Consider the following 144179-nt stretch of genomic DNA (forward strand, 5'->3'; position numbering starts at 1 on the left):
GCCACAACAGCCCTGGGGATCTGTGCTTTCCACAGACTCAACATCTCACGGCTCTCATCCTCCGCAGAGCATCATTCCGAAAAGGCAAACGTCAGGCTCCTTCTGTCACAGGGACTGTGCCAGCTCTGAAAGATGTTGCAGGTCTTCATCTTCCCCCTGCACGCTATTCACAGGCACAACAGCACTGGGGATCAGTGCTTAAATAAACTGAATATCTATCTCCGGACTCTCATCCTCGGCAGAGCCTCATTCCGAAAAGACAAACGTCAGGCTCCTTCTGTCACAGGGACTCTGCCAGCTCTGAAAGATGTTGCAGGTCGTCCTCATGCCCGTGCACCCTATTCACCGGAAAAAGAGCACTGGGGATCAGTGCTTTCCACAGACAGAACATCTCATAACACTTCTAGGCCGAGCCATATTTAGAAATGGTAAGCGTTTGGCTGCTTTTCCCACAAGGAAGGAGGCAGCCCTGAACGATCTTGCAGGTCTTCATCTTCCCCCTGCACCCTATTCACAGGCACGACAGCACTGGGGATCAGCGCTTAAACAGACTGAATATCTGCGGACTCTCGTCCTCGGCAGAACTCTTTCTGAAAAGGCAAACGTCCGGATCCGTCTCCTACAGGGAATGTGCCGGCTCTGAAAGATGTCACAGGTCTTCATCTTCCCCGTGCAGCCTATTCACCGGGATACAGCACTGGGGATACGTGCTTTCTGCAGACGGAAGATCTCACGGCTCTCATCCTCCGCAGAGCATCTTTCCGAAAAGACAAACGTCAGGCTCCTTCTGTCACAGGGACTGTGCCAGCTCTGAAACATGTTGCAGGTCTTCATCTTCCCCCTGCACGCTATTCACAGGCACAACAGCACTGGGGATCAGTGCTTAAACAAACTGAATATCTATCTCCGCACTGTCATCCTCGGCAGAGCCTCATTCCCAAAAGGCCAGCTTCAGGCTCCTACTGTCACAGGGCCTGTGCCAGCTCGGAAAGATGTTGCGGGTCTTCATCTTCCTCATGCATCCTATTCATTGCCACAACAGCACTGGGGATCTGTGCTTTCCACAGACGGAACATCTCACGGCTCTCATCCTCCGCAGAGCCTCTTTCCAAAAGGCAAACGTCCGGCTCCTTCTCCCACAGGGAATGTGCCAGCCCTGAAAGATGTCACAGGTCTTCATCTTCCCCGTGCACCCTATTCACCGGAGAAACCGCACTGGGGATCAGTGCTTTCCACAGACTGAACATATCATAGCACTTCTTCTAGGCTGAGACTAATTTAGAAATGCTAGACGTCTGGCTGCTTTTCCCGCAAGGAAGGTGGCAGCCCTGAAAGATATTGCAGGTCTTCATCTTCCCGGAGCACCCTATTCATTGCCACAACAGCCCTGGGGATCTGTGCTTTCCACAGACTCAACATCTCACGGCTCTCATCCTCCGCAGAGCATCATTCCGAAAAGGCAAACGTCAGGCTCCTTCTGTCACAGGGACTGTGCCAGCTCTGAAAGATGTTGCAGGTCTTCATCTTCCCCCTGCACGCTATTCACAGGCACAACAGCACTGGGGATCAGTGCTTAAATAAACTGAATATCTATCTCCGGACTCTCATCCTCGGCAGAGCCTCATTCCGAAAAGACAAACGTCAGGCTCCTTCTGTCACAGGGACTCTGCCAGCTCTGAAAGATGTTGCAGGTCGTCCTCATGCCCGTGCACCCTATTCACCGGAAAAAGAGCACTGGGGATCAGTGCTTTCCACAGACAGAACATCTCATAACACTTCTAGGCCGAGCCTAATTTAGAAATGGTAAACGTTTGGCTGCTTTTCCCGCAAGGAAGGAGGCAGCCCTGAACGATCTTGCAGGTCTTCATCTTCCCCCTGCACCCTATTCACAGGCACGACAGCACTGGGGATCAGCGCTTAAACAGACTGAATATCTGCGGACTCTCGTCCTCGGCAGAACTCTTTCTGAAAAGGCAAACGTCCGGATCCGTCTCCTACAGGGAATGTGCCGGCTCTGAAAGATGTCACAGGTCTTCATCTTCCCCGTGCAGCCTATTCACCGGGATACAGCACTGGGGATACGTGCTTTCCGCAGACGGAAGATCTCACGGCTCTCATCCTCCGCAGAGCATCTTTCCGAAAAGACAAACGTCAGGCTCCTTCTGTCACAGGGACTGTGCCAGCTCTGAAAGATGTTGCAGGTCTTCATCTTCCCCCTGCACGCTATTCACAGGCACAACAGCACTGGGGATCAGTGCTTAAATAAACTGAATATCTATCTCCGCACTCTCATCCTCGGCAGAGCCTCATTCCGAAAAGACAAACGTCATGCTCCTTCTGTCACAGGGACTCTGCCAGCTCTGAAAGATGTTGCAGGTCGTCCTCATGCCCGTGCACCCTATTCACCGGAAAAAGAGCACTGGGGATCAGTGCTTTCCACAGACAGAACATCTCATAACACTTCTAGGCCGAGCCTAATTTAGAAATGGTAAGCGTTTGGCTGCTTTTCCCGCAAGGAAGGAGGCAGCCCTGAACGATCTTGCAGGTCTTCATCTTCCCCCTGCACCCTATTCACAGGCACGACAGCACTCGGGATCAGCGCTTAAACAGACTGAATATCTGCGGACTCTCGTCCTCGGCAGAACTCTTTCTGAAAAGGCAAACGTCCGGATCCGTCTCCTACAGGGAATGTGCCGGCTCTGAAAGATGTCACAGGTCTTCATCTTCCCCGTGCAGCCTATTCACCGGGATACAGCACTGGGGATACGTGCTTTCCGCAGACGGAAGATCTCACGGCTCTCATCCTCCGCAGAGCATCTTTCCGAAAAGACAAACGTCAGGCTCCTTCTGTCACAGGGACTGTGCCAGCTCTGAAAGATGTTGCAGGTCTTCATCTTCCCCCTGCACGCTATTCACAGGCACAACAGCACTGGGGATCAGTGCTTAAACAAACTGAATATCTATCTCCGCACTGTCATCCTCGGCAGAGCCTCATTCCCAAAAGGCCAGCTTCAGCCTCCTACTGTCACAGGGCCTGTGCCAGCTCGGAAAGATGTTGCGGGTCTTCATCTTCCTCGTGCATCCTATTCATTGCCACAACAGCACTGGGGATCTGTGCTTTCCACAGACGGAACATCTCACGGCTCTCATCCTCCGCAGAGCCTCTTTCCAAAAGGCAAACGTCCGGCTCCTTCTCCCACAGGGAATGTGCCAGCCCTGAAAGATGTCACAGGTCTTCATCTTCCCCGTGCACCCTATTCACCGGAGAAACCGCACTGGGGATCAGTGCTTTCCACAGACTGAACATATCATAGCACTTCTTCTAGGCTGAGACTAATTTAGAAATGCTAGACGTCTGGCTGCTTTTCCCGCAAGGAAGGTGGCAGCCCTGAAAGATATTGCAGGTCTTCATCTTCCCGGAGCACCCTATTCATTGCCACAACAGCCCTGGGGATCTGTGCTTTCCACAGACTCAACATCTCACGGCTCTCATCCTCCGCAGAGCATCATTCCGAAAAGGCAAACGTCAGGCTCCTTCTGTCACAGGGACTGTGCCAGCTCTGAAAGATGTTGCAGGTCTTCATCTTCCCCCTGCACGCTATTCACAGGCACAACAGCACTGGGGATCAGTGCTTAAATAAACTGAATATCTATCTCCGGACTCTCATCCTCGGCAGAGCCTCATTCCGAAAAGACAAACGTCAGGCTCCTTCTGTCACAGGGACTCTGCCAGCTCTGAAAGATGTTGCAGGTCGTCCTCATGCCCGTGCACCCTATTCACCGGAAAAAGAGCACTGGGGATCAGTGCTTTCCACAGACAGAACATCTCATAACACTTCTAGGCCGAGCCTAATTTAGAAATGGTAAACGTTTGGCTGCTTTTCCCGCAAGGAAGGAGGCAGCCCTGAACGATCTTGCAGGTCTTCATCTTCCCCCTGCACCCTATTCACAGGCACGACAGCACTGGGGATCAGCGCTTAAACAGACTGAATATCTGCGGACTCTCGTCCTCGGCAGAACTCTTTCTGAAAAGGCAAACGTCCGGATCCGTCTCCTACAGGGAATGTGCCGGCTCTGAAAGATGTCACAGGTCTTCATCTTCCCCGTGCAGCCTATTCACCGGGATACAGCACTGGGGATACGTGCTTTCTGCAGACGGAAGATCTCACGGCTCTCATCCTCCGCAGAGCATCTTTCCGAAAAGACAAACGTCAGGCTCCTTCTGTCACAGGGACTGTGCCAGCTCTGAAAGATGTTGCAGGTCTTCATCTTCCCCCTGCACGCTATTCACAGGCACAACAGCACTGGGGATCAGTGCTTAAACAAACTGAATATCTATCTCCGCACTGTCATCCTCGGCAGAGCCTCATTCCCAAAAGGCCAGCTTCAGCCTCCTACTGTCACAGGGCCTGTGCCAGCTCGGAAAGATGTTGCGGGTCTTCATCTTCCTCGTGCATCCTATTCATTGCCACAACAGCACTGGGGATCTGTGCTTTCCACAGACGGAACATCTCACGGCTCTCATCCTCCGCAGAGCCTCTTTCCAAAAGGCAAACGTCCGGCTCCTTCTCCCACAGGGAATGTGCCAGCCCTGAAAGATGTCACAGGTCTTCATCTTCCCCGTGCACCCTATTCACCGGAGAAACCGCACTGGGGATCAGTGCTTTCCACAGACTGAACATATCATAGCACTTCTTCTAGGCTGAGACTAATTTAGAAATGCTAGACGTCTGGCTGCTTTTCCCGCAAGGAAGGTGGCAGCCCTGAAAGATATTGCAGGTCTTCATCTTCCCGGAGCACCCTATTCATTGCCACAACAGCCCTGGGGATCTGTGCTTTCCACAGACTCAACATCTCACGGCTCTCATCCTCCGCAGAGCATCATTCCGAAAAGGCAAACGTCAGGCTCCTTCTGTCACAGGGACTGTGCCAGCTCTGAAAGATGTTGCAGGTCTTCATCTTCCCCCTGCACGCTATTCACAGGCACAACAGCACTGGGGATCAGTGCTTAAATAAACTGAATATCTATCTCCGGACTCTCATCCTCGGCAGAGCCTCATTCCGAAAAGACAAACGTCAGGCTCCTTCTGTCACAGGGACTCTGCCAGCTCTGAAAGATGTTGCAGGTCGTCCTCATGCCCGTGCACCCTATTCACCGGAAAAAGAGCACTGGGGATCAGTGCTTTCCACAGACAGAACATCTCATAACACTTCTAGGCCGAGCCATATTTAGAAATGGTAAGCGTTTGGCTGCTTTTCCCGCAAGGAAGGAGGCAGCCCTGAACGATCTTGCAGGTCTTCATCTTCCCCCTGCACCCTATTCACAGGCACGACAGCACTGGGGATCAGCGCTTAAACAGACTGAATATCTGCGGACTCTCGTCCTCGGCAGAACTCTTTCTGAAAAGGCAAACGTCCGGATCCGTCTCCTACAGGGAATGTGCCGGCTCTGAAAGATGTCACAGGTCTTCATCTTCCCCGTGCAGCCTATTCACCGGGATACAGCACTGGGGATACGTGCTTTCCGCAGACGGAAGATCTCACGGCTCTCATCCTCCGCAGAGCATCTTTCCGAAAAGACAAACGTCAGGCTCCTTCTGTCACAGGGACTGTGCCAGCTCTGAAAGATGTTGCAGGTCTTCATCTTCCCCCTGCACGCTATTCACAGGCACAACAGCACTGGGGATCAGTGCTTAAATAAACTGAATATCTATCTCTGGACTCTCATCCTCGGCAGAGCCTCATTCCGAAAAGACAAACGTCATGCTCCTTCTGTCACAGGGACTCTGCCAGCTCTGAAAGATGTTGCAGGTCGTCCTCATGCCCGTGCACCCTATTCACCGGAAAAAGAGCACTGGGGATCAGTGCTTTCCACAGACAGAACATCTCATAACACTTCTAGGCCGAGCCTAATTTAGAAATGGTAAGCGTTTGGCTGCTTTTCCCGCAAGGAAGGAGGCAGCCCTGAACGATCTTGCAGGTCTTCATCTTCCCCCTGCACCCTATTCACAGGCACGACAGCACTCGGGATCAGCGCTTAAACAGACTGAATATCTGCGGACTCTCGTCCTCGGCAGAACTCTTTCTGAAAAGGCAAACGTCCGGATCCGTCTCCTACAGGGAATGTGCCGGCTCTGAAAGATGTCACAGGTCTTCATCTTCCCCGTGCAGCCTATTCACCGGGATACAGCACTGGGGATACGTGCTTTCTGCAGACGGAAGATCTCACGGCTCTCATCCTCCGCAGAGCATCTTTCCGAAAAGACAAACGTCAGGCTCCTTCTGTCACAGGGACTGTGCCAGCTCTGAAAGATGTTGCAGGTCTTCATCTTCCCCCTGCACGCTATTCACAGGCACAACAGCACTGGGGATCAGTGCTTAAACAAACTGAATATCTATCTCCGCACTGTCATCCTCGGCAGAGCCTCATTCCCAAAAGGCCAGCTTCAGCCTCCTACTGTCACAGGGCCTGTGCCAGCTCGGAAAGATGTTGCGGGTCTTCATCTTCCTCGTGCATCCTATTCATTGCCACAACAGCACTGGGGATCTGTGCTTTCCACAGACGGAACATCTCACGGCTCTCATCCTCCGCAGAGCCTCTTTCCAAAAGGCAAACGTCCGGCTCCTTCTCCCACAGGGAATGTGCCAGCCCTGAAAGATGTCACAGGTCTTCATCTTCCCCGTGCACCCTATTCACCGGAGAAACCGCACTGGGGATCAGTGCTTTCCACAGACTGAACATATCATAGCACTTCTTCTAGGCTGAGACTAATTTAGAAATGCTAGACGTCTGGCTGCTTTTCCCGCAAGGAAGGTGGCAGCCCTGAAAGATATTGCAGGTCTTCATCTTCCCGGAGCACCCTATTCATTGCCACAACAGCCCTGGGGATCTGTGCTTTCCACAGACTCAACATCTCACGGCTCTCATCCTCCGCAGAGCATCATTCCGAAAAGGCAAACGTCAGGCTCCTTCTGTCACAGGGACTGTGCCAGCTCTGAAAGATGTTGCAGGTCTTCATCTTCCCCCTGCACGCTATTCACAGGCACAACAGCACTGGGGATCAGTGCTTAAATAAACTGAATATCTATCTCCGGACTCTCATCCTCGGCAGAGCCTCATTCCGAAAAGACAAACGTCAGGCTCCTTCTGTCACAGGGACTCTGCCAGCTCTGAAAGATGTTGCAGGTCGTCCTCATGCCCGTGCACCCTATTCACCGGAAAAAGAGCACTGGGGATCAGTGCTTTCCACAGACAGAACATCTCATAACACTTCTAGGCCGAGCCTAATTTAGAAATGGTAAATGTTTGGCTGCTTTTCCCGCAAGGAAGGAGGCAGCCCTGAACGATCTTGCAGGTCTTCATCTTCCCCCTGCACCCTATTCACAGGCACGACAGCACTGGGGATCAGCGCTTAAACAGACTGAATATCTGCGGACTCTCGTCCTCGGCAGAACTCTTTCTGAAAAGGCAAACGTCCGGATCCGTCTCCTACAGGGAATGTGCCGGCTCTGAAAGATGTCACAGGTCTTCATCTTCCCCGTGCAGCCTATTCACCGGGATACAGCACTGGGGATACGTGCTTTCCGCAGACGGAAGATCTCACGGCTCTCATCCTCCGCAGAGCATCTTTCCGAAAAGACAAACGTCAGGCTCCTTCTGTCACAGGGACTGTGCCAGCTCTGAAAGATGTTGCAGGTCTTCATCTTCCCCCTGCACGCTATTCACAGGCACAACAGCGCTGGGGATCAGTGCTTAAACAAACTGAATATCTATCTCCGCACTGTCATCCTCGGCAGAGCCTCATTCCCAAAAGGCCAGCTTCAGCCTCCTACTGTCACAGGGCCTGTGCCAGCTCGGAAAGATGTTGCGGGTCTTCATCTTCCTCGTGCATCCTATTCATTGCCACAACAGCACTGGGGATCTGTGCTTTCCACAGACGGAACATCTCACGGCTCTCATCCTCCGCAGAGCCTCTTTCCAAAAGGCAAACGTCCGGCTCCTTCTCCCACAGGGAATGTGCCAGCCCTGAAAGATGTCACAGGTCTTCATCTTCCCCGTGCACCCTATTCACCGGAGAAACCGCACTGGGGATCAGTGCTTTCCACAGACTGAACATATCATAGCACTTCTTCTAGGCTGAGACTAATTTAGAAATGCTAGACGTCTGGCTGCTTTTCCCGCAAGGAAGGTGGCAGCCCTGAAAGATATTGCAGGTCTTCATCTTCCCGGAGCACCCTATTCATTGCCACAACAGCCCTGGGGATCTGTGCTTTCCACAGACTCAACATCTCACGGCTCTCATCCTCCGCAGAGCATCATTCCGAAAAGGCAAACGTCAGGCTCCTTCTGTCACAGGGACTGTGCCAGCTCTGAAAGATGTTGCAGGTCTTCATCTTCCCCCTGCACGCTATTCACAGGCACAACAGCACTGGGGATCAGTGCTTAAATAAACTGAATATCTATCTCCGGACTCTCATCCTCGGCAGAGCCTCATTCCGAAAAGACAAACGTCATGCTCCTTCTGTCACAGGGACTCTGCCAGCTCTGAAAGATGTTGCAGGTCGTCCTCATGCCCGTGCACCCTATTCACCGGAAAAAGAGCACTGGGGATCAGTGCTTTCCACAGACAGAACATCTCATAACACTTCTAGGCCGAGCCTAATTTAGAAATGGTAAGCGTTTGGCTGCTTTTCCCGCAAGGAAGGAGGCAGCCCTGAACGATCTTGCAGGTCTTCATCTTCCCCCTGCACCCTATTCACAGGCACGACAGCACTGGGGATCAGCGCTTAAACAGACTGAATATCTGCGGACTCTCGTCCTCGGCAGAACTCTTTCTGAAAAGGCAAACGTCCGGATCCGTCTCCTACAGGGAATGTGCCGGCTCTGAAAGATGTCACAGGTCTTCATCTTCCCCGTGCAGCCTATTCACCGGGATACAGCACTGGGGATACGTGCTTTCCGCAGACGGAAGATCTCACGGCTCTCATCCTCCGCAGAGCATCTTTCCGAAAAGACAAACGTCAGGCTCCTTCTGTCACAGGGACTGTGCCAGCTCTGAAAGATGTTGCAGGTCTTCATCTTCCCCCTGCACGCTATTCACAGGCACAACAGCACTGGGGATCAGTGCTTAAATAAACTGAATATCTATCTCCGGACTCTCATCCTCGGCAGAGCCTCATTCCGAAAAGACAAACGTCAGGCTCCTTCTGTCACAGGGACTCTGCCAGCTCTGAAAGATGTTGCAGGTCGTCCTCATGCCCGTGCACCCTATTCACCGGAAAAAGAGCACTGGGGATCAGTGCTTTCCACAGACAGAACATCTCATAACACTTCTAGGCCGAGCCTAATTTAGAAATGGTAAGCGTTTGGCTGCTTTTCCCGCAAGGAAGGAGGCAGCCCTGAACGATCTTGCAGGTCTTCATCTTCCCCCTGCACCCTATTCACAGGCACGACAGCACTCGGGATCAGCGCTTAAACAGACTGAATATCTGCGGACTCTCGTCCTCGGCAGAACTCTTTCTGAAAAGGCAAACGTCCGGATCCGTCTCCTACAGGGAATGTGCCGGCTCTGAAAGATGTCACAGGTCTTCATCTTCCCCGTGCAGCCTATTCACCGGGATACAGCACTGGGGATACGTGCTTTCTGCAGACGGAAGATCTCACGGCTCTCATCCTCCGCAGAGCATCTTTCCGAAAAGACAAACGTCAGGCTCCTTCTGTCACAGGGACTGTGCCAGCTCTGAAAGATGTTGCAGGTCTTCATCTTCCCCCTGCACGCTATTCACAGGCACAACAGCACTGGGGATCAGTGCTTAAACAAACTGAATATCTATCTCCGCACTGTCATCCTCGGCAGAGCCTCATTCCCAAAAGGCCAGCTTCAGCCTCCTACTGTCACAGGGCCTGTGCCAGCTCGGAAAGATGTTGCGGGTCTTCATCTTCCTCGTGCATCCTATTCATTGCCACAACAGCACTGGGGATCTGTGCTTTCCACAGACGGAACATCTCACGGCTCTCATCCTCCGCAGAGCCTCTTTCCAAAAGGCAAACGTCCGGCTCCTTCTCCCACAGGGAATGTGCCAGCCCTGAAAGATGTCACAGGTCTTCATCTTCCCCGTGCACCCTATTCACCGGAGAAACCGCACTGGGGATCAGTGCTTTCCACAGACTGAACATATCATAGCACTTCTTCTAGGCTGAGACTAATTTAGAAATGCTAGACGTCTGGCTGCTTTTCCCGCAAGGAAGGTGGCAGCCCTGAAAGATATTGCAGGTCTTCATCTTCCCGGAGCACCCTATTCATTGCCACAACAGCCCTGGGGATCTGTGCTTTCCACAGACTCAACATCTCACGGCTCTCATCCTCCGCAGAGCATCATTCCGAAAAGGCAAACGTCAGGCTCCTTCTGTCACAGGGACTGTGCCAGCTCTGAAAGATGTTGCAGGTCTTCATCTTCCCCCTGCACGCTATTCACAGGCACAACAGCACTGGGGATCAGTGCTTAAATAAACTGAATATCTATCTCCGGACTCTCATCCTCGGCAGAGCCTCATTCCGAAAAGACAAACGTCAGGCTCCTTCTGTCACAGGGACTCTGCCAGCTCTGAAAGATGTTGCAGGTCGTCCTCATGCCCGTGCACCCTATTCACCGGAAAAAGAGCACTGGGGATCAGTGCTTTCCACAGACAGAACATCTCATAACACTTCTAGGCCGAGCCTAATTTAGAAATGGTAAATGTTTGGCTGCTTTTCCCGCAAGGAAGGAGGCAGCCCTGAACGATCTTGCAGGTCTTCATCTTCCCCCTGCACCCTATTCACAGGCACGACAGCACTGGGGATCAGCGCTTAAACAGACTGAATATCTGCGGACTCTCGTCCTCGGCAGAACTCTTTCTGAAAAGGCAAACGTCCGGATCCGTCTCCTACAGGGAATGTGCCGGCTCTGAAAGATGTCACAGGTCTTCATCTTCCCCGTGCAGCCTATTCACCGGGATACAGCACTGGGGATACGTGCTTTCCGCAGACGGAAGATCTCACGGCTCTCATCCTCCGCAGAGCATCTTTCCGAAAAGACAAACGTCAGGCTCCTTCTGTCACAGGGACTGTGCCAGCTCTGAAAGATGTTGCAGGTCTTCATCTTCCCCCTGCACGCTATTCACAGGCACAACAGCGCTGGGGATCAGTGCTTAAACAAACTGAATATCTATCTCCGCACTGTCATCCTCGGCAGAGCCTCATTCCCAAAAGGCCAGCTTCAGCCTCCTACTGTCACAGGGCCTGTGCCAGCTCGGAAAGATGTTGCGGGTCTTCATCTTCCTCGTGCATCCTATTCATTGCCACAACAGCACTGGGGATCTGTGCTTTCCACAGACGGAACATCTCACGGCTCTCATCCTCCGCAGAGCCTCTTTCCAAAAGGCAAACGTCCGGCTCCTTCTCCCACAGGGAATGTGCCAGCCCTGAAAGATGTCACAGGTCTTCATCTTCCCCGTGCACCCTATTCACCGGAGAAACCGCACTGGGGATCAGTGCTTTCCACAGACTGAACATATCATAGCACTTCTTCTAGGCTGAGACTAATTTAGAAATGCTAGACGTCTGGCTGCTTTTCCCGCAAGGAAGGTGGCAGCCCTGAAAGATATTGCAGGTCTTCATCTTCCCGGAGCACCCTATTCATTGCCACAACAGCCCTGGGGATCTGTGCTTTCCACAGACTCAACATCTCACGGCTCTCATCCTCCGCAGAGCATCATTCCGAAAAGGCAAACGTCAGGCTCCTTCTGTCACAGGGACTGTGCCAGCTCTGAAAGATGTTGCAGGTCTTCATCTTCCCCCTGCACGCTATTCACAGGCACAACAGCACTGGGGATCAGTGCTTAAATAAACTGAATATCTATCTCCGGACTCTCATCCTCGGCAGAGCCTCATTCCGAAAAGACAAACGTCATGCTCCTTCTGTCACAGGGACTCTGCCAGCTCTGAAAGATGTTGCAGGTCGTCCTCATGCCCGTGCACCCTATTCACCGGAAAAAGAGCACTGGGGATCAGTGCTTTCCACAGACAGAACATCTCATAACACTTCTAGGCCGAGCCTAATTTAGAAATGGTAAGCGTTTGGCTGCTTTTCCCGCAAGGAAGGAGGCAGCCCTGAACGATCTTGCAGGTCTTCATCTTCCCCCTGCACCCTATTCACAGGCACGACAGCACTGGGGATCAGCGCTTAAACAGACTGAATATCTGCGGACTCTCGTCCTCGGCAGAACTCTTTCTGAAAAGGCAAACGTCCGGATCCGTCTCCTACAGGGAATGTGCCGGCTCTGAAAGATGTCACAGGTCTTCATCTTCCCCGTGCAGCCTATTCACCGGGATACAGCACTGGGGATACGTGCTTTCCGCAGACGGAAGATCTCACGGCTCTCATCCTCCGCAGAGCATCTTTCCGAAAAGACAAACGTCAGGCTCCTTCTGTCACAGGGACTGTGCCAGCTCTGAAAGATGTTGCAGGTCTTCATCTTCCCCCTGCACGCTATTCACAGGCACAACAGCACTGGGGATCAGTGCTTAAACAAACTGAATATCTATCTCCGCACTCTCATCCTCGGCAGAGCCTCATTCCCAAAAGGCCAGCTTCAGGCTCCTACTGTCACAGGGCCTGTGCCAGCTCGGAAAGATGTTGCGGGTCTTCATCTTCCTCATGCATCCTATTCATTGCCACAACAGCACTGGGGATCTGTGCTTTCCACAGACGGAACATCTCACGGCTCTCATCCTCCGCAGAGCCTCTTTCCAAAAGGCAAACGTCCGGCTCCTTCTCCCAGAGGGAATGTGCCAGCCCTGAAAGATGTCACAGGTCTTCATCTTCCCCGTGCACCCTATTCACCGGAGAAACCGCACTGGGGATCAGTGCTTTCCACAGACTGAACATATCATAGCACTTCTTCTAGGCTGAGACTAATTTAGAAATGCTAGACGTCTGGCTGCTTTTCCCGCAAGGAAGGTGGCAGCCCTGAAAGATATTGCAGGTCTTCATCTTCCCGGAGCACCCTATTCATTGCCACAACAGCCCTGGGGATCTGTGCTTTCCACAGACTCAACATCTCACGGCTCTCATCCTCCGCAGAGCATCTTTCCGAAAAGACAAACGTCAGGCTCCTTCTGTCACAGGGACTGCGCCAGCTCTGAAAGATGTTGCAGGTCTTCATCTTCCCCCTGCACGCTATTCACAGGCACAACAGCACTGGGGATCAGTGCTTAAATAAACTGAATATCTATCTCCGGACTCTCATCCTCGGCAGAGCCTCATTCCGAAAAGACAAACGTCAGGCTCCTTCTGTCACAGGGACTCTGCCAGCTCTGAAAGATGTTGCAGGTCGTCCTCATGCCCGTGCACCCTATTCACCGGAAAAAGAGCACTGGGGATCAGTGCTTTCCACAGACAGAACATCTCATAACACTTCTAGGCCGAGCCTAATTTAGAAATGGTAAGCGTTTGGCTGCTTTTCCCGCAAGGAAGGAGGCAGCCCTGAACGATCTTGCAGGTCTTCATCTTCCCCCTGCACCCTATTCACAGGCACGACAGCACTGGGGATCAGCGCTTAAACAGACTGAATATCTGCGGACTCTCGTCCTCGGCAGAACTCTTTCTGAAAAGGCAAACGTCCGGATCCGTCTCCTACAGGGAATGTGCCGGCTCTGAAAGATGTCACAGGTCTTCATCTTCCCCGTGCAGCCTATTCACCGGGATACAGCACTGGGGATACGTGCTTTCCGCAGACGGAAGATCTCACGGCTCTCATCCTCCGCAGAGCATCTTTCCGAAAAGACAAACGTCAGGCTCCTTCTGTCACAGGGACTGTGCCAGCTCTGAAAGATGTTGCAGGTCTTCATCTTCCCCCTGCACGCTATTCACAGGCACAACAGCACTGGGGATCAGTGCTTAAATAAACTGAATATCTATCTCCGGACTCTCATCCTCGGCAGAGCCTCATTCCGAAAAGACAAACGTCAGGCTCCTTCTGTCACAGGGACTGTGCCAGCTCTGAAAGATGTTGCAGGTCTTCATCTTCCCCCTGCACGCTATTCACAGGCACAACAGCACTGGGGATCAGTGCTTAAACAAACTGAATATCTATCTCCGCACTGTCATCCTCGGCAGAGCCTCATTCCCAAAAGGCCAGCTTCAGGCTCCTACTGTCACAGGGCCTGTGCCAGCTCGGAAAGATGTTGCGGGTCTTCATCTTCCTCGTGCATCCTATTCATTGCCACAACAGCACTGGGGATCTGTGCTTTCCACAGACGGAACATCTCACGGCTCTCATCCTCCGCAGAGCCTCTTTCCAAAAGGCAAACGTCCGGCTCCTTCTCCCACAGGGAATGTGCCAGCCCTGAAAGATGTCACAGGTCTTCATCTTCCCCGTGCACCCTATTCACCGGAGAAACCGCACTGGGGATCAGTGCTTTCCACAGACTGAACATATCATAGCACTTCTTCTAGGCTGAGACTAATTTAGAAATGCTAGACGTCTGGCTGCTTTTCCCGCAAGGAAGGTGGCAGCCCTGAAAGATATTGCAGGTCTTCATCTTCCCGGAGCACCCTATTCATTGCCACAACAGCCCTGGGGATCTGTGCTTTCCAAAGACTCAACATCTCACGGCTCTCATCCTCCGCAGAGCATCATTCCGAAAAGACAAACGTCAGGCTCCTTCTGTCACAGGGACTGCGCCAGCTCTGAAAGATGTTGCAGGTCTTCATCTTCCCCCTGCACGCTATTCACAGGCACAACAGCACTGGGGATCAGTGCTTAAATAAACTGAATATCTATCTCCGGACTCTCATCCTCGGCAGAGCCTCATTCCGAAAAGACAAACGTCAGGCTCCTTCTGTCACAGGGACTCTGCCAGCTCTGAAAGATGTTGCAGGTCGTCCTCATGCCCGTGCACCCTATTCACCGGAAAAAGAGCACTGGGGATCAGTGCTTTCCACAGACAGAACATCTCATAACACTTCTAGGCCGAGCCATATTTAGAAATGGTAAGCGTTTGTCTGCTTTTCCCGCAAGGAAGGAGGCAGCCCTGAACGATCTTGCAGGTCTTCATCTTCCCCCTGCACCCTATTCACAGGCACGACAGCACTGGGGATCAGCGCTTAAACAGACTGAATATCTGCGGACTCTCGTCCTCGGCAGAACTCTTTCTGAAAAGGCAAACGTCCGCATCCGTCTCCTACAGGGAATGTGCCGGCTCTGAAAGATGTCACAGGTCTTCATCTTCCCCGTGCAGCCTATTCACCGGGATACAGCACTGGGGATACGTGCTTTCCGCAGACGGAAGATCTCACGGCTCTCATCCTCCGCAGAGCATCTTTCCGAAAAGACAAACGTCAGGCTCCTTCTGTCACAGGGACTGTGCCAGCTCTGAAAGATGTTGCAGGTCTTCATCTTCCCCCTGCACGCTATTCACAGGCACAACAGCACTGGGGATCAGTGCTTAAACAAACTGAATATCTATCTCCGCACTGTCATCCTCGGCAGAGCCTCATTCCCAAAAGGCCAGCTTCAGCCTCCTACTGTCACAGGGCCTGTGCCAGCTCGGAAAGATGTTGCGGGTCTTCATCTTCCTCGTGCATCCTATTCATTGCCACAACAGCACTGGGGATCTGTGCTTTCCACAGACGGAACATCTCACGGCTCTCATCCTCCGCAGAGCCTCTTTCCAAAAGGCAAACGTCTGGCTCCTTCTCCCACAGGGAATGTGCCAGCCCTGAAAGATGTCACAGGTCTTCATCTTCCCCGTGCACCCTATTCACCGGAGAAACCGCACTGGGGATCAGTGCTTTCCACAGACTGAACATATCATAGCACTTCTTCTAGGCTGAGACTAATTTAGAAATGCTAGACGTCTGGCTGCTTTTCCCGCAAGGAAGGTGGCAGCCCTGAAAGATATTGCAGGTCTTCATCTTCCCGGAGCACCCTATTCATTGCCACAACAGCCCTGGGGATCTGTGCTTTCCACAGACTCAACATCTCACGGCTCTCATCCTCCGCAGAGCATCATTCCGAAAAGGCAAACGTCAGGCTCCTTCTGTCACAGGGACTGTGCCAGCTCTGAAAGATGTTGCAGGTCTTCATCTTCCCCCTGCACGCTATTCACAGGCACAACAGCACTGGGGATCAGTGCTTAAATAAACTGAATATCTATCTCTGGACTCTCATCCTCGGCAGAGCCTCATTCCGAAAAGACAAACGTCATGCTCCTTCTGTCACAGGGACTCTGCCAGCTCTGAAAGATGTTGCAGGTCGTCCTCATGCCCGTGCACCCTATTCACCGGAAAAAGAGCACTGGGGATCAGTGCTTTCCACAGACAGAACATCTCATAACACTTCTAGGCCGAGCCTAATTTAGAAATGGTAAGCGTTTGGCTGCTTTTCCCGCAAGGAAGGAGGCAGCCCTGAACGATCTTGCAGGTCTTCATCTTCCCCCTGCACCCTATTCACAGGCACGACAGCACTGGGGATCAGCGCTTAAACAGACTGAATATCTGCGGACTCTCGTCCTCGGCAGAACTCTTTCTGAAAAGGCAAACGTCCGGATCCGTCTCCTACAGGGAATGTGCCGGCTCTGAAAGATGTCACAGGTCTTCATCTTCCCCGTGCAGCCTATTCACCGGGATACAGCACTGGGGATACGTGCTTTCCGCAGACGGAAGATCTCACGGCTCTCATCCTCCGCAGAGCATCTTTCCGAAAAGACAAACGTCAGGCTCCTTCTGTCACAGGGACTGTGCCAGCTCTGAAAGATGTTGCAGGTCTTCATCTTCCCCCTGCACGCTATTCACAGGCACAACAGCACTGGGGATCAGTGCTTAAATAAACTGAATATCTATCTCCGCACTCTCATCCTCGGCAGAGCCTCATTCCCAAAAGGCCAGCTTCAGGCTCCTACTGTCACAGGGCCTGTGCCAGCTCGGAAAGATGTTGCGGGTCTTCATCTTCCTCGTGCATCCTATTCATTGCCACAACAGCACTGGGGATCTGTGCTTTCCACAGACGGAACATCTCACGGCTCTCATCCTCCGCAGAGCCTCTTTCCAAAAGGCAAACGTCCGGCTCCTTCTCCCAGAGGGAATGTGCCAGCCCTGAAAGATGTCACAGGTCTTCATCTTCCCCGTGCACCCTATTCACCGGAGAAACCGCACTGGGGATCAGTGCTTTCCACAGACTGAACATATCATAGCACTTCTTCTAGGCTGAGACTAATTTAGAAATGCTAGACGTCTGGCTGCTTTTCCCGCAAGGAAGGTGGCAGCCCTGAAAGATATTGCAGGTCTTCATCTTCCCGGAGCACCCTATTCATTGCCAGAACAGCCCTGGGGATCTGTGCTTTCCACAGACTCAACATCTCACGGCTCTCATCCTCCGCAGAGCATCTTTCCGAAAAGACAAACGTCAGGCTCCTTCTGTCACAGGGACTGCGCCAGCTCTGAAAGATGTTGCAGGTCTTCATCTTCCCCCTGCACGCTATTCACAGGCACAACAGCACTGGGGATCAGTGCTTAAATAAACTGAATATCTATCTCCGGACTCTCATCCTCGGCAGAGCCTCATTCCGAAAAGACAAACGTCAGGCTCCTTCTGTCACAGGGACTCTGCCAGCTCTGAAAGATGTTGCAGGTCGTCCTCATGCCCGTGCACCCTATTCACCGGAAAAAGAGCACTGGGGATCAGTGCTTTCCACAGACAGAACATCTCATAACACTTCTAGGCCGAGCCTAATTTAGAAATGGTAAGCGTTTGGCTGCTTTTCCCGCAAGGAAGGAGGCAGCCCTGAACGATCTTGCAGGTCTTCATCTTCCCCCTGCACCCTATTCACAGGCACGACAGCACTGGGGATCAGCGCTTAAACAGACTGAATATCTGCGGACTCTCGTCCTCGGCAGAACTCTTTCTGAAAAGGTAAACGTCCGGATCCGTCTCCTACAGGGAATGTGCCGGCTCTGAAAGATGTCACAGGTCTTCATCTTCCCCGTGCAGCCTATTCACCGGGATACAGCACTGGGGATACGTGCTTTCCGCAGACGGAAGATCTCACGGCTCTCATCCTCCGCAGAGCATCTTTCCGAAAAGACAAACGTCAGGCTCCTTCTGTCACAGGGACTGTGCCAGCTCTGAAAGATGTTGCAGGTCTTCATCTTCCCCCTGCACGCTATTCACAGGCACAACAGCACTGGGGATCAGTGCTTAAATAAACTGAAGATCTATCTCCGGACTCTCATCCTCGGCAGAGCCTCATTCCGAAAAGACAAACGTCAGGCTCCTTCTGTCACAGGGACTGTGCCAGCTCTGAAAGATGTTGCAGGTCTTCATCTTCCCCCTGCACGCTATTCACAGGCACAACAGCACTGGGGATCAGTGCTTAAACAAACTGAATATCTATCTCCGCACTGTCATCCTCGGCAGAGCCTCATTCCCAAAAGGCCAGCTTCAGGCTCCTACTGTCACAGGGCCTGTGCCAGCTCGGAAAGATGTTGCGGGTCTTCATCTTCCTCGTGCATCCTATTCATTGCCACAACAGCACTGGGGATCTGTGCTTTCCACAGACGGAACATCTCACGGCTCTCATCCTCCGCAGAGCCTCTTTCCAAAAGGCAAACGTCCGGCTCCTTCTCCCACAGGGAATGTGCCAGCCCTGAAAGATGTCACAGGTCTTCATCTTCCCCGTGCACCCTATTCACCGGAGAAACCGCACTGGGGATCAGTGCTTTCCACAGACTGAACATATCATAGCACTTCTTCTAGGCTGAGACTAATTTAGAAATGCTAGACGTCTGGCTGCTTTTCCCGCAAGGAAGGTGGCAGCCCTGAAAGATATTGCAGGTCTTCATCTTCCCGGAGCACCCTATTCATTGCCACAACAGCCCTGGGGATCTGTGCTTTCCACAGACTCAACATCTCACGGCTCTCATCCTCCGCAGAGCATCATTCCGAAAAGACAAACGTCAGGCTCCTTCTGTCACAGGGACTGCGCCAGCTCTGAAAGATGTTGCAGGTCTTCATCTTCCCCCTGCACGCTATTCACAGGCACAACAGCACTGGGGATCAGTGCTTAAATAAACTGAATATCTATCTCCGGACTCTCACCCTCGGCAGAGCCTCATTCCGGAAAGACAAACGTCAGGCTCCTTCTGTCACAGGGACTCTGCCAGCTCTGAAAGATGTTGCAGGTCGTCCTCATGCCCGTGCACCCTATTCACCGGAAAAAGAGCACTGGGGATCAGTGCTTTCCACAGACAGAACATCTCATAACACTTCTAGGCCGAGCCTAATTTAGAAATGGTAAACGTTTGGCTGCTTTTCCCGCAAGGAAGGAGGCAGCCCTGAACGATCTTGCAGGTCTTCATCTTCCCCCTGCACCCTATTCACAGGCACGACAGCACTGGGGATCAGCGCTTAAACAGACTGAATATCTGCGGACTCTCGTCCTCGGCAGAACTCTTTCTGAAAAGGCAAACGTCCGGATCCGTCTCCTACAGGGAATGTGCCGGCTCTGAAAGATGTCACAGGTCTTCATCTTCCCCGTGCAGCCTATTCACCGGGATACAGCACTGGGGATACGTGCTTTCCGCAGACGGAAGATCTCACGGCTCTCATCCTCCGCAGAGCATCTTTCCGAAAAGACAAACGTCAGGCTCCTTCTGTCACAGGGACTGTGCCAGCTCTGAAAGATGTTGCAGGTCTTCATCTTCCCCCTGCACGCTATTCACAGGCACAACAGCACTGGGGATCAGTGCTTAAACAAACTGAATATCTATCTCCGCACTGTCATCCTCGGCAGAGCCTCATTCCCAAAAGGCCAGCTTCAGCCTCCTACTGTCACAGGGCCTGTGCCAGCTCGGAAAGATGTTGCGGGTCTTCATCTTCCTCGTGCATCCTATTCATTGCCACAACAGCACTGGGGATCTGTGCTTTCCACAGACGGAACATCTCACGGCTCTCATCCTCCGCAGAGCCTCTTTCCAAAAGGCAAACGTCCGGCTCCTTCTCCCACAGGGAATGTGCCAGCCCTGAAAGATGTCACAGGTCTTCATCTTCCCCGTGCACCCTATTCACCGGAGAAACCGCACTGGGGATCAGTGCTTTCCACAGACTGAACATATCATAGCACTTCTTCTAGGCTGAGACTAATTTAGAAATGCTAGACGTCTGGCTGCTTTTCCCGCAAGGAAGGTGGCAGCCCTGAAAGATATTGCAGGTCTTCATCTTCCCGGAGCACCCTATTCATTGCCACAACAGCCCTGGGGATCTGTGCTTTCCACAGACTCAACATCTCACGGCTCTCATCCTCCGCAGAGCATCATTCCGAAAAGGCAAACGTCAGGCTCCTTCTGTGACAGGGACTGTGCCAGCTCTGAAAGATGTTGCAGGTCTTCATCTTCCCCCTGCACGCTATTCACAGGCACAACAGCACTGGGGATCAGTGCTTAAATAAACTGAATATCTATCTCCGGACTCTCATCCTCGGCAGAGCCTCATTCCGAAAAGACAAACGTCAGGCTCCTTCTGTCACAGGGACTCTGCCAGCTCTGAAAGATGTTGCAGGTCGTCCTCATGCCCGTGCACCCTATTCACCGGAAAAAGAGCACTGGGGATCAGTGCTTTCCACAGACAGAACATCTCATAACACTTCTAGGCCGAGCCTAATTTAGAAATGGTAAACGTTTGGCTGCTTTTCCCGCAAGGAAGGAGGCAGCCCTGAACGATCTTGCAGGTCTTCATCTTCCCCCTGCACCCTATTCACAGGCACGACAGCACTGGGGATCAGCGCTTAAACAGACTGAATATCTGCGGACTCTCGTCCTCGGCAGAACTCTTTCTGAAAAGGCAAACGTCCGGATCCGTCTCCTACAGGGAATGTGCCGGCTCTGAAAGATGTCACAGGTCTTCATCTTCCCCGTGCAGCCTATTCACCGGGATACAGCACTGGGGATACGTGCTTTCCGCAGACGGAAGATCTCACGGCTCTCATCCTCCGCAGAGCATCTTTCCGAAAAGACAAACGTCAGGCTCCTTCTGTCACAGGGACTGTGCCAGCTCTGAAAGATGTTGCAGGTCTTCATCTTCCCCCTGCACGCTATTCACAGGCACAACAGCACTGGGGATCAGTGCTTAAACAAACTGAATATCTATCTCCGCACTCTCATCCTCGGCAGAGCCTCATTCCCAAAAGGCCAGCTTCAGGCTCCTACTGTCACAGGGCCTGTGCCAGCTCGGAAAGATGTTGCGGGTCTTCATCTTCCTCGTGCATCCTACTCATTGCCACAACAGCACTGGGGATCTGTGCTTTCCACAGACGGAACATCTCACGGCTCTCATCCTCCGCAGAGCCTCTTTCCAAAAGGCAAACGTCCGGCTCCTTCTCCCACAGGGAATGTGCCAGCCCTGAAAGATGTCACAGGTCTTCATCTTCCCCGTGCACCCTATTCACCGGAGAAACCGCACTGGGGATCAGTGCTTTCCACAGACTGAACATATCATAGCACTTCTTCTAGGCTGAGACTAATTTAGAAATGCTAGATGTCTGGCTGCTTTTCCCGCAAGGAAGGTGGCAGCCCTGAAAGATATTGCAGGTCTTCATCTTCCCGGAGTACCCTATTCATTGCCACAACAGCCCTGGGGATCTGTGCTTTCCACAGACTCAACATCTCACGGCTCTCATCCTCCGCAGAGCATCATTCCGAAAAGGGAAACGTCAGGCTCCTTCTGTCACAGGGACTGTGCCAGCTCTGAAAGATGTTGCAGGTCTTCATCTTCCCCCTGCACGCTATTCACAGGCACAACAGCACTGGGGATCAGTGCTTAAATAAACTGAATATCTATCTCCGGACTCTCATCCTCGGCAGAGCCTCATTCCGAAAAGACAAACGTCAGGCTCCTTCTGTCACAGGGACTCTGCCAGCTCTGAAAGATGTTGCAGGTCGTCCCCATGCCCGTGCACCCTATTCACCGGAAAAAGAGCACTGGGGATCAGTGCTTTCCACAGACAGAACATCTCATAACACTGCTAGGCCGAGCCATATATAGAAATGGTAAGCGTTTGGCTGCTTTTCCCGCAAGGAAGGAGGCAGCCCTGAACGATCTTGCAGGTCTTCATCTTCCCCCTGCACCCTATTCACAGGCACGACAGCACTGGGGATCAGCGCTTAAACAGACTGAATATCTGCGGACTCTCGTCCTCTGCAGAACTCTTTCTGAAAAGGCAAACGTCCGGATCCGTCTACTACAGGGAATGTGCCAGCCCTGAAAGATGTCACAGGTCTTCATCTTCCCCGTGCACCCTATTCACTGGAGAAACCGCACTGGGGATCAGTGCTTTCCACAGACTGAACATATCATAGCACTTCTTCTAGGCTGAGACTAATTTAGAAATGCTAGACGTCTGGCTGCTTTTCCTGCAAGGAAGGTGGCAGCCCTGAAAGATATTGCAGGTCTTCATCTTCCCGGAGCACCCTATTCATTGCCACAACAGCCCTGGGGATCTGTGCTTTCCACAGACTCAACATCTCACGGCTCTCATCCTCCGCAGAGCATCTTTCCGAAAAGTCAAACGTCAGGCTTCTTCTGTCACAGGGACTGTGCCAGCTCTGAAAGATGTTGCAGGTCTTCATCTTCCCCCTGCACGCTATTCACAGGCACAACAGCACTGGGGATCAGTGCTTAAACAAACTGAATATCTATCTCCGCACTGTCATCCTCGGCAGAGCCTCATTCCCAAAAGGCCAGCTTCAGGCTCCTACTGTCACAGGGCCTGTGCCAGCTCTGAAAGATGTTGCAGGTCTTCATCTTCCCCCTGCACGCTATTCACAGGCACAACAGCACTGGGGATCAGTGCTTAAATAAACTGAATATCTACCTCCGGACTCTCATCCTCGGCAGAGCCTCATTCCGGAAAGACAAACGTCAGGCTCCTTCTGTCACAGGGACTCTGCCAGCTCTGAAAGATGTTGCAGGTCATCCTCATGCCCGTGCACCCTATTCACCGGAAAAAGAGCACTGGGGATCAGTGCTTTCCACAGACAGAACATCTCATAACACTTCTAGGCCGAGCCTAATTTAGAAATGGTAAGCGTTTGGCTGCTTTTCCCGCAAGGAAGGAGGCAGCCCTGAACGATCTTGCAGGTCTTCATCTTCCCCCTGCACCCTATTCACAGGCACGACAGCACTGGGGATCAGCGCTTAAACAGACTGAATATCTGCGGACTCTCGTCCTCGGCAGAACTCTTTCTGAAAAGGCAAACGTCCGGATCCGTCTCCTACAGGGAATGTGCCGGCTCTGAAAGATGTCACAGGTCTTCATCTTCCCCGTGCAGCCTATTCACCGGGATACAGCACTGGGGATACGTGCTTTCCGCAGACGGAAGATCTCACGGCTCTCATCCTCCGCAGAGCATCTTTCCGAAAAGACAAACGTCAGGCTCCTTCTGTCACAGGGACTGTGCCAGCTCTGAAAGATGTTGCAGGTCTTCATCTTCCCCCTGCACGCTATTCACAGGCACAACAGCACTGGGGATCAGTGCTTAAACAAACTGAATATCTATCTCCGCACTCTCATCCTCGGCAGAGCCTCATTCCCAAAAGGCCAGCTTCAGGCTCCTACTGTCACAGGGCCTGTGCCAGCTCGGAAAGATGTTGCGGGTCTTCATCTTCCTCGTGCATCCTATTCATTGCCACAACAGCACTGGGGATCTGTGCTTTCCACAGACGGAACATCTCACGGCTCTCATCCTCCGCAGAGCCTCTTTCCAAAAGGCAAACGTCCGGCTCCTTCTCCCACAGGGAATGTGCCAGCCCTGAAAGATGTCACAGGTCTTCATCTTCCCCGTGCACCCTATTCACCGGAGAAACCGCACTGGGGATCAGTGCTTTCCACAGACTGAACATATCATAGCACTTCTTCTAGGCTGAGACTAATTTAGAAATGCTAGACGTCTGGCTGCTTTTCCCGCAAGGAAGGCGGCAGCCCTGAAAGATATTGCAGGTCTTCATCTTCCCGGAGCACCCTATTCATTGCCACAACAGCCCTGGGGATCTGTGCTTTCCACAGACTCAACATCTCACGGCTCTCATCCTCCGCAGAGCATCATTCCGAAAAGGCAAACGTCAGGCTCCTTCTGTCACAGGGACTGTGCCAGCTCTGAAAGATGTTGCAGGTCTTCATCTTCCCCCTGCACGCTATTCACAGGCACAACAGCACTGGGGATCAGTGCTTAAACAAACTGAATATCTATCTCCGCACTGTCATCCTCGGCAGAGCCTCATTCCCAAAAGGCCAGCTTCAGGCTCCTACTGTCACAGGGCCTGTGCCAGCTCTGAAAGATGTTGCGGGTCTTCATCTTCCCCCTGCACGCTATTCACAGGCACAACAGCACTGGGGATCAGTGCTTAAACAAACTGAATATCTATCTCCGCACTGTCATCCTCGGCAGAGCCTCATTCCGAAAAGACAAACGTCAGGCTCCTTCTGTCACAGGGACTCTGCCAGCTCTGAAAGATGTTGCAGGTCGTCCTCATGCCCGTGCACCCTATTCACCGGAAAAAGAGCACTGGGGATCAGTGCTTTCCACAGACAGAACATCTCATAACACTGCTAGGCCGAGCCATATTTAGAAATGGTAAACGTTTGGCTGCTTTTCCCGCAAGGAAGGAGGCAGCCCTGAACGATCTTGCAGGTCTTCATCTTCCCCCTGCACCCTATTCACAGGCACGACAGCACTGGGGATCAGCGCTTAAACAGACTGAATATCTGCGGACTCTCGTCCTCGGCAGAACTCTTTCTGAAAAGGCAAACGTCCGGATCCGTCTCCTACAGGGAATGTGCCGGCTCTGAAAGATGTCACAGGTCTTCATCTTCCCCGTGCAGCCTATTCACCGGGAAACAGCACTGGGGATACGTGCTTTCCGCAGACGGAAGATCTCACGGCTCTCATCCTCCGCAGAGCATCTTTCCGAAAAGACAAACGTCAGGCTCCTTCTGTCACAGGGACTGTGCCAGCTCTGAAAGATGTTGCAGGTCTTCATCTTCCCCCTGCACGCTATTCACAGGCACAACAGCACTGGGGATCAGTGCTTAAACAAACTGAATATCTATCTCCGCACTCTCATCCTCGGCAGAGCCTCATTCCCAAAAGGCCAGCTTCAGCCTCCTACTGTCACAGGGCCTGTGCCAGCTCGGAAAGATGTTGCGGGTCTTCATCTTCCTCGTGCATCCTATTCATTGCCACAACAGCACTGGGGATCTGTGCTTTCCACAGACGGAACATCTCACGGCTCTCATCCTCCGCAGAGCCTCTTTCCAAAAGGCAAACGTCCGGCTCCTTCTCCCACAGGGAATGTGCCAGCCCTGAAAGATGTCACAGGTCTTCATCTTCCCCGTGCACCCTATTCACCGGAGAAACCGCACTGGGGATCAGTGCTTTCCACAGACTGAACATATCATAGCACTTCTTCTAGGCTGAGACTAATTTAGAAATGCTAGACGTCTGGCTGCTTTTCCCGCAAGGAAGGCGGCAGCCCTGAAAGATATTGCAGGTCTTCATCTTCCCGGAGCACCCTATTCATTGCCACAACAGCCCTGGGGATCTGTGCTTTCCACAGACTCAACATCTCACGGCTCTCATCCTCCGCAGAGCATCATTCCGAAAAGGCAAACGTCAGGCTCCTTCTGTCACAGGGACTGCGCCAGCTCTGAAAGATGTTGCAGGTCTTCAACTTCCCCCTGCACGCTATTCACAGGCACAACAGCACTGGGGATCAGTGCTTAAATAAACTGAATATCTATCTCCGGACTCTCATCCTCGGCAGAGCCTCATTCCGAAAAGACAAACGTCAGGCTCCTTCTGTCACAGGGACTCTGCCAGCTCTGAAAGATGTTGCAGGTCGTCCTCATGCCCGTGCACCCTATTCACCGGAAAAAGAGCACTGGGGATCAGTGCTTTCCACAAACAGAACATCTCATAACACTGCTAGGCCGAGCCATATTTAGAAATGGTAAGCGTTTGGCTGCTTTTCCTGCAAGGAAGGAGGCAGCCCTGAACGATCTTGCAGGTCTTCATCTTCCCCCTGCACCCTATTCACAGGCACGACAGCACTGGGGATCAGCGCTTAAACAGACTGAATATCTGCGGACTCTCGTCCTCGGCAGAACTCTTTCTGAAAAGGCAAACGTCCGGATCCGTCTCCTACAGGGAATGTGCCGGCTCTGAAAGATGTCACAGGTCTTCATCTTCCCCGTGCAGCCTATTCACCGGGATACAGCACTGGGGATACGTGCTTTCCGCAGACGGAAGATCTCACGGCTCTCATCCTCCGCAGAGCATCTTTCCGAAAAGACAAACGTCAGGCTCCTTCTGTCACAGGGACTGTGCCAGCTCTGAAAGATGTTGCAGGTCTTCATCTTCCCCCTGCACGCTATTCACAGGCACAACAGCACTGGGGATCAGTGCTTAAATAAACTGAATATCTATCTCCGGACTCTCATCCTCGGCAGAGCCTCATTCCGAAAAGACAAACGTCAGGCTCCTTCTGTCACAGGGACTGTGCCAGCTCTGAAAGATGTTGCAGGTCTTCATCTTCCCCCTGCACGCTATTCACAGGCACAACAGCACTGGGGATCAGTGCTTAAACAAACTGAATATCTATCTCCGCACTGTCATCCTCGGCAGAGCCTCATTCCCAAAAGGCCAGCTTCAGGCTCCTACTGTCACAGGGCCTGTGCCAGCTCGGAAAGATGTTGCGGGTCTTCATCTTCCTCGTGCATCCTATTCATTGCCACAACAGCACTGGGGATCTGTGCTTTCCACAGACGGAACATCTCACGGCTCTCATCCTCCGCAGAGCCTCTTTCCAAAAGGCAAACGTCCGGCTCCTTCTCCCACAGGGAATGTGCCAGCCCTGAAAGATGTCACAGGTCTTCATCTTCCCCGTGCACCCTATTCACTGGAGAAACCGCACTGGGGATCAGTGCTTTCCACAGACTGAACATATCATAGCACTTCTTCTAGGCTGAGACTAATTTAGAAATGCTAGACGTCTGGCTGCTTTTCCCGCAAGGAAGGTGGCAGCCCTGAAAGATATTGCAGGTCTTCATCTTCCCCCTGCACCCTATTCATTGCCACAACAGCCCTGGGGATCTGTGCTTTCCAAAGACTCAACATCTCACGGCTCTCATCCTCCGCAGAGCATCATTCCGAAAAGACAAACGTCAGGCTCCTTCTGTCACAGGGACTGCGCCAGCTCTGAAAGATGTTGCAGGTCTTCATCTTCCCCCTGCACGCTATTCACAGGCACAACAGCACTGGGGATCAGTGCTTAAATAAACTGAATATCTATCTCCGGACTCTCACCCTCGGCAGAGCCTCATTCCGGAAAGACAAACGTCAGGCTCCTTCTGTCACAGGGACTCTGCCAGCTCTGAAAGATGTTGCAGGTCGTCCTCATGCCCGTGCACCCTATTCACCGGAAAAAGAGCACTGGGGATCAGTGCTTTCCACAGACAGAACATCTCATAACACTTCTAGGCCGAGCCTAATTTAGAAATGGTAAACGTTTGGCTGCTTTTCCCGCAAGGAAGGAGGCAGCCCTGAACGATCTTGCAGGTCTTCATCTTCCCCCTGCACCCTATTCACAGGCACGACAGCACTGGGGATCAGCGCTTAAACAGACTGAATATCTGCGGACTCTCGTCCTCGGCAGAACTCTTTCTGAAAAGGCAAACGTCCGGATCCGTCTCCTACAGGGAATGTGCCGGCTCTGAAAGATGTCACAGGTCTTCATCTTCCCCGTGCAGCCTATTCACCGGGATACAGCACTGGGGATACGTGCTTTCCGCAGACGGAAGATCTCACGGCTCTCATCCTCCGCAGAGCATCTTTCCGAAAAGACAAACGTCAGGCTCCTTCTGTCACAGGGACTGTGCCAGCTCTGAAAGATGTTGCAGGTCTTCATCTTCCCCCTGCACGCTATTCACAGGCACAACAGCACTGGGGATCAGTGCTTAAACAAACTGAATATCTATCTCCGCACTGTCATCCTCGGCAGAGCCTCATTCCCAAAAGGCCAGCTTCAGCCTCCTACTGTCACAGGGCCTGTGCCAGCTCGGAAAGATGTTGCGGGTCTTCATCTTCCTCGTGCATCCTATTCATTGCCACAACAGCACTGGGGATCTGTGCTTTCCACAGACGGAACATCTCACGGCTCTCATCCTCCGCAGAGCCTCTTTCCAAAAGGCAAACGTCCGGCTCCTTCTCCCAGAGGGAATGTGCCAGCCCTGAAAGATGTCACAGGTCTTCATCTTCCCCGTGCACCCTATTCACCGGAGAAACCGCACTGGGGATCAGTGCTTTCCACAGACTGAACATATCATAGCACTTCTTCTAGGCTGAGACTAATTTAGAAATGCTAGACGTCTGGCTGCTTTTCCCGCAAGGAAGGTGGCAGCCCTGAAAGATATTGCAGGTCTTCATCTTCCCGGAGCACCCTATTCATTGCCACAACAGCCCTGGGGATCTGTGCTTTCCACAGACTCAACATCTCACGGCTCTCATCCTCCGCAGAGCATCATTCCGAAAAGGCAAACGTCAGGCTCCTTCTGTCACAGGGACTGTGCCAGCTCTGAAAGATGTTGCAGGTCTTCATCTTCCCCCTGCACGCTATTCACAGGCACAACAGCACTGGGGATCAGTGCTTAAATAAACTGAATATCTATCTCCGGACTCTCATCCTCGGCAGAGCCTCATTCCGAAAAGACAAACGTCAGGCTCCTTCTGTCACAGGGACTCTGCCAGCTCTGAAAGATGTTGCAGGTCGTCCTCATGCCCGTGCACCCTATTCACCGGAAAAAGAGCACTGGGGATCAGTGCTTTCCACAGACAGAACATCTCATAACACTTCTAGGCCGAGCCTAATTTAGAAATGGTAAGCGTTTGGCTGCTTTTCCCGCAAGGAAGGAGGCAGCCCTGAACGATCTTGCAGGTCTTCATCTTCCCCCTGCACCCTATTCACAGGCACGACAGCACTGGGGATCAGCGCTTAAACAGACTGAATATCTGCGGACTCTCGTCCTCGGCAGAACTCTTTCTGAAAAGGCAAACGTCCGGATCCGTCTCCTACAGGGAATGTGCCGGCTCTGAAAGATGTCACAGGTCTTCATCTTCCCCGTGCAGCCTATTCACCGGGATACAGCACTGGGGATACGTGCTTTCCGCAGACGGAAGATCTCACGGCTCTCATCCTCCGCAGAGCATCTTTCCGAAAAGACAAACGTCAGGCTCCTTCTGTCACAGGGACTGTGCCAGCTCTGAAAGATGTTGCAGGTCTTCATCTTCCCCCTGCACGCTATTCACAGGCACAACAGCGCTGGGGATCAGTGCTTAAACAAACTGAATATCTATCTCCGCACTGTCATCCTCGGCAGAGCCTCATTCCCAAAAGGCCAGCTTCAGGCTCCTACTGTCACAGGGCCTGTGCCAGCTCGGAAAGATGTTGCGGGTCTTCATCTTCCTCGTGCATCCTATTCATTGCCACAACAGCCCTGGGGATCTGTGCTTTCCACAGACGGAACATCTCACGGCTCTCATCCTCCGCAGAGCCTCTTTCCAAAAGGCAAACGTCCGGCTCCTTCTCCCACAGGGAATGTGCCAGCCCTGAAAGATGTCACAGGTCTTCATCTTCCCCGTGCACCCTATTCACCGGAGAAACCGCACTGGGGATCAGTGCTTTCCACAGACTGAACATATCATAGCACTTCTTCTAGGCTGAGACTAATTTAGAAATGCTAGACGTCTGGCTGCTTTTCCTGCAAGGAAGGTGGCAGCCCTGAAAGATATTGCAGGTCTTCATCTTCCCGGAGCACCCTATTCATTGCCACAACAGCCCTGGGGATCTGTGCTTTCCAAAGACTCAACATCTCACGGCTCTCATCCTCCGCAGAGCATCATTCCGAAAAGGCAAACGTCAGGCTCCTTCTGTCACAGGGACTGCGCCAGCTCTGAAAGATGTTGCAGGTCTTCATCTTCCCCCTGCACGCTATTCACAGGCACAACAGCACTGGGGATCAGTGCTTAAATAAACTGAATATCTATCTCCGGACTCTCATCCTCGGCAGAGCCTCATTCCGGAAAGACAAACGTCAGGCTCCTTCTGTCACAGGGACTCTGCCAGCTCTGAAAGATGTTGCAGGTCGTCCTCATGCCCGTGCACCCTATTCACCGGAAAAAGAGCACTGGGGATCAGTGCTTTCCACAGACAGAACATCTCATAACACTTCTAGGCCGAGCCTAATTTAGAAATGGTAAACGTTTGGCTGCTTTTCCCGCAAGGAAGGAGGCAGCCCTGAACGATCTTGCAGGTCTTCATCTTCCCCCTGCACCCTATTCACAGGCACGACAGCACTGGGGATCAGCGCTTAAACAGACTGAATATCTGCGGACTCTCGTCCTCGGCAGAACTCTTTCTGAAAAGGCAAACGTCCGGATCCGTCTCCTACAGGGAATGTGCCGGCTCTGAAAGATGTCACAGGTCTTCATCTTCCCCGTGCAGCCTATTCACCGGGATACAGCACTGGGGATACGTGCTTTCCGCAGACGGAAGATCTCACGGCTCTCATCCTCCGCAGAGCATCTTTCCGAAAAGACAAACGTCAGGCTCCTTCTGTCACAGGGACTGTGCCAGCTCTGAAAGATGTTGCAGGTCTTCATCTTCCCCCTGCACGCTATTCACAGGCACAACAGCACTGGGGATCAGTGCTTAAACAAACTGAATATCTATCTCCGCACTCTCATCCTCGGCAGAGCCTCATTCCCAAAAGGCCAGCTTCAGCCTCCTACTGTCACAGGGCCTGTGCCAGCTCGGAAAGATGTTGCGGGTCTTCATCTTCCTCGTGCATCCTACTCATTGCCACAACAGCACTGGGGATCTGTGCTTTCCACAGACGGAACATCTCACGGCTCTCATCCTCCGCAGAGCCTCTTTCCAAAAGGCAAACGTCCGGCTCCTTCTCCCACAGGGAATGTGCCAGCCCTGAAAGATGTCACAGGTCTTCATCTTCCCCGTGCACCCTATTCACCGGAGAAACCGCACTGGGGATCAGTGCTTTCCACAGACTGAACATATCATAGCACTTCTTCTAGGCTGAGACTAATTTAGAAATGCTAGATGTCTGGCTGCTTTTCCCGCAAGGAAGGTGGCAGCCCTGAAAGATATTGCAGGTCTTCATCTTCCCGGAGTACCCTATTCATTGCCACAACAGCCCTGGGGATCTGTGCTTTCCACAGACTCAACATCTCACGGCTCTCATCCTCCGCAGAGCATCATTCCGAAAAGGGAAACGTCAGGCTCCTTCTGTCACAGGGACTGTGCCAGCTCTGAAAGATGTTGCAGGTCTTCATCTTCCCCCTGCACGCTATTCACAGGCACAACAGCACTGGGGATCAGTGCTTAAATAAACTGAATATCTATCTCCGGACTCTCATCCTCGGCAGAGCCTCATTCCGAAAAGACAAACGTCAGGCTCCTTCTGTCACAGGGACTCTGCCAGCTCTGAAAGATGTTGCAGGTCGTCCCCATGCCCGTGCACCCTATTCACCGGAAAAAGAGCACTGGGGATCAGTGCTTTCCACAGACAGAACATCTCATAACACTTCTAGGCCGAGCCATATATAGAAATGGTAAGCGTTTGGCTGCTTTTCCCGCAAGGAAGGAGGCAGCCCTGAACGATCTTGCAGGTCTTCATCTTCCCCCTGCACCCTATTCACAGGCACGACAGCACTGGGGATCAGCGCTTAAACAGACTGAATATCTGCGGACTCTCGTCCTCTGCAGAACTCTTTCTGAAAAGGCAAACGTCCGGATCCGTCTACTACAGGGAATGTGCCAGCCCTGAAAGATGTCACAGGTCTTCATCTTCCCCGTGCACCCTATTCACTGGAGAAACCGCACTGGGGATCAGTGCTTTCCACAGACTGAACATATCATAGCACTTCTTCTAGGCTGAGACTAATTTAGAAATGCTAGACGTCTGGCTGCTTTTCCTGCAAGGAAGGTGGCAGCCCTGAAAGATATTGCAGGTCTTCATCTTCCCGGAGCACCCTATTCATTGCCACAACAGCCCTGGGGATCTGTGCTTTCCACAGACTCAACATCTCACGGCTCTCATCCTCCGCAGAGCATCTTTCCGAAAAGGCAAACGTCAGGCTCCTTCTGTCACAGGGACTGTGCCAGCTCTGAAAGATGTTGCAGGTCTTCATCTTCCCCCTGCACGCTATTCACAGGCACAACAGCACTGGGGATCAGTGCTTAAACAAACTGAATATCTATCTCCGCACTGTCATCCTCGGCAGAGCCTCATTCCCAAAAGGCCAGCTTCAGGCTCCTACTGTCACAGGGCCTGTGCCAGCTCTGAAAGATGTTGCAGGTCTTCATCTTCCCCCTGCACGCTATTCACAGGCACAACAGCACTGGGGATCAGTGCTTAAATAAACTGAATATCTACCTCCGGACTCTCATCCTCGGCAGAGCCTCATTCCGGAAAGACAAACGTCAGGCTCCTTCTGTCACAGGGACTCTGCCAGCTCTGAAAGATGTTGCAGGTCATCCTCATGCCCGTGCACCCTATTCACCGGAAAAAGAGCACTGGGGATCAGTGCTTTCCACAGACAGAACATCTCATAACACTTCTAGGCCGAGCCTAATTTAGAAATGGTAAGCGTTTGGCTGCTTTTCCCGCAAGGAAGGAGGCAGCCCTGAACGATCTTGCAGGTCTTCATCTTCCCCCTGCACCCTATTCACAGGCACGACAGCACTGGGGATCAGCGCTTAAACAGACTGAATATCTGCGGACTCTCGTCCTCGGCAGAACTCTTTCTGAAAAGGCAAACGTCCGGATCCGTCTCCTACAGGGAATGTGCCGGCTCTGAAAGATGTCACAGGTCTTCATCTTCCCCGTGCAGCCTATTCACCGGGATACAGCACTGGGGATACGTGCTTTCCGCAGACGGAAGATCTCACGGCTCTCATCCTCCGCAGAGCATCTTTCCGAAAAGACAAACGTCAGGCTCCTTCTGTCACAGGGACTGTGCCAGCTCTGAAAGATGTTGCAGGTCTTCATCTTCCCCCTGCACGCTATTCACAGGCACAACAGCACTGGGGATCAGTGCTTAAACAAACTGAATATCTATCTCCGCACTCTCATCCTCGGCAGAGCCTCATTCCCAAAAGGCCAGCTTCAGGCTCCTACTGTCACAGGGCCTGTGCCAGCTCGGAAAGATGTTGCGGGTCTTCATCTTCCTCGTGCATCCTATTCATTGCCACAACAGCACTGGGGATCTGTGCTTTCCACAGACGGAACATCTCACGGCTCTCATCCTCCGCAGAGCCTCTTTCCAAAAGGCAAACGTCCGGCTCCTTCTCCCACAGGGAATGTGCCAGCCCTGAAAGATGTCACAGGTCTTCATCTTCCCCGTGCACCCTATTCACCGGAGAAACCGCACTGGGGATCAGTGCTTTCCACAGACTGAACATATCATAGCACTTCTTCTAGGCTGAGACTAATTTAGAAATGCTAGACGTCTGGCTGCTTTTCCCGCAAGGAAGGCGGCAGCCCTGAAAGATATTGCAGGTCTTCATCTTCCCGGAGCACCCTATTCATTGCCACAACAGCCCTGGGGATCTGTGCTTTCCACAGACTCAACATCTCACGGCTCTCATCCTCCGCAGAGCATCATTCCGAAAAGGCAAACGTCAGGCTCCTTCTGTCACAGGGACTGCGCCAGCTCTGAAAGATGTTGCGGGTCTTCATCTTCCCCCTGCACGCTATTCACAGGCACAACAGCACTGGGGATCAGTGCTTAAATAAACTGAATATCTATCTCCGGACTCTCATCCTCGGCAGAGCCTCATTCCGAAAAGACAAACGTCAGGCTCCTTCTGTCACAGGGACTCTGCCAGCTCTGAAAGATGTTGCAGGTCGTCCTCATGCCCGTGCACCCTATTCACCGGAAAAAGAGCACTGGGGATCAGTGCTTTCCACAGACAGAACATCTCATAACACTGCTAGGCCGAGCCATATTTAGAAATGGTAAGTGTTTGGCTGCTTTTCCCGCAAGGAAGGAGGCAGCCCTGAACGATCTTGCAGGTCTTCATCTTCCCCCTGCACCCTATTCACAGGCACGACAGCACTGGGGATCAGCGCTTAAACAGACTGAATATCTGCGGACTCTCGTCCTCGGCAGAACTCTTTCTGAAAAGGCAAACGTCCGGATCCGTCTCCTACAGGGAATGTGCCAGCCCTGAAAGATGTCACAGGTCTTCATCTTCCCCGTGCACCCTATTCACCGGAGAAACCGCACTGGGGATCAGTGCTTTCCACAGACTGAACATATCATAGCACTTCTTCTAGGCTGAGACTAATTTAGAAATGCTAGACGTCTGGCTGCTTTTCCTGCAAGGAAGGTGGCAGCCCTGAAAGATATTGCAGGTCTTCATCTTCCCGGAGCACCCTATTCATTGCCACAACAGCCCTGGGGATCTGTGCTTTCCACAGACTCAACATCTCACGGCTCTCATCCTCCGCAGAGCATCTTTCCGAAAAGGCAAACGTCAGGCTCCTTCTGTCACAGGGACTGTGCCAGCTCTGAAAGATGTTGCAGGTCTTCATCTTCCCCCTGCACGCTATTCACAGGCACAACAGCACTGGGGATCAGTGCTTAAATAAACTGAATATCTACCTCCGGACTCTCATCCTCGGCAGAGCCTCATTCCGGAAAGACAAACGTCAGGCTCCTTCTGTCACAGGGACTCTGCCAGCTCTGAAAGATGTTGCAGGTCATCCTCATGCCCGTGCACCCTATTCACCGGAAAAAGAGCACTGGGGATCAGTGCTTTCCACAGACAGAACATCTCATAACACTTCTAGGCCGAGCCTAATTTAGAAATGGTAAGCGTTTGGCTGCTTTTCCCGCAAGGAAGGAGGCAGCCCTGAACGATCTTGCAGGTCTTCATCTTCCCCCTGCACCCTATTCACAGGCACGACAGCACTGGGGATCAGCGCTTAAACAGACTGAATATCTGCGGACTCTCGTCCTCGGCAGAACTCTTTCTGAAAAGGCAAACGTCCGGATCCGTCTCCTACAGGGAATGTGCCGGCTCTGAAAGATGTCACAGGTCTTCATCTTCCCCGTGCAGCCTATTCACCGGGATACAGCACTGGGGATACGTGCTTTCCGCAGACGGAAGATCTCACGGCTCTCATCCTCCGCAGAGCATCTTTCCGAAAAGACAAACGTCAGGCTCCTTCTGTCACAGGGACTGTGCCAGCTCTGAAAGATGTTGCAGGTCTTCATCTTCCCCCTGCACGCTATTCACAGGCACAACAGCACTGGGGATCAGTGCTTAAACAAACTGAATATCTATCTCCGCACTCTCATCCTCGGCAGAGCCTCATTCCCAAAAGGCCAGCTTCAGGCTCCTACTGTCACAGGGCCTGTGCCAGCTCGGAAAGATGTTGCGGGTCTTCATCTTCCTCGTGCACCCTATTCACAGCCACAACAGCACTGGGGATCTGTGCTTTCCACAGACGGAACATCTCACGGCTCTCATCCTCCGCAGAGCCTCTTTCCAAAAGGCAAACGGCCGGCTCTGAAAGATGTCACAGGTCTTCATCTTCCCCGTGCACCCTATTCACCGGAGAAACCGCACTGGGGATCAGTGCTTTCCACAGACTGAACATATCATAGCACTTCTTCTAGGCTGAGACTAATTTAGAAATGCTAGACGTCTGGCTGCTTTTCCTGCAAGGAAGGTGGCAGCCCTGAAAGATATTGCAGGTCTTCATCTTCCCGGAGCACCCTATTCATTGCCACAACAGCCCTGGGGATCTGTGCTTTCCACAGACTCAACATCTCACGGCTCTCATCCTCCGCAGAGCATCTTTCCGAAAAGGCAAACGTCAGGCTCCTTCTGTCACAGGGACTGTGCCAGCTCTGAAAGATGTTGCAGGTCTTCATCTTCCCCCTGCACGCTATTCACAGGCACAACAGCACTGGGGATCAGTGCTTAAATAAACTGAATATCTATCTCCGCACTGTCATCCTCGGCAGAGCCTCATTCCCAAAAGGCCAGCTTCAGGCTCCTACTGTCACAGGGCCTGTGCCAGCTCTGAAAGATGTTGCAGGTCTTCATCTTCCCCCTGCACGCTATTCACAGGCACAACAGCACTCGGGATCAGTGCTTAAATAAACTGAATATCTATCTCCGGACTCTCATCCTCGGCAGAGCCTCATTCCGAAAAGACAAACGTCAGGCTCCTTCTGTCACAGGGACTCTGCCAGCTCTGAAAGATGTTGCAGGTCGTCCTCATGCCCGTGCACCCTATTCACCGGAAAAAGAGCACTGGGGATCAGTGCTTTCCACAGACAGAACATCTCATAACACTTCTAGGCCGAGCCTAATTTAGAAATGGTAAGCGTTTGGCTGCTTTTCCCGCAAGGAAGGAGGCAGCCCTGAACGATCTTGCAGGTCTTCATCTTCCCCCTGCACCCTATTCACAGGCACGACAGCACTGGGGATCAGCGCTTAAACAGACTGAATATCTGCGGACTCTCGTCCTCGGCAGAACTCTTTCTGAAAAGGCAAACGTCCGGATCCGTCTCCTACAGGGAATGTGCCGGCTCTGAAAGATGTCACAGGTCTTCATCTTCCCCGTGCAGCCTATTCACCGGGATACAGCACTGGGGATACGTGCTTTCCGCAGACGGAAGATCTCACGGCTCTCATCCTCCGCAGAGCATCTTTCCGAAAAGACAAACGTCAGGCTCCTTCTGTCACAGGGACTGTGCCAGCTCTGAAAGATGTTGCAGGTCTTCATCTTCCCCCTGCACGCTATTCACAGGCACAACAGCACTGGGGATCAGTGCTTAAACAAACTGAATATCTATCTCCGCACTCTCATCCTCGGCAGAGCCTCATTCCCAAAAGGCCAGCTTCAGGCTCCTACTGTCACAGGGCCTGTGCCAGCTCGGAAAGATGTTGCGGGTCTTCATCTTCCTCGTGCATCCTATTCATTGCCACAACAGCACTGGGGATCTGTGCTTTCCACAGACGGAACATCTCACGGCTCTCATCCTCCGCAGAGCCTCTTTCCAAAAGGCAAACGTCCGGCTCCTTCTCCCACAGGGAATGTGCCAGCCCTGAAAGATGTCACAGGTCTTCATCTTCCCCGTGCACCCTATTCACCGGAGAAACCGCACTGGGGATCAGTGCTTTCCACAGACTGAACATATCATAGCACTTCTTCTAGGCTGAGACTAATTTAGAAATGCTAGACGTCTGGCTGCTTTTCCCGCAAGGAAGGCGGCAGCCCTGAAAGATATTGCAGGTCTTCATCTTCCCGGAGCACCCTATTCATTGCCACAACAGCCCTGGGGATCTGTGCTTTCCACAGACTCAACATCTCACGGCTCTCATCCTCCGCAGAGCATCATTCCGAAAAGGCAAACGTCAGGCTCCTTCTGTCACAGGGACTGCGCCAGCTCTGAAAGATGTTGCAGGTCTTCATCTTCCCCCTGCACGCTATTCACAGGCACAACAGCACTGGGGATCAGTGCTTAAATAAACTGAATATCTATCTCCGGACTCTCATCCTCGGCAGAGCCTCATTCCGAAAAGACAAACGTCAGGCTCCTTCTGTCACAGGGACTCTGCCAGCTCTGAAAGATGTTGCAGGTCGTCCTCATGCCCGTGCACCCTATTCACCGGAAAAAGAGCACTGGGGATCAGTGCTTTCCACAGACAGAACATCTCATAACACTGCTAGGCCGAGCCATATTTAGAAATGATAAGTGTTTGGCTGCTTTTCCCGCAAGGAAGGAGGCAGCCCTGAACGATCTTGCAGGTCTTCATCTTCCCCCTGCACCCTATTCACAGGCACGACAGCACTGGGGATCAGCGCTTAAACAGACTGAATATCTGCGGACTCTCGTCCTCGGCAGAACACTTTCTGAAAAGGCAAACGTCCGGATCCGTCTACTACAGGGAATGTGCCAGCCCTGAAAGATGTCACAGGTCTTCATCTTCCCCGTGCACCCTATTCACCGGAGAAACCGCACTGGGGATCAGTGCTTTCCACAGACTGAACATATCATAGCACTTCTTCTAGGCTGAGACTAATTTAGAAATGCTAGACGTCTGGCTGCTTTTCCTGCAAGGAAGGTGGCAGCCCTGAAAGATATTGCAGGTCTTCATCTTCCCGGAGCACCCTATTCATTGCCACAACAGCCCTGGGGATCTGTGCTTTCCACAGACTCAACATCTCACGGCTCTCATCCTCCGCAGAGCATCTTTCCGAAAAGGCAAACGTCAGGCTCCTTCTGTCACAGGGACTGTGCCAGCTCTGAAAGATGTTGCAGGTCTTCATCTTCCCCCTGCACGCTATTCACAGGCACAACAGCACTGGGGATCAGTGCTTAAATAAACTGAATATCTATCTCCGCACTGTCATCCTCGGCAGAGCCTCATTCCCAAAAGGCCAGCTTCAGGCTCCTACTGTCACAGGGCCTGTGCCAGCTCTGAAAGATGTTGCAGGTCTTCATCTTCCCCCTGCACGCTATTCACAGGCACAACAGCACTGGGGATCAGTGCTTAAATAAACTGAATATCTATCTCCGGACTCTCATCCTCGGCAGAGCCTCATTCCGAAAAGACAAACGTCAGGCTCCTTCTGTCACAGGGACTCTGCCAGCTCTGAAAGATGTTGCAGGTCGTCCTCATGCCCGTGCACCCTATTCACCGGAAAAAGAGCACTGGGGATCAGTGCTTTCCACAGACAGAACATCTCATAACACTTCTAGGCCGAGCCTAATTTAGAAATGGTAAGCGTTTGGCTGCTTTTCCCGCAAGGAAGGAGGCAGCCCTGAACGATCTTGCAGGTCTTCATCTTCCCCCTGCACCCTATTCACAGGCACGACAGCACTGGGGATCAGCGCTTAAACAGACTGAATATCTGCGGACTCTCGTCCTCGGCAGAACTCTTTCTGAAAAGGCAAACGTCCGGATCCGTCTCCTACAGGGAATGTGCCGGCTCTGAAAGATGTCACAGGTCTTCATCTTCCCCGTGCAGCCTATTCACCGGGATACAGCACTGGGGATACGTGCTTTCCGCAGACGGAAGATCTCACGGCTCTCATCCTCCGCAGAGCATCTTTCCGAAAAGACAAACGTCAGGCTCCTTCTGTCACAGGGACTGTGCCAGCTCTGAAAGATGTTGCAGGTCTTCATCTTCCCCCTGCACGCTATTCACAGGCACAACAGCACTGGGGATCAGTGCTTAAACAAACTGAATATCTATCTCCGCACTCTCATCCTCGGCAGAGCCTCATTCCCAAAAGGCCAGCTTCAGGCTCCTACTGTCACAGGGCCTGTGCCAGCTCGGAAAGATGTTGCGGGTCTTCATCTTCCTCGTGCATCCTATTCATTGCCACAACAGCACTGGGGATCTGTGCTTTCCACAGACGGAACATCTCACGGCTCTCATCCTCCGCAGAGCCTCTTTCCAAAAGGCAAACGTCCGGCTCCTTCTCCCACAGGGAATGTGCCAGCCCTGAAAGATGTCACAGGTCTTCATCTTCCCCGTGCACCCTATTCACCGGAGAAACCGCACTGGGGATCAGTGCTTTCCACAGACTGAACATATCATAGCACTTCTTCTAGGCTGAGACTAATTTAGAAATGCTAGACGTCTGGCTGCTTTTCCCGCAAGGAAGGCGGCAGCCCTGAAAGATATTGCAGGTCTTCATCTTCCCGGAGCACCCTATTCATTGCCACAACAGCCCTGGGGATCTGTGCTTTCCACAGACTCAACATCTCACGGCTCTCATCCTCCGCAGAGCATCATTCCGAAAAGGCAAACGTCAGGCTCCTTATGTCACAGGGACTGTGCCAGCTCTGAAAGATGTTGCAGGTCTTCATCTTCCCCCTGCACGCTATTCACAGGCACAACAGCACTGGGGATCAGTGCTTAAACAAAATGAATATCTATCTCCGCACTGTCATCCTCGGCAGAGCCTCATTCCCAAAAGGCCAGCTTCAGGCTCCTACTGTCACAGGGCCTGTGCCAGCTCTGAAAGATGTTGCAGGTCTTCATCTTCCCCCTGCACGCTATTCACAGGCACAACAGCACTGGGGATCAGTGCTTAAATAAACTGAATATCTATCTCCGGACTCTCATCCTCGGCAGAGCCTCATTCCGAAAAGACAAACGTCAGGCTCCTTCTGTCACAGGGACTCTGCCAGCTCTGAAAGATGTTGCAGGTCGTCCTCATGCCCGTGCACCCTATTCACCGGAAAAAGAGCACTGGGGATCAGTGCTTTCCACAGACAGAACATCTCATAACACTTCTAGGCCGAGCCTAATTTAGAAATGGTAAACGTTTGGCTGCTTTTCCCGCAAGGAAGGAGGCAGCCCTGAACGATCTTGCAGGTCTTCATCTTCCCCCTGCACCCTATTCACAGGCACGACAGCACTGGGGATCAGCGCTTAAACAGACTGAATATCTGCGGACTCTCGTCCTCGGCAGAACTCTTTCTGAAAAGGCAAACGTCCGGATCCGTCTCCTACAAGGAATGTGCCGGCTCTGAAAGATGTCACAGGTCTTCATCTTCCCCGTGCAGCCTATTCACCGGGAAACAGCACTGGGGATACGTGCTTTCCGCAGACGGAAGATCTCACGGCTCTCATCCTCCGCAGAGCATCTTTCCGAAAAGACAAACGTCAGTCTCCTTCTGTCACAGGGACTGTGCCAGCTCTGAAAGATGTTGCAGGTCTTCATCTTCCCCCTGCACGCTATTCACAGGCACAACAGCACTGGGGATCAGTGCTTAAACAAACTGAATATCTATCTCCGGACTCTCATCCTCGGCAGAGCCTCATTCCCAAAAGGCCAGCTTCAGGCTCCTACTGTCACAGGGCCTGTGCCAGCTCGGAAAGATGTTGCGGGTCTTCATCTTCCTCGTGCATCCTCTTCATTGCCACAACAGCACTGGGGATCTGTGCTTTCCACAGACGGAACATCTCACGGCTCTCATCCTCCGCAGAGCCTCTTTCCAAAAGGCAAACGTCCGGCTCCTTCTCCCACAGGGAATGTGCCAGCCCTGAAAGATGTCACAGGTCTTCATCTTCCCCGTGCACCCTATTCACCGGAGAAACCGCACTGGGGATCAGTGCTTTCCACAGACTGAACATATCATAGCACTTCTTCTAGGCTGAGACTAATTTAGAAATGCTAGACGTCTGGCTGCTTTTCCCGCAAGGAAGGCGGCAGCCCTGAACGATCTTGCAGGTCTTCATCTTCCCCCTGCACCCTATTCACAGGCACGACAGCACTGGGGATCAGCGCTTAAACAGACTGAATATCTGCGGACTCTCGTCCTCGGCAGAACTCTTTCTGAAAAGGCAAACGTCCGGATCCGTCTCCTACAGGGAATGTGCCGGCTCTGAAAGATGTCACAGGTCTTCATCTTCCCCGTGCACCCTATTCACCGGGATACAGCACTGGGGATACATGCTTTCCGCAGACGGAAGATCTCACGGCTCTCATCCTCTGCAGAGCATCTTTCCGAAAAGACAAACGTCAGGCTCCTACTGTCACAGGGCCTGTGCCAGCTGTGAAAGATGTTGCGGGTCTTCATCTTCCTCGTGCATCCTATTCATTGCCACAACAGCACTGGGGATCTGTGCTTTCCACAGACGGAACATCTCACGGCTCTCATCCTCCGCAGAGCATCTTTCCGAAAAGACAAACGTCAGGCTCCTTCTGTCACAGGGACTGTGCCAGCTCTGAAAGATGTTGCAGGTCTTCATCTTCCCCCTGCACGCTATTCACAGGCACAACAGCACTGGGGATCAGTGCTTAAATAAACTGAATATCTATCTCTGGACTCTCATCCTCGGCAGAGCCTCATTCCGAAAAGACAAACGTCAGGCTCCTTCTGTCACAGGGACTCTGCCAGCTCTGAAAGATGTTGTGGGTCGTCCTCATGCCCGTGCACCCTATTCACCGGAAAAAGAGCACTGGGGATCAGTGCTTTCCACAGACAGAACATCTCATAACACTTCTAGGCCGAGCCTAATTTAGAAATGGTAAGCGTTTGGCTGCTTTTCCCGCAAGGAAGGAGGCAGCCCTGAACGATCTTGCAGGTCTTCATCTTCCCCCTGCACCCTATTCACAGGCACGACAGCACTGGGGATCAGCGCTTAAACAGACTGAATATCTGCGGACTCTCGTCCTCGGCAGAACTCTTTCTGAAAAGGCAAACGTCCGGATCCGTCTCCTACAGGGAATGTGCCGGCTCTGAAAGATGTCACAGGTCTTCATCTTCCCCGTGCAGCCTATTCACCGGGATACAGCACTGGGGATACATGCTTTCCGCAGACGGAAGATCTCACGGCTCTCATCCTCCGCAGAGCATCTATCCGAAAAGACAAACGTCAGGCTCCTTCTGTCACAGGGCCTGTGCCAGCTGTGAAAGATGTTGCGGGTCTTCATCTTCCTCGTGCATCCTATTCATTGCCACAACAGCACTGGGGATCAGTGCTTAAACAAACTGAATATCTATCTCCGCACTCTCATCCTCGGCAGAGCCTCATTCCCAAAAGGCCAGCTTCAGGCTCCTACTGTCACAGGGCCTGTGCCAGCTCGGAAAGATGTTGCGGGTCTTCATCTTCCTCGTGCATCCTATTCATTGCCACAACAGCCCTGGGGATCTGTGCTTTCCACAGACGGAACATCTCACGGCTCTCATCCTCCGCAGAGCCTCTTTCCAAAAGGCAAACGTCCGGCTCCTTCTCCCACAGGGAATGTGCCAGCCCTGAAAGATGTCACAGGTCTTCATCTTCCCCGTGCACCCTATTCACCGGAGAAACCGCACTGGGGATCAGTGCTTTCCACAGACTGAACATATCATAGCACTTCTTCTAGGCTGAGACTAATTTAGAAATGCTAGACGTCTGGCTGCTTTTCCCGCAAGGAAGGCGGCAGCCCTGAAAGATATTGCAGGTCTTCATCTTCCCGGAGCACCCTATTCATTGCCACAACAGCCCTGGGGATCTGTGCTTTCCACAGACTCAACATCTCACGGCTCTCATCCTCCGCAGAGCATCATTCCGAAAAGGCAAACGTCAGGCTCCTTCTGTCACAGGGACTGCGCCAGCTCTGAAAGATGTTGCAGGTCTTCATCTTCCCCCTGCACGCTATTCACAGGCACAACAGCACTGGGGATCAGTGCTTAAATAAACTGAATATCTATCTCCGGACTCTCATCCTCGGCAGAGCCTCATTCCGAAAAGACAAACGTCAGGCTCCTTCTGTCACAGGGACTCTGCCAGCTCTGAAAGATGTTGCGGGTCGTCCTCATGCCCGTGCACCCTATTCACCGGAAAAAGAGCACTGGGGATCAGTGCTTTCCACAGACAGAACATCTCATAACACTGCTAGGCCGAGCCATATTTAGAAATGGTAAACGTTTGGCTGCTTTTCCCGCAAGGAAGGAGGCAGCCCTGAACGATCTTGCAGGTCTTCATCTTCCCCCTGCACCCTATTCACAGGCACGACAGCACTGGGGATCAGCGCTTAAACAGACTGAATATCTGCGGACTCTCGTCCTCGGCAGAACTCTTTCTGAAAAGGCAAACGTCCGGATCCGTCTCCTACAGGGAATGTGCCGGCTCTGAAAGATGTCACAGGTCTTCATCTTCCCCGTGCACCCTATTCACCGGGAAACAGCACTGGGGATACATGCTTTCCGCAGACGGAAGATCTCACGGCTCTCATCCTCCGCAGAGCGTCTTTCCGAAAAGACAAACGTCAGGCTCCTACTGTCACAGGGACTGTGCCAGCTGTGAAAGATGTTGCGGGTCTTCATCTTCCCCCTGCACGCTATTCACAGGCACAACAGCACTGGGGATCAGTGCTTAAACAAACTGAATATCTATCTCCGCACTCTCATCCTCGGCAGAGCCTCATTCCCAAAAGGCCAGCTTCAGGCTCCTACTGTCACAGGGCCTGTGCCAGCTCGGAAAGATGTTGCGGGTCTTCATCTTCCTCGTGCATCCTATTCATTGCCACAACAGCACTGGGGATCTGTGCTTTCCACAGACGGAACATCTCACGGCTCTCATCCTCCGCAGAGCCTCTTTCCAAAAGGCAAACGTCCGGCTCCTTCTCCCACAGGGAATGTGCCAGCCCTGAAAGATGTCACAGGTCTTCATCTTCCCCGTGCACCCTATTCACCGGAGAAACCGCACTGGGGATCAGTGCTTTCCACAGACTGAACATATCATAGCACTTCTTCTAGGCTGAGACTAATTTAGAAATGCTAGACGTCTGGCTGCTTTTCCCGCAAGGAAGGCGGCAGCCCTGAAAGATATTGCAGGTCTTCATCTTCCCGGAGCACCCTATTCATTGCCACAACAGCCCTGGGGATCTGTGCTTTCCACAGACTCAACATCTCGCGGCTCTCATCCTCCGCAGAGCATCATTCCGAAAAGGCAAACGTCAGGCTCCTTCTGTCACAGGGACTGCGCCAGCTCTGAAAGATGTTGCAGGTCTTCATCTTCCCCCTGCACGGTATTCACAGGCACAACAGCACTGGGGATCAGTGCTTAAATAAACTGAATATCTATCTCCGGACTCTCATCCTCGGCAGAGCCTCATTCCGAAAAGACAAACGTCAGGCTCCTTCTGTCACAGGGACTCTGCCAGCTCTGAAAGATGTTGCAGGTCGTCCTCATGCCCGTGCACCCTATTCACTGGAAAAAGAGCACTGGGGATCAGTGCTTTCCACAGACAGAACATCTCATAACACTGCTAGGCCGAGCCATATTTAGAAATGGTAAGCGTTTGGCTGCTTTTCCTGCAAGGAAGGAGGCAGCCCTGAACGATCTTGCAGGTCTTCATCTTCCCCCTGCACCCTATTCACAGGCACGACAGCACTGGGGATCAGCGCTTAAACAGACTGAATATCTGCGGACTCTCGTCCTCGGCAGAACTCTTTCTGAAAAGGCAAACGTCCGGATCCATCTCCTACAGGGAATGTGCCGGCTCTGAAAGATGTCACAGGTCTTCATCTTCCCCGTGCAGCCTATTCACCGGGATACAGCACTGGGGATACATGCTTTCCACAGACGGAAGATCTCACGGCTCTCATCCTCCGCAGAGCATCTTTCCGAAAAGACAAACGTCAGGCTCCTACTGTCACAGGGCCTGTGCCAGCTGTGAAAGATGTTGCGGGTCTTCATCTTCCTCGTGCATCCTATTCATTGCCACAACAGCACTGGGGATCTGTGCTTTCCACAGACGGAACATCTCACGGCTCTCATCCTCCGCAGAGCATCTTTCCGAAAAGACAAACGTCAGGCTCCTTCTGTCACAGGGACTGTGCCAGCTCTGAAAGATGTTGCAGGTCTTCATCTTCCCCCTGCACGGTATTCACAGGCACAACAGCACTGGGGATCAGTGCTTAAATAAACTGAATATCTATCTCCGGACTCTCATCCTCGGCAGAGCCTCATTCCGAAAAGACAAACGTCAGGCTCCTTCTGTCACAGGGACTCTGCCAGCTCTGAAAGATGTTGCGGGTCGTCCTCATGCCCGTGCACCCTATTCACCGGAAAAAGAGCACTGGGGATCAGTGCTTTCCACAGACAGAACATCTCATAACACTTCTAGGCCGAGCCTAGATTTAGAAATGGTAAACGTTTGGCTGCTTTTCCCGCAAGGAAGGAGGCAGCCCTGAACGATCTTGCAGGTCTTCATCTTCCCCCTGCACCCTATTCACAGGCACGACAGCACTGGGGATCAGCGCTTAAACAGACTGAATATCTGCGGACTCTCGTCCTCGGCAGAACTCTTTCTGAAAAGGCAAACGTCCGGATCCGTCTCCTACAGGGAATGTGCCGGCTCTGAAAGATGTCACAGGTCTTCATCTTCCCCGTGCACCCTATTCACCGGGATACAGCACTGGGGATACATGCTTTCCGCAGACGGAAGATCTCACGGCTCTCATCCTCCGCAGAGCATCTTTCCGAAAAGACAAACGTCAGGCTCCTACTGTCACAGGGCCTGTGCCAGCTCGGAAAGATGTTGCGGGTCTTCATCTTCCTCTTGCATCCTATTCATTGCCACAACAGCACTGGGGATCAGTGCTTAAATAAACTGAATATCTATCTCCGGACTCTCATCCTCGGCAGAGCCTCATTCCGAAAAGACAAACGTCAGGCTCCTTCTGTCACAGGGACTCTGCCAGCTCTGAAAGATGTTGCAGGTCGTCCTCATGCACGTGCACCCTATTCACTGGAAAAAGAGCACTGGGGATCAGTGCTTTCCACAGACAGAACATCTCATAACACTTCTAGGCCGAGCCTAGATTTAGAAATGGTAAACGTTTGGCTGCTTTTCCCGCAAGGAAGGAGGCAGCCCTGAACGATCTTGCAGGTCTTCATCTTCCCCCTGCACCCTATTCACAGGCACGACAGCACTGGGGATCAGCGCTTAAACAGACTGAATATCTGCGGACTCTCGTCCTCGGCAGAACACTTTCCTAAAAGGCAAACGTCCGGATCCGTCTCCTACAGGGAATGTGCCGGCTCTGAAAGATGTCACAGGTCTTCATCTTCCCTGTGCACCCTATTCACCGGGATACAGCACTGGGGATACATGCTTTCCGCAGACGGAAGATCTCACGGCTCTCATCCTCCGCAGAGCATCTTTCCGAAAAGACAAACGTCAGGCTCCTACTCTCACAGGGCCTGTGCCAGCTGTGAAAGATGTTGCGGGTCTTCATCTTCCTCGTGCATCCTATTCATTGCCACAACAGCACTGGGGATCTGTGCTTTCCACAGACGGAACATCTCACGGCTCTCATCCTCCGCAGAGCATCTTTCCGAAAAGACAAACGTCAGGCTCCTTCTGTCACAGGGACTGTGCCAGCTCTGAAAGATGTTGCAGGTCTTCATCTTCCCCCTGCACGGTATTCACAGGCACAACAGCACTGGGGATCAGTGCTTAAATAAACTGAATATCTATCTCCGGACTCTCATCCTCGGCAGAGCCTCATTCCGAAAAGACAAACGTCAGGCTCCTACTGTCACAGGGCCTGTGCCAGCTCGGAAAGATGTTGCGGGTCTTCATCTTCCTCGTGCATCCTATTCATTGCCACAACAGCCCTGGGGATCTGTGCTTTCCACAGACGGAACATCTCACGGCTCTCATCCTCCGCAGAGCCTCTTTCCAAAAGGCAAACGTCCGGCTCCTTCTCCCACAGGGAATGTGCCAGCCCTGAAAGATGTCACAGGTCTTCATCTTCCCCGTGCACCCTATTCACCGGAGAAACCGCACTGGGGATCAGTGCTTTCCACAGACTGAACATATCATAGCACTTCTTCTAGGCTGAGACTAATTTAGAAATGCTAGACGTCTGGCTGCTTTTCCCGCAAGGAAGGCGGCAGCCCTGAAAGATATTGCAGGTCTTCATCTTCCCGGAGCACCCTATTCATTGCCACAACAGCCCTGGGGATCTGTGCTTTCCACAGACTCAACATCTCACGGCTCTCATCCTCCGCAGAGCATCATTCCGAAAAGGCAAACGTCAGGCTCCTTCTGTCACAGGGACTGCGCCAGCTCTGAAAGATGTTGCAGGTCTTCATCTTCCCCCTGCACGCTATTCACAGGCACAACAGCACTGGGGATCAGTGCTTAAATAAACTGAATATCTATCTCCGGACTCTCATCCTCGGCAGAGCCTCATTCCGAAAAGACAAACGTCAGGCTCCTTCTGTCACAGGGACTCTGCCAGCTCTGAAAGATGTTGCGGGTCGTCCTCATGCCCGTGCACCCTATTCACCGGAAAAAGAGCACTGGGGATCAGTGCTTTCCACAGACAGAACATCTCATAACACTTCTAGGCCGAGCCATATTTAGAAATGGTAAGCGTTTGGCTGCTTTTCCCGCAAGGAAGGAGGCAGCCCTGAACGATCTTGCAGGTCTTCATCTTCCCCCTGCACCCTATTCACAGGCACGACAGCACTGGGGATCAGCGCTTAAACAGACTGAATATCTGCGGACTCTCGTCCTCGGCAGAACTCTTTCTGAAAAGGCAAACGTCCGGATCCGTCTCCTACAGGGAATGTGCCGGCTCTGAAAGATGTCACAGGTCTTCATCTTCCCCGTGCACCCTATTCACTGGGAAACAGCACTGGGGATACGTGCTTTCCGCAGACGGAAGATCTCACGGCTCTCATCCTCCGCAGAGCATCTTTCCGAAAAGACAAACGTCAGGCTCCTTCTGTCACAGGGACTGTGCCAGCTCTGAAAGATGTTGCAGGTCTTCATCTTCCCCCTGCACGCTATTCACAGGCACAACAGCACTGGGGATCAGTGCTTAAACAAACTGAATATCTATCTCCGCACTGTCATCCTCGGCAGAGCCTCATTCCCAAAAGGCCAGCTTCAGCCTCCTACTGTCACAGGGCCTGTGCCAGCTCGGAAAGATGTTGCGGGTCTTCATCTTCCTCGTGCATCCTATTCATTGCCACAACAGCACTGGGGATCTGTGCTTTCCACAGACGGAACATCTCACGGCTCTCATCCTCCGCAGAGCCTCTTTCCAAAAGGCAAACGTCCGGCTCCTTCTCCCACAGGGAATGTGCCAGCCCTGAAAGATGTCACAGGTCTTCATCTTCCCTGTGCACCCTATTCACCGGAGAAACCGCACTGGGGATCAGTGCTTTCCACAGACTGAACATATCATAGCACTTCTTCTAGGCTGAGACTAATTTAGAAATGCTAGACGTCTGGCTGCTTTTCCCGCAAGGAAGGCGGCAGCCCTGAAAGATATTGCAGGTCTTCATCTTCCCGGAGCACCCTATTCATTGCCACAACAGCCCTGGGGATCTGTGCTTTCCACAGACTCAACATCTCACGGCTCTCATCCTCCGCAGAGCATCATTCCGAAAAGGCAAACGTCAGGCTCCTTCTGTCACAGGGACTGCGCCAGCTCTGAAAGATGTTGCAGGTCTTCATCTTCCCCCTGCACGCTATTCACAGGCACAACAGCACTGGGGATCAGTGCTTAAATAAACTGAATATCTATCTCCGGACTCTCATCCTCGGCAGAGCCTCATTCCGAAAAGACAAACATCAGGCTCCTTCTGTCACAGGGACTCTGCCAGCTCTGAAAGATGTTGCAGGTCGTCCTCATGCCCGTGCACCCTATTCACCGGAAAAAGAGCACTGGGGATCAGTGCTTTCCACAAACAGAACATCTCATAACACTGCTAGGCCGAGCCATATTTAGAAATGGTAAGCGTTTGGCTGCTTTTCCTGCAAGGAAGGAGGCAGCCCTGAACGATCTTGCAGGTCTTCATCTTCCCCCTGCACCCTATTCACAGGCACGACAGCACTGGGGATCAGCGCTTAAACAGACTGAATATCTGCGGACTCTCGTCCTCGGCAGAACTCTTTCTGAAAAGGCAAACGTCCGGATCCGTCTCCTACAGGGAATGTGCCGGCTCTGAAAGATGTCACAGGTCTTCATCTTCCCCGTGCAGCCTATTCACCGGGATACAGCACTGGGGATACATGCTTTCCGCAGACGGAAGATCTCACGGCTCTCATCCTCCGCAGAGCATCTTTCCGAAAAGACAAACGTCAGGCTCCTACTGTCACAGGGCCTGTGCCAGCTGTGAAAGATGTTGCGGGTCTTCATCTTCCTCGTGCATCCTATTCATTGCCACAACAGCACTGGGGATCTGTGCTTTCCACAGACGGAACATCTCACGGCTCTCATCCTCCGCAGAGCATCTTTCCGAAAAGACAAACGTCAGGCTCCTTCTGTCACAGGGACTGTGCCAGCTCTGAAAGATGTTGCAGGTCTTCATCTTCCCCCTGCACGCTATTCACAGGCACAACAGCACTGGGGATCAGTGCTTAAATAAACTGAATATCTATCTCCGGACTCTCATCCTCGGCAGAGCCTCATTCCGAAAAGACAAACGTCAGGCTCCTTCTGTCACAGGGACTCTGCCAGCTCTGAAAGATGTTGCGGGTCGTCCTCATGCCCGTGCACCCTATTCACCAGAAAAAGAGCACTGGGGATCAGTGCTTTCCACAGACAGAACATCTCATAACACTGCTAGGCCGAGCCATATTTAGAAATGGTAAACGTTTGGCTGCTTTTCCCGCAAGGAAGGAGGCAGCCCTGAACGATCTTGCAGGTCTTCATCTTCCCCCTGCACCCTATTCACAGGCACGACAGCACTGGGGATCAGCGCTTAAACAGACTGAATATCTGCGGACTCTCGTCCTCGGCAGAACTCTTTCTGAAAAGGCAAACGTCCGGATCCGTCTCCTACAGGGAATGTGCCGGCTCTGAAAGGTGTCACAGGTCTTCATCTTCCCCGTGCAGCCTATTCACCGGGAAACAGCACTGGGGATACGTGCTTTCCGCAGACGGAAGATCTCACGGCTCTCATCCTCCGCAGAGCATCTTTCCGAAAAGACAAACGTCAGGCTCCTTCTGTCACAGGGACTGTGCCAGCTCTGAAAGATGTTGCAGGTCTTCATCTTCCCCCTGCACGCTATTCACAGGCACAACAGCACTGGGGATCAGTGCTTAAACAAACTGAATATCTATCTCCGGACTGTCATCCTCGGCAGAGCCTCATTCCCAAAAGGCCAGCTTCAGGCTCCTACTGTCACAGGGCCTGTGCCAGCTCGGAAAGATGTTGCGGGTCTTCATCTTCCTCGTGCATCCTATTCATTGCCACAACAGCACTGGGGATCTGTGCTTTCCACAGACGGAACATCTCACGGCTCTCATCCTCCGCAGAGCCTCTTTCCAAAAGGCAAACGTCCGGCTCCTTCTCCCACAGGGAATGTGCCAGCCCTGAAAGATGTCACAGGTCTTCATCTTCCCCGTGCACCCTATTCACCGGAGAAACCGCACTGGGGATCAGTGCTTTCCACAGACTGAACATATCATAGCACTTCTTCTAGGCTGAGACTAATTTAGAAATGCTAGACGTCTGGCTGCTTTTCCCGCAAGGAAGGCGGCAGCCCTGAAAGATATTGCAGGTCTTCATCTTCCCGGAGCACCCTATTCATTGCCACAACAGCCCTGGGGATCTGTGCTTTCCACAGACTCAACATCTCACGGCTCTCATCCTCCGCAGAGCATCATTCCGAAAAGGCAAACGTCAGGCTCCTTCTGTCACAGGGACTGCGCCAGCTCTGAAAGATGTTGCAGGTCTTCATCTTCCCCCTGCACGCTATTCACAGGCACAACAGCACTGGGGATCAGTGCTTAAATAAACTGAATATCTATCTCCGGACTCTCATCCTCGGCAGAGCCTCATTCCGAAAAGACAAACGTCAGGCTCCTTCTGTCACAGGGACTCTGCCAGCTCTGAAAGATGTTGCAGGTCGTCCTCATGCCCGTGCACCCTATTCACCGGAAAAAGAGCACTGGGGATCAGTGCTTTCCACAGACAGAACATCTCATAACACTGCTAGGCCGAGCCATATTTAGAAATGGTAAGCGTTTGGCTGCTTTTCCTGCAAGGAAGGAGGCAGCCCTGAACGATCTTGCAGGTGTTCATCTTCCCCCTGCACCCTATTCACAGGCACGACAGCACTGGGGATCAGCGCTTAAACAGACTGAATATCTGCGGACTCTCGTCCTCGGCAGAACTCTTTCTGAAAAGGCAAACGTCCGGATCCGTCTCCTACAGGGAATGTGCCGGCTCTGAAAGATGTCACAGGTCTTCATCTTCCCCGTGCAGCCTATTCACCGGGAAACAGCACTGGGGATACATGCTTTCCGCAGACGGAAGATCTCACGGCTCTCATCCTCCGCAGAGCATCTTTCCGAAAAGACAAACGTCAGGCTCCTACTGTCACAGGGCCTGTGCCAGCTGTGAAAGATGTTGCGGGTCTTCATCTTCCTCGTGCATCCTATTCATTGCCACAACAGCACTGGGGATCTGTGCTTTCCACAGACGGAACATCTCACGGCTCTCATCCTCCGCAGAGCATCTTTCCGAAAAGACAAACGTCAGGCTCCTTCTGTCACAGGGACTGTGCCAGCTCTGAAAGATGTTGCAGGTCTTCATCTTCCCCCTGCACGGTATTCACAGGCACAACAGCACTGGGGATCAGTGCTTAAATAAACTGAATATCTATCTCCGGACTCTCATCCTCGGCAGAGCCTCATTCCGAAAAGACAAACGTCAGGCTCCTTCTGTCACAGGGACTCTGCCAGCTCTGAAAGATGTTGCAGGTCGTCCTCATGCCCGTGCACCCTATTCACCGGAAAAAGAGCACTGGGGATCAGTGCTTTCCACAGACAGAACATCTCATAACACTTCTAGGCCGAGCCTAGATTTAGAAATGGTAAACATTTGGCTGCTTTTCCCGCAAGGAAGGAGGCAGCCCTGAACGATCTTGCAGGTCTTCATCTTCCCCCTGCACCCTATTCACAGGCACGACAGCACTGGGGATCAGCGCTTAAACAGACTGAATATCTGCGGACTCTCGTCCTCGGCAGAACTCTTTCTGAAAAGGCAAACGTCCGGATCCGTCTCCTACAGGGAATGTGCCGGCTCTGAAAGATGTCACAGGTCTTCATCTTCCCCGTGCACCCTATTCACCGGGAAACAGCACTGGGGATACGTGCTTTACGCAGACTCAACATCTCACGGCTCTCATCCTCCGCAGAGCATCTTTCCGAAAAGACAAACGTCAGGCTCCTTCTGTCACAGGGACTGTGCCAGCTCTGAAAGATGTTGCAGGTCTTCATCTTCCCCCTGCATGCTATTCACAGGCACAACAGCACTGGGGATCAGTGCTTAAATAAACTGAATATCTATCTCCGGACTCTCATCCTCGGCAGAGCCTCATTCCGAAAAGACAAACGTCAGGCTCCTTCTGTCACAGGGACTCTGCCAGCTCTGAAAGATGTTGCAGGTCGTCCTCATGCACGTGCACCCTATTCACTGGAAAAAGAGCACTGGGGATCAGTGCTTTCCACAGACAGAACATCTCATAACACTTCTAGGCCGAGCCTAGATTTAGAAATGGTAAACGTTTGGCTGCTTTTCCCGCAAGGAAGGAGGCAGCCCTGAACGATCTTGCAGGTCTTCATCTTCCCCCTGCACCCTATTCACAGGCACGACAGCACTGGGGATCAGCGCTTAAACAGACTGAATATCTGCGGACTCTCGTCCTCGGCAGAACTCTTTCTGAAAAGGCAAACGTCCGGATCCGTCTCCTACAGGGAATGTGCCGGCTCTGAAAGATGTCACAGGTCTTCATCTTCCCCGTGCAGCCTATTCACCGGGATACAGCACTGGGGATACGTGCTTTCCGCAGACGGAAGATCTCACGGCTCTCATCCTCCGCAGAGCATCTTTCCGAAAAGACAAACGTCAGGCTCCTTCTGTCACAGGGACTGTGCCAGCTCTGAAAGATGTTGCAGGTCTTCATCTTCCCCCTGCACGCTATTCACAGGCACAACAGCACTGGGGATCAGTGCTTAAACAAACTGAATATCTATCTCCGCACTCTCATCCTCGGCAGAGCCTCATTCCCAAAAGGCCAGCTTCAGGCTCCTACTGTCACAGGGCCTGTGCCAGCTCGGAAAGATGTTGCGGGTCTTCATCTTCCTCGTGCATCCTATTCATTGCCACAACAGCACTGGGGATCTGTGCTTTCCACAGACGGAACATCTCACGGCTCTCATCCTCCGCAGAGCCTCTTTCCAAAAGGCAAACGTCCGGCTCCTTCTCCCACAGGGAATGTGCCAGCCCTGAAAGATGTCACAGGTCTTCATCTTCCCCGTGCACCCTATTCACCGGAGAAACCGCACTGGGGATCAGTGCTTTCCACAGACTGAACATATCATAGCACTTCTTCTAGGCTGAGACTAATTTAGAAATGCTAGACGTCTGGCTGCTTTTCCCGCAAGGAAGGCGGCAGCCCTGAAAGATATTGCAGGTCTTCATCTTCCCGGAGCACCCTATTCATTGCCACAACAGCCCTGGGGATCTGTGCTTTCCACAGACTCAACATCTCACGGCTCTCATCCTCCGCAGAGCATCTTTCCGAAAAGACAAACGTCAGGCTCCTTCTGTCACAGGGACTGTGCCAGCTCTGAAAGATGTTGCAGGTCTTCATCTTCCCCCTGCACGCTATTCACAGGCACAACAGCACTGGGGATCAGTGCTTAAATAAACTGAATATCTATCTCCGGACTCTCATCCTCGGCAGAGCCTCATTCCGAAAAGACAAACGTCAGGCTCCTCCTGTCACAGGGACTCTGCCAGCTCTGAAAGATGTTGCAGGTCGTCCTCATGCCCGTGCACCCTATTCACCGGAAAAAGAGCACTGGGGATCAGTGCTTTCCACAGACAGAACATATCATAACACTTCTAGGTCGAGCCTAATTTAGAAATGGTAAGCGTTTGGCTGCTTTTCCCGCAAGGATGGAGGCAGACCTGAAAGATATTGCAGGTCTTCATCTTCCCGGAGCACCCTATTCATTGCCACAACAGCCCTGGGGATCTGTGCTTTCCACAGACTCAACATCTCACGGCTCTCATCCTCCGCAGAGCATCATTCCGAAAAGGCAAACGTCAGGCTCCTTCTGTCACAGGGACTGTGCCAGCTCTGAAAGATGTTGCAGGTCTTCATCTTCCCCCTGCACGCTATTCACAGGCACAACAGCACTGGGGATCAGTGCTTAAACAAACTGAATATCTATCTCCGCACTCTCATCCTCGGCAGAGCCTCATTCCCAAAAGGCCAGCTTCAGGCTCCTACTGTCACAGGGCCTGTGCCAGCTCGGAAAGATGTTGCGGGTCTTCATCTTCCTCGTGCATCCTATTCATTGCCACAACAGCACTGGGGATCTGTGCTTTCCACAGACGGAACATCTCACGGCTCTCATCCTCCGCAGAGCCTCTTTCCAAAAGGCAAACGTCCGGCTCCTTCTCCCACAGGGAATGTGCCAGCCCTGAAAGATGTCACAGGTCTTCATCTTCCCCGTGCACTCTATTCACCGGAGAAACCGCACTGGGGATCAGTGCTTTCCACAGACTGAACATATCATAGCACTTCTTCTAGGCTGAGACTAATTTAGAAATGCTAGACGTCTGGCTGCTTTTCCCGCAAGGAAGGTGGCAGCCCTGAAAGATATTGCAGGTCTTCATCTTCCCGGAGTACCCTATTCATTGCCACAACAGCCCTGGGGATCTGTGCTTTCCACAGACTCAACATCTCACGGCTCTCATCCTCCGCAGAGCATCATTCCGAAAAGGCAAACGTCAGTCTCCTTCTGTCACAGGGACTGCGCCAGCTCTGAAAGATGTTGCAGGTCTTCATCTTCCCCCTGCACGCTATTCACAGGCACAACAGCACTGGGGATCAGTGCTTAAATAAACTGAATATCTATCTCCGGACTCTCATCCTCGGCAGAGCCTCATTCCGAAAAGACAAACGTCAGGCTCCTCCTGTCACAGGGACTCTGCCAGCTCTGAAAGATGTTGCAGGTCGTCCTCATGCCCGTGCACCCTATTCACCGGAAAAAGAGCACTGGGGATCAGTGCTTTCCACAGACAGAACATCTCATAACACTTCTAGGCCGAGCCTAATTTAGAAATGGTAAGCGTTTGGCTGCTTTTCCCGCAAGGAAGGAGGCAGCCCTGAACGATCTTGCAGGTCTTCATCTTCCCCCTGCACCCTATTCACAGGCACGACAGCACTGGGGATCAGCGCTTAAACAGACTGAATATCTGCGGACTCTCGTCCTCGGCAGAACTCTTTCTGAAAAGGCAAACGTCCGGATCCGTCTCCTACAGGGAATGTGCCGGCTCTGAAAGATGTCACAGGTCTTCATCTTCCCCGTGCAGCCTATTCACCGGGATACAGCACTGGGGATACGTGCTTTCCGCAGACGGAAGATCTCACGGCTCTCATCCTCCGCAGAGCATCATTCCGAAAAGACAAACGTCAGGCTCCTTCTGTCACAGGGCCTGTGCCAGCTCGGAAAGATGTTGCGGGTCTTCATCTTCCTCGTGCATCCTATTCATTGCCACAACAGCACTGGGGATCTGGGCTTTCCACAGACGGAACATCTCACGGCTCTCATCCTCCGCAGAGCCTCTTTCCAAAAGGCAAACGTCCGGCTCCTTCTCCCACAGGGAATGTGCCAGCCCTGAAAGATGTCACAGGTCTTCATCTTCCCCGTGCACCCTATTCACCGGAGAAACCGCACTGGGGATCAGTGCTTTCCACAGACTGAACATATCATAGCACTTCTTCTAGGCTGAGACTAATTTAGAAATGCTAGACGTCTGGCTGCTTTTCCCGCAAGGAAGGTGGCAGCCCTGAAAGATATTGCAGGTCTTCATCTTCCCGGAGCACCCTATTCATTGCCACAACAGCCCTGGGGATCTGTGCTTTCCACAGACTCAACATCTCACGGCTCTCATCCTCCGCAGAGCATCATTCCGAAAAGGCAAACGTCAGGCTCCTTCTGTCACAGGGACTGTGCCAGCTCTGAAAGATGTTTCAGGTCTTCATCTTCCCCCTGCACGCTATTCACAGGCACAACAGCACTGGGGATCAGTGCTTAAATAAACTGAATATCTATCTCCGGACACTCATCCTCGGCAGAGCCTCATTCCGAAAAGACAAACGTCAGGCTCCTTCTGTCACAGGGACTCTGCCAGCTCTGAAAGATGTTGCAGGTCGTCCTCATGCCCGTGCACCCTATTCACCGGAAAAAGAGCACTGGGGATCAGTGCTTTCCACAGACAGAACATCTCATAACACTGCTAGGCCGAGCCTAATTTAGAAATGGTAAGCGTTTGGCTGCTTTTCCCGCAAGGAAGGAGGCAGCCCTGAACGATCTTGCAGGTCTTCATCTTCCCCCTGCACCCTATTCACAGGCACGACAGCACTGGGGATCAGCGCTTAAACAGACTGAATATCTGCGGACTCTCGTCCTCGGCAGAACTCTTTCTGAAAAGGCAAACGTCCGCATCCGTCTCCTACAGGGAATGTGCCGGCTCTGAAAGATGTCACAGGTCTTCATCTTCCCCGTGCAGCCTATTCACCGGGATACAGCACTGGGGATACGTGCTTTCCGCAGACGGAAGATCTCACGGCTCTCATCCTCCGCAGAGCATCTTTCCGAAAAGACAAACGTCAGGCTCCTTCTGTCACAGGGACTGTGCCAGCTCTGAAAGATGTTGCAGGTCTTCATCTTCCCCCTGCACGCTATTCACAGGCACAACAGCACTGGGGATCAGTGCTTAAACAAACTGAATATCTATCTCCGCACTCTCATCCTCGGCAGAGCCTCATTCCCAAAAGGCCAGCTTCAGGCTCCTACTGTCACAGGGCCTGTGCCAGCTCGGAAAGATGTTGCGGGTCTTCATCTTCCTCGTGCATCCTATTCATTGCCACAACAGCACTGGGGATCTGTGCTTTCCACAGACGGAACATCTCACGGCTCTCATCCTCCGCAGAGCCTCTTTCCAAAAGGCAAACGTCCGGCTCCTTCTCCCACAGGGAATGTGCCAGCCCTGAAAGATGTCACAGGTCTTCATCTTCCCCGTGCACCCTATTCACCGGAGAAACCGCACTGGGGATCAGTGCTTTCCACAGACTGAACATATCATAGCACTTCTTCTAGGCTGAGACTAATTTAGAAATGCTAGACGTCTGGCTGCTTTTCCCGCAAGGAAGGTGGCAGCCCTGAAAGATATTGCAGGTCTTCATCTTCCCGGAGCACCCTATTCATTGCCACAACAGCCCTGGGGATCTGTGCTTTCCACAGACTCAACATCTCACGGCTCTCATCCTCCGCAGAGCATCATTCCGAAAAGGCAAACGTCAGTCTCCTTCTGTCACAGGGACTGCGCCAGCTCTGAAAGATGTTGCAGGTCTTCATCTTCCCCCTGCACGCTATTTACAGGCACAACAGCACTGGGGATCAGTGCTTAAATAAACTGAATATCTATCTCCGGACTCTCATCCTCGGCAGAGCCTCATTCCGAAAAGACAAACGTCAGGCTCCTTCTGTCACAGGGACTCTGCCAGCTCTGAAAGATGTTGCGGGTCGTCCTCATGCCCGTGCACCCTATTCACCGGAAAAAGAGCACTGGGGATCAGTGCTTTCCACAGACAGAACATCTCATAACACTTCTAGGCCGAGCCTAATTTAGAAATGGTAAACGTTTGGCTGCTTTTCCCGCAAGGAAGGAGGCAGCCCTGAACGATCTTGCAGGTCTTCATCTTCCCCCTGCACCCTATTCACAGGCACGACAGCACTGGGGATCAGCGCTTAAACAGACTGAATATCTGCGGACTCTCGTCCTCGGCAGAACTCTTTCTGAAAAGGCAAACGTCCGGATCCGTCTCCTACAGGGAATGTGCCGGCTCTGAAAGATGTCACAGGTCTTCATCTTCCCCGTGCAGCCTATTCACCGGGATACAGCACTGGGGATACGTGCTTTCCGCAGACGGAAGATCTCACGGCTCTCATCCTCCGCAGAGCATCTTTCCGAAAAGACAAACGTCAGGCTCCTTCTGTCACAGGGACTGTGCCAGCTCTGAAAGATGTTGCAGGTCTTCATCTTCCCCCTGCACGCTATTCACAGGCACAACAGCACTGGGGATCAGTGCTTAAACAAACTGAATATCTATCTCCGCACTCTCATCCTCGGCAGAGCCTCATTCCCAAAAGGCCAGCTTCAGGTTCCTACTGTCACAGGGCCTGTGCCAGCTCGGAAAGATGTTGCGGGTCTTCATCTTCCTCGTGCATCCTATTCATTGCCACAACAGCACTGGGGATCTGTGCTTTCCACAGACGGAACATCTCACGGCTCTCATCCTCCGCAGAGCCTCTTTCCAAAAGGCAAACGTCCGGCTCCTTCTCCCACAGGGAATGTGCCAGCCCTGAAAGATGTCACAGGTCTTCATCTTCCCCGTGCACCCTATTCACCGGAGAAACCGCACTGGGGATCAGTGCTTTCCACAGACTGAACATATCATAGCACTTCTTCTAGGCTGAGACTAATTTAGAAATGCTAGACGTCTGGCTGCTTTTCCCGCAAGGAAGGTGGCAGCCCTGAAAGATATTGCAGGTCTTCATCTTCCCGGAGCACCCTATTCATTGCCACAACAGCCCTGGGGATCTGTGCTTTCCACAGACTCAACATCTCACGGCTCTCATCCTCCGCAGAGCATCATTCCGAAAAGGCAAACGTCAGGCTCCTTCTGTCACAGGGACTGTGCCAGCTCTGAAAGATGTTGCAGGTCTTCATCTTCCCCCTGCACGCTATTCACAGGCACAACAGCACTGGGGATCAGTGCTTAAATAAACTGAATATCTATCTCCGGACTCTCATCCTCGGCAGAGCCTCATTCCGAAAAGACAAACGTCAGGCTCCTTCTGTCACAGGGACTCTGCCAGCTCTGAAAGATGTTGCAGGTCGTCCTCATGCCCGTGCACCCTATTCACCGGAAAAAGAGCACTGGGGATCAGTGCTTTCCACAGACAGAACATCTCATAACACTTCTAGGCCGAGCCTAATTTAGAAATGGTAAACGTTTGGCTGCTTTTCCCGCAAGGAAGGAGGCAGCCCTGAACGATCTTGCAGGTCTTCATCTTCCCCCTGCACCCTATTCACAGGCACGACAGCACTGGGGATCAGCGCTTAAACAGACTGAATATCTGCGGACTCTCGTCCTCGGCAGAACTCTTTCTGAAAAGGCAAACGTCCGGATCCGTCTCCTACAGGGAATGTGCCGGCTCTGAAAGATGTCACAGGTCTTCATCTTCCCCGTGCAGCCTATTCACCGGGATACAGCACTGGGCATACGTGCTTTCCGCAGACGGAAGATCTCACGGCTCTCATCCTCCGCAGAGCATCTTTCCGAAAAGACAAACGTCAGGCTCCTTCTGTCACAGGGACTGTGCCAGCTCTGAAAGATGTTGCAGGTCTTCATCTTCCCCCTGCACGCTATTCACAGGCACAACAGCACTGGGGATCAGTGCTTAAACAAACTGAATATCTATCTCCGCACTCTCATCCTCGGCAGAGCCTCATTCCCAAAAGGCCAGCTTCAGGCTCCTACTGTCACAGGGCCTGTGCCAGCTCGGAAAGATGTTGCGGGTCTTCATCTTCCTCGTGCATCCTATTCATTGCCACAACAGCACTGGGGATCTGTGCTTTCCACAGACGGAACATCTCACGGCTCTCATCCTCCGCAGAGCCTCTTTCCAAAAGGCAAACGTCCGGCTCCTTCTCCCACAGGGAATGTGCCAGCCCTGAAAGATGTCACAGGTCTTCATCTTCCCCGTGCACCCTATTCACCGGAGAAACCGCACTGGGGATCAGTGCTTTCCACAGACTGAACATATCATAGCACTTCTTCTAGGCTGAGACTAATTTAGAAATGCTAGACGTCTGGCTGCTTTTCCCGCAAGGAAGGTGGCAGCCCTGAAAGATATTGCAGGTCTTCATCTTCCCGGAGCACCCTATTCATTGCCACAACAGCCCTGGGGATCTGTGCTTTCCACAGACTCAACATCTCACGGCTCTCATCCTCCGCAGAGCATCTTTCCGAAAAGACAAACGTCAGGCTCCTTCTGTCACAGGGACTGTGCCAGCTCTGAAAGATGTTGCAGGTCTTCATCTTCCCCCTGCACGCTATTCACAGGCACAACAGCACTGGGGATCAGTGCTTAAATAAACTGAATATCTATCTCCGGACTCTCATACTCGGCAGAGCCTCATTCCGAAAAGACAAACGTCAGGCTCCTCCTGTCACAGGGACTCTGCCAGCTCTGAAAGATGTTGCAGGTCGTCCTCATGCCCGTGCACCCTATTCACCGGAAAAAGAGCACTGGGGATCAGTGCTTTCCACAGACAGAACATATCATAACACTTCTAGGTCGAGCCTAATTTAGAAATGGTAAGCGTTTGGCTGCTTTTCCCGCAAGGATGGAGGCAGACCTGAAACATATTGCAGGTCTTCATCTTCCCGGAGCACCCTATTCATTGCCACAACAGCCCTGGGGATCTGTGCTTTCCACAGACTCAACATCTCACGGCTCTCATCCTCCGCAGAGCATCATTCCGAAAAGGCAAACGTCAGGCTCCTTCTGTCACAGGGACTGTGCCAGCTCTGAAAGATGTTGCAGGTCTTCATCTTCCCCCTGCACGCTATTCACAGGCACAACAGCACTGGGGATCAGTGCTTAAACAAACTGAATATCTATCTCCGCACTCTCATCCTCGGCAGAGCCTCATTCCCAAAAGGCCAGCTTCAGGCTCCTACTGTCACAGGGCCTGTGCCAGCTCGGAAAGATGTTGCGGGTCTTCATCTTCCTCGTGCATCCTATTCATTGCCACAACAGCACTGGGGATCTGTGCTTTCCACAGACGGAACATCTCACAGCTCTCATCCTCCGCAGAGCCTCTTTCCAAAAGGCAAACGTCCGGCTCCTTCTCCCACAGGGAATGTGCCAGCCCTGAAAGATGTCACAGGTCTTCATCTTCCCCGTGCACTCTATTCACCGGAGAAACCGCACTGGGGATCAGTGCTTTCCACAGACTGAACATATCATAGCACTTCTTCTAGGCTGAGACTAATTTAGAAATGCTAGACGTCTGGCTGCTTTTCCCGCAAGGAAGGTGGCAGCCCTGAAAGATATTGCAGGTCTTCATCTTCCCGGAGTACCCTATTCATTGCCACAACAGCCCTGGGGATCTGTGCTTTCCACAGACTCAACATCTCACGGCTCTCATCCTCCGCAGAGCATCATTCCGAAAAGGCAAACGTCAGGCTCCTTCTGTCACAGGGACTGCGCCAGCTCTGAAAGATGTTGCAGGTCTTCATCTTCCCCCTGCACGCTATTCACAGGCACAACAGCACTGGGGATCAGTGCTTAAATAAACTGAATATCTATCTCCGGACTCTCATCCTCGGCAGAGCCTCATTCCGAAAAGACAAACGTCAGGCTCCTCCTGTCACAGGGACTCTGCCAGCTCTGAAAGATGTTGCAGGTCGTCCTCATGCCCGTGCACCCTATTCACCGGAAAAAGAGCACTGGGGATCAGTGCTTTCCACAGACAGAACATCTCATAACACTTCTAGGCCGAGCCTAATTTAGAAATGGTAAGCGTTTGGCTGCTTTTCCCGCAAGGAAGGAGGCAGCCCTGAACGATCTTGCAGGTCTTCATCTTCCCCCTGCACCCTATTCACAGGCACGACAGCACTGGGGATCAGCGCTTAAACAGACTGAATATCTGCGGACTCTCGTCCTCGGCAGAACTCTTTCTGAAAAGGCAAACGTCCGGATCCGTCTCCTACAGGGAATGTGCCGGCTCTGAAAGATGTCACAGGTCTTCATCTTCCCCGTGCAGCCTATTCACCGGGATACAGCACTGGGGATACGTGCTTTCCGCAGACGGAAGATCTCACGGCTCTCATCCTCCGCAGAGCATCATTCCGAAAAGACAAACGTCAGGCTCCTTCTGTCACAGGGCCTGTGCCAGCTCGGAAAGATGTTGCCGGTCTTCATCTTCCTCGTGCATCCTATTCATTGCCACAACAGCACTGGGGATCTGGGCTTTCCACAGACGGAACATCTCACGGCTCTCATCCTCCGCAGAGCCTCTTTCCAAAAGGCAAACGTCCGGCTCCTTCTCCCACAGGGAATGTGCCAGTCCTGAAAGATGTCACAGGTCTTCATCTTCCCCGTGCACCCTATTCACCGGAGAAACCGCACTGGGGATCAGTGCTTTCCACAGACTGAACATATCATAGCACTTCTTCTAGGCTGAGACTAATTTAGAAATGCTAGACGTCTGGCTGCTTTTCCCGCAAGGAAGGTGGCAGCCCTGAAAGATATTGCAGGTCTTCATCTTCCCGGAGCACCCTATTCATTGCCACAACAGCCCTGGGGATCTGTGCTTTCCACAGACTCAACATCTCACGGCTCTCATCCTCCGCAGAGCATCATTCCGAAAAGGCAAACGTCAGGCTCCTTCTGTCACAGGGACTGTGCCAGCTCTGAAAGATGTTGCAGGTCTTCATCTTCCCCCTGCACGCTATTCACAGGCACAACAGCACTGGGGATCAGTGCTTAAATAAACTGAATATCTATCTCCGGACACTCATCCTCGGCAGAGCCTCATTCCGAAAAGACAAACGTCAGGCTCCTTCTGTCACAGGGACTCTGCCAGCTCTGAAAGATGTTGCAGGTCGTCCTCATGCCCGTGCACCCTATTCACCGGAAAAAGAGCACTGGGGATCAGTGCTTTCCACAGACAGAACATCTCATAACACTGCTAGGCCGAGCCTAATTTAGAAATGGTAAGCGTTTGGCTGCTTTTCCCGCAAGGAAGGAGGCAGCCCTGAACGATCTTGCAGGTCTTCATCTTCCCCCTGCACCCTATTCACAGGCACGACAGCACTGGGGATCAGCGCTTAAACAGACTGAATATCTGCGGACTCTCGTCCTCGGCAGAACTCTTTCTGAAAAGGCAAACGTCCGGATCCGTCTCCTACAGGGAATGTGCCGGCTCTGAAAGATGTCACAGGTCTTCATCTTCCCCGTGCAGCCTATTCACCGGGATACAGCACTGGGGATACGTGCTTTCCGCAGACGGAAGATCTCACGGCTCTCATCCTCCGCATAGCATTTTTCCGAAAAGACAAACGTCAGGCTCCTTCTGTCACAGGGACTGTGCCAGCTCTGAAAGATGTTGCAGGTCTTCATCTTCCCCCTGCACGCTATTCACAGGCACAACAGCACTGGGGATCAGTGCTTAAACAAACTGAATATCTATCTCCGCACTCTCATCCTCGGCAGAGCCTCATTCCCAAAAGGCCATCTTCAGGCTCCTACTGTCACAGGGCCTGTGCCAGCTCGGAAAGATGTTGCGGGTCTTCATCTTCCTCGTGCATCCTATTCATTGCCACAACAGCACTGGGGATCTGTGCTTTCCACAGACGGAACATCTCACGGCTCTCATCCTCCGCAGAGCCTCTTTCCAAAAGGCAAACGTCCGGCTCCTTCTCCCACAGGGAATGTGCCAGCCCTGAAAGATGTCACAGGTCTTCATCTTCCCCGTGCACCCTATTCACCGGAGAAACCGCACTGGGGATCAGTGCTTTCCACAGACTGAACATATCATAGCACTTCTTCTAGGCTGAGACTAATTTAGAAATGCTAGACGTCTGGCTGCTTTTCCCGCAAGGAAGGTGGCAGCCCTGAAAGATATTGCAGGTCTTCATCTTCCCGGAGCACCCTATTCATGGCCACAACAGCCCTGGGGATCTGTGCTTTCCACAGACTCAACATCTCACGGCTCTCATCCTCGGCAGAGCATCTTTCCGAAAAGGCAAACGTCAGTCTCCTTCTGTCACAGGGACTGCGCCAGCTCTGAAAGATGTTGCAGGTCTTCATCTTCCCCCTGCACGCTATTTACAGGCACAACAGCACTGGGGATCAGTGCTTAAATAAACTGAATATCTATCTCCGGACTCTCATCCTCGGCAGAGCCTCATTCCGAAAAGACAAACGTCAGGCTCCTTCTGTCACAGGGACTCTGCCAGCTCTGAAAGATGTTGCAGGTTGTCCTCATGCCCGTGCACCCTATTCACCGGAAAAAGAGCACTGGGGATCAGTGCTTTCCACAGACAGAACATCTCATAACACTTCTAGGCCGAGCCTAATTTAGAAATGGTAAACGTTTGGCTGTTTTTCCCGCAAGGAAGGAGGCAGCCCTGAACGATCTTGCAGGTCTTCATCTTCCCCCTGCACCCTATTCACAGGCACGACAGCACTGGGGATCAGCGCTTAAACAGACTGAATATCTGCGGACTCTCGTCCTCGGCAGAACTCTTTCTGAAAAGGCAAACGTCCGGATCCGTCTCCTACAGGGAATGTGCCGGCTCTGAAAGATGTCACAGGTCTTCATCTTCCCCGTGCAGCCTATTCACCGGGATACAGCACTGGGGATACGTGCTTTCCGCAGACGGAAGATCTCACGGCTCTCATCCTCCGCAGAGCATCTTTCCGAAAAGACAAACGTCAGGCTCCTTCTGTCACAGGGACTGTGCCAGCTCTGAAAGATGTTGCAGGTCTTCATCTTCCCCCTGCACGCTATTCACAGGCACAACAGCACTGGGGATCAGTGCTTAAACAAACTGAATATCTATCTCCGCACTCTCATCCTCGGCAGAGCCTCATTCCCAAAAGGCCAGCTTCAGGCTCCTACTGTCACAGGGCCTGTGCCAGCTCGGAAAGATGTTGCGGGTCTTCATCTTCCTCGTGCATCCTATTCATTGCCACAACAGCACTGGGGATCTGTGCTTTCCACAGACGGAACATCTCACGGCTCTCATCCTCCGCAGAGCCTCTTTCCAAAAGGCAAACGTCCGGCTCCTTCTCCCACAGGGAATGTGCCAGCCCTGAAAGATGTCACAGGTCTTCATCTTCCCTGTGCACCCTATTCAGCGGAGAAACCGCACTGGGGATCAGTGCTTTCCACAGACTGAACATATCATAGCACTTCTTCTAGGCTGAGACTAATTTAGAAATGCTAGACGTCTGGCTGCTTTTCCCGCAAGGAAGGTGGCAGCCCTGAAAGATATTGCAGGTCTTCATCTTCCCGGAGCACCCTATTCATTGCCACAACAGCCCTGGGGATCTGTGCTTTCCACAGACTCAACATCTCACGGCTCTCATCCTCCGCAGAGCATCATTCCGAAAAGACAAACGTCAGGCTCCTTCTGTCACAGGGACTGTGCCAGCTCTGAAAGATGTTGCAGGTCTTCATCTTCCCCCTGCACGCTATTCACAGGCACAACAGCACTGGGGATCAGTGCTTAAATAAACTGAATATCTATCTCCGGACTGTCATCCTCGGCAGAGCCTCATTCCCGAAAGGCCAGCTTCAGGCTCCTACTGTCACAGGGCCTGTGCCAGCTCGGAAAGATGTTGCAGGTCTTCATCTTCCCCCTGCACGCTATTCACAGGCACAACAGCACTGTGGATCAGTGCTTAAATAAACTGAATATCTATCTCCGGACTCTCATCCTCGGCAGAGCCTCATTCCGAAAAGACAAACGTCAGGCTCCTTCTGTCACAGGGACTCTGCCAGCTCTGAAAGATGTTGCAGGTTGTCCTCATGCCCGTGCACCCTATTCACCGGAAAAAGAGCACTGGGGATCAGTGCTTTCCACAGACAGAACATCTCATAACACTTCTAGGCCGAGCCTAATTTAGAAATGGTAAACGTTTGGCTGCTTTTCCCGCAAGGAAGGAGGCAGCCCTGAACGATCTTGCAGGTCTTCATCTTCCCCCTGCACCCTATTCACAGGCACGACAGCACTGGGGATCAGCGCTTAAACAGACTGAATATCTGCGGACTCTCGTCCTCGGCAGAACTCTTTCTGAAAAGGCAAACGTCCGGATCCGTCTCCTACAGGGAATGTGCCGGCTCTGAAAGATGTCACAGGTCTTCATCTTCCCCGTGCAGCCTATTCACCGGGATACAGCACTGGGCATACGTGCTTTCCGCAGACGGAAGATCTCACGGCTCTCGTCCTCCGCAGAGCATCTTTCCGAAAAGACAAACGTCAGGCTCCTTCTGTCACAGGGACTGTGCCAGCTCTGAAAGATGTTGCAGGTCTTCATCTTCCCCCTGCACGCTATTCACAGGCACAACAGCACTGGGGATCAGTGCTTAAACAAACTGAATATCTATCTCCGCACTCTCATCCTCGGCAGAGCCTCATTCCCAAAAGGCCAGCTTCAGGCTCCTACTGTCACAGGGCCTGTGCCAGCTCGGAAAGATGTTGCGGGTCTTCATCTTCCTCGTGCATCCTATTCATTGCCACAACAGCACTGGGGATCTGTGCTTTCCACAGACGGAACATCTCACGGCTCTCATCCTCCGCAGAGCCTCTTTCCAAAAGGCAAACGTCCGGCTCCTTCTCCCACAGGGAATGTGCCAGCCCTGAAAGATGTCACAGGTCTTCATCTTCCCCGTGCACTCTATTCACCGGAGAAACCGCACTGGGGATCAGTGCTTTCCACAGACTGAACATATCATAGCACTTCTTCTAGGCTGAGACTAATTTAGAAATGCTAGACGTCTGGCTGCTTTTCCCGCAAGGAAGGTGGCAGCCCTGAAAGATATTGCAGGTCTTCATCTTCCCGGAGTACCCTATTCATTGCCACAACAGCACTGGGGATCTGTGCTTTCCACAGACGGAACATCTCACGGCTCTCATCCTCCGCAGAGCCTCTTTCCAAAAGGCAAACGTCAGTCTCCTTCTGCCACAGGGACTGCGCCAGCTCTGAAAGATGTTGCAGGTCTTCATCTTCCCCCTGCACGCTATTCACAGGCACAACAGCACTGGGGATCAGTGCTTAAATAAACTGAATATCTATCTCCGGACTCTCATCCTCGGCAGAGCCTCATTCCGAAAAGACAAACGTCAGGCTCCTCCTGTCACAGGGACTCTGCCAGCTCTGAAAGATGTTGCAGGTCGTCCTCATGCCCGTGCACCCTATTCACCGGAAAAAGAGCACTGGGGATCAGTGCTTTCCACAGACAGAACATCTCATAACACTTCTAGGCCGAGCCTAATTTAGAAATGGTAAGCGTTTGGCTGCTTTTCCCGCAAGGAAGGAGGCAGCCCTGAACGATCTTGCAGGTCTTCATCTTCCCCCTGCACCCTATTCACAGGCACGACAGCACTGGGGATCAGCGCTTAAACAGACTGAATATCTGCGGACTCTCGTCCTCGGCAGAACTCTTTCTGAAAAGGCAAACGTCCGGATCCGTCTCCTACAGGGAATGTGCCGGCTCTGAAAGATGTCACAGGTCTTCATCTTCCCCGTGCAGCCTATTCACCGGGATACAGCACTGGGGATACGTGCTTTCCGCAGACGGAAGATCTCACGGCTCTCATCCTCCGCAGAGCATCATTCCGAAAAGACAAACGTCAGGCTCCTTCTGTCACAGGGCCTGTGCCAGCTCGGAAAGATGTTGCGGGTCTTCATCTTCCTCGTGCATCCTATTCATTGCCACAACAGCACTGGGGATCTGGGCTTTCCACAGACGGAACATCTCACGGCTCTCATCCTCCGCAGAGCCTCTTTCCAAAAGGCAAACGTCCGGCTCCTTCTTCCACAGGGAATGTGCCAGCCCTGAAAGATGTCACAGGTCTTCATCTTCCCCGTGCACCCTATTCACCGGAGAAACCGCACTGGGGATCAGTGCTTTCCACAGACTGAACATATCATAGCACTTCTTCTAGGCTGAGACTAATTTAGAAATGCTAGACGTCTGGCTGCTTTTCCCGCAAGGAAGGTGGCAGCCCTGAAAGATATTGCAGGTCTTCATCTTCCCAGAGCACCCTATTCATTGCCACAACAGCCCTGGGTATCTGTGCTTTCCACAGACTCAACATCTCACGGTTCTCATCCTCCGCAGAGCATCTTTCCGAAAAGACAAACGTCAGGCTCCTTCTGTCACAGGGACTGTGCCAGCTCTGAAAGATGTTGCAGGTCTTCATCTTCCCCCTGCACGCTATTCACAGGCACAACAGCACTGGGGATCAGTGCTTAAACAAACTGAATATCTATCTCCGCACTCTCATCCTCGGCAGAGCCTCATTCCCAAAAGGCCAGCTTCAGGCTCCTACTGTCACAGGGCCTGTGCCAGCTCGGAAAGATGTTGCGGGTCTTCATCTTCCTCGTGCATCCTATTCATTGCCACAACAGCACTGGGGATCTGTGCTTTCCACAGACGGAACATCTCACGGCTCTCATCCTCCGCAGAGCCTCTTTCCAAAAGGCAAACGTCCGGCTCCTTCTCCCACAGGGAATGTGCCAGCCCTGAAAGATGTCACAGGTCTTCATCTTCCCCGTGCACCCTATTCACCGGAGAAACCGCACTGGGGATCAGTGCTTTCCACAGACTGAACATATCATAGCACTTCTTCTAGGCTGAGACTAATTTAGAAATGCTAGACGTCTGGCTGCTTTTCCCGCAAGGAAGGTGGCAGCCCTGAAAGATATTGCAGGTCTTCATCTTCCCGGAGCACCCTATTCATTGCCACAACAGCCCTGGGGATCTGTGCTTTCCACAGACTCAACATCTCACGGCTCTCATCCTCCGCAGAGCATCATTCCGAAAAGGCAAACGTCAGGCTCCTTCTGTCACAGGGACTGTGCCAGCTCTGAAAGATGTTGCAGGTCTTCATCTTCCCCCTGCACGCTATTCACAGGCACAACAGCACTGGGGATCAGTGCTTAAATAAACTGAATATCTATCTCCGGACTCTCATCCTCGGCAGAGCCTCATTCCGAAAAGACAAACGTCAGGCTCCTTCTGTCACAGGGACTCTGCCAGCTCTGAAAGATGTTGCAGGTCGTCCTCATGCCCGTGCACCCTATTCACCGGAAAAAGAGCACTGGGGATCAGTGCTTTCCACAGACAGAACATCTCATAACACTGCTAGGCCGAGCCTAATTTAGAAATGGTAAGCGTTTGGCTGCTTTTCCCGCAAGGAAGGAGGCAGCCCTGAACGATCTTGCAGGTCTTCATCTTCCCCCTGCACCCTATTCACAGGCACGACAGCACTGGGGATCAGCGCTTAAACAGACTGAATATCTGCGGACTCTCGTCCTCGGCAGAACTCTTTCTGAAAAGGCAAACGTCCGGATCCGTCTCCTACAGGGAATGTGCCGGCTCTGAAAGATGTCACAGGTCTTCATCTTCCCCGTGCAGCCTATTCACCGGGATACAGCACTGGGGATACGTGCTTTCCGCAGACGGAAGATCTCACGGCTCTCATCCTCCGCAGAGCATCTTTCCGAAAAGACAAACGTCAGGCTCCTTCTGTCACAGGGACTGTGCCAGCTCTGAAAGATGTTGCAGGTCTTCATCTTCCCCCTGCACGCTATTCACAGGCACAACAGCACTGGGGATCAGTGCTTAAATAAACTGAATATCTATCTCCGGACACTCATCCTCGGCAGAGCCTCATTCCGAAAAGACAAACGTCAGGCTCCTTCTGTCACAGGGACTCTGCCAGCTCTGAAAGATGTTGCAGGTCGTCCTCATGCCCGTGCACCCTATTCACCGGAAAAAGAGCACTGGGGATCAGTGCTTTCCACAGACAGAACATCTCATAACACTGCTAGGCCGAGCCTAATTTAGAAATGGTAAGCGTTTGGCTGCTTTTCCCGCAAGGAAGGAGGCAGCCCTGAACGATCTTGCAGGTCTTCATCTTCCCCCTGCACCCTATTCACAGGCACGACAGCACTGGGGATCAGCGCTTAAACAGACTGAATATCTGCGGACTCTCGTCCTCGGCAGAACTCTTTCTGAAAAGGCAAACGTCCGGATCCGTCTCCTACAGGGAATGTGCCGGCTCTGAAAGATGTCACAGGTCTTCATCTTCCCCGTGCAGCCTATTCACCGGGATACAGCACTGGGGATACGTGCTTTCCGCAGACGGAAGATCTCACGGCTCTCATCCTCCGCAGAGCATCTTTCCGAAAAGACAAACGTCAGGCTCCTTCTGTCACAGGGACTGTGCCAGCTCTGAAACATGTTGCAGGTCTTCATCTTCCCCCTGCACGCTATTCACAGGCACAACAGCACTGGGGATCAGTGCTTAAACAAACTGAATATCTATCTCCGCACTCTCATCCTCGGCAGAGCCTCATTCCCAAAAGGCCAGCTTCAGGCTCCTACTGTCACAGGGCCTGTGCCAGCTCGGAAAGATGTTGCGGGTCTTCATCTTCCTCGTGCATCCTATTCATTGCCACAACAGCACTGGGGATCTGTGCTTTCCACAGACGGAACATCTCACGGCTCTCATCCTCCGCAGAGCCTCTTTCCAAAAGGCAAACGTCCGGCTCCTTCTCCCACAGGGAATGTGCCAGCCCTGAAAGATGTCACAGGTCTTCATCTTCCCCGTGCACCCTATTCACCGGAGAAACCGCACTGGGGATCAGTGCTTTCCACAGACTGAACATATCATAGCACTTCTTCTAGGCTGAGACTAATTTAGAAATGCTAGACGTCTGGCTGCTTTTCCCGCAAGGAAGGTGGCAGCCCTGAAAGATATTGCAGGTCTTCATCTTCCCGGAGCACCCTATTCATTGCCACAACAGCCCTGGGGATCTGTGCTTTCCACAGACTCAACATCTCACGGCTCTCATCCTCCGCAGAGCATCATTCCGAAAAGGCAAACGTCAGGCTCCTTCTGTCACAGGGACTGTGCCAGCTCTGAAAGATGTTGCAGGTCTTCATCTTCCCCCTGCACGCTATTCACAGGCACAACAGCACTGGGGATCAGTGCTTAAATAAACTGAATATCTATCTCCGGACACTCATCCTCGGCAGAGCCTCATTCCGAAAAGACAAACGTCAGGCTCCTTCTGTCACAGGGACTCTGCCAGCTCTGAAAGATGTTGCAGGTCGTCCTCATGCCCGTGCACCCTATTCACCGGAAAAAGAGCACTGGGGATCAGTGCTTTCCACAGACAGAACATCTCATAACACTGCTAGGCCGAGCCTAATTTAGAAATGGTAAGCGTTTGGCTGCTTTTCCCGCAAGGAAGGAGGCAGCCCTGAACGATCTTGCAGGTCTTCATCTTCCCCCTGCACCCTATTCACAGGCACGACAGCACTGGGGATCAGCGCTTAAACAGACTGAATATCTGCGGACTCTCGTCCTCGGCAGAACTCTTTCTGAAAAGGCAAACGTCCGGATCCGTCTCCTACAGGGAATGTGCCGGCTCTGAAAGATGTCACAGGTCTTCATCTTCCCCGTGCAGCCTATTCACCGGGATACAGCACTGGGGATACGTGCTTTCCGCAGACGGAAGATCTCACGGCTCTCATCCTCCGCAGAGCATCTTTCCGAAAAGACAAACGTCAGGCTCCTTCTGTCACAGGGACTGTGCCAGCTCTGAAAGATGTTGCAGGTCTTCATCTTCCCCCTGCACGCTATTCACAGGCACAACAGCACTGGGGATCAGTGCTTAAACAAACTGAATATCTATCTCCGCACTCTCATCCTCGGCAGAGCCTCATTCCCAAAAGGCCAGCTTCAGGCTCCTACTGTCACAGGGCCTGTGCCAGCTCGGAAAGATGTTGCGGGTCTTCATCTTCCTCGTGCATCCTATTCATTGCCACAACAGCACTGGGGATCTGTGCTTTCCACAGACGGAACATCTCACGGCTCTCATCCTCCGCAGAGCCTCTTTCCAAAAGGCAAACGTCCGGCTCCTTCTCCCACAGGGAATGTGCCAGCCCTGAAAGATGTCACAGGTCTTCATCTTCCCCGTGCACCCTATTCACCGGAGAAACCGCACTGGGGATCAGTGCTTTCCACAGACTGAACATATCATAGCACTTCTTCTAGGCTGAGACTAATTTAGAAATGCTAGACGTCTGGCTGCTTTTCCCGCAAGGAAGGTGGCAGCCCTGAAAGATATTGCAGGTCTTCATCTTCCCGGAGCACCCTATTCATTGCCACAACAGCCCTGGGGATCTGTGCTTTCCACAGACTCAACATCTCACGGCTCTCATCCTCCGCAGAGCATCATTCCGAAAAGGCAAACGTCAGGCTCCTTCTGTCACAGGGACTGCGCCAGCTCTGAAAGATGTTGCAGGTCTTCATCTTCCCCCTGCACGCTATTCACAGGCACAACAGCACTGGGGATCAGTGCTTAAATAAACTGAATATCTATCTCCGGACACTCATCCTCGGCAGAGCCTCATTCCGAAAAGACAAACGTCAGGCTCCTTCTGTCACAGGGACTCTGCCAGCTCTGAAAGATGTTGCAGGTCGTCCTCATGCCCGTGCACCCTATTCACCGGAAAAAGAGCACTGGGGATCAGTGCTTTCCACAGACAGAACATCTCATAACACTGCTAGGCCGAGCCTAATTTAGAAATGGTAAGCGTTTGGCTGCTTTTCCCGCAAGGAAGGAGGCAGCCCTGAACGATCTTGCAGGTCTTCATCTTCCCCCTGCACCCTATTCACAGGCACGACAGCACTGGGGATCAGCGCTTAAACAGACTGAATATCTGCGGACTCTCGTCCTCGGCATAACTCTTTCTTAAACGGCAAACGTCCGGATCCGTCTCCTACAGGGAATGTGCCGGCTCTGAAAGATGTCACAGGTCTTCATCTTCCCCGTGCAGCCTATTCACCGGGATACAGCACTGGGGATACGTGCTTTCCGCAGACGGAAGATCTCACGGCTCTCATCCTCCGCAGAGCATCTTTCCGAAAAGACAAACGTCAGGCTCCTTCTGTCACAGGGACTGTGCCAGCTCTGAAAGATGTTGCAGGTCTTCATCTTCCCCCTGCACGCTATTCACAGGCACAACAGCACTGGGGATCAGTGCTTAAACAAACTGAATATCTATCTCCGCACTCTCATCCTCGGCAGAGCCTCATTCCCAAAAGGCCAGCTTCAGGCTCCTACTGTCACAGGGCCTGTGCCAGCTCGGAAAGATGTTGCGGGTCTTCATCTTCCTCGTGCATCCTATTCATTGCCACAACAGCACTGGGGATCTGTGCTTTCCACAGACGGAACATCTCACGGCTCTCATCCTCCGCAGAGCCTCTTTCCAAAAGGCAAACGTCCGGCTCCTTCTCCCACAGGGAATGTGCCAGCCCTGAAAGATGTCACAGGTCTTCATCTTCCCCGTGCACCCTATTCACCGGAGAAACCGCACTGGGGATCAGTGCTTTCCACAGACTGAACATATCATAGCACTTCTTCTAGGCTGAGACTAATTTAGAAATGCTAGACGTCTGGCTGCTTTTCCCGCAAGGAAGGTGGCAGCCCTGAAAGATATTGCAGGTCTTCATCTTCCCGGAGCACCCTATTCATTGCCACAACAGCCCTGGGGATCTGTGCTTTCCACAGACTCAACATCTCACGGCTCTCATCCTCGGCAGAGCATCTTTCCGAAAAGGCAAACGTCAGTCTCCTTCTGTCACAGGGACTGCGCCAGCTCTGAAAGATGTTGCAGGTCTTCATCTTCCCCCTGCACGCTATTTACAGGCACAACAGCACTGGGGATCAGTGCTTAAATAAACTGAATATCTATCTCCGGACTCTCATCCTCGGCAGAGCCTCATTCCGAAAAGACAAACGTCAGGCTCCTTCTGTCACAGGGACTCTGCCAGCTCTGAAAGATGTTGCAGGTCGTCCTCATGCCCGTGCACCCTATTCACCGGAAAAAGAGCACTGGGGATCAGTGCTTTCCACAGACAGAACATCTCATAACACTGCTAGGCCGAGCCTAATTTAGAAATGGTAAGCGTTTGGCTGCTTTTCCCGCAAGGAAGGAGGCAGCCCTGAACGATCTTGCAGGTCTTCATCTTCCCCCTGCACCCTATTCACAGGCACGACAGCACTGGGGATCAGCGCTTAAACAGACTGAATATCTGCGGACTCTCGTCCTCGGCAGAACTCTTTCTGAAAAGGCAAACGTCCGGATCCGTCTCCTACAGGGAATGTGCCGGCTCTGAAAGATGTCACAGGTCTTCATCTTCCCCGTGCAGCCTATTCACCGGGATACAGCACTGGGGATACGTGCTTTCCGCAGACGGAAGATCTCACGGCTCTCATCCTCCGCAGAGCATCTTTCCGAAAAGACAAACGTCAGGCTCCTTCTGTCACAGGGACTGTGCCAGCTCTGAAAGATGTTGCAGGTCTTCATCTTCCCCCTGCACGCTATTCACAGGCACAACAGCACTGGGGATCAGTGCTTAAATAAACTGAATATCTATCTCCGGACTCTCATCCTCGGCAGAGCCTCATTCCGAAAAGACAAACGTCAGGCTCCTTCTGTCACAGGGACTCTGCCAGCTCTGAAAGATGTTGCAGGTCGTCCTCATGCCCGTGCACCCTATTCACCGGAAAAAGAGCACTGGGGATCAGTGCTTTCCACAGACAGAACATCTCATAACACTTCTAGGCCGAGCCATATTTAGAAATGGTAAGCGTTTGGCTGCTTTTCCCGCAAGGAAGGAGGCAGCCCTGAACGATCTTGCAGGTCTTCATCTTCCCCCTGCACCCTATTCACAGGCACGACAGCACTGGGGATCAGCGCTTAAACAGACTGAATATCTGCGGACTCTCGTCCTCGGCAGAACTCTTTCTGAAAAGGCAAACGTCCGGATCCGTCTCCTACAGGGAATGTGCCGGCTCTGAAAGATGTCACAGGTCTTCATCTTCCCCGTGCAGCCTATTCACCGGGATACAGCACTGGGGATACGTGCTTTCCGCAGACGGAAGATCTCACGGCTCTCATCCTCCGCAGAGCATCTTTCCGAAAAGACAAACGTCAGGCTCCTTCTGTCACAGGGACTGTGCCAGCTCTGAAAGATGTTGCAGGTCTTCATCTTCCCCCTGCACGCTATTCACAGGCACAACAGCACTGGGGATCAGTGCTTAAATAAACTGAATATCTATCTCCGCACTCTCATCCTCGGCAGAGCCTCATTCCCAAAAGGCCAGCTTCAGGCTCCTACTGTCACAGGGCCTGTGCCAGCTCGGAAAGATGTTGCGGGTCTTCATCTTCCTCGTGCATCCTATTCATTGCCACAACAGCACTGGGGATCTGTGCTTTCCACAGACGGAACATCTCACGGCTCTCATCTTCCGCAGAGCCTCTTTCCAAAAGGCAAACGTCCGGCTCCTTCTCCCACAGGGAATGTGCCAGCCCTGAAAGATGTCACAGGTCTTCATCTTCCCCGTGCACCCTATTCACCGGAGAAACCGCACTGGGGATCAGTGCTTTCCACAGACTGAACATATCATAGCACTTCTTCTAGGCTGAGACTAATTTAGAAATGCTAGACGTCTGGCTGCTTTTCCCGCAAGGAAGGTGGCAGCCCTGAAAGATATAGCAGGTCTTCATCTTCCCGGAGCACCCTACTCATTGCCACAACAGCCCTGGGGATCTGTGCTTTCCACAGACTCAACATCTCACGGCTCTCATCCTCCGCAGAGCATCATTCCGAAAAGGCAAACGTCAGGCTCCTTCTGTCACAGGGACTCTGCCAGCTCTGAAAGATGTTGCAGGTTGTCCTCATGCCCGTGCACCCTATTCACCGGAAAAAGAGCACTGGGGATCAGTGCTTTCCACAGACAGAACATCTCATAACACTTCTAGGCCGAGCCTAATTTAGAAATGGTAAACGTTTGGCTGCTTTTCCCGCAAGGAAGGAGGCAGCCCTGAACGATCTTGCAGGTCTTCATCTTCCCCCTGCACCCTATTCACAGGCACGACAGCACTGGGGATCAGCGCTTAAACAGACTGAATATCTGCGGACTCTCGTCCTCGGCAGAACTCTTTCTGAAAAGGCAAACGTCCGGATCCGTCTCCTACAGGGAATGTGCCGGCTCTGAAAGATGTCACAGGTCTTCATCTTCCCCGTGCAGCCTATTCACCGGGATACAGCACTGGGGATACGTGCTTTCCGCAGACGGAAGATCTCACGGCTCTCATCCTCCGCAGAGCATCTTTCCGAAAAGACAAACATCAGGCTCCTTCTGTCACAGGGCCTGTGCCAGCTCGGAAAGATGTTGCGGGTCTTCATCTTCCTCTTGCATCCTATTCATTGCCACAACAGCACTGGGGATCTGTGCTTTCCACAGACTCAACATCTCACGGCTCTCATCCTCCGCAGAGCATCATTCCGAAAAGGCAAACGTCAGGCTCCTTCTGTCACAGGGACTGTGCCAGCTCTGAAAGATGTTGCAGGTCTTCATCTTCCCCCTGCACGCTATTCACAGGCACAACAGCACTGGGGATCAGTGCTTAAATAAACTGAATATCTACCTCCGGACTCTCATCCTCGGCAGAGCCTCATTCCGGAAAGACAAACGTCAGGCTCCTTCTGTCACAGGGACTCTGCCAGCTCTGAAAGATGTTGCAGGTCGTCCTCATGCCCGTGCACCCTATTCACCGGAAAAAGAGCACTGGGGATCAGTGCTTTCCACAGACAGAACATCTCATAACACTGCTAGGCCGAGCCTAATTTAGAAATGGTAAACGTTTGGCTGCTTTTCCCGCAAGGAAGGAGGCAGCCCTGAACGATCTTGCAGGTCTTCATCTTCCCCCTGCACCCTATTCACAGGCACGACAGCACTGGGGATCAGCGCTTAAACAGACTGAATATCTGCGGACTCTCGTCCTCGGCAGAACTCTTTCTGAAAAGGCAAACGTCCGGATCCGTCTCCTACAGGGAATGTGCCGGCTCTGAAAGATGTCACAGGTCTTCATCTTCCCCGTGCAGCCTATTCACCGGGATACAGCACTGGGGATACGTGCTTTCCGCAGACGGAAGATCTCACGGCTCTCATCCTCCGCAGAGCATCTTTCCGAAAAGACAAACGTCAGGCTCCTTCTGTCACAGGGACTGTGCCAGCTCTGAAACATGTTGCAGGTCTTCATCTTCCCCCTGCACGCTATTCACAGGCACAACAGCACTGGGGATCAGTGCTTAAACAAACTGAATATCTATCTCCGCACTCTCATCCTCGGCAGAGCCTCATTCCCAAAAGGCCATCTTCAGGCTCCTACTGTCACAGGGCCTGTGCCAGCTCGGAAAGATGTTGCGGGTCTTCATCTTCCTCGTGCATCCTATTCATTGCCACAACAGCACTGGGGATCTGTGCTTTCCACAGACGGAACATCTCACGGCTCTCATCCTCCGCAGAGCCTCTTTCCAAAAGGCAAACGTCCGGCTCCTTCTCCCACAGGGAATGTGCCAGCCCTGAAAGATGTCACAGGTCTTCATCTTCCCCGTGCACCCTATTCACCGGAGAAACCGCACTGGGGATCAGTGCTTTCCACAGACTGAACATATCATAGCACTTCTTCTAGGCTGAGACTAATTTAGAAATGCTAGACGTCTGGCTGCTTTTCCCGCAAGGAAGGTGGCAGCCCTGAAAGATATAGCAGGTCTTCATCTTCCCGGAGCACCCTACTCATTGCCACAACAGCCCTGGGGATCTGTGCTTTCCACAGACTCAACATCTCACGGCTCTCATCCTCCGCAGAGCATCTTTCCGAAAAGGCAAACGTCAGGCTCCTTCTGTCACAGGGACTGCGCCAGCTCTGAAAGATGTTGCAGGTCTTCATCTTCCCCCTGCACGCTATTTACAGGCACAACAGCACTGGGGATCAGTGCTTAAATAAACTGAATATCTATCTCCGGACTCTCATCCTCGGCAGAGCCTCATTCCGAAAAGACAAACGTCAGGCTCCTTCTGTCACAGGGACTCTGCCAGCTCTGAAAGATGTTGCAGGTCGTCCTCATGCCCGTGCACCCTATTCACCGGAAAAAGAGCACTGGGGATCAGTGCTTTCCACAGACAGAACATCTCATAACACTTCTAGGCCGAGCCTAATTTAGAAATGGTAAACGTTTGGCTGCTTTTCCCGCAAGGAAGGAGGCAGCCCTGAACGATCTTGCAGGTCTTCATCTTCCCCCTGCACCCTATTCACAGGCACGACAGCACTGGGGATCAGCGCTTAAACAGACTGAATATCTGCGGACTCTCGTCCTCGGCAGAACTCTTTCTGAAAAGGCAAACGTCCGGATCCGTCTCCTACAGGGAATGTGCCGGCTCTGAAAGATGTCACAGGTCTTCATCTTCCCCGTGCAGCCTATTCACCGGGACACAGCACTGGGGATACGTGCTTTCCGCAGACGGAAGATCTCACGGCTCTCATCCTCCGCAGAGCATCTTTCCGAAAAGACAAACGTCAGGCTCCTTCTGTCACAGGGACTGTGCCAGCTCTGAAAGATGTTGCAGGTCTTCATCTTCCCCCTGCACGCTATTCACAGGCACAACAGCACTGGGGATCAGTGCTTAAACAAACTGAATATCTATCTCCGCACTCTCATCCTCGGCAGAGCCTCATTCCCAAAAGGCCAGCTTCAGGCTCCGACTGTCACAGGGCCTGTGCCAGCTCGGAAAGATGTTGCGGGTCTTCATCTTCCTCGTGCATCCTATTCATTGCCACAACAGCACTGGGGATCTGTGCTTTCCACAGACGGAACATCTCACGGCTCTCATCCTCCGCAGAGCCTCTTTCCAAAAGGCAAACGTCCGGCTCCTTCTCCCACAGGGAATGTGCCAGCCCTGAAAGATGTCACAGGTCTTCATCTTCCCTGTGCACCGTATTCACCGGAGAATCCGCACTGGGGATCAGTGCTTTCCACAGACTGAACATATCATAGCACTTCTTCTAGGCTGAGACTAATTTAGAAATGCTAGACGTCTGGCTGCTTTTCCTGCAAGGAAGGTGGCAGCCCTGAAAGATATTGCAGGTCTTCATCTTCCCGGAGCACCCTATTCATTGCCACAACAGCCCTGGGGATCTGTGCTTTCCACAGACTCAACATCTCACGGCTCTCATCCTCCGCAGAGCATCATTCCGAAAAGGCAAACGTCAGGCTCCTTCTGTCACAGGGACTGCGCCAGCTCTGAAAGATGTTGCAGGTCGTCCTCATGCCCGTGCACCCTATTCACCGGAAAAAGAACACTGGGGATCAGTGCTTTCCACAGACAGAACATCTCATAACACTTCTAGGCCGAGCCTAATTTAGAAATGGTAAACGTTTGGCTGCTTTTCCCGTAAGGAAGGAGGCAGCCCTGAACGATCTTGCAGGTCTTCATCTTCCCCCTGCACCCTATTCACAGGCACGACAGCACTGGGGATCAGCGCTTAAACAGACTGAATATCTGCGGACTCTCGTCCTCGGCAGAACTCTTTCTGAAAAGGCAAACGTCCGGATCCGTCTCCTACAGGGAATGTGCCGGCTCTGAAAGATGTCACAGGTCTTCATCTTCCCCGTGCAGCCTATTCACCGGGATACAGCACTGGGGATACGTGCTTTCCGCAGACGGAAGATCTCACGGCTCTCATCCTCCGCAGAGCATCTTTCCGAAAAGACAAACATCAGGCTCCTTCTGTCACAGGGCCTGTGCCAGCTCGGAAAGATGTTGCGGGTCTTCATCTTCCTCTTGCATCCTATTCATTGCCACAACAGCACTGGGGATCTGTGCTTTCCACAGACGGAACATCTCACGGCTCTCATCCTCCGCAGAGCCTCTTTCCAAAAGGCAAACGTCCGGCTCCTTCTCCCACAGGGAATGTGCCAGCCCTGAAAGATGTCACAGGTCTTCATCTTCCCCGTGCACCCTATTCACCGGAGAAACCGCACTGGGGATCAGTGCTTTCCACAGACTGAACATATCATAGCACTTCTTCTAGGCTGAGACTAATTTAGAAATGCTAGACGTCTGGCTGCTTTTCCCGCAAGGAAGGTGGCAGCCCTGAAAGATATTGCAGGTCTTCATCTTCCCGGAGCACCCTATTCATTGCCACAACAGCCCTGGGGATCTGTGCTTTCCACAGACTCAACATCTCACGGATCTCATCCTCCGCAGAGCATCATTCCGAAAAGGCAAACGTCAGGCTCCTTCTGTCACAGGGACTGTGCCAGCTCTGAAAGATGTTGCAGGTCTTCATCTTCCCCCTGCACGCTATTCACAGGCACAACAGCACTGGGGATCAGTGCTTAAATAAACTGAATATCTATCTCCGGACTCTCATCCTCGGCAGAGCCTCATTCCGAAAAGACAAACGTCAGGCTCCTTCTGTCACAGGGACTCTGCCAGCTCTGAAAGATGTTGCAGGTCGTCCTCATGCCCGTGCACCCTATTCACCGGAAAAAGAACACTGGGGATCAGTGCTTTCCACAGACAGAACATCTCATAACACTTCTAGGCCGAGCCTAATTTAGAAATGGTAAACGTTTGGCTGCTTTTCCCACAAGGAAGGAGGCAGCCCTGAACGATCTTGCAGGTCTTCATCTTCCCCCTGCACCCTATTCACAGGCACGACAGCACTGGGGATCAGCACTTAAACAGACTGAATATCTGCGGACTCTCTTCCTTGGCAGAACTCTTTCTGAAAAGGCAAACGTCCGGATCCGTCTCCTACAGGGAATGTGCCGGCTCTGAAAGATGTCACAGGTCTTCATCTTCCCCGTGCAGCCTATTCACCGGGATACAGCACTGGGGATACGTGCTTTCCGCAGACGGAAGATCTCACGGCTCTCATCCTCCGCAGAGCATCTTTCCGAAAAGACAAACGTCAGGCTCCTTCTGTCACAGGGACTGTGCCAGCTCTGAAAGATGTTGCAGGTCTTCATCTTCCCCCTGCACGCTATTCACAGGCACAACAGCACTGGGGATCAGTGCTTAAACAAACTGAATATCTATCTCCGCACTCTCATCCTCGGCAGAGCCTCATTCCCAAAAGGCCAGCTTCAGGCTCCGACTGTCACAGGGCCTGTGCCAGCTGTGAAAGATGTTGCGGGTCTTCATCTTCCTCGTGCATCCTATTCATTGCCACAACAGCACTGGGGATCTGTGCTTTCCACAGACGGAACATCTCACGGCTCTCATCCTCCGCAGAGCCTCTTTCCAAAAGGCAAACGTCCGGCTCCTTCTCCCACAGGGAATGTGCCAGCCCTGAAAGATGTCACAGGTCTTCATCTTCCCCGTGCACCCTATTCACCGGAGAAACCGCACTGGGGATCAGTGCTTTCCACAGACTGAACATATCATAGCACTTCTTCTAGGCTGAGACTAATTTAGAAATGCTAGACGTCTGGCTGCTTTTCCCGCAAGGAAGGTGGCAGCCCTGAAAGATATTGCAGGTCTTCATCTTCCCGGAGCACCCTATTCATTGCCACAACAGCCCTGGGGATCTGTGCTTTCCACAGACTCAACATCTCACGGCTCTCATCCTCCGCAGAGCATCATTCCGAAAAGGCAAACGTCAGGCTCCTTCTGTCACAGGGACTGCGCCAGCTCTGAAAGATGTTGCAGGTCGTCCTCATGCCCGTGCACCCTATTCACCGGAAAAAGAGCACTGGGGATCAGTGCTTTCCACAGACAGAACATCTCATAACACTTCTAGGCCGAGCCTAATTTAGAAATGGTAAACGTTTGGCTGCTTTTCCCGCAAGGAAGGAGGCAGCCCTGAACGATCTTGCAGGTCTTCATCTTCCCCCTGCACCCTATTCACAGGCACGACAGCACTGGGGATCAGCGCTTAAACAGACTGAATATCTGCGGACTCTCGTCCTCGGCAGAACTCTTTCTGAAAAGGCAAACGTCCGGATCCGTCTCCTACAGGGAATGTGCCGGCTCTGAAAGATGTCACAGGTCTTCATCTTCCCCGTGCAGCCTATTCACCGGGATACAGCACTGGGAATACGTGCTTTCCGCAGACGGAAGATCTCACGGCTCTCATCCTCCGCAGAGCATCTTTCCGAAAAGACAAACGTCAGGCTCCTTCTGTCACAGGGCCTGTGCCAGCTGTGAAAGATGTTGCGGGTCTTCATCTTCCTCGTGCATCCTATTCATTGCCACAACAGCACTGGGGATCAGTGCTTTCCACAGACGGAACATATCATAGCACTTCTTCTAGGCTGAGACTAATTTAGAAATGCTAGACGTCTGGCTGCTTTTCCCGCAAGGAAGGTGGCAGCCCTGAAAGATATTGCAGGTCTTCATCTTCCCAGAGCACCCTATTCATTGCCACAACAGCCCTGGGGATCTGTGCTTTCCACAGACTCAACATCTCACGGCTCTCATCCTCCGCAGAGCATCTTTCCGAAAAGGCAAACGTCAGGCTCCTTCTGTCTCAGGGACTGTGCCAGCTCTGAAAGATGTTGCAGGTCTTCATCTTCCCCCTGCACGCTATTCACAGGCACAACAGCACTGGGGATCAGTGCTTAAACAAACTGAATATCTATCTCCGCACTCTCATCCTCGGCAGAGCCTCATTCCCAAAAGGCCAGCTTCAGGCTCCTACTGTCACAGGGCCTGTGCCAGCTCGGAAAGATGTTGCGGGTCTTCATCTTCCTCGTGCATCCTATTCATTGCCACAACAGCACTGGGGATCTGTGCTTTCCACAGACGGAACATCTCACGGCTCTCATCCTCCGCAGAGCCTCTTTCCAAAAGGCAAACGTCCGGCTCCTTCTCCCACAGGGAATGTGCCAGCCCTGAAAGATGTCACAGGTCTTCATCTTCCCCGTGCACCCTATTCACCGGAGAAACCGCACTGGGGATCAGTGCTTTCCACAGACTGAACATATCATAGCACTTCTTCTAGGCTGAGACTAATTTAGAAATGCTAGACGTCTGGCTGCTTTTCCCGCAAGGAAGGTGGCAGCCCTGAAAGATATTGCAGGTCTTCATCTTCCCGGAGCACCCTATTCATTGCCACAACAGCCCTGGGGATCTGTGCTTTCCACAGACTCAACATCTCACGGCTCTCATCCTCCGCAGAGCATCATTCCGAAAAGGCAAACGTCAGGCTCCTTCTGTCACAGGGACTGTGCCAGCTCTGAAAGATGTTGCAGGTCTTCATCTTCCCCCTGCACGCTATTCACAGGCACAACAGCACTGGGGATCAGTGCTTAAATAAACTGAATATCTATCTCCGGACTCTCATCCTCGGCAGAGCCTCATTCCGAAAAGACAAACGTCAGGCTCCTCCTGTCACAGGGACTCTGCCAGCTCTGAAAGATGTTGCAGGTCGTCCTCATGCCCGTGCACCCTATTCACCGGAAAAAGAGCACTGGGGATCAGTGCTTTCCACAGACAGAACATCTCATAACACTTCTAGGCCGAGCCTAATTTAGAAATGGTAAACGTTTGGCTGCTTTTCCCGCAAGGAAGGAGGCAGCCCTGAACGATCTTGCAGGTCTTCATCTTCCCCCTGCACCCTATTCACAGGCACGACAGCACTGGGGATCAGCGCTTAAACAGACTGAATATCTGCGGACTCTCGTCCTCGGCAGAACTCTTTCTGAAAAGGCAAACGTCCGGATCCGTCTCCTACAGGGAATGTGCCGGCTCTGAAAGATGTCACAGGTCTTCATCTTCCCCGTGCAGCCTATTCACCGGGATACAGCACTGGGGATACGTGCTTTCCGCAGACGGAAGATCTCACGGCTCTCATCCTCCGCAGAGCATCTTTCCGAAAAGACAAACGTCAGGCTCCTTCTGTCACAGGGACTGTGCCAGCTCTGAAACATGTTGCAGGTCTTCATCTTCCCCCTGCACGCTATTCACAGGCACAACAGCACTGGGGATCAGTGCTTAAACAAACTGAATATCTATCTCCGCACTCTCATCCTCGGCAGAGCCTCATTCCCAAAAGGCCATCTTCAGGCTCCTACTGTCACAGGGCCTGTGCCAGCTCGGAAAGATGTTGCGGGTCTTCATCTTCCTCGTGCATCCTATTCATTGCCACAACAGCACTGGGGATCTGTGCTTTCCACAGACGGAACATCTCACGGCTCTCATCCTCCGCAGAGCCTCTTTCCAAAAGGCAAACGTCCGGCTCCTTCTCCCACAGGGAATGTGCCAGCCCTGAAAGATGTCACAGGTCTTCATCTTCCCCGTGCACCCTATTCACCGGAGAAACCGCACTGGGGATCAGTGCTTTCCACAGACTGAACATATCATAGCACTTCTTCTAGGCTGAGACTAATTTAGAAATGCTAGACGTCTGGCTGCTTTTCCCGCAAGGAAGGTGGCAGCCCTGAAAGATATAGCAGGTCTTCATCTTCCCGGAGCACCCTACTCATTGCCACAACAGCCCTGGGGATCTGTGCTTTCCACAGACTCAACATCTCACGGCTCTCATCCTCCGCAGAGCATCTTTCCGAAAAGGCAAACGTCAGGCTCCTTCTGTCACAGGGACTGCGCCAGCTCTGAAAGATGTTGCAGGTCTTCATCTTCCCCCTGCACGCTATTTACAGGCACAACAGCACTGGGGATCAGTGCTTAAATAAACTGAATATCTATCTCCGGACTCTCATCCTCGGCAGAGCCTCATTCCGAAAAGACAAACGTCAGGCTCCTTCTGTCACAGGGACTCTGCCAGCTCTGAAAGATGTTGCAGGTTGTCCTCATGCCCGTGCACCCTATTCACCGGAAAAAGAGCACTGGGGATCAGTGCTTTCCACAGACAGAACATCTCATAACACTTCTAGGCCGAGCCTAATTTAGAAATGGTAAACGTTTGGCTGCTTTTCCCGCAAGGAAGGAGGCAGCCCTGAACGATCTTGCAGGTCTTCATCTTCCCCCTGCACCCTATTCACAGGCACGACAGCACTGGGGATCAGCGCTTAAACAGACTGAATATCTGCGGACTCTCGTCCTCGGCAGAACTCTTTCTGAAAAGGCAAACGTCCGGATCCGTCTCCTACAGGGAATGTGCCGGCTCTGAAAGATGTCACAGGTCTTCATCTTCCCCGTGCAGCCTATTCACCGGGATACAGCACTGGGGATACGTGCTTTCCGCAGACGGAAGATCTCACGGCTCTCATCCTCCGCAGAGCATCTTTCCGAAAAGACAAACGTCAGGCTCCTTCTGTCACAGGGACTGTGCCAGCTCTGAAACATGTTGCAGGTCTTCATCTTCCCCCTGCACGCTATTCACAGGCACAACAGCACTGGGGATCAGTGCTTAAACAAACTGAATATCTATCTCCGCACTCTCATCCTCGGCAGAGCCTCATTCCCAAAAGGCCATCTTCAGGCTCCTACTGTCACAGGGCCTGTGCCAGCTCGGAAAGATGTTGCGGGTCTTCATCTTCCTCGTGCATCCTATTCATTGCCACAACAGCACTGGGGATCTGTGCTTTCCACAGACGGAACATCTCACGGCTCTCATCCTCCGCAGAGCCTCTTTCCAAAAGGCAAACGTCCGGCTCCTTCTCCCACAGGGAATGTGCCAGCCCTGAAAGATGTCACAGGTCTTCATCTTCCCCGTGCACCCTATTCACCGGAGAAACCGCACTGGGGATCAGTGCTTTCCACAGACTGAACATATCATAGCACTTCTTCTAGGCTGAGACTAATTTAGAAATGCTAGACGTCTGGCTGCTTTTCCCGCAAGGAAGGTGGCAGCCCTGAAAGATATAGCAGGTCTTCATCTTCCCGGAGCACCCTACTCATTGCCACAACAGCCCTGGGGATCTGTGCTTTCCACAGACTCAACATCTCACGGCTCTCATCCTCCGCAGAGCATCTTTCCGAAAAGGCAAACGTCAGGCTCCTTCTGTCACAGGGACTGCGCCAGCTCTGAAAGATGTTGCAGGTCTTCATCTTCCCCCTGCACGCTATTTACAGGCACAACAGCACTGGGGATCAGTGCTTAAATAAACTGAATATCTATCTCCGGACTCTCATCCTCGGCAGAGCCTCATTCCGAAAAGACAAACGTCAGGCTCCTTCTGTCACAGGGACTCTGCCAGCTCTGAAAGATGTTGCAGGTTGTCCTCATGCCCGTGCACCCTATTCACCGGAAAAAGAGCACTGGGGATCAGTGCTTTCCACAGACAGAACATCTCATAACACTTCTAGGCCGAGCCTAATTTAGAAATGGTAAACGTTTGGCTGCTTTTCCCGCAAGGAAGGAGGCAGCCCTGAACGATCTTGCAGGTCTTCATCTTCCCCCTGCACCCTATTCACAGGCACGACAGCACTCGGGATCAGCGCTTAAACAGACTGAATATCTGCGGACTCTCGTCCTCGGCAGAACTCTTTCTGAAAAGGCAAACGTCCGGATCCGTCTCCTACAGGGAATGTGCCGGCTCTGAAAGATGTCACAGGTCTTCATCTTCCCCGTGCAGCCTATTCACCGGGACACAGCACTGGGGATACGTGCTTTCCGCAGACGGAAGATCTCACGGCTCTCATCCTCCGCAGAGCATCTTTCCGAAAAGACAAACGTCAGGCTCCTTCTGTCACAGGGACTGTGCCAGCTCTGAAAGATGTTGCAGGTCTTCATCTTCCCCCTGCACGCTATTCACAGGCACAACAGCACTGGGGATCAGTGCTTAAACAAACTGAATATCTATCTCCGCACTCTCATCCTCGGCAGAGCCTCATTCCCAAAAGGCCAGCTTCAGGCTCCGACTGTCACAGGGCCTGTGCCAGCTCGGAAAGATGTTGCGGGTCTTCATCTTCCTCGTGCATCCTATTCATTGCCACAACAGCACTGGGGATCTGTGCTTTCCACAGACGGAACATCTCACGGCTCTCATCCTCCGCAGAGCCTCTTTCCAAAAGGCAAACGTCCGGCTCCTTCTCCCACAGGGAATGTGCCAGCCCTGAAAGATGTCACAGGTCTTCATCTTCCCCGTGCACCCTATTCACCGGAGAAACCGCACTGGGGATCAGTGCTTTCCACAGACTGAACATATCATAGCACTTCTTCTAGGCTGAGACTAATTTAGAAATGCTAGACGTCTGGCTGCTTTTCCTGCAAGGAAGATGGCAGCCCTGAAAGATATTGCAGGTCTTCATCTTCCCGGAGCACCCTATTCATTGCCACAACAGCCCTGGGGATCTGTGCTTTCCACAGACTCAACATCTCACGGCTCTCATCCTCCGCAGAGCATCATTCCGAAAAGGCAAACGTCAGGCTCCTTCTGTCACAGGGACTGCGCCAGCTCTGAAAGATGTTGCAGGTCGTCCTCATGCCCGTGCACCCTATTCACCGGAAAAAGAGCACTGGGGATCAGTGCTTTCCACAGACAGAACATCTCATAACACTTCTAGGCCGAGCCTAATTTAGAAATGGTAAACGTTTGGCTGCTTTTCCCGCAAGGAAGGAGGCAGCCCTGAACGATCTTGCAGGTCTTCATCTTCCCCCTGCACCCTATTCACAGGCACGACAGCACTGGGGATCAGCGCTTAAACAGACTGAATATATGCGGACTCTCGTCCTCGGCAGAACTCTTTCTGAAAAGGCAAACGTCCGGATCCGTCTCCTACAGGGAATGTGCCGGCTCTGAAAGATGTCACAGGTCTTCATCTTCCCCGTGCAGCCTATTCACCGGGATACAGCACTGGGGATACGTGCTTTCCGCAGACTGAACATATCATTGCACTTCTTCTAGGCTGAGACTAATTTAGAAATGCTAGACGTCTGGCTGCTTTTCCCGCAAGGAAGGTGGCAGCCCTGAATAGATATTGCAGGTCTTCATCTTCCCGGAGCACCCTATTCATTGCTACAACAGCCCTGGGGATCTGTGCTTTCCACAGACTCAACATCTCACGGCTCTCATCCTCCGCAGAGCATCATTCCGAAAAGGCAAACGTCAGTCTCCTTCTGTCACAGGGACTGCGCCAGCTCTGAAAGATGTTGCAGGTCTTCATCTTCCCCCTGCACGCTATTCACAGGCACAACAGCACTGGGGATCAGTGCTTAAATAAACTGAATATCTATCTCCGGACTCTCATCCTCGGCAGAGCCTCATTCCGAAAAGACAAACGTCAGGCTCCTTCTGTCACAGGGACTGCGCCAGTTCTGAAAGATGTTGCAGGTCGTCCTCATGCCCGTGCACCCTATTCACCGGAAAAAGAGCACTGGGGATCAGTGCTTTCCACAGACAGAACATCTCATAACACTTCTAGGCCGAGCCTAATTTAGAAATGGTAAACGTTTGGCTGCTTTTCCCGCAAGGAAGGAGGCAGCCCTGAACGATCTTGCAGGTCTTCATCTTCCCCCTGCACCCTATTCACAGGCACGACAGCACTGGGGATCAGCGCTTAAACAGACTGAATATCTGCGGACTCTCGTCCTCGGCAGAACTCTTTCTGAAAAGGCAAACGTCCGGATCCGTCTCCTACAGGGAATGTGCCGGCTCTGAAAGATGTCACAGGTCTTCATCTTCCCCGTGCAGCCTATTCACCGGGATACAGCACTGGGGATACGTGCTTTCCGCAGACGGAAGATCTCACGGCTCTCATCCTCCGCAGAGCATCTTTCCGAAAAGACAAACGTCAGGCTCCTTCTGTCACAGGGCCTGTGCCAGCTGTGAAAGATGTTGCGGGTCTTCATCTTCCTCGTGCATCCTATTCATTGCCACAACAGCACTGGGGATCAGTGCTTTCCACAGACGGAACATATCATAGCACTTCTTCTAGGCTGAGACTAATTTAGAAATGCTAGACGTCTGGCTGCTTTTCCCGCAAGGAAGGTGGCAGCCCTGAAAGATATTGCAGGTCTTCATCTTCCCAGAGCACCCTATTCATTGCCACAACAGCCCTGGGGATCTGTGCTTTCCACAGACTCAACATCTCACGGATCTCATCCTCCGCAGAGCATCATTCCGAAAAGACAAACGTCAGGCTCCTTCTGTCACAGGGACTGTGCCAGCTCTGAAAGATGTTGCAGGTCTTCATCTTCCCCCTGCACGCTATTCACAGGCACAACAGCACTGGGGATCAGTGCTTAAATAAACTGAATATCTATCTCCGCACTCTCATCCTCGGCAGAGCCTCATTCCCAAAAGGCCATCTTCAGGCTCCTACTGTCACAGGGCCTGTGCCAGCTCGGAAAGATGTTGCGGGTCTTCATCTCCCTCATGCATCCTATTCATTGCCACAACAGCACTGGGGATCTGTGCTTTCCACAGACGGAACATCTCACGGCTCTCATCCTCCGCAGAGCCTCTTTCCAAAAGGCAAACGTCCGGCTCCTTCTCCCACAGGGAATGTGCCAGCCCTGAAAGATGTCACAGGTCTTCATCTTCCCCGTGCACCCTATTCACCGGAGAAACCGCACTGGGGATCAGTGCTTTCCACAGACTGAACATATCATAGCACTTCTTCTAGGCTGAGACTAATTTAGAAATGCTAGACGTCTGGCTGCTTTTCCCGCAAGGAAGGCGGCAGCCCTGAAAGATATTGCAGGTCTTCATCTTCCCGGAGCACCCTATTCATTGCCACAACAGCCCTGGGGATCTGTGCTTTCCACAGACTCAACATCTCACGGCTCTCATCCTCCGCAGAGCATCATTCCGAAAAGGCAAACGTCAGGCTCCTTCTGTCACAGGGACTGCGCCAGCTCTGAAAGATGTTGCAGGTCTTCATCTTCCCCCTGCACGCTATTCACAGGCACAACAGCACTGGGGATCAGTGCTTAAATAAACTGAATATCTATCTCCGGACTCTCATCCTCGGCAGAGCCTCATTCCGAAAAGACAAACGTCAGGCTCCTCCTGTCACGGGGACTCTGCCAGCTCTGAAAGATGTTGCAGGTCGTCCTCATGCCCGTGCACCCTATTCACCGGAAAAAGAGCACTGGGGATCAGTGCTTTCCACAGACAGAACATCTCATAACACTTCTAGGCCGAGCCTAATTTAGAAATGGTAAGCATTTGGCTGCTTTTCCCGCAAGGAAGGAGGCAGCCCTGAACGATCTTGCAGGTCTTCATCTTCCCCCTGCACCCTATTCACAGGCACGACAGCACTGGGGATCAGCGCTTAAACAGACTGAATATCTGCGGACTCTCGTCCTCGGCAGAACTCTTTCTGAAAAGGCAAACGTCCGGATCCGTCTCCTACAGGGAATGTGCCGGCTCTGAAAGATGTCACAGGTCTTCATCTTCCCCGTGCAGCCTATTTACCGGGATACAGCACTGGGGATACGTGCTTTCCGCAGACGGAAGATCTCACGGCTCTCATCCTCCGCAGAGCATCTTTCCGAAAAGACAAACGTCAGGCTCCTTCTGTCACAGGGACTGTGCCAGCTCTGAAAGATGTTGCAGGTCTTCATCTTCCCCCTGCACGCTATTCACAGGCACAACAGCACTGGGGATCAGTGCTTAAACAAACTGAATATCTATCTCCGCACTCTCATCCTCGGCAGAGCCTCATTCCCAAAAGGCCAGCTTCAGGCTCCTACTGTCACAGGGCCTGTGCCAGCTCGGAAAGATGTTGCGGGTCTTCATCTTCCTCGTGCATCCTATTCATTGCCACAACAGCACTGGGGATCTGTGCTTTCCACAGACGGAACATCTCACGGCTCTCATCCTCCGCAGAGCCTCTTTCCAAAAGGCAAACGTCCGGCTCCTTCTCCCACAGGGAATGTGCCAGCCCTGAAAGATGTCACAGGTCTTCATCTTCCCCGTGCACCCTATTCACCGGAGAAACCGCACTGGGGATCAGTGCTTTCCACAGACTGAACATATCATAGCACTTCTTCTAGGCTGAGACTAATTTAGAAATGCTAGACGTCTGGCTGCTTTTCCCGCAAGGAAGGTGGCAGCCCTGAAAGATATTGCAGGTCTTCATCTTCCCGGAGCACCCTATTCATTGCCACAACAGCCCTGGGGATCTGTGCTTTCCACAGACTCAACATCTCACGGCTCTCATCCTCCGCAGAGCATCATTCCGAAAAGGCAAACGTCAGGCTCCTTCTGTCACAGGGACTGCGCCAGCTCTGAAAGATGTTGCAGGTCTTCATCTTCCCCCTGCACGCTATTCACAGGCACAACAGCACTGGGGATCAGTGCTTAAATAAACTGAATATCTATCTCCGGACTCTCATCCTCGGCACAGCCTCATTCCGAAAAGACAAATGTCAGGCTCCTTCTGTCACAGGGACTCTGCCAGCTCTGAAAGATGTTGCAGGTCGTCCTCATGCCCGTGCACCCTATTCACCGGAAAAAGAGCACTGGGGATCAGTGCTTTCCACAGACAGAACATCTCATAACACTTCTAGGCCGAGCCATATTTAGAAATGGTAAGCGTTTGGCTGCTTTTCCCGCAAGGAAGGAGGCAGCCCTGAACGATCTTGCAGGTCTTCATCTTCCCCCTGCACCCTATTCACAGGCACGACAGCACTGGGGATCAGCGCTTAAAGACTGAATATCTGCGGACTCTCGTCCTCGGCAGAACTCTTTCTGAAAAGGCAAACGTCCGGATCCGTCTCCTACAGGGAATGTGCCGGCTCTGAAAGATGTCACAGGTCTTCATCTTCCCCGTGCAGCCTATTCACCGGGAAACAGCACTGGGGATACGTGCTTTCCGCAGACGGAAGATCTCACGGCTCTCATCCTCCGCAGAGCATCTTTCCGAAAAGACAAACGTCAGGCTCCTTCTGTCACAGGGACTGTGCCAGCTCTGAAAGATGTTGCAGGTCTTCATCTTCCCCCTGCACGCTATTCACAGGCACAACAGCACTGGGGATCAGTGCTTAAACAAACTGAATATCTATCTCCGCACTGTCATCCTCGGCAGAGCCTCATTCCCAAAAGGCCAGCTTCAGGCTCCGACTGTCACAGGGCCTGTGCCAGCTCGGAAAGATGTTGCGGGTCTTCATCTTCCTCGTGCATCCTATTCATTGCCACAACAGCACTGGGGATCTGTGCTTTCCACAGACGGAACATCTCACGGCTCTCATCCTCCGCAGAGCCTCTTTCCAAAAGGCAAACGTCCGGCTCCTTCTCCCACAGGGAATGTGCCAGCCCTGAAAGATGTCACAGGTCTTCATCTTCCCCGTGCACCCTATTCACCGGAGAAACCGCACTGGGGATCAGTGCTTTCCACAGACTGAACATATCATAGCACTTCTTCTAGGCTGAGACTAATTTAGAAATGCTAGACGTCTGGCTGCTTTTCCCGCAAGGAAGGCGGCAGCCCTGAATAGATATTGCAGGTCTTCATCTTCCCGGAGCACCCTATTCATTGCCACAACAGCCCTGGGGATCTGTGCTTTCCACAGACTCAACATCTCACGGCTCTCATCCTCCGCAGAGCATCATTCCGAAAAGGCAAACGTCAGGCTCCTTCTGTCACAGGGACTGCGCCAGCTCTGAAAGATGTTGCAGGTCGTCCTCATGCCCGTGCACCCTATTCACCGGAAAAAGAGCACTGGGGATCAGTGCTTTCCACAGACAGAACATCTCATAACACTTCTAGGCCGAGCCTAATTTAGAAATGGTAAACGTTTGGCTGCTTTTCCCGTAAGGAAGGAGGCAGCCCTGAACGATCTTGCAGGTCTTCATCTTCCCCCTGCACCCTATTCACAGGCACGACAGCACTGGGGATCAGCGCTTAAACAGACTGAATATCTGCGGACTCTCGTCCTCGGCAGAACTCTTTCTGAAAAGGCAAACGTCCGGATCCGTCTCCTACAGGGAATGTGCCGGCTCTGAAAGATGTCACAGGTCTTCATCTTCCCCGTGCAGCCTATTCACCGGGATACAGCACTGGGGATACGTGCTTTCCGCAGACGGAAGATCTCACGGCTCTCATCCTCCGCAGAGCATCTTTCCGAAAAGACAAACATCAGGCTCCTTCTGTCACAGGGCCTGTGCCAGCTCGGAAAGATGTTGCGGGTCTTCATCTTCCTCTTGCATCCTATTCATTGCCACAACAGCACTGGGGATCTGTGCTTTCCACAGACGGAACATCTCACGGCTCTCATCCTCCGCAGAGCCTCTTTCCAAAAGGCAAACGTCCGGCTCCTTCTCCCACAGGGAATGTGCCAGCCCTGAAAGATGTCACAGGTCTTCATCTTCCCCGTGCACCCTATTCACCGGAGAAACCGCACTGGGGATCAGTGCTTTCCACAGACTGAACATATCATAGCACTTCTTCTAGGCTGAGACTAATTTAGAAATGCTAGACGTCTGGCTGCTTTTCCTGCAAGGAAGGCGGCAGCCCTGAAAGATATTGCAGGTCTTCATCTTCCCGGAGCACCCTATTCATTGCCACAACAGCCCTGGGGATCTGTGCTTTCCACAGACTCAACATCTCACGGCTCTCATCCTCCGCAGAGCATCATTCCGAAAAGGCAAACGTCAGGCTCCTTCTGTCACAGGGACTGCGCCAGCTCTGAAAGATGTTGCAGGTCGTCCTCATGCCCGTGCACCCTATTCACCGGAAAAAGAGCACTGGGGATCAGTGCTTTCCACAGACAGAACATCTCATAACACTTCTAGGCCGAGCCTAATTTAGAAATGGTAAACGTTTGGCTGCTTTTCCCGTAAGGAAGGAGGCAGCCCTGAACGATCTTGCAGGTCTTCATCTTCCCCCTGCACCCTATTCACAGGCACGACAGCACTGGGGATCAGCGCTTAAACAGACTGAATATCTGCGGACTCTCGTCCTCGGCAGAACTCTTTCTGAAAAGGCAAACGTCCGGATCCGTCTCCTACAGGGAATGTGCCGGCTCTGAAAGATGTCACAGGTCTTCATCTTCCCCGTGCAGCCTATTCACCGGGATACAGCACTGGGGATACGTGCTTTCCGCAGACGGAAGATCTCACGGCTCTCATCCTCCGCAGAGCATCTTTCCGAAAAGACAAACATCAGGCTCCTTCTGTCACAGGGCCTGTGCCAGCTCGGAAAGATGTTGCGGGTCTTCATCTTCCTCTTGCATCCTATTCATTGCCACAACAGCACTGGGGATCTGTGCTTTCCACAGACGGAACATCTCACGGCTCTCATCCTCCGCAGAGCCTCTTTCCAAAAGGCAAACGTCCGGCTCCTTCTCCCACAGGGAATGTGCCAGCCCTGAAAGATGTCACAGGTCTTCATCTTCCCCGTGCACCCTATTCACCGGAGAAACCGCACTGGGGATCAGTGCTTTCCACAGACTGAACATATCATAGCACTTCTTCTAGGCTGAGACTAATTTAGAAATGCTAGACGTCTGGCTGCTTTTCCTGCAAGGAAGGCGGCAGCCCTGAAAGATATTGCAGGTCTTCATCTTCCCGGAGCACCCTATTCATTGCCACAACAGCCCTGGGGATCTGTGCTTTCCACAGACTCAACATCTCACGGCTCTCATCCTCCGCAGAGCATCATTCCGAAAAGGCAAACGTCAGGCTCCTTCTGTCACAGGGACTGCGCCAGCTCTGAAAGATGTTGCAGGTCTTCATCTTCCCCCTGCACGCTATTCACAGGCACAACAGCACTGGGGATCAGTGCTTAAATAAACTGAATATCTATCTCCGGACTCTCATCCTCGGCAGAGCCTCATTCCGAAAAGACAAACGTCAGGCTCCTTCTGTCACAGGGACTCTGCCAGCTCTGAAAGATGTTGCAGGTCGTCCTCATGCCCGTGCACCCTATTCACCGGAAAAAGAGCACTGGGGATCAGTGCTTTCCACAGACAGAACATCTCATAACACTTCTAGGCCGAGCCTAATTTAGAAATGGTAAGCGTTTGGCTGCTTTTCCCGCAAGGAAGGAGGCAGCCCTGAACGATCTTGCAGGTCTTCATCTTCCCCCTGCACCCTATTCACAGGCACGACAGCACTGGGGATCAGCACTTAAACAGACTGAATATCTGCGGACTCTCTTCCTTGGCAGAACTCTTTCTGAAAAGGCAAACGTCCGGATCCGTCTCCTACAGGGAATGTGCCGGCTCTGAAAGATGTCACAGGTCTTCATCTTCCCCGTGCAGCCTATTCACCGGGATACAGCACTGGGGATACGTGCTTTCCGCAGACGGAAGATCTCACGGCTCTCATCCTCCGCAGAGCATCTTTCCGAAAAGACAAACGTCAGGCTCCTTCTGTCACAGGGACTGTGCCAGCTCTGAAAGATGTTGCAGGTCTTCATCTTCCCCCTGCACGCTATTCACAGGCACAACAGCACTGGGGATCAGTGCTTAAACAAACTGAATATCTATCTCCGCACTCTCATCCTCGGCAGAGCCTCATTCCCAAAAGGCCAGCTTCAGGCTCCGACTGTCACAGGGCCTGTGCCAGCTCGGAAAGATGTTGCGGGTCTTCATCTTCCTCGTGCATCCTATTCATTGCCACAACAGCACTGGGGATCTGTGCTTTCCACAGACGGAACATCTCACGGCTCTCATCCTCCGCAGAGCCTCTTTCCAAAAGGCAAACGTCCGGCTCCTTCTCCCACAGGGAATGTGCCAGCCCTGAAAGATGTCACAGGTCTTCATCTTCCCCGTGCACCCTATTCACCGGAGAAACCGCACTGGGGATCAGTGCTTTCCACAGACTGAACATATCATAGCACTTCTTCTAGGCTGAGACTAATTTAGAAATGCTAGACGTCTGGCTGCTTTTCCCGCAAGGAAGGTGGCAGCCCTGAAAGATATTGCAGGTCTTCATCTTCCCGGAGCACCCTATTCATTGCCACAACAGCCCTGGGGATCTGTGCTTTCCACAGACTCAACATCTCACGGCTCTCATCCTCCGCAGAGCATCATTCCGAAAAGGCAAACGTCAGGCTCCTTCTGTCACAGGGACTGCGCCAGCTCTGAAAGATGTTGCAGGTCGTCCTCATGCCCGTGCACCCTATTCACCGGAAAAAGAGCACTGGGGATCAGTGCTTTCCACAGACAGAACATCTCATAACACTTCTAGGCCGAGCCTAATTTAGAAATGGTAAACGTTTGGCTGCTTTTCCCGCAAGGAAGGAGGCAGCCCTGAACGATCTTGCAGGTCTTCATCTTCCCCCTGCACCCTATTCACAGGCACGACAGCACTGGGGATCAGCGCTTAAACAGACTGAATATCTGCGGACTCTCGTCCTCGGCAGAACTCTTTCTGAAAAGGCAAACGTCCGGATCCGTCTCCTACAGGGAATGTGCCGGCTCTGAAAGATGTCACAGGTCTTCATCTTCCCCGTGCAGCCTATTCACCGGGATACAGCACTGGGGATACGTGCTTTCCGCAGACTGAACATATCATTGCACTTCTTCTAGGCTGAGACTAATTTAGAAATGCTAGACGTCTGGCTGCTTTTCCCGCAAGGAAGGTGGCAGCCCTGAATAGATATTGCAGGTCTTCATCTTCCCGGAGCACCCTATTCATTGCTACAACAGCCCTGGGGATCTGTGCTTTCCACAGACTCAACATCTCACGGCTCTCATCCTCCGCAGAGCATCATTCCGAAAAGGCGAACGTCAGTCTCCTTCTGTCACAGGGACTGCGCCAGCTCTGAAAGATGTTGCAGGTCTTCATCTTCCCCCTGCACGCTATTCACAGGCACAACAGCACTGGGGATCAGTGCTTAAATAAACTGAATATCTATCTCCGGACTCTCATCCTCGGCAGAGCCTCATTCCGAAAAGACAAACGTCAGGCTCCTTCTGTCACAGGGACTCTGCCAGCTCTGAAAGATGTTGCAGGTCGTCCTCATGCCCGTGCACCCTATTCACCGGAAAAAGAGCACTGGGGATCAGTGCTTTCCACAGACAGAACATCTCATAACACTTCTAGGCCGAGCCTAATTTAGAAATGGTAAACGTTTGGCTGCTTTTCCCGCAAGGAAGGAGGCAGCCCTGAACGATCTTGCAGGTCTTCATCTTCCCCCTGCACCCTATTCACAGGCACGACAGCACTGGGGATCAGCGCTTAAACAGACTGAATATCTGCGGACTCTCGTCCTCGGCAGAACTCTTTCTTAAAAGGCAAACGTCCGGATCCGTCTCCTACAGGGAATGTGCCGGCTCTGAAAGATGTCACAGGTCTTCATCTTCCCCGTGCAGCCTATTCACCGGGATACAGCACTGGGGATACGTGCTTTCCGCAGACGGAAGATCTCACGGCTCTCATCCTCCGCAGAGAATCTTTCCGAAAAGACAAACGTCAGGCTCCTTCTGTCACAGGGCCTGTGCCAGCTGTGAAAGATGTTGCGGGTCTTCATCTTCCTCGTGCATCCTATTCATTGCCACAACAGCACTGGGGATCAGTGCTTTCCACAGACGGAACATATCATAGCACTTCTTCTAGGCTGAGACGAATTTAGAAATGCTAGACGTCTGGCTGCTTTTCCCGCAAGGAAGGTGGCAGCCCTGAAAGATATTGCAGGTCTTCATCTTCCCAGAGCACCCTATTCATTGCCACAACAGCCCTGGGGATCTGTGCTTTCCACAGACTCAACATCTCACGGCTCTCATCCTCCGCAGAGCATCTTTCCGAAAAGACAAACGTCAGGCTCCTTCTGTCACAGGGACTGTGCCAGCTCTGAAAGATGTTGCAGGTCTTCATCTTCCCCCTGCACGCTATTCACAGGCACAACAGCACTGGGGATCAGTGCTTAAATAAACTGAATATCTATCTCCGCACTCTCATCCTCGGCAGAGCCTCATTCCCAAAAGGCCATCTTCAGGCTCCTACTGTCACAGGGCCTGTGCCAGCTCGGAAAGATGTTGCGGGTCTTCATCTTCCTCATGCATCCTATTCATTGCCACAACAGCACTGGGGATCTGTGCTTTCCACAGACGGAACATCTCACGGCTCTCATCCTCCGCAGAGCCTCTTTCCAAAAGGCAAACGTCCGGCTCCTTCTCCCACAGGGAATGTGCCAGCCCTGAAAGATGTCACAGGTCTTCATCTTCCCCGTGCACCCTATTCACCGGAGAAACCGCACTGGGGATCAGTGCTTTCCACAGACTGAACATATCATAGCACTTCTTCTAGGCTGAGACTAATTTAGAAATGCTAGACGTCTGGCTGCTTTTCCCGCAAGGAAGGCGGCAGCCCTGAAAGATATTGCAGGTCTTCATCTTCCCGGAGCACCCTATTCATTGCCACAACAGCCCTGGGGATCTGTGCTTTCCACAGACTCAACATCTCACGGCTCTCATCCTCCGCAGAGCATCATTCCGAAAAGGCAAACGTCAGGCTCCTTCTGTCACAGGGACTGCGCCAGCTCTGAAAGATGTTGCAGGTCTTCATCTTCCCCCTGCACGCTATTCACAGGCACAACAGCACTGGGGATCAGTGCTTAAATAAACTGAATATCTATCTCCGGACTCTCATCCTCGGCAGAGCCTCATTCCGAAAAGACAAACGTCAGGCTCCTTCTGTCACAGGGACTCTGCCAGCTCTGAAAGATGTTGCAGGTCGTCCTCATGCCCGTGCACCCTATTCACCGGAAAAAGAGCACTGGGGATCAGTGCTTTCCACAGACAGAACATCTCATAACACTTCTAGGCCGAGCCTAATTTAGAAATGGTAAGCATTTGGCTGCTTTTCCCGCAAGGAAGGAGGCAGCCCTGAACGATCTTGCAGGTCTTCATCTTCCCCCTGCACCCTATTCACAGGCACGACAGCACTGGGGATCAGCGCTTAAACAGACTGAATATCTGCGGACTCTCGTCCTCGGCAGAACTCTTTCTGAAAAGGCAAACGTCCGGATCCGTCTCCTACAGGGAATGTGCCGGCTCTGAAAGATGTCACAGGTCTTCATCTTCCCCGTGCAGCCTATTTACCGGGATACAGCACTGGGGATACGTGCTTTCCGCAGACGGAAGATCTCACGGCTCTCATCCTCCGCAGAGCATCTTTCCGAAAAGACAAACGTCAGGCTCCTTCTGTCACAGGGACTGTGCCAGCTCTGAAAGATGTTGCAGGTCTTCATCTTCCCCCTGCACGCTATTCACAGGCACAACAGCACTGGGGATCAGTGCTTAAACAAACTGAATATCTATCTCCGCACTCTCATCCTCGGCAGAGCCTCATTCCCAAAAGGCCATCTTCAGGCTCCTACTGTCACAGGGCCTGTGCCAGCTCGGAAAGATGTTGCGGGTCTTCATCTTCCTCGTGCATCCTATTCATTGCCACAACAGCACTGGGGATCTGTGCTTTCCACAGACGGAACATCTCACGGCTCTCATCCTCCGCAGAGCCTCTTTCCAAAAGGCAAACGTCCGGCTCCTTCTCCCACAGGGAATGTGCCAGCCCTGAAAGATGTCACAGGTCTTCATCTTCCCTGTGCACCCTATTCACCGGAGAAACCGCACTGGGGATCAGTGCTTTCCACAGACTGAACATATCATAGCACTTCTTCTAGGCTGAGACTAATTTAGAAATGCTAGACGTCTGGCTGCTTTTCCCGCAAGGAAGGTGGCAGCCCTGAAAGATATTGCAGGTCTTCATCTTCCCGGAGCACCCTATTCATTGCCACAACAGCCCTGGGGATCTGTGCTTTCCACAGACTCAACATCTCACGGCTCTCATCCTCCGCAGAGCATCATTCCGAAAAGGCAAACGTCAGGCTCCTTCTGTCACAGGGACTGCGCCAGCTCTGAAAGATGTTGCAGGTCTTCATCTTCCCCCTGCACGCTATTCACAGGCACAACAGCACTGGGGATCAGTGCTTAAATAAACTGAATATCTATCTCCGGACTCTCATCCTCGGCACAGCCTCATTCCGAAAAGACAAATGTCAGGCTCCTTCTGTCACAGGGACTCTGCCAGCTCTGAAAGATGTTGCAGGTCGTCCTCATGCCCGTGCACCCTATTCACCGGAAAAAGAGCACTGGGGATCAGTGCTTTCCACAGACAGAACATCTCATAACACTTCTAGGCCGAGCCATATTTAGAAATGGTAAGCGTTTGGCTGCTTTTCCCGCAAGGAAGGAGGCAGCCCTGAACGATCTTGCAGGTCTTCATCTTCCCCCTGCACCCTATTCACAGGCATGACAGCACTGGGGATCAGCGCTTAAACAGACTGAATATCTGCGGACTCTCGTCCTCGGCAAAACTCTTTCTGAAAAGGCAAACGTCCGGAACCGTCTCCTACAGGGAATGTGCCGGCTCTGAAAGATGTCACAGGTCTTCATCTTCCCCGTGCAGCCTATTCACCGGGAAACAGCACTGGGGATACGTGCTTTCCGCAGACGGAAGATCTCACGGCTCTCATCCTCCGCAGAGCATCTTTCCGAAAAGACAAACGTCAGGCTCCTTCTGTCACAGGGACTGTGCCAGCTCTGAAAGATGTTGCAGGTCTTCATCTTCCCCCTGCACGCTATTCACAGGCACAACAGCACTGGGGATCAGTGCTTAAACAAACTGAATATCTATCTCCGCACTGTCATCCTCGGCAGAGCCTCATTCCCAAAAGGCCAGCTTCAGGCTCCTACTGTCACAGGGCCTGTGCCAGCTCGGAAAGATGTTGCGGGTCTTCATCTTCCTCGTGCATCCTATTCATTGCCACAACAGCACTGGGGATCTGTGCTTTCCACAGACGGAACATCTCACGGCTCTCATCCTCCGCAGAGCCTCTTTCCAAAAGGCAAACGTCCGGCTCCTTCTCCCACAGGGAATGTGCCAGCCCTGAAAGATGTCACAGGTCTTCATCTTCCCCGTGCACCCTATTCACCGGAGAAACCGCACTGGGGATCAGTGCTTTCCACAGACTGAACATATCATAGCACTTCTTCTAGGCTGAGACTAATTTAGAAATGCTAGACGTCTGGCTGCTTTTCCCGCAAGGAAGGCGGCAGCCCTGAATAGATATTGCAGGTCTTCATCTTCCCGGAGCACCCTATTCATTGCCACAACAGCCCTGGGGATCTGTGCTTTCCACAGACTCAACATCTCACGGCTCTCATCCTCCGCAGAGCATCATTCCGAAAAGGCAAACGTCAGTCTCCTTCTGTCACAGGGACTGCGCCAGCTCTGAAAGATGTTGCAGGTCTTCATCTTCCCCCTGCACGCTATTCACAGGCACAACAGCACTGGGGATCAGTGCTTAAATAAACTGAATATCTATCTCCGGACTCTCATCCTCGGCAGAGCCTCATTCCGAAAAGACAAACGTCAGGCTCCTTCTGTCACAGGGACTCTGCCAGCTCTGAAAGATGTTGCAGGTCGTGCTCATGCCCGTGCACCCTATTCACCGGAAAAAGAGCACTGGGGATCAGTGCTTTCCACAGACAGAACATCTCATAACACTGCTAGGCCGAGCCTAATTTAGAAATGGTAAGCGTTTGGCTGCTTTTCCCGCAAGGAAGGAGGCAGCCCTGAACGATCTTGCAGGTCTTCATCTTCCCCCTGCACCCTATTCACAGGCACGACAGCACTGGGGATCAGCGCTTAAACAGACTGAATATCTGCGGACTCTCGTCCTCGGCAGAACTCTTTCTGAAAAGGCAAACGTCCGGATCCGTCTCCTACAGGGAATGTGCCGGCTCTGAAAGATGTCACAGGTCTTCATCTTCCCCGTGCAGCCTATTCACCGGGATACAGCACTGGGGATACGTGCTTTCCGCAGACGGAAGATCTCACGGCTCTCATCCTCCGCAGAGCATCTTTCCGAAAAGACAAACGTCAGGCTCCTTCTGTCACAGGGACTGTGCCAGCTCTGATAGATGTTGCAGGTCTTCATCTTCCCCCTGCACGCTATTCACAGGCACAACAGCACTGGGGATCAGTGCTTAAACAAACTGAATATCTATCTCCGCACTCTCATCCTCGGCAGAGCCTCATTCCCAAAAGGCCAGCTTCAGGCTCCTACTGTCACAGGGCCTGTGCCAGCTCGGAAAGATGTTGCGGGTCTTCATCTTCCTCGTGCACCCTATTCATTGCCACAACAGCACTGGGGATCTGTGCTTTCCACAGACGGAACATCTCACGGCTCTCATCCTCCGCAGAACATCATTCCGAAAAGGCAAACGTCAGGCTCCTTCTGTCACAGGGACTGTGCCAGCTCTGAAAGATGTTGCAGGTCTTCATCTTCCCCCTGCACGCTATTCACAGGCACAACAGCACTGGGGATCAGTGCTTAAATAAACTGAATATCTATCTCCGGACTCTCATCCTCGGCAGAGCCTCATTCCGAAAAGACAAACGTCAGGCTCCTTCTGTCACAGGGACTCTGCCAGCTCTGAAAGATGTTGCGGGTCGTCCTCATGCCCGTGCACCCTATTCACCGGAAAAAGAGCACTGGGGATCAGTGCTTTCCACAGACAGAACATCTCATAACACTTCTAGGCCGAGCCTAATTTAGAAATGGTAAACGTTTGGCTGCTTTTCCCGCAAGGAAGGAGGCAGCCCTGAACGATCTTGCAGGTCTTCATCTTCCCCCTGCACCCTATTCACAGGCACGACAGCACTGGGGATCAGCGCTTAAACAGACTGAATATCTGCGGACTCTCGTCCTCGGCAGAACTCTTTCTGAAAAGGCAAACGTCCGGATCTGTCTCCTACAGGGAATGTGCCGGCTCTGAAAGATGTCACAGGTCTTCATCTTCCCCGTGCACCCTATTCACCGGGATACAGCACTGGGGATACGTGCTTTCCGCAGACTGAACATATCATAGCACTTCTTCTAGGCTGAGACTAATTTAGAAATGCTAGACGTCTGGCTGCTTTTCCCGCAAGGAAGGTGGCAGCCCTGAAAGATATTGCAGGTCTTCATCTTCCCGGAGCACCCTATTCATTGCCACAACAGCCCTGGGGATCTGTGCTTTCCACAGACTGAACTTCTCACGGCTCTCATCCTCCGCAGAGCATCATTCCGAAAAGGCAAACGTCAGGCTCCTTCTGTCACAGGGAATGTGCCAGCCCTGAAAGATGTCACAGGTCTTCATCTTCCCCGTGCAGCCTATTCACCGGGATACAGCACTGGGGATACGTGCTTTCCGCAGACGGAAGATCTCACGGCTCTCATCCTCCGCAGAGCATCAGTCCGAAAAGACAAACGTCAGGCTCCTTCTGTCACAGGGACTGCGCCAGCTCTGAAAGATGTTGCAGGTCTTCATCTTCCCCCTGCACGCTATTCACAGGCACAACAGCACTGGGGATCAGTGCTTAAATAAACTGAATATCTATCTCCGGACTCTCATCCTCGGCAGAGCCTCATTCCGAAAAGACAATCGTCAGGCTCCTTCTGTCACAGGGACTCTGCCAGCTCTGAAAGATGTTGCAGGTCGTCCTCATGCCTGTGCACCCTATTCACCGGAAAAAGAGCACTGGGGATCAGTGCTTTCCACAGACAGAACATCTCATAACACTTCTAGGCCGAGCCTAATTTAGAAATGGTAAACGTTTGGCTGCTTTTCCCGCAAGGAAGGTGGCAGCCCTGAAAGATATTGCAGGTCTTCTTCTTCCCAGTGCAACTTATTCATTGCCACAACAGCACTGGGGATCTGTGCTTTCCACAGATGGAACATCTCAGGACTCTCATCCTCAGCAGAGCATCTTTCCAAAAAGTCAAACGTCCGGATCCTTCTCCCGCAGGGAATGAGCCTCTCTGAAGGATACTGCAGGTCTTCCTCTTCTCCGTTCAGGCTATTCACAGGTACAACAGTATTGGCATATGCGCATTCCCAAAGATGGACCATCTTATAGCACTTGTTCTTAGGCAAGTGTAATTTTGAAATGCTAAATGTCCGGATTCTTCTCCCACAGGGACTGTGCCAGCTCTGAACGATCTTACCGGTCTTCATCATCCCCCTGCACCCTATTCATGGGAACAACAGCACTGGAGATTAGTGCTTTCCACAGACGGAACCTCTCATAAGCACATGTTCTACGTCGAGCCTAATTTCGAAATGGTAAACATCCGGCTACTTGTCCTGCAAGGAAGGTGGCAGCCCTGAATGATGTTGCAGCTCTTCATCTTTCCCCGCACCCTATTCACAGGCACAACAGCTCTCGTCCTCGGCAGAGCCTCTTTCCAAAAGGCAAACGTCCGGCTCCTTCTCCCACAGGGAATGTGCCAGCCTTGAAAGATGTCACAGGTCTTCATCTTCCCCGTGCAGCCTATTCACTGGAGAAACAGCACTGGGGATCAGTGCTTTCCACAGACGAAACATATCATAGCACTTCTTCTAGGCCGATCCCTATTTAGAAATGGTAAACGTCCGGCTGCTTTTCGCGCAAGGAAGGTGGCAGCCCTGAAAGATATTGCAGGTCTTCATCTTCCCGGAGCACCCTATTCATTGCCACAACAGCCTTGGGGATCTGTGCTTTCCACAGACGGAACATCTCACGGCTCTCATCGTACGCAGAGCATTTTTCCAAAAAGGCAAACGTCCGGATTTTTCTCCCGTAGGGAATGTGCCAGCTCTGAAAGATGTTGCAGGTTGTCATCATGCCCGTGCACCCTATTCACAGGCACAACAGCAGTGGGCATCTCTGCTTACCACAGGCGGAACATCTCCCAGCACTTATTTCAGGCCCAGCCTAATTTCGAAATGGTAAACGTTTGGCTGTTTTTCCCGCAAGGAAGGAGGCAGCCCTGAACGATCTTGCAGGTCTTCATCTTCCCCCTGCACCCTATTCACAGGAACGACAGCACTGGGGATCAGTGCTTGAACATACTGAATATTTCAGGACTCTCTTCCTCGGCAGAGCATCTTTCCGAAAAGGCAAACGCCCGGATACATCTCCCACTGGGAATGTGCCAGCTCTGAAGAATACTGCAGGTCTTCATCTTCCCCATGCAGCCGATTCACAGGAACAACAGACCCAGGCATATGTGCTTTCCAGGGACGGAACATCTTATACCACTTGATCTAGGGCGAGCCTAATTTTGAAAAGGTAATTGTCTGGCTCCTTCTCACACAGGGACTGTGCCGCCTCTGAAAGATGTTGCAGGTCTTCATCTTCCCCCTGCACGCTATTCACAGGCACAACAGCACTGGGGATCAGTGCTTAAACAAACTGAATATCTATCTCCGCACTGTCATCCTCGGCAGAGCCTCATTCCCAAAAGGCCAGCTTCAGGCTCCTACTGTCACAGGGCCTGTGCCAGCTCGGAAAGATGTTGCGGGTCTTCATCTTCCTCGTGCATCCTATTCATTGCCACAACAGCACTGGGGATCTGTGCTTTCCACAGACGGAACATCTCACGGCTCTCATCCTCCGCAGAGCCTCTTTCCAAAAGGCAAACGTCCGGCTCCTTCTCCCACAGGGAATGTGCCAGCCCTGAAAGATGTCACAGGTCTTCATCTTCCCCGTGCACCCTATTCACCGGAGAAACCGCACTGGGGATCAGTGCTTTCCACAGACTGAACATATCATAGCACTTCTTCTAGGCTGAGACTAATTTAGAAATGCTAGACGTCTGGCTGCTTTTCCCGCAAGGAAGGCGGCAGCCCTGAATAGATATTGCAGGTCTTCATCTTCCCGGAGCACCCTATTCATTGCCACAACAGCCCTGGGGATCTGTGCTTTCCACAGACTCAACATCTCACGGCTCTCATCCTCCGCAGAGCATCATTCCGAAAAGGCAAACGTCAGTCTCCTTCTGTCACAGGGACTGCGCCAGCTCTGAAAGATGTTGCAGGTCTTCATCTTCCCCCTGCACGCTATTCACAGGCACAACAGCACTGGGGATCAGTGCTTAAATAAACTGAATATCTATCTCCGGACTCTCATCCTCGGCAGAGCCTCATTCCGAAAAGACAAACGTCAGGCTCCTTCTGTCACAGGGACTCTGCCAGCTCTGAAAGATGTTGCAGGTCGTGCTCATGCCCGTGCACCCTATTCACCGGAAAAAGAGCACTGGGGATCAGTGCTTTCCACAGACAGAACATCTCATAACACTGCTAGGCCGAGCCTAATTTAGAAATGGTAAGCGTTTGGCTGCTTTTCCCGCAAGGAAGGAGGCAGCCCTGAACGATCTTGCAGGTCTTCATCTTCCCCCTGCACCCTATTCACAGGCACGACAGCACTGGGGATCAGCGCTTAAACAGACTGAATATCTGCGGACTCTCGTCCTCGGCAGAACTCTTTCTTAAAAGGCAAACGTCCGGATCCGTCTCCTACAGGGAATGTGCCGGCTCTGAAAGATGTCACAGGTCTTCATCTTCCCCGTGCAGCCTATTCACCGGGAAACAGCACTGGGGATACGTGCTTTCCGCAGACGGAAGATCTCACGGCTCTCATCCTCCGCAGAGCATCTTTCCGAAAAGACAAACGTCAGGCTCCTTCTGTCACAGGGACTGTGCCAGCTCTGATAGATGTTGCAGGTCTTCATCTTCCCCCTGCACGCTATTCACAGGCACAACAGCACTGGGGATCAGTGCTTAAACAAACTGAATATCTATCTCCGCACTCTCATCCTCGGCAGAGCCTCATTCCCAAAAGGCCAGCTTCAGGCTCCTACTGTCACAGGGCCTGTGCCAGCTCGGAAAGATGTTGCGGGTCTTCATCTTCCTCGTGCACCCTATTCATTGCCACAACAGCACTGGGGATCTGTGCTTTCCACAGACGGAACATCTCACGGCTCTCATCCTCCGCAGAACATCATTCCGAAAAGGCAAACGTCAGGCTCCTTCTGTCACAGGGACTGTGCCAGCTCTGAAAGATGTTGCAGGTCTTCATCTTCCCCCTGCACGCTATTCACAGGCACAACAGCACTGGGGATCAGTGCTTAAATAAACTGAATATCTATCTCCGGACTCTCATCCTCGGCAGAGCCTCATTCCGAAAAGACAAACGTCAGGCTCCTTCTGTCACAGGGACTCTGCCAGCTCTGAAAGATGTTGCGGGTCGTCCTCATGCCCGTGCACCCTATTCACCGGAAAAAGAGCACTGGGGATCAGTGCTTTCCACAGACAGAACATCTCATAACACTTCTAGGCCGAGCCTAATTTAGAAATGGTAAACGTTTGGCTGCTTTTCCCGCAAGGAAGGAGGCAGCCCTGAACGATCTTGCAGGTCTTCATCTTCCCCCTGCACCCTATTCACAGGCACGACAGCACTGGGGATCAGCGCTTAAACAGACTGAATATCTGCGGACTCTCGTCCTCGGCAGAACTCTTTCTGAAAAGGCAAACGTCCGGATCTGTCTCCTACAGGGAATGTGCCGGCTCTGAAAGATGTCACAGGTCTTCATCTTCCCCGTGCACCCTATTCACCGGGATACAGCACTGGGGATACGTGCTTTCCGCAGACTGAACATATCATAGCACTTCTTCTAGGCTGAGACTAATTTAGAAATGCTAGACGTCTGGCTGCTTTTCCCGCAAGGAAGGTGGCAGCCCTGAAAGATATTGCAGGTCTTCATCTTCCCGGAGCACCCTATTCATTGCCACAACAGCCCTGGGGATCTGTGCTTTCCACAGACTGAACTTCTCACGGCTCTCATCCTCCGCAGAGCATCATTCCGAAAAGGCAAACGTCAGGCTCCTTCTGTCACAGGGAATGTGCCAGCCCTGAAAGATGTCACAGGTCTTCATCTTCCCCGTGCAGCCTATTCACCGGGATACAGCACTGGGGATACGTGCTTTCCGCAGACGGAAGATCTCACGGCTCTCATCCTCCGCAGAGCATCAGTCCGAAAAGACAAACGTCAGGCTCCTTCTGTCACAGGGACTGCGCCAGCTCTGAAAGATGTTGCAGGTCTTCATCTTCCCCCTGCACGCTATTCACAGGCACAACAGCACTGGGGATCAGTGCTTAAATAAACTGAATATCTATCTCCGGACTCTCATCCTCGGCAGAGCCTCATTCCGAAAAGACAATCGTCAGGCTCCTTCTGTCACAGGGACTCTGCCAGCTCTGAAAGATGTTGCAGGTCGTCCTCATGCCTGTGCACCCTATTCACCGGAAAAAGAGCACTGGGGATCAGTGCTTTCCACAGACAGAACATCTCATAACACTTCTAGGCCGAGCCTAATTTAGAAATGGTAAACGTTTGGCTGCTTTTCCCGCAAGGAAGGTGGCAGCCCTGAAAGATATTGCAGGTCTTCTTCTTCCCAGTGCAACTTATTCATTGCCACAACAGCACTGGGGATCTGTGCTTTCCACAGATGGAACATCTCAGGACTCTCATCCTCAGCAGAGCATCTTTCCAAAAAGTCAAACGTCCGGATCCTTCTCCCGCAGGGAATGAGCCTCTCTGAAGGATACTGCAGGTCTTCCTCTTCTCCGTTCAGGCTATTCACAGGTACAACAGTATTGGCATATGCGCATTCCCAAAGATGGACCATCTTATAGCACTTGTTCTTAGGCAAGTGTAATTTTGAAATGCTAAATGTCCGGATTCTTCTCCCACAGGGACTGTGCCAGCTCTGAACGATCTTACCGGTCTTCATCATCCCCCTGCACCCTATTCATGGGAACAACAGCACTGGAGATTAGTGCTTTCCACAGACGGAACCTCTCATAAGCACATGTTCTACGTCGAGCCTAATTTCGAAATGGTAAACATCCGGCTACTTGTCCTGCAAGGAAGGTGGCAGCCCTGAATGATGTTGCAGCTCTTCATCTTTCCCCGCACCCTATTCACAGGCACAACAGCTCTCGTCCTCGGCAGAGCCTCTTTCCAAAAGGCAAACGTCCGGCTCCTTCTCCCACAGGGAATGTGCCAGCCTTGAAAGATGTCACAGGTCTTCATCTTCCCCGTGCAGCCTATTCACTGGAGAAACAGCACTGGGGATCAGTGCTTTCCACAGACGAAACATATCATAGCACTTCTTCTAGGCCGATCCCTATTTAGAAATGGTAAACGTCCGGCTGCTTTTCGCGCAAGGAAGGTGGCAGCCCTGAAAGATATTGCAGGTCTTCATCTTCCCGGAGCACCCTATTCATTGCCACAACAGCCTTGGGGATCTGTGCTTTCCACAGACGGAACATCTCACGGCTCTCATCGTACGCAGAGCATTTTTCCAAAAAGGCAAACGTCCGGATTTTTCTCCCGTAGGGAATGTGCCAGCTCTGAAAGATGTTGCAGGTTGTCATCATGCCCGTGCACCCTATTCACAGGCACAACAGCAGTGGGCATCTCTGCTTACCACAGGCGGAACATCTCCCAGCACTTATTTCAGGCCCAGCCTAATTTCGAAATGGTAAACGTTTGGCTGTTTTTCCCGCAAGGAAGGAGGCAGCCCTGAACGATCTTGCAGGTCTTCATCTTCCCCCTGCACCCTATTCACAGGAACGACAGCACTGGGGATCAGTGCTTGAACATACTGAATATTTCAGGACTCTCTTCCTCGGCAGAGCATCTTTCCGAAAAGGCAAACGCCCGGATACATCTCCCACTGGGAATGTGCCAGCTCTGAAGAATACTGCAGGTCTTCATCTTCCCCATGCAGCCGATTCACAGGAACAACAGACCCAGGCATATGTGCTTTCCAGGGACGGAACATCTTATACCACTTGATCTAGGGCGAGCCTAATTTTGAAAAGGTAATTGTCTGGCTCCTTCTCACACAGGGACTGTGCCGCCTCTGAAAGATGTTGCAGGTCTTCATCTTTCCCCTGCACTCTATACACAGGCACAACAGCACTGGGGATCAGTGCTTAAACAAACTGAATATCTATCTCCGGACTCTCATCCTCCGCAGAGCATCTTTCAGAAAAGGCAAACGTCACGCTCCTTCTGTCACAGGGTATGTGCCAGCTCTGAAAGGTGTTGCAGGTCGTCATCTTCTCCGTGCAGCCTATTCACAGGCACAACAGCAGTGGGCATCTCTGCTTACCACAGGCGGAACATCTCCCAGCACTTGTTTTAGGCCCAGCCTAATTTAGAAATGGTAAACATTTGGCTGCTTTTCCCGCATGGAAGGTGGCAGCCCTGAACGATCTTGCAGGTCTTCATCTTCCCCCTGCACCCTATTCACAGGCAAAACAGCACTGGGGACCTTTGCTTTCCTCAGACGGTACATCTCAGGGCTATCATCCTCGGCAGAACCTCTTTCCGAAAAGGCAAACGTCCGGATCCTTCTCCCACAGGGAATGTGTCAGCTCTGAAAGATGTTGCAGACCTTCATCATGCTCGTGCACCCTATTCACCTGAAAAACAGCACTTGGGATCAATGCTTTCCACAGACGGAACATCTCATAGCACTTGATCTAGACTGAGCCTAATTTCGAAATGGTAAACGTCCGGGGTCTTGTCCCGCAAGAAAGGTGGCAGCTCTGAAAGATGTTGCAGGTCTTCATATATCCCATGCACCCTATTCACCGGAACAACAGCACTGGGCATCTGTACATTGTCTCAGATGGAACATCTCATACCACTTGTTCTAGGCCGAGCCTAATTTCGAAATGCTAATCGTCCGGATTATTCTCAAGCAAGGAAGGTGCCAGGTCTGAAATATGTTGCAGGATTTCATCTTCCCCCTGCACCCTATTCACCTGCAAAACAGCACTTGGGATCAGTGCTTTCCCTCAGACGGAACATCTCATAGCACTTGATCTAGGCCGAGCCTAATTTCGAAATGGTGAACGTCCAGCTCCTTGTCCCGCAAGGAAGGTGGCACCCTGAAAGATGTTGCAGGTCTTCATCTTCCCCCTGCACACTATTCACAGGCACAACAGCACTGGGCATCTGTGTTGGAGCGGCGGAGGAATGCACATAAGTCGACCCAATATGAGTGATAGAAGTGATTCAACTTTATTTGCACGGATAGCTCATATTTATACAGTTTGCGATAATTATGCCTACTAGTCCTAATACGATTGGTACATTGCTAATGTTTATTCATTACTAAAACACACCCACTTGTGGTTGGCAGCTACGCGTGTTCAGTAACTTTCTCATGAGAACTTCTTCAAAAGTTACTTGTGAAGTTATGCCAAGGTCACACCGTCCCTGTCTTTCTCCTGATAACAGCGAGACCAGCTGTTGTTTTTCTCCCAATATCAGTAAAGCCAGCTATTTTCAGCCAAGGCCTAGTCTTGTTGCTCAAACTGACATTCTTTCACACAGAACTCTGCTCGCACAACTTTTCCACAGGCCCATGTCCTTTTTCAGCAAGCCACTTCCCAACAATTCCCCCTTTTTCTTTTTGTGCGAGTAGAGCTTGGTGTGTCAGCTTTGAGACTCCTCTCATCATGTACCCATACGCAATTTTAACTATTACACAGATTAATATCAATATACCCAACCATCGTAAGGCTTCCTTAATCAATGACATTAGCCGTGGTGTTATCCCACCGAATATTGACTGTAACACCCCATCAAACCAATTAGTTTCTTGCTGGATCTTTGTGTATGTTTCTTCAGCTATTTTATCTGTTTGTGAATAGATTGAGGTAAAATTTTAACACCTGCTGTATTGCCCTTTGCAAAGATCTGTGAACACAATTAATTAAACACAGTAAAAACAACATTATACCTAATAAAATACATAAGCACACAAAAAGAGGTTTGATTAATAGCTTTAGCTAGTGACACCCAAACATTCTTACTGTCCCATGGCGTTAACCGATGTGGAACAATCGCCGGTGTCACTGTCATGCTGCTTACTACAGTCAGTGTGTTCCATATCAATCTCAGCATAAGGTTTCAAATTTATGGGTAAATCAGGAACGTATCTGCCAGACATGGATGATGTGACTTCTTTTTTTTGTCCAATTGCTGTCAAGGCTTGCCGTCCCGGTGCACTTAGTTGTCTTGTAGAAGTTAAGCTATCGCTGCCCCGCAATAAATCCAGCAGCGGCTGTAAGTCTGTATTTGTAATACCACAACAAGGTCGAATCCACTGTAGGTCTCTGTTTAAATCTTTCTCCCTCTTTTTGTTTTTGAGCAATCCAGGCTTACTTAGTAACTTGGGATGCCATTTTCCTTAATAAGCTGAACAAGGTAAAATTATTACAATAGGTAAAATCACAGTAACTACAGTAATGCCCATAATTCTTTGAGCCAACCTGTTACCCCTAATGGCCCAGACCATGAGGACGATGAGGAAAATGAACCATCCATACATTCTTGTGCCATCTTGCTCCACGAACTCAGCCCAGCAATCGGTAGGTGCCAGCTTTCCGTGGGCGTCCCCACAGAGGCAACGATGGCCTCAGCGTACACCAGCCCGATGCTCTTTGGAAAATCCCGGTATTTATACATTTGCAGAGGAACGGGTTTTAGCACACGTGGCCAGCGGGTGCCAAAAGTCCGCCTCAGTTGCAATCTATGACGCATGCGCTCGCTGGCCAGGCGTGCTGCACGAGTCATAGCCATCTTGTCTATTGGTTCGTGGGTTTTACGATACAGTTGCGATGCGCAGAGAATCTTGACCTGTTATGTTAGCCAAGGTGACCTATACATTAGTTTTTGGCTGAGGTGGTATTCATATTGCCACATCATCTATGATGCTCCAGATGATGATGGTCGTGCAAATCGAACAGGAGTCCGTCGTGGGCCTGTATCTGTGGAAACACAATCAAACTCGTTCCCAGGTTATTAATGGAAATAGACCTTACCCCTAATTTTGGCTTTAACTAACTTTTACATTTACCCCACACTGTCTTCCCGTAATCACACTATGTTTAATCAAATTATGCTTAACACACTTTTTACCTAAAGCAAGTTCTATATACAATAAGGCACGCTGTTCTGAAAACCTCTCTGAAGGACTCAGTGTCCGCTAGTAATACTCTATTAGTTAGAATCTGTCGGATCAGTGGCTTCAGCACTCGCCGGTGCCGTGCCAGTCTCCATTGGGACAATTCCGGGTCCAGCATCAGTGCGAAGCCATGGCTTGACCCACTTAGCTGGGATCTCCCAGTAAGTTCTACTTCTGCTGATCCGCACCATTTCCCAGATTCTGGGTCCTTATACATTACCATGATTCCTGTACTTTGTTGCGTCCTTTCTGCCTGTAAAAGAACATGATGCACTACCATTGGTGGGTCTTTGTGATCACCTGTCAATCTAAGATAATTTAGCACAAATAAGGCTTTGGCCAATCGTTCCTCTGGGAGTAAGCCCTGGGTTCCCCCTTTTTGTTTTTGCAGCATGTTCTTTTAGGGTTTGGTTGGCCCATTCGATAATAGCCTGTCCTGTGGGAAGATGTGGAATACCGGTACCATGATGAATTCCCCACAAATTACAAAATCGAGCAAATCGTGTAGAACCGTAGGCTGGGCCGTTGTCCGTCTTAATTTCTTTAGGCACACCCAGTACTGCAAAAGAAGCGTGAAGATGTCATTCAATATGTAAGGCCTTTTATCCAGTTCGTGCCGTGGCCCACATGGCAGCAGGATAGGTATCAATACACATGTGCACAGAACGCTTTGCACCAAACCACGTGACATGGGTGACATCCATTTGCCACAACTGCAATGGCAAAAGACCTCATCGGTTAACCCCACAGCCCAAGCCCAGCCCTTCCTTTTGACAATCAGGGCATGCTTTAACGATACCTTGGGCATCAGTAAGTGGTAAGTCAAATTGCTTTGTTAACATCCTAGCGGGTTGGTGCAAGAACGCATATGATTGCCGTGCTTTGTTGAAAACGATTCCCTGGAGGAGGCTCCCGTGGCGCTGCAACCAATTGGTCAACTCTGTCATTTCCCGTTTCTCATCTGCACAGTGTTCTCATACCCAAGAGTTCTACCAGAGGGGTCATATTGCCATTAGTGATACCGCAAAGATTCCGCACCCACTGGATATCTCCCACAAGCTTCTGGACATCATGTAACATTGAAATTTCTCATGTTATTTGAACCTTCTGAGGTTTAACATTACTAACATTTATGTGCCACCCCAAATACTTCCAAGGTGCTGCCTTTTGCACCTTTTCAGGAGTGATTATTACTCCGCGATGGCTTAAGATGTCCTGCAATTGAGTTAAAATCTCAACCTGTGGCAAGTTACTGAGGTAACTGCTTTCTTACAGGCTCTGATGCCCAGGCCACATACACCTGACGCATCGTGGGGGAATTGCGCATTCATTGCGGTAACACGACCCAATGGTATCTCTTATAGGGTTCTGCCTTGTTAATCGATGCTAAAGAAAAGGCAAACCGTTCAGCGCCATCTGGGTGCAATCTTTTAGATTTATAATTAACAAATCCCATTCTTCTGGAAGCATAACTGGAGATGGCAAACCTGGCTGCAGGGTTCCCATACTGTGCATCACCACATTCACAGCTCTGAGATCATGTAACAGTCTCCGCTTCCCACTTTTCTTGGGAATGGTAAATATTGATGTATTCCATGGACTAGTAGAAGGAACAACTTGTCCCGCTCTCAATTGGTCCTCAACTAACCCTTGTATTTTTAGCAACCTTTCAGAATTTAGCAGCTACTGATCAATCCAAACAGGGTCATCTGTTTTCCAGTTAATTTTCAGAATTGGCTACCCCTCAGTGACCGCTCCTAACATTACCTTCATTTGGCTCAATAAATCACGGCCTACGAGGCCAAACAATTCAGTTGGGGTAGTCATGACATACGGACACGTCGTAATGTGTTCACCATCGGGGAACACAAATGTAATCGGTAGCTGACTTACTAAGGTGGCTTGTGTGCCCCCTATCCCTGCAATACCAAAATTTGGATTGATTGATGGCCATGATGGAGGCCAAATGCATCATGGAATAATCGTAACATCAGCTCCTGTATTGATTGTCATCGGTTTCTTGACGACAACTCCATCGGGCCCTTCCAATTGCACTACCTTTTCTGGTTTACCTTTTGTTGTGTCCATGACAAAGTATACCTGCGGTTTCCCTGTGGAGCCGAATCCACCATCTCCACGTTGTACTTCACCTGGGTTCGGAACGCACGACCTGAATGGAACTAATTGTGCTATTCTGGTACCTTTAGGAATAGAAACAGGAGGGATTAAAACATGAATCATAATTTTCACAGTCCCACAATAATCTGCATCAATAAGCCCTGGGAGCACCAGAATTCCTTCTAGAGCTGTTGAAGATTGCCCCATTAAAAATGCACTAAGTCCAAACCCCCAGTGGTCCCTTTATGTTGACTGCGGTTTCCACATCCACTCCGGAGCGTGCTGCGGTGGCGGAACTGGTGGTTGCGAGGCTGCCTGAGGGCTGGCAGCTCAAGCCCCTTGCATTCGTGTCATCGCGGGAGGGGCCTTCGGGGTTGGTGTAAAGTTTCCCTTCTTCCTGTATTCTTGGTGGTATGGTTATCTTTCTTACACTTGTTGCAGCACTTACTGTTAACAGTACCTGTACATTTGCTCCTAATGTGTCCACGTTTGCCACAGTTAGAACACTTGACCAAGGGTGTCTTACTGGCCTTGTGTTTCTTTGTAGCTCCTTGGAGAGCTGTGGCAGCATAGGCTGCTTTCTGTGAGTCCACTGATCGATCCGTGTATTCTATCATATCAACGATGTCTGCATTTTTCGGCAAATTACACAATGCTTTGCGTGTCTTTTCAGTAGCATTTTCAAAAGCGAGTATTTTGAACATGTTTTCTTTCATGCCCTCGTTCATGTCAGGGTGGTCATAAATTGTATTCTCCTGTTTCACCTGGGTAAAAGCATGGCTGTACATATTGTCTGGTATGGTAAGAAAAGCTTGATACGCCAAGATCTGTGATAGATGATGAACCTCAGTGACACACTGCAACTGAGCGTTCCCTGATGCGAAGGGTCCAGTACCCATAGGCATCTGCATGGTTACTCCCCATAAGGGATCTGTTTGTTGTCGTGGTGTTGCTTGTTCCCTATCACAGAACGTCTCCCACTGCCGGAAAAAACACTAACATTTGGGCGGGTGTCAAAATCAACTGTGCTAGCTGTTTAATATCTTGAGGTATCAGCGTATCAGCAGAAAAAATGAATTGCAGTATTTGGTGAGTTAATGCAGATTTGATTCCGTACTGACTCACAGCATTCCTCAATTTCTCAATGACCTTCCAGTCAAACACCTCCCATTTTATCTGTCCATTTGATGCAATAAGTGGGAATGCTTGGAGCATAGTCCCTTCTATGATGGCATCTTTTATTACACCCCTCCAATGTCTCTGCCTTTCTTCTGCAGCGGCTATTACAAGCGGCTATTACAGGCGGCTCCGCATCTATCGCGGGTGCGGTTGGTTTCCCCGTCTCTTTTCCGCATTTCCTTTAACAATTCTAACATTGTCTCTTTTAGCCAAGTCCTTGTTTGCATTATTTGAATCAGGGTGTATGCTAGGTATAGTTTGTTCATGTTGAACGGTGGTATCTGGGGCTGGTTTTTCGTAGGCAGATTTTTACTCACTCCCTTATTCTGTAGGGTTTCCTTTAATCGTACGGTTAGGGAGGCTTGGGAACTGTCAGATGGCTGATTAATATCGGCAGTCCCAGGGAGTGGAGCAGAAGTCAAGGGCACAAGAGCAGGCGAACAAGCTCCAAAAAGTCTCTCTCGCCGCATTATGTTTTTCTCCCCGCTTTTCCCTTTCGCTTGCGGTTGGAGAGAGAGAGCAGCAAAAGCAGACACAGACACTTTACGATCTGCTTTCATTTCTTACAGAGTTGTCTTAATCAATTTCCATAAAGTTGCAAGACCTTTAACTTCTTTAGACCCGTCACTAATTTCATCCCATAGGGAGGTTCCGATAGCATTCCAGGTACTAAGCTCAAAAGCTGTACCCACACTAATTGAAAGGTTTCTGTCCTTGCTTCATTAGTTTTTTAGCTGATTTATCATCATCAGTTACCATATCCCATAATACGTCTCCTAATCTACGCCATTCACTCTCCTTAAATAATAAATCCGGATTCTTAAAGCATCCCTTAACGCGACCCAGCGCGACTAACCCCGAAATTTGCTTAACGCAGTTTACTCCCCGCTTTTCTAAAAAGCACTGTAATAATTTTAGGGCTACCTCTTGATCCATTGCCGGCCGGCTTCTTGATACTCCTGGGTGCTACCTTGATTAAGGCACCTCGGTTAAAAAGTCTTTGCAGACTTTTTCCAGTAGCCCTCACTGACGGCGAACCCCTTTTGGACGGTCCAGGCACGAGAGTTAACACACCAACCAAGACGATCAGCGTTCGGTTAATCTTTTGCCCCCCGGTCGCTGCTACCGGTGCTTCTCAGTGTCCGTCGCTCCAATTCCCCTTTCTTCGGTCCCTGTTCAGGCGCCATTTGTTGGAGCGGCTGAGGAATGCACATAAGTCGACCCAATATAAGTGATAGAAGTGATTCAACTTTATTTGCACGGATAGCTCATATTTATACAGTTTGCGATAATTATGCCTACTAGTCCTAATATGATTGGTACATTGCTAATGTTTATTCATTACTAAAACACACCCACTTGTAGTTTGCAGCTATGCGTGTTCAGTAACTTTCTCATGGGAACTTCTTCAAAAGTTACTTATGAAGTTATGCCAAGGTCACACCGTTTTTATTTTTCTCCTGATAACGGTAAGACCAGCTGCTGTTTTTCTCCTGCTATCAGCAAAGCCAGCTATTTTCGGCCAAGGCCTAATCTTGCTGCTCAAACTGACATTCTTTCACACAGAACTCTGCTCGCACAACTTTTCTTCAGACCCACGTCCTTTTTCATCAAGCCAATTCCCAACACATATGTGCTTTCCACAGACGGAACATCTCAGGGCTGTAATCCTCAGCAGAGCATCTTTCTGAAAAGTCAAACATCCGGATACTTCACCCACAGGGAATGTGTCAGCTCTGAAAGATTTTGCAGGTCTTCGTCTTCCCCTTGTAGCCTATTCACAGGCACAACAGAACTGGGCATCTGTGCTTTCGCTCAGACGGAACATCTCATAACACTTCTTCTAGGCCGAGCCTAATTTCGAAATGGTAAATGTCCGGCTCTGTGTCCTGCAAGGAGGGTGGCAGCCCTGAAAGATGTTGCATGTCTTCATCTTCCCCGTGCAGCCTATTCACAGGCACAACAGCAATGGGCATCAGTGCTTTCCACAGATGGAACATCTCATACCACTTGTTCTAGGCTGCCCCTAATTTCGAAATGCTAAACATCAGGCTTCTTTTCCAGCAAGGAAGGTGGCAGCCCTAAAAGATGTTGCAGGATTTCATCTTCCCCCTGACCCCATTCTCCGGCACAACAGCACTGGGCATCTGTGCATTCCACAGACGGAACATCTCATACCACTTGTTCTAGGCCGAGCCTAGTTTCGAAATGGTAAACATCCGGCTCCTTGTCCTGCAAGGAACGTGGCATCTCTGAAAGATGTTGCAGGTCTTCATCTTCCCTGTGAACCCTATTCATCTCCACAACAGCACTGGGCATCTGTGCATTCCCACAGACGGAACATCTCATAGCACTTGTTGTAGACCGAGCCTAATTTTAAAATGGTAAACGTCCGGCTCCTTGTCCCGCAAGGAAGAAGGCAGCCTTGAAACATGTTGCAGGTCTTCATCTTCCCTGTTCAGCCTATTCACAGGCACAACAGCACTGGGAATCAGTTCATTCCATCACACGGAGCGTATCATAGCACTTGTTCTATGCGGAGCCTAATTTCGAAAAGGTAAACGTCCGGCTCCCTGTCCCGCAAGGAAGGTGGCAGCCCTGAAAGATGTTGCAGGTCTTCATCTTCCCCCTGCACCCTATTCACAGGCAGAACATCACTGAGCATATGTGCTTTCCACAGATGAAACATCATATAGCACTTGTTCTAGGTGGAGCCTAAGTTCGAAATGGTAAACATCCGGCTCCTTGTCCCGCATGAAGGTGGCAGCCCTGAAAGATGTTGCAGGTCTTCATCTTCCCCGTGAACCCTATTAACAGTCACAACAGCACAGGGCAATCTGTGCTTTCCACAGACAGAACATCTCATATCACTTGTTCTAGTCCGAGCCTAATTTCGAACTGGTAAACGTCTGGCACCTTCTCCCACAGGGAATGTGCCAGCTCTGAAAAATGTTGTAGGTCTTCATCTATCCCATACACCCTATTCACCGGAAGAACAGCACTGGGCTTCTGTGCATTGTCTCAGATGGAACATCTCATAGAACTTGTTCTAGGCCGAGCCTAATTTCGAAATGGTAAACGTCCAGATCCTTTTCCTGCAAGGAAGGTGGCAGCCCTGAAAGATGTTGCAGGTCTTCATCTTCCCCATGCAGCCTATTCATCGCCACAACAGCACTGGCCATATGTGCATTCCCACAAACGAAACATCAAATAGCACTTGTTCTAGGCCGAGTCTAATTTAGATATGGTAAAAGTCCGGCTCCTTGTTCCACAAGGAAGGTGGCAGCCCTGAAAGATGTTGCAGGTCTTCACCTTCCCCGTGCAGCCTATTCACAGGCACAACAGCACTGGGCATCTGTGCTTTCCCTGAGACGGAATATCTCATAGCACTCGTTCTATGCCGAGCCTAATTTCGAAAAGGTAAGCGTCCGGCTCCTTCTCCCACAGGGAATGTGCCAGCTCTGGAAGATGTTGCAGATCTTCATCTTCGCCATGCACCCTATTCACCGGGACAACAGCACTGGGCTTCTCTGCATTCTCTCAGATGGAACATCTCATAGAACTTCTTCTAGCCGAGCCTTATTTCGAAAAGGTAAATGTCTGGCTGCTTTTCCTGGAAGGAAGGTGACAGCGCTGAAAGATATTGCAGGTCTTAATATTCCCCGTGCAGGATATTCACAGGCACATCAGCACTGGGTATCTGTGCTTTCCACAGACGGAACATCTCATACCACTTGTTCTAGCCCGCCCCTAATTTCGAAAAGGTAAACGTCCGGTTTCTTGTCCCGCAAGGAAGGTGGCAGCCCTGAAAGATGTTGCAGGTCTTCATCTTTCCCGTGCACCCTATTAACAGGCCCAACAGCACTGCGCATATGTGCTTTCTACAGATGGAACATCTCAGAGCACTTGTTCTAGGACGAGCCTAATTTTGAAATGCTAAACGTCCGGCTCCTTGTCCCGCAAGGAATGTGGTAGCTCTGAAAGACATTGCAGGTCTTCATCATACCTGTACACCATATTCATCGCCACAAGAGCATTGAGTATCTGTGCTTTCCACAGGCGAAACATGAAACAGCACTTGTTCTAGGCTGAGACGAATTTCAAAATGATAAACATCCGGCTCCTTGTCCCGTATGGAAGGTGGCAGCCCTGAAAGATGTTGCAGGTCTTCATCTTCCCCCTGCACCCAATTCAGAGGCACAACAGCTCTGGGCATCTGTGCTTTCCACAGATGGAACATCTCATAGCATTTGTTCTAGGCCAAGACTAATTTCGAAATGCTAAACGTCCGGCTTATTGTCCAGCAAGGAAGGTAGCAGCCCTGAAAGATGTTGCAGGTTTTCATCTTCTCCCTGACCCTATCTCCGGCACAACAGCAGTGGGCATCTGTGCTTTCCACAGACGGAACATCTTATACCACTTATTGTAGGCCGCCCCTAATTTCGAAAAGGTAAACGTCTGGTTTCTTGTCCCGCAAAGAAGGTGGCAGCCCTGAAAGATGTTGCAGGTCTTCATCTTTCCTGTGCAGCCTATTTAACAGGCAGAACAGCACTGGGCATCTGTGATTTCCACAGACGGAACATCTCATAGCACTTCTTCTAGACCGAGCCTAATTTCGAAATGGTAAATCTCTGGCTCCTTGTCCCGCAAGGAAGGTGGCAGCCCTGAAAGATGTTACAGGTCTTCATCTTCCCCCTGCACCCTATTCACAGGCACAACAGCACTGGGCATCTGTGTTTTCCTCAGACGAAACATCAAATAGCACTTGTTCTAGGCTGAGCCTAAGTTCGAACTGTTAAACATCCGCCTCCTTGTTCCGCAAGGAAGGTGGCAGCCCTGAAAGATGTTGCATCCCCCTGCACCCTATTCACAGGCACAACTGCACTGGGCATCTGTGCTTTTCCTCAGACGGAACACATCATAGCACTTGCTCTAGGCAGAGCCTAATTCCGAAATGGTAAATGTCCGGCTCCTTGTCCCGCAAGAAGGTGGTAGCTCTGAAAGACGTTGCAGGTCTTAATCTTCCCCGTGCAGCACATTCACAGGCACAACAGCACTGGGCATCTGTGTGTGATGGGTTGACCCTGGCTGAACACCAGGTGCCCACCAAAGCTGTTCTATCACTCCCCCATCCTCAGCTGGATAGGGGAGAGAAAATATAACAAAAGGCTCGCGGGTTGAGATAAGGACAGGAGAGGTCATTCACTATTACCGTCACGGGCAAAACAGACTCAATTTGGGAAAATTAACTCAATTTATTACAAATCAACCAGAGCAAGGTAATGAGAAATAAAATGAAATCTCAGAACACCTTCCCACCACCCCTCCCTTCTTCCCGGGCACAACTACCCTCCCGGATTTCACCACCAAGCCCCCCCAGCGGCACAGGGGGACAGGGATGGGGTTTATGGTCATCACACGTTATTTTCTGCTGCTTCACCTCCTCAGGACGAGGGCTGATCACACTCTTCCCCTGCTCCAGCGTGGGGTCCCACCCATGGGAGACAGTCCTCCACGAACTCCTCCAACGTGGGCCATTCCCACGGGCTGCAGTTCTTCACGAACTGCTCCAGCATGGGTCCATTCCATGGTGTGCAGTCCTTCAGGAGCACACTGCTCCAGCGCGGGTCCCCCACGGGGTCACAAGTCCTGCCAGAAAACCTGCTCCGTGGGCTCCTCTCTCCACAGATCCGCAGGTCTTGCCAGGAGCCTGCTCCAGCGCGGGGTTCCCACGGGGTCACAGCCTCCTTCGGGAACCCACCTGCTCCGGCGTGGGGTCCTCCACGGGCTACAGGTGGATATCTGCTCCACCGTGGACCTCCCTGGACTGCAGGGGGACAGCCTGCCTCACCAGGGTCTTCACCACGGGCTGCAGGGGAATCTTCGCTCCGGCGCCTGGAGCATCTCCTCCCCCTCCTTCTTCACTGACCTTGGTGTCCGCAGGCTTGTTTCTCTTACATGTTCTCACTCCTCACTCCGGCGGCAGTTTCTCCCCGTCCCAACTTTTTTTTCCTTCTTAAAAATGTTATCACAGAGGCGTTACCACTATCACTGATTGGCTCGGCCTTGGCCGGCGGCGGGTCCGTCTTAGAGCTGGCTAGTATGGGCTCGCTCTGTCTCGAACACAGGGGAAGCTTCCAGCAAGCCACCCCAGTAACCCCCCCGCCCCCCTCCCCCCCCCACCCCGCTACCAAAACCTTGCCAAACAAAACCAATACACTGTGCTTTCCACAGATGGAAAATCTCATACTTCTTGTTCCAGGCCAAGACTAATTTTGAAATGGTAAAGGTCCGGCTTCTTGTCCCGCAAGGAAGGTGGCAGCCCTGAAAGATATTGCAGGTTTTCATCTTCCCCCTGAACTCTCTTCTCCGGCACAACAGCACTGGGCAACTCTGCTTTCTGCAGACGGAACATCTCAGGACTCTCAACCTCGGCAGAGCCTCTTTCCGAAAAGGCAAACGTCCGGATCCTTCTACCACTGGTAATATGCCAGCTCTGAAAGATGTTTGAGGTCTTCATCATCGCCGTGCACCCTATTCCCCGGAACAACTGCACTGGTTGTCAGTGCTTTCCACAGACGAAACATCTCATAGAACATGTTCTAGGCCGACCCTAATTTCGAAATGGTAAACGTCCAGCTTCTTGTCCCGCAAGTAAGGTGGCAGCCCTGAATAATGTTGCAGGTTTTCATCTTCCCCCTGCACCCTATTCATAGGCACAACAGCACTGAGCGTCTGTGCTTTCCACAGACGGAAAATCTCATAGCGGTTTTTCTACGCTGACCCTAATTTCGAAAAGGTAAACGTACTTCTGCTTGTCCAGCAAGGAAGGTGGCATCTCAGAAAGTTTTTGCCGGTCTTCATCTTCCCCGTGCATCCTATTCACAGGCACAACAGCACTGGTCATATGTGCATTCCACAGATGGAACATCTCATACCACTTGTTCTAGGCCGAGCCTAATTTCGAAATGGTAAACGTCCGGCTTCTTATCATGCAAGGAAGGTGGCAGCTCTGAAAGACGCTGTAGGTCTTCATCATCCCCGGACACCCAATTTAATTGCCACAACAGCACTGGGCATATGTGCATTCCCACAGACGGAACAACTCATAGCACATGTTCTAGGGCGAGCCTAAGTTCGAAATGGTAAATATCCGGCTCCTTATCCCGCAAAGAAGGTGGCAGCCGTGAAAGACGTTGCAGGACTTCACCTTCCCCGTGGAGCCTATTGTCAGGCAAAACAACACTGGGCATATGTGCATTCCACAGACGGAACATCTCAGGGCTGTCATCCTCACCAGAGCATCTTTCTGAAAAGTCAAACATCCTGCTACTTCACCCACAGGGAATGTCGCAGCTCTGAAAGGTTTTGCCTTTCTTTGTCTTCCCCGTGCAACCTATTCACAGGCACAACAGCATTGGGCATCTGTGCTTTCCCTCAAGGGGAACATCTCATCCCACTTGATCTAGGACAAGCCTAATTTTGAAATGATAAGTGTCTGGCTCCTTGTCCCGCAAGGAAGGTGGCAGCCCTGAAAGATGTTGCAGGTCTTCATCTTCCCCGTGCAGCCTATTCACAGGCACAACAGCACTGAGCATCTGTGCTTTCCCTCAGACGGAACAGCTCATAACACTTGATCTAGCCTGCCCCTAATTTTGAAAAGGTAAACGTCCGGTTTCTTGTCCCGCATGGAAGGTGGCAGCCCTGAAAGATGTTGCAGGTCTTCATCTTTCCCATGCACCCTATTTACAGGCACAACAGCACTGGGCATATGTGCTTTCCAAAGATGGAACATCCCTTACCACTTGTTCTAGGCCGAATCTAATTTCAAAATGGTAAACATCCGGCTCCTTGTCCCGCAAGGAAGGTTTCAGCCCTGAAAGATGTTGCAGGTCTTCATCTTCCTCGTAGAGCCTATTCACAGGCACAACAGCACTGGGCATATGTGCTTTCCACAGACGGAACATCTCAGGGCTATCATCCTCACCATAGCATCTCAATGAAAAATCAAACATGCGGCTACTTCACCCACAGGGAATGTGCCAGCTCTGAAATATTTTGCCTTTCTTCGTCTTCCCCTTGCAACCTATTCACAGGCACAACAGCACTGGGCATCTGTGCTTTCGACAGACCGAACATCTCATAGCACTTCTTCTAGGCCGAGCCTAATTTCGAAATGGTAAATGTCTGGCTCTTTGTCCCGCAAGGAAGGTGGCAGCCCTGAAAGATGTTGCAGGTCTTCATCTTCCCCGTTCAGCCTATTCACAGGCACAACAGCACTGGGCATCTGTGCTTTCCCTCAGACGGAACATATTATAGCACTTGTTCTACGCCAAGCCTAATTTGGAAAAGGTAAACGTCCGGCTCCCTGTCCCGCAAGGAAGGTGGCAGCCCTTAAAATGCTACAGGTCTTCATCTTCCCCAGGAACCCTATTAACAGGCCCAACAGCACTGCGCATATGTGCTTTCCACAGACTGAACAATTCATAGCACTTGTTCTAGGACGAGCCTAATTTTGAAATGCTAAACATCCGGTTCCTTGTCTGTCAAGGAAGGTGGTAGCTCTGAAAGACATTGCAGGTCTTCATCATACCCGTGCACCATATTCTTCGCCACAACAGAATTGTGTATCTGTGCTTTCCACAGACGAAACATCAAATAGAACCTGTTCTAGGCCGAGACTAATTTCGAAATGGTAAACATCCGGCTCTTTGTCCCGCAAGGAAGGTGGCAGCCCTGAAAGATGTTGCAGGTCTTCATCTTCCCCCTGCACCCTATTCAGAGGCACAACATCTCTGGGCATCTGTGCTTTCCACAGATGGAACATCTCATAGCACTTGTTCTAGGCCAAGACCAATTTCGAAATGCTAAACGTCCGGCTTCTTGTCCAGCAAGGAAGGTGGCAGCCCTGAAAGATGTTGAAGGTTTTCATCTTCGCCCTGACCCTATTCTCCGGCACAAAAGCACTGGGCATCTGTGCTTTCCACAGACTGAACAATTCATAGCACTTGTTCTAGGACGATCCTAATTTTGAAATGCTAAACGTCCAGCTCCTTGTCCCGCATGGAAGGTGTTAGCCCTGAAAGATGTAGCAGGTCTTCATTTTCCCCCTGCACCCTATTCACAGGCACAACAGCACTGGGCATCTGTGCTTTCCACAGACAAAACATCAAATAGCACTTGTTCTAGGCCGAGCCTAAGTTTGAAATGGTAAACATCCGTCTCCTTCTCCCGCAAGGAAGGTGGTAGCTCTGAAAGACGTTGCAGGTCTTCATCTTCCCCGTGCAGCCTATTCACAGGCACAACAGCACTGGGCATCTGTGCTTTCCACAGACGGAACATCTCATACCACTTTTTCCAGGCCAAGACTAATTTCGAAATGGTAAAGGTCCGGCTTCTTGTCCCGCAAGGAAGGTGGCACCCTTAAAGATGTTGCAGGTCTTCACCTTCCCTTGGCAGCCTATTCACAGGCTCAACAGCACTGGGGATCTGTGCTTTCCCTCAGGCAGAACATCTCATGGCTCTTTTTTTAGGCAGAGCCCATTTTTGAAATGGTAAACGTCTGGCTCCTTGTCCCGCAAGGAAGGTGGCAGCCCTAAAAGATGTTGCAGGTCTTCACCTTCCCTTGGCAGCCTATTCACTGGCACAACAGCACTGGGCTTATGTGCTTTCCCACAGAAGGAACATGTCATCATTCTCGTCCTCGACAAAAGCTCTTTCTAAAACAGCAAACGTCCCGTTCTTTCTCCCACAAGGAAGGTGCCAGCCCTGAAAGCCATTGCTAGTCTTCACCTTCCCTTGGCAGCCTATTCACAGGCACAACAATACTGGGCATCAGTGCTTTCCCACAGACAGAACATCTCATGGCGCTCATCTTGGCAGAGCCTCTTTCTGAAATGGCAAATATCTGGCTACTTCTCCCAGGTGTATACGCAGTAGTATTCTGTACAAGGAGGTGTCATAATGCAGGTTACAGAAGATATTAAGAGTCTCGTATAAAAATCAAATACTTGAATATTTGTTCAGTAAGATTTTTGTTTGTGTGGTTTTTTTCCTAATACCCAAAAACATAATCCTCTAATTTGATTTTGAATTTAATACAAAAGTAGATCCTTGCAAGTCTCCAGCCCCACTATTTGCATTAAAAATCAATGTTAGCTTCTAAGCTTGAAGAGGACAGCAGAGGTGATTACAGATATGCAGGGGGAAAGGATAAAAAAACTTGCAGCACTGTTTTTCAGCAGTGCGTAGGCATAAAACTAAGCTCTGGACTAAGCAGCCATAGTTGAGTTTGGTAAAACAATTGACCAAAATGTTTATTGTTCTCTGCATAATACTTGACTTCAGCCTTTATCATCTCAGCTTGGTTGAAGATAAGGCATCCCATCTCCTTCATTTTTTTTTCCTCGGTCAGGTTGTTGCTTTTCTCTTAAAGGTCTTGTTTTGCATTGAACTTACTGTTTAGCTGTGTTTTGTTTTTTTCTCTGCTACTTCCTTGAACCTAGGTTACAGAAGTGTTCTATGACAGTATTCCTTGAGCAACAAGAAACCAAACGTGAAAGCAACTCTGAAATCTAATGGCAGACAATATTAATGCTTTTATGATCAACTAAATTGTACACTATCCAAATATTTCTGAACTTTGAAAAGCCTGGATTTTGCTTCTACTTCTTTTTTTTGTACTGCATCTTAGTCTGTTTTACTTTACGTCAAAGCAAATCCAGTCTTTGTACCGCTGTTAATACTGTCTATTCTTGCATTTTTCTCTGGGAACAGAAAAAAAGCATATTGTCGGCTCTGTGGTATCGTATTGGGAGTCTGTGCTGTGAGTGAATGCTTGCTTTGTAATTCTGAAGCCATGAGTGAGACTCTTAATTTTTAGTGTGAATTTATTTGCTTCAAATATACAAAAGCTCACTCTTTAAAAAAAAAGTTTGCAGACTTGCATGCTGTGTTTCTTTTCTGATATGGATGCAGTATGTCCTGTTGAACTTTACAGCAGGGCCAAGTGTGAGAGTTTGCAGAGTGCTTCTCCTAGCTTTTATTTTCAAGCATGAGAAGGCACTGTGCTGTGATGCCCATTTTAAACCATATGAATCCCAGACTACAAAATTGCAGTCCTTATTTAGCTGGGGTCTAGGCATCCATCTCTTCATCGGGCAAGTTACAAAATGAGAATGTACGTAGGCAAGGATTAGGAAAGTTTTATTGTTGTGGTTACTGGATTGAATGGTGCTGTCTAGATAAACGTCAGGGTCCACTTCTTTCAGATGTGGGAGAAGTTTCTGTGATACGAGAAAAGGTGCTTCACCAGCTCGTGTTGTCACCTGCCCACCTTACCAGCAACAGGCCTTGTCTTGACCCACTGTCAGTGAGGGCTCTGTGGAGGTCCTGACATTGTTACCCTTTGGTATCATAGGGAAAAAATACCAAGTTACCGGAGTGTCGTGCCTCGTGGCTGAAATCTGCTGTAATGCCATCATCCCTGCTGAGGGGATGATCTATATGTAGGTAGTATCTCTGGGGCATCTCCAGTTCATGCCTGGAGAAAGCCCTTGTTCAGTGCTGTTTTCTGCTCTGTATAGTAGGCAGATCCTTTTTTTTTTTTTTTTTTTTTTTTTTGCATGGTGATGGAGGCACTTAAGTAGTATTAACTCCCAAGTTACTGAGTGTTTCAACTTTCTCTTACTCTCACTGGGACTTGAAGCGGTGCAGCACTTCTTAAAAAGTAGGCTCCTATTGCCTCCTCCTCCTCCTCTGCAAGAGGGGAACTCTGAAGCAAGTGGAGGAGGAGGCAATAAAAGGCAAGAGGAGGCCCAAGAAGGAGAAAGATGCCTTTTCCTTTCCCCCCCTGTTGTCTGCTGTTGGCTCCAGTCGCGTCCTCCCTCATCATGTTGTTCCCTAATTCTCCTGTTGCCTCCCCCAATTCCTACAGCCTCCTCCTCCTCCTTCTTTACCTGTTTTATCCTGTTTCCTCTTCATGCATCTTATGGCATACTGTTGCCTTGTCCTCTTTTGCTTCCTCTTTCCTCCTGCTTTACCTCTAGTGTCCTCCTGTTCTCTCCTATGGCATCCTCTTGCCTCGTTCTCCTTTTCTTGTTGATTGTTGTTGTCTCCTCCTCCTTTACCTCTTGTGTCCTGCTGTGTCCTCCTGTTGCCTCCTCTTTTCTTCTTCATCTTTCCACCTCTTGCCTCCTATTGCCTCCTTCTCTATCTCTTACTGCTATTTTGTTCTCTTGTTTCACTCTCTTGCTTCCTCCTCTTCCTCATCCTGTAGCACCCTCCCTTTGCCCCATGTTACCTTTCACTTCTCATCCTCCTATTCCTCTTCCTCTTGTCACCTCTTGTTACATCTTTGTTGTCTTTTCCTCCTCCTTCTCCTTTTACCTCCCATTGCCTCCTCCTCATTTTGCTGTGTCCTGTTGCTGCCTAGAACATCCTGTTGCCTACTCCTCTTTTTGTTTAGTGTTGAATCCAGTTGCCTCCTGTTTCATCCTATTGTCTCCTCCTTTCTCTCTTTATGTTGTCTCTTGTTGCCTCCTCCTTCTTTTGTCTCTGGTGTCCTACTCCATCCTCCTCTTGTTTCCTTCTCCTGCCTCCCCCTATTGCACCTTCCTCCATTTGCCACCTCTTACCTCATCTGGCATCCTGTGGTCTCCTCCTTTTTATCTTTTGTTTGCCTCCTCCTCCTTCTTATCCTGCTTCTTCTTTTTACCTCTTCCTCCCCTACCTCCTGTGTCTTCCTGTTGCCTCCACTATTTCCCCCCCTGCTGTTGCCTTCTTAGACTCCTCCTCCTCTTCTTGTGGTCTCATGTTGCCTCATCATTTTGACTCTAAAAATGAGGATATCTGCCCTAAACATGAGGCTTTGGGCACTAAAATGATGGTCTAGAAGCTACGCATGACACTTTGGACCCTAAACAAGAAGGCAACCTATTGGTTCTTCTATGGAGCCCAGAAATTAATCTTTGGTCCCTAATATAGAGCTTTGGGCACTGCAGTGGAGGCTTAGAGCTGCTAAAGAGGGGATTGGGCCCAATAAATGAGAGTTCACACCCTCAAAAGGAGGGTTTGGGCATTAAGAATGGGGCTTTGGGCCCTAGAAATGGGGCTTTGGAAGTGAAAATGAGTCTTAGAACCTTGAAATTAGGTTCTGTGCTCTCAAATGATGCTTTGGTACAAAAAAATAAGGCTTTGCACCCTAGAAGTGGGTCTTTGGAGGCTCCAAATGGTGCTTTGAGCCCTCACATTTTGGACTGAAACTTTCAAGTGAAACTTTGGTCACAGAAAATTAGTCTTTGGAAACAGAAAAAGAGGGGCTGGGCCCAAAAATGAGCCTTTGGACCCTATAAAGATGACTTTGGACTCTAAAACTCAGGCTTTGGACAGGCGAGAGGAAGAGGAGGAGGAAAAGAAAGCAATAGGAAGCAAGAGAAGGCAACAGGAGGAGGATGAAGCAACCAGAAGTAACAGAAGGAGGACACAATATGAAACAACAGGAGTAGGAATATACAGGAGGCAGAAGAGGAAACAGGCAACAGGAGAAACAGTTGTCTTGTGTCCTACTGTGTCCTCTTGTTGCCTCCTCTTTTCCCTCCTGTTGCATCCTCCTCCTCCTTCTTTTGTTGCCTTTCATTGCCTCCTTTTGTCTTCTCTCATTTTCTCCTCCTCCTCCTCCTTTCACTTCCTTTAGCATCCTTTTTTATTCTCTTTTTCTTTCTGTTTCCATCTGTTGCCTCATGCGTCTTTCCTTTTCTGTCCACAACAATTTTCTTGTTGTGTTCTCTTTTTTCACCTCCTATTGCCTTCTTCTGCTTCTTATATTGCCTCCTGTTACCTCCTGTTCACTTTTCCTCCTTCTCTCCTGAGCCTCTTGCCTTCTTTCCCTGCTGTTGCCTTTGGTTTCCACCTGTTTCCTCCTCATCATCCTCCTGTTACCTCCTGGTTTTCCACCTCAAATACTTCTCTTGTCTCCTTTTGCCTCCTGTTGCCTCTTATACCACCTCCTCCTGTTGTGTCTTATTGCCTCCCTCTCCTCTTCCTGCTTTTGCTTCCTCTTGCCTTTTCCTCCTGTTGTTTCTTGTTTCCCTGTTTTCCTCATGTTAAATCCTTACCTCCTTCTCCTCTTGCCTCTTGTTGCCTTCTCTTCCTTTTTCCATTTTTCTCCTCCTCTTACTTCCTCTTCCTTCTCCTCCTTCTCTTCCTCCTCTGCCTCTTGCTACCTCCTCTTCCTCCTCCTTGTGGTGCCTCCTTTTACCCCTTGTTGCGTCCTCCTCATCCTCCTGTTTTTGCCTCCTCTTGCCTACTCTTGCTACCTGTTTTTTCCTGTTGCTGCCTTCTCCTCCTCTTCCTTTATCCTCTTACTGTTGCACCATGTTGCTTCCTCCTTTTCTTCCTCTTCTTTGCATCCTGTTGCCTCTTTACTGCCCCTGTTGCCCTCCACCCCCTCCAGTGTTGTATTCCTGCCTCCTTGTCTCCTCCTCTTCTTCATATTGCCTCTTGTTCCCTCCTCTTGCCTCCTACTTCACCTGCTCATCATCTTTATCCTCCTGTTGCTTTCTCTTACCTCCTTCTTTCTCCTCCTGCAGTTATGTCCTTTTTTTCCTCCTTGTCCTCCTGTTGCTTCCTGTTCCCTTCTCCTCCTCCTTTGTCTTGTTTTCCTTTCCCCTCTTGTTTCCTTGCCCTCGTTTCCTCATCCTGTGTCCTCCTTTTCCTGTTGCCTCCTATTGTCTCCTCCTGCTCCTCCTCCTCATCCTATTTCTCTGTTTGCCTGTTCTTGCCTCCTGATGCCTTCTTTTCCTCCTCCTCTTCCCTATTGTGGCCTTTTGTTGTATCCTGTGCCTCTTCTTCCTTTTGGCCCCTCTTTCCTCCTCCTCTACTACACCCTCCTGATACTTCTCCACTTCTTTTTCTTTTTCCACCTTCTCTTCCTCCATTTCCTCTTCCTCCTGCTACTCTTCCTTCTACTGTGTCTTCCTGTTTCCTCTTTTTGCCTCATCATTGTCTTCCTCCTCTTGTGGCCTCGTGTTGCTTCATCATTTTATTGCCTCCTGTTACTTCCTGTTGTCTCGTCCTCTTCCTCCTCTTTTTTCTTCTTTTTGTTCAGTCCCACTCATGTCTCCTGATTCTCCCATTTCCTCCTCCTCCTTATCTTCCTCATGTTACCTTTTCCTTCTGTTGCCACCTTTTGCCTCCTGTTGTCTCTGGTTTCCTCTTCTCGCCTTCTTCTCTTTCTCCTCCTGTTGCCTATTGTTGCCTCCTCTTATGTCGTTTCCTGCTTTGTCCTTCTACTGCCTCCTCTTTTTCCTTCTCCTATTGCCTCCTGTTGACTTATTGCCTCTTCCTCCTCCTTCTGTTGCCACCTCCTGCCTCTTGTTTCATCCTGTTGTCTCCTCCTTTTTCTGTTTTTCTTGCTTCCTCTGGCCTCCTCCTCCTTTTCCTCATGTGTCCTCCTGTTGCCTCCTGTTCTTTATAGATAGAGCACTGTCTCTAAATCAAGCATTTACAAGTCCTAAGGGGGCTACTTGGACTGGAACTGCTGCAGGACATCGAGACATCTGACACCCCTGTGGCCAGGCATGCCTCCACCATTGTCTGATATTTCCAAGGACTGAGGCAGTGACTCATATTCTTTTATATGATTATGATTGTTGTACTGAAACAGCAAATCATGTATTAATATTTGATCCGATCTACAGAGGGTCCAGGTGATTAGAAATCATAAATTATGTTAGGATCCAGGTGATTAAAAATTATAAGTTAAGTTGTATTATAAATTCTGTATTATGCTACTTATAAATTGTTCTACATTGATTCTGCTTGTAGAAATCCTGTGCTATTCTAATCATAAATTCATCGCTATACTAATCACAGTATTCTGTTAAGAAAACAGAGCTTAATTATAACTAAAATTTAGTGCCATAATCATTCCAGCAAGGATCCCTAAAAGAACCTGTCTGTCCCCTCAGTCTCAGGTGACACTCTTGCACACAGTTCTCCACAATATGACATGGGAAGGAGGTAGATCATGATAGCTTCTTGTAGTTCAGCAGCTCAATCTTGACATCATCTGAAAAGAGGAAGAATGTCGTCACTGCCACAGCAGGCCAAATTTCCATGCAAGATTCATAACAAAATTCTAGACAAAAGGTCATTTACAGAAACAGCTCTTAGGGAGTCATTTGCTTTGGGGGAGCTCAAGCTGCCCCCTGACCTTTGGTGGCAATTATCTACTTCTCCCAACCCTTTCCAAGGAACAGGAAGCACACAACCAATAATCCCCTAGACCTGGAGGGGGAAAGCAGAGTGTGACTGCTGCCTTTTCACCAGGGATAATCACTGTGGGGAACAGAAGCTCCCACAGACATAATTCATGAATGTCCAGCTGGAAGATGGCTCTGCAAACCACAAATATCACTTGTTTGCTGTGGAATTGCTCTTGGACCACAGTGAAGTTCCTGAAGTTCCCGAGTCCTGCAACCAGGACACCCTGCCCAGGGAAAAGACAAAAAGGCTGATGAGTGAGTACTTTTGAGATAGGAAAAGTGAAAGCTTTGGAAAAAAAACCCCATGTTCTCAATTTTTTTCTTTCCCCCTTCTAAAATTATTTGCTAACATCTCTTGGCTAGATGTGGTGGGTTGACCCTGGTTGGATGCCAGGTGCCCACCAAAGCCGCTCTATCACTCCCCCTCCTCAGCTGGACGGGGGACAGAAAATATAACAAAAGGCTCGTGGGTCAAGATAAGGACAGTTTAATAAAGTGATAGCAAAGGTCGTGCGCAAAAGCAAGGAAAAAACAAATGATGTTATTCTCTACTTCCCATCAGCAGGTGATGTCTAGCCACTTCTCGGGAAGCAGGGCTTCAGTACACATAGTGGTTGCTCGGGAAGACAAAATGCCCCCCCCTTCCATCTCCCTTCACTTAGCTTTTATATCTGAGCTGACGTCATATGGTACGGAATATCTGTTTGGTTAGTTTAGGTCAGCTGTCCTGGTTATGTCCCCTCCCAAGATCTTGCCCTGCCCCAGCCTGCCATTGAGGGGAGGGCAAAAATGTTGGAGAGACAGCCTTGATGCTGTGCCAGCACTGCTCAGCAGTAGCCAAAACACTGGTGTGCTATCAACACCTTTCTAGTTACTGATGCAGAGCACAGTGCTATGAGGGCTGCTATGGGGAGTATTAACTCTATCTCAGCCAGACCCAATACACTAGAAAAGATCCCAGGCATTTCCAGCACATGGAATACCCCTGGGGCTTTTTCCCAGGGATTATCCTTGGCACAGATCCAGCATCATCCCCTGTCTCTCTGCTTGGTCTCTCCACTCTGACCACAGGGAAGAGTGAAGCCCCGTGCGGTGCTGAATACTTTCTCAGACTGGATCTGGACTTGGTCTCTCTCCTGGTTGGCCAGGAAGCTGATCATGGCACATGAGGTGGTTTTGCTGTGCTGCCACGATGCTCAGGGAGGGATTGCTCCTTGGGGCCCAGGCTCTCAGGAAGACTGTGGGGCAAGGGGGACCAGGATGCCAGCCCACCTTGTCCAACTTCAGCTGTCCTAGGATGTTATCAGACATGGCTCCCCAGACAGCCATGATCTCCAGAAAGCAAGGGAACGCAGTCTCAGGCTCCAGGCTGGATAGCTCACAGACTCTCAGCAAGCTCCTTGCCCTGGCAATGACAGATGCTGGTGTATACAAAGAGCCCAGAAAAACACTGCTATGGCTGTGGAGCTCCCAGAGAAAGCTGACTCTGAATGGTCCCACTTTTGAGGGGACTGAGCCATGCCCACAGGAGCCTCAATACTCAGGGCAACCCCAGTACCAGGACATGGCAGTCGTGGCAGCCACATTGTCCCCCAATCCCGGTGGAATCCTCAGGTAGGGCTCTCACGACAGCCCCCAGCCCTGCCCAGCCACTCCCACAGCCCAACTTTTGACAGCTGACAGCTCTGCTGCAACCCCTGGGGAAGGAGCTCCCCAAACCCTCACCCCTGGTGGAGAGCTGCAGGAGTGTGGGGAATAAGCAGCTTGGCTCCAAGCTGATGGCCATGGTGCAGCAGCCCTCCATTGTGCTTGCTGCTTGCCCTCAGCTCAGGAAAAGGGACACTCTTTGCAGCTCCTCACCCAAAACTCCTCTCTGACATTCTCCTGTCCACCAGTAAGTGTACCCCACCACATCCCTGCTGCCTCCTGACCCCGCTCTCAGCTGCGGAGCAGCTCCAAAGGGCTGAAGTGGGGAGTCCCTGAGCAGTGTCCAGCAGCACCTAGGCCTCACTGAGAAGTGCCAGTACTGCTGTGGTGCCCAGGACACCTCCCTGTGAGGCAGTGCACCCCTCTGTGACACCAGCCCATGTCATTTGAAGGTCCATTATGACACCAGCAGGGAGATGGCACAGCTGGGGTGAGAGGTGAGAGATTTTCCCTCTTGTCCTGAGAAACAGTCACCCCTCTTTCTCCCCAGTCCATTTCCAAAAATTGCATCTGCCCCCTGCACCAACAAGTCTCTGCTATTGGGAGCCCGTCTGGGCGGGTGGGGTTTTGAGGTTGGCTGCTGTTGGGCTGTTTTCAAGAGATGGGATTGAAGGCCTATGGGATAAAACAGCCCCTCCCATGTTACTGAACACTCCCTGGTTTTTGTCACTCTCATGGTAGGAGCAGCACATGCTTCACTGCACTGGTTTTGGCTGGCATACAGTTAGTTTCCTTCATAGCAGGCCACAGGGTGCTGTGTTTTGGTTTTATGCCCAAACCAAGTCCTGATAAACCACTCATGTTTCAGCTATTGCTGAATAGTGCTTGCACAGTGTCAAGGGCTTCTCTGTTCCTCACTCTTTCCCACCAGCAAGTAGGCTGGGGGTGAGCAAGAAGCTGTGAGGGGACATAGCCAGGACAGCTGACCCTAGCAGACCAAAGGGATATTTCATACCTTATGATGTCATGCTTAGCAATAAAAGCTGGGGCAAGAAGGATTAAGGCAGTGGGACAGGTATGTTCCAGGCTGTGGCATTTGTCTTCACAGCTAATTCCCTCAGATACTGGATATGTCCCTCAGCAGAGGTCCACTTGACCTGGTCAATTGCATGGTCTTCTTTGAAGGGATACTTTTCCTTTAGGCTCAGCTGGAGCCAGTTATAGGGGTAACTGATATAGCTGGGCATTGTGTCTCTGTTTTAGCCACAGTGTCTGTTTGTATGTCTTCAGATCCACAGACCCTCTCTTCTCCCTGAGGGTGCTGAATAGTCATGAATAGTACTCAGTAGGCACAGGCCAGGCCCCAGAACAGTGTGACAACTTTTGTCTCTTTGGCACAGCCAGGGCCAGGACACCCTCTTTTCAAACACATGGCAACATCAGGAATTCAAAAGAACAAGGCCATATCAGAAGCCATGTTAACCAGCCTGTTCAATGTATGCCTCAGTTACCTGCTCATCTCAGTGTCTCACCCATCTGGGCAAGGAGTCTCTTTCAGGATAGATGAGACCACTCATTAGAATGAAACTGCAGTGTTTCCCCAGAGCCTACACCCACATCCACACTCATGAGACCACAGTTGCACACAGAACTAATGCACACACATTATACCTTCTCCTTCAGGGTGATACCAGATGACATCTAGTGGAATATCTATGTAATAAGAGGAAGGGTATTATTTAGGTTCAATCACAATTTTTCAGTGAAGCAGCATACCTTGTTAGTGACTAAACTTTCCACCCCTATGTGCTCTAAATATTCTGGAAAGGGAAGTAGAAAGGTAACATTCTGGGTATCAAGCTATGAAAGAATGGTAGTGGAAAGCAGCTGACTCTGAGAAACAACTTGTAAAATCGTATTTGCAACAAGTTTAATGAAATATCAACAAGCTTGAATGCTAGCAGTCCTGTTGAGACTAAGAAGATAAGAGTCTTTGCAGTGGCTGGGAGGCATGGTGATGGCAGGCAGGAATATATCCATAGCCTTTCGGCATCCCTCAAGTCTTTGAGGGCTTCCCAGCCAGCCGCATTCTCTGGTTTTACAGTTCCTCTGCACTGATCCAAGGACAGATTTGCCAGCAAGTCAACCACCCAATGCTAAGGCAATTGGGCAATCCTAAGTACCTGCAGATACCCATTAAATTTCAAACGGTGCTTTAGAGCGTGGTTGTAGGGTTTAGGGTTATTCCATGCGGGGCCCGGACAATAGAACACCAATATGATGATTAAAGTTGCCACTTTATTGAGCTTAGCTGATAATTTTTATACAATTCTCTAAGTTGTTTAGAAACTTTGATTGGCTGCTGCATGCAAGCATTTGGTGTCCACACGCACAAGCATAAGGGTGATTGGTTACATCGATACTGTCCACGCGCATAAACATAAGATAAAGTTAGTTATACTCACTCTGTACATGCACATAAACACAGGACATAATTGGCTATGTTAGTTAGAGCATGCAAAGCTTGTCTCAGTCCAATTGGTCAAGATAAGCTCCTGAATTGAGGTTGTTTGTGCCAAGTTCCCTTTATTGTGGAATGTGCACCTGTGTTTTTCTAATTAGGATCTTTCTTCTTCTATCTTCTTGTTTAGTCTGTTCAAAGCCTTCTAAAGGCATCTGGAACACTCTAGTGACCATGATCTACTTTCAGGCCCAATAACTAAGTTCCATATAATTGAACCCTACACATGGTCAAGGATACAACAAAACTGCATACATGAAATTAGCAACAAATCCTGCACCTAAATATCCTCCCACTGTACAAGTCAAGATGAGGTTTGGAAAAGTATTTTCTTCAGCTTAATAGTAAAACAACCTTATGGGAAAAAAAAACCCAAACCCAAACACAAAACAAGTTTATTTCAATTCTAAGCAATATTATAGTATTTTTTAATATCTGTAATATGTAAAAGAAAATATTTGAACACAAAGTCACTGGTTACTGATACTCAGTCACTGCACAATTTAAATTTACAAAGAGATGGTGTGTCATATAATTAACAGCGTCCTGATAATGAATATCAGTTGATGACAGAAAAAAGCCCTAAATAGTTCATTATCATTCATTTTAATACTAAGATTTTAGATAAGCTATCCTTTAATGCCAATAAAATTTACTGCAAAAATAAGATATATTTAAGTTTTTGCAAAAGAACTTGCATATGTACATATGTATTCACATATATGTAAATCAAATAGTTAAATACTGGTTCAAATCATTAGCAGAGACTATCAGCATAATTGGAATTTTCATTATGTGACTTTTCCAGAGTCACATTTATTCATATGGTGCCTTTTTTTTTTTTTTTTTTTTTTTTAAAGTAGTTCTACAAGTAAGATCCTTTAAAGCCATATTTAGCTTCTCAAGTTCAGGCCAAAGTTAATTCCCTCAGATGCTTTTAGTATATAACTGCCTGTATGTGCAAGCATTAGAAGTATTATTTTTGATGAGGTATGTGGGAAAGTTGGATCATCTCACCATTGTGATTATTTGAATAATCAACTCTAGTTACATTATATAGGTATTTGCCTCTGCCTATTCCTATTATAGAAATGGAACAAAATACTCCAAAAACCTGTGTGAAGGTATGAAGAATATAAAATAAGTTTTAATGAAATAACAATCCACAGAAAATAGATCACATTGTGATATTTGTCCCTCCCTTTCCATAAGCACAGGCCAGGTGCCATGGTGAGTTCCTTACAGGCAGGCTCTTATGCTGTCCTGCTCACACACCAGGTTCTGCTGTAGGTATGCACAACACACACATTTCCTCCCTAGCAGAATCATTACTGTTGGAAAATGTATGTACATCCTTCTATACTAGGCCTGTATACCAGTAGGGTGAGCTGCAATAAAATAAATGAGTGTACTATATTATTGTAGGCTCAAACTTCAATTTAAGTTCAAATACTACACAGTTCATGCTTTGCCTAGGAGGCATTGTAAGAGAAAAAGAAAGATGAGTCAAAACAGAGAGAGAAGATCGAAAGAATCATTGCACACTGCACATAGCTGGGCTGTCAGATAGAGCAGGGAGAAGACCAACCTTTCACTCCTGACAAAATCAGTATGTGTCATGTAGACAACTAGCAAATCCCCAGAGATCACAACTCACAACTACCCCCAAAAAGGACAGAAAGACTTCTAGAAAGATTCTGCCCCCCACCCTGTGACTGATTTACAACAACTAGTTGAGCTAGTGCTTACTCCCAAGCCCCAGTATCACTAAAAACTAGTCTACTACTGGCATGAACAGAGCAACTTCAGTGCTATCGCACTGCACAGCTGCTTTGAAACACTTGGCTAGAGAAGAATAAGTGAAATGTAGATAACTTGAGTCTCAATTTAAAATGAGGCCATAACCTTTGCAACAACTATGAGAAAAATGACAGAGGACCTCATACAAGTTTAAAGAAAGTTCCGCTCTAACATCACTCAGATGGTGTGCAACACCAAGTTGACCAGTTAGAAGCACAAAAAAGCCTCACACTAATGGGTCACAGCAGAAAATAAAGGCTCTCCCATGGCTATCTAAAGTACTTCGTAATGCTGCCTGTAAGAGGATGAAACTTGGTTTTAGTGCAAGGGTACTTTTTGCCTTTCATCTCATTTCAGCATGGGCTTTAGATTTCATAAAAATAACTTGCATAAAGGGATGGAAAATATTAGTCACAAAACTTGGTCAATACATGCAAGATTTCAGTGAAGTAAAACACAGCTTCATTTCATTACAGCTGATCAGTAGAGACGTCAAGATAATTTCGGAGCAAACAGCCTCTATCAGTACATCAGAGTCCAACTGAGCTTTTGTCTGATAGAAACCACAGCCTGTTTGCCTATGGTATATATAAGAAAGGAGTTAGGCACTAATATGATCAGCATAGACACAGCCAAAGGGCAGTAAGATCTTCTACACTAAAAGAAAATAATGAAGCAAAAAAAAAGTCAAGGTATTTGGAAAATTATCCCTACAACTGTAACTACTAAACAAAACTCTTTAACCAAGAGAAACAATCCAAGAAGAGTTTCTGTAAGTATGAAGTTTTGTACTTCAAAATATTAAAAGTATAGCATAGGCAGGGAAACACCTCTCTTTCTCTTGGCATGTAAGTTATCTCACCATAGCAAAGGCATTCATTTTAGAATGTTTCTGGTGTATAAACAACTTTATCCCTATTTATATATGAATATTTTGTGTAATCCTCTTAGTATAAACTAAGCTGAGTGACATCACAGAAGACAATTAGAACTTTTATATGGTGGTTTCTCTCTGAAGGCTCTGCTGAAACCTACTCTGGGTACTAAAAATTGTGACATTAGGTAGTTCACAGATTGACTGGCAGAGCATAAAGGTGCTGAAAAAAAAAAAAGTATGTTGTAGTTTGAAAAATAGAGAGATCTTGTTCTTTGATCCACCAAAGCAGTTTTCCTGATATTTTTCCAATATAAAATATAGTAGCAGTTAAACAGTCATTTCCAGATCAGTACTGCTTATATATTTTACAGACGTGAATAACTTCGGGACTTAGATTCATTTATTATCAGACAGGCAATTCCTTCTCTGAAAGTGTTGTAACCACGTGACTTTCTTTTTGATTACAAGACCTGCAGGAAGCACAGTACCTACACATTAAGGAACTTGTAGCCTTGTTGCAATAAAGTCTTATAATGAGCAAACAAGAAGGATACTACATGTTATTTATATGTATCAGGTGAAAATAGCTCCCATGTTCCAAATCTAGTTAGCTGAACACTGCAAAGCTGTATTAAGTAGTTAAGATGTAGATGGGCTACCATTTCCCATAGAAGATAGGACACTAATATAAAGTCACAGGCTGCACTTGTGAAGATTAGCCAAGTCAAAACTGACACAAATTGTTCAAGGGCATGTTGTTGTTTTGTGATATTCCTGTCTTATTTTAGGACTAAGACTATTGCCAGCAGAAACAAGCAACATTAGACTAATGCTTCAGTGGAAAGAAGACATTCCAAAGAAGCACTGAAAAAGATAAAATCAGCATGATCTGTTCCTTGGTCTATTAGGAAATATTTCTAATATAAAAAGAAGAGAGAACCACAAAACCCTGGATGTGTGTTTGGCAAATGTGTGTACTGAAAAATCCCTGGGGAACAGTATTTGTTTAAAGTCTCTAACTCAAAACGGTTCCTCAGAACAATAACATTTCCTTATACAAATGTGACTTCATGCAGCAACCACCCGAAGAAAAAAGTTACTGATTGACACTTTAAATTTAGATGGAAGTAGCTGATTTAGATTACTTAATATTGCTTCATCTAATATGCCTTGAGCATTTCTGTATAGTAGGCAACCTACATAAGCTTCTTCAGGTTTCAAAAAAGCCACAAAGTCCATATTTTATTTATATTTCAGTGAATAGAAGACTGATGATTGCAACATGAAAACACCCAAAATAGAGGACATTGGGTAAAATAGTCTAAAATCAGGTGATAAGTGATAACCGTATGCCAGAATTTAAATGCATTACTTTATCTTAAATAGGGAATATAGTGTAGTTTTAAAAGATTGCTTTTAGGCAGCGGGTGAGATGAGTAAATACTAGTGAAATGAATAGGCAAGTGTAGAGGAAGTCATACAGTTGACAGAACTCAAGCAGAGAGTGTAGTTCAGAGAATTCCACAAAAGTAGGAAACGGGCAGTGGCCACTGGCAGTCCTACAGGGCTGCAGGGAGGGTGAACAGCAGGAGTTGCAGTATAGCAGTTGGGCAGAGTTATGAGGCTTCAATATCCTGTAGGAAATCTTCCAGGTAAGACGCTGGTTTAACGCAAATTTGGATATAGATATCAGGGAAACAAGGAAAATAAGACTAAAGGTAAATGCAATCATTTCACAGGTTCAGAATGTTGGGAGACACAGCCTTGTTCTGTGTTTCACTGTGTGTTTCAGTTTGAAGGAAAAAATTGGTTGTAGGAATAGTATGTACCAGCCAAATCCAAACCTGAAAGAAATTGTGAGTTTAAATAAATAATGTATAAGACTGTTGTTTTGATTTCAGGCAGGTCTATACAAACTTACTCACTGTCCTATGTAAACTTTGCAAAGAATTTAGAATCTCTTGAAAGCCAAAGGGGAAGAAATAAACATACTCCAGGTCACAGGATTTTGTTTGTTTGTTTTTTTAGACAAACTTATTCTTGACTGTCTCATTCCTAATAAAAAAATTGTACCCTTTCTTATAGATATCTTCTCTATACAAAAGCAAGTTTAATACAAATTTTTACTGATTGAGATATTTGCTGGACAAATGTCAATGTTAATCTCAGACACTTAAGTTACTCAGCATTGTCCAGTTTACATTGAGCTCTGATCCCTGATCTGGGTCACCCTGAACTTTCAGGGAAAAGATTCCTGGTTTCCTTCTGCTTTGGGTCAGGCTGAAACTTGTAATCTCTTTTCACAATTGGAGATTCAAAGAGGGAGAATTATTAACACTTCTATTTTTCCCCAAGATATATCCACTGGACTGCTTGATTTTTTTTTTTTTTATTTATTTTTTTATTTTAAGTTCTTGCATGTTACAAAAAATATATGTTGGTCTAATGCTTCAGCCATGACTCAAAGATTAGATGCATAAAATAAGAATATTGCTAGGACTGTTTGCACTGTTCTATGGAGACTGAATTATAAGTGGAATCAGAGATAGCCAGAACTGAGCACAAGTTTAAAACTCACATATTTTCCATGTTTAGGAGAATGAGGTCAAATGCTTGTTGGCTTTGCAAGATATTCAGAGCAGAAGAAAATGCCATCAGTTCTAAGTAAGTAACAATAAGATTCTTACGTTCTGCAGTACATGCAGCTGTCCGAGTAGGAGACACAAAAATCTCAAAATTCACAGTGGAAGTTTTCTTTGCAAGCTTAAGATCATGCAAAAGAGTGCAAAATCTTCACAACTGCCCCAGCTGACCACCTTCATATAGCCAATTCCTTTACAGTACGTGAAGTGTAAACTGGCACTTCTCTAGTGGAAGGAGGGTATATTCCAGTGGGAACTACTTTTATAGACACTTTTTTTTTAATAGACATAGGCCTAAACTAATCCCTGGGTTAAGTCCAGATTTGGGCCTGTGAAAAATCTGTAAGCCCAATATTTTGGGTCAATCCTTTAACAGAATTCAGACTGCTGGCAAAGGTTGAATACACATGTGGTGGATAAGAGACATGGCCAAGTCCTGCAAGTCCTCAGCTGCCACCAACCTCAATGGAGGCCAACCATAACTAGAACTTTGGTCAGCATGTGACATCAAGGTGGTGAAATGCTTCCATCCAACATGCCTGCCAACTGGTATCAGATCATATATGGTATTGATTTATTGATTAGAGAAAAGCATGTCCTCTACAGCAATACTGAGGTGTGTCTGATGACTCCTGAAACTGCCATTTGGGTGAGGTTAAGTGGCAGAAATCCAGACAACATTTCCAAAAGTGCCTCCTGGATGAGGACTTCCCTACCACACAGCAGTGGCCAGGGGAGCCCCTCACACTGGAGATGGTACAATAAGTGAACAATAGCTCCCACAAGACACTACAACGGTATTTTCCAATTTAAACTTTGGAGTCCCAGCTATAAAGCCCTCGTTATTTTTGGAGAATATTCAATTTTTTTTCAGTGTAATATATGTTCTTCAGCAAATTAATCATGTTGCAAATCAGTGCAGCAAGAAGTGTCCTACCAGCACAGCAGCTATGAAAGTGGCATCATTACAGATCCTAATAACCCATATTCATATTTCCCTTACCGCCTTTCATATTTTCCTGATTTTAAAAGGAAAGTTAAAAGGTAAAAAGGTTTTCCTCTGTGTCAGCTGCCCCATCAGGCAGCATTCTTTCTGCTTCACAGATTATGATAAAGACAAATATTCAGAAATAGAAATAAAATGACCCTACTGATGATGCTTAGTGAGACAGACAAGATTGTCACTCGTTCTATATACAACTGCTATTGCTGACAGAGGTGAAAAATTATCTGCGTCAGTAACAGTGAATATGACTCAGAAGCAGCTCTTAAGGAAAAAACCCAAACATTCAAAGGACTAGAGATTCTCACTCCCCATAACCACATGTTTCATGAGTTTACACAGAGAGGAGGCCAGTAGCTCATGAGAAGGAAAAAAAATATCTTTTACTGGCAAGAGTTACTAGAGAGTTATCAACACCACAATTTGATAGTGGTAAAATTTCTTTAACTATATATTTCTCTGATCAGGTCAGACTGATCAGGAAAGCTTGACGAAAGAATCAGTGAGTCACAGCATGTACTCTTTCAGAGAAAGAGAGAATTATATCAAGTTAAAAATAAATGGATGATCACCAATTAAAAAAGCTACAAAGCTACTAATGGCTGTGTGATGGGTTGACCCTGGCTGAACACCAGGTGCCCACCAAAGCCATTCTATCACTCCCCCATCCTCAGCTGGACAGGGGAGAGGAAAATATAACAAAAAACTTGCAGGTCGAGATAAGGACAGGAGAGATCATTCACTAATTACCGTCACGGGCAAAACAGACTCAATTTGGGAAAATTAACTCAATTCATTACAAATCAACCAGAGCAAGGTAATGAGAAATAAAACGAAATCTCAGAACACCTTCCCACCACCCCTCCCTTCTTCCCGGGCACAACTTCACTCCCGGATTTCACCACCAAACCCCCCCAGCGGCACAGGGGGACAGGGATGGGGTTTATGGTCATCACATGTTATTTTCTGCCTCTTCGCCTCCTCAGGGCGAGGGCTCATCACACTCTTCCCCTGCTCCAGCGTGGGGTCCC

At 50.6% G+C, this 144179-nt stretch overlaps 1 protein-coding gene across 1 annotated transcript in view; it reads left to right on the top strand.

Annotated features, from left to right (window-relative positions):
- Positions 1–141681: 141681 nt before the first annotated feature.
- The window catches only part of RGS13 (regulator of G protein signaling 13), an 8766-nt gene continuing 6268 nt past the window's right edge, over positions 141682–144179 (top strand). The window contains 2 exon segments of the mRNA XM_049807488.1: positions 141682–141728; positions 142099–142167. Of these exon segments, the coding sequence (XP_049663445.1) occupies positions 142103–142167 (65 nt within the window). The 5' untranslated portion in view covers positions 141682–141728; positions 142099–142102.

Source organism: Accipiter gentilis, chromosome 8 (assembly GCF_929443795.1).
Source record: "Accipiter gentilis chromosome 8, bAccGen1.1, whole genome shotgun sequence".
NCBI classification, from domain to species: domain Eukaryota; kingdom Metazoa; phylum Chordata; class Aves; order Accipitriformes; family Accipitridae; genus Astur; species Astur gentilis.